The sequence below is a fragment of the Vulpes lagopus genome, chromosome 2 (genome assembly GCF_018345385.1).
Source record: "Vulpes lagopus strain Blue_001 chromosome 2, ASM1834538v1, whole genome shotgun sequence".
In the NCBI taxonomy this organism is placed as follows: Eukaryota; Metazoa; Chordata; class Mammalia; order Carnivora; family Canidae; genus Vulpes; species Vulpes lagopus.
The window spans coordinates 155,336,158-155,479,601 of record NC_054825.1 but is presented as its reverse complement, the minus strand read 5'-3'; the positions used below and the strand labels follow the sequence as shown (position 1 = coordinate 155,479,601).

Here is a 143,444-nt window from a genome sequence, read left to right as displayed (position 1 = left end):
GAGGGAGAAGCAGGCTCCATACAGGAAGCCTGGTGTGGGGCTCAATCCCAGGACTCTGGGATCACGCCCTGAGCCAAAGGCAGATGCCCAACCACTGAGCTACCCAAGCATCCCAGTTACTGCATTTTTCATTTTAGCCTGACTAGTTTTCAGATCTTTTAGCTTTGTGGTAAGGGAGTCGCTGGCAAGAAGGGAGTGGCATGATATATTCAATGTGCTGAATGGGAAAAAAATATATAGACAAGAATACTCTATCCAGCAAGCTTCTCACTCAGAAGAAGAGAGATAAAAAGTTTCCCAGACAAATGAAACTAAAGGCATTCAAGACCTCTAAAGCAGCCCTGAAAGAAATGTTAAAGGAGACTTTGAGCAGGAAAGAAAGACCAAAGATGACAAAGACTGAAAAGAAACAGAAAATTCCTAGAAACAATAAGTAATAAAATGGCATTAAATTTATATCTATCAATAATTATTTATTCTGAACATAAATGGACTAAATGCTCCAATCAAAAGATACAGTGTTGGACAGCCTGGGTGGCTTAGCGGTTTAGCGCTATCTTCGGCCCACGGCATGATCCTGGAGACCCGGGATCAAGTCTCACGTCGGGCTCCCTGCATGGAGCCTGCTTCTCTCTTTGCCTGTGTCTCTGCCTCTCTTTCTCTGTGTCTCTTATGAATAAATAAAATCTTTAAAAAAAAAAGAAAAACAAAAGATATAGAGTGTCAAAATGGAGAAAAAAAATAATACTCATCTATATGCTGCCTACAAGAGATTCATTTTAGACCTAAAGACACCTTCAGATTGAAAGTTGAGGGGATGGAGAAATATATATCATGCTAATGGGTGTAAAAAGGAAGCCTGAGTAGCCATAGTTATATTAAGTAAACTAGATTTTAAACCAAAGTCTGTAGCAAGAGATGAAGAAGGGCATTAAATCATAATTAAGGGGTCCATCCATCAAGAAGATCTAACAATTAAAAAAAAAGACCTAAAAATTATAATTATGCCCCTAACTTGGGAGCACCCAAAAATATATAACAATAATAAAATACCTCATTGATAATAATTACAATAATAGTAGGGGACTTTAACACCCCAGTTACATCAATGGACAGATCATTTAAGCAGAAAATTAACAAGGAAACAATGGCTTCAAATGACAAACTGGACAAGATGGACTTAACAGATATATTCAGACCATTCCATCCTAAAGCAATAGAGTACACAATCTTTTCAAATGCATGTGGGACATTCTCCAGAACAGATCACACACTAGGTCACAGATAAGCCCTCAACAAATATAAAAAGATCATATTTTCTGACCAGAATACTATGAAAATTGAAGTCAACAACCAGAAAAAATTTGGAAAGACCACAAATACATGGAAGTCAAAGAACATCCTACTAAAGAATGATGGGTCAACCAGGAAATTAAAGAATAAATAAAAAGTACATAGAAGCAAATGAAAATGAAAACACAATGATCTAAAACCTTGGGATGCAGCCAAAGTGGTCCTAAGAGTGAAGTATATAGCAATACAGGCCTATTTCAAGAAGCAAGAAAAATCTAAAATGCACAACCTAAAAATGTTACAATGGAGCTAGAAGAACAACAACAAATGAAAACCAGACAAAGACTCCACTAAAAAAAGAGAACTACAAGCCAATATCGCCGATGAGCATAAATGCAAAATTCTCAACAAAATATTAGCAAATCAAATCCAAGTACATTCAAAGAATCATTCACCATGATCAAGTGGTATTTATTCCTGGGTTACCAGGGTGATTCAATATTTGCAAAGCAATCAATGTGATCCACCACATTAATAAAAGAAAGGATAAAAACCATATGATCCTCTCAATAGATGCAATAAAAGCATTTGACAAAGTATACCATCCATTCTTGTTAAAAACCCTCAACAAAGTAGATTTAGAGGGAACATACCTCAATATACAAAGATCGTACATTTAAAAAAACCCATAGCTAATATCATCCTCAATAAAGAAAAACTGAGAGCTTTTCCTCTATAGTCAGGAACAAGACAGTGATGTTCACTCTCCCCACTGTTATTATTTCTCTATTTGCAAATGACATGATACTCTATATAGAAAACCCAAAAGACTCTACCAAAAATTGATAGAATATGAATTCAACAAAGTCACAGGATACAAAATCAAAGTATAGAAATCTGTTGCATTTCTATACACCAATAATGAAATAGCAGGAAGAGAAATCAAGGAATTGATCCCATTTACAATGGCACCAAAAACCATAAGGTTACCTAGGAATAAACTGAACCAAAGAAGTAGAAGCTAGGTACTCTAAAAACTATAAAACACTAATGAAAGAAATTGAAGATGACACAAAGAAATGGAAAAACATTCCATAGTCATGAATTGCAAGAACAAATATTGTTAAAATGTTTATATCACACAAAGCAATCTACACATTTAATGCAGTCCCTATCAAAATACCAACAGCATTTTTCACAGAACTAGAACAAACAATCCTAAAATTTGTATGGAATCACCAAAACTCCCAATAGCCAAAGCAATCTTGAAAAAGAAAAACAAAGGTGGGGGCATCACAATTCTGGACTTTGAGCTATATTACAAAGTGATAGTGACCAAGACAGTATGATACTGGCACAAAAACAGACACATAGATCAATGGAACAGAGTAGAGAACACAGGTATGGACCCTCAACTCTATGGTCAAATAATCTTCAACAAAGCAGGAAAGAATATCCAATGGAAAAAAAGTCTCTTCAACAAATGGGGTTGGGAAAACTGGACAGTAACATGCAAAAAATAAAAACTGGACCACGTTCTCACACCATGCACAAAAATAAATTCAAAATGGATGAAAGACATAAATGTGAGACAGAAAACTATCAAAATTCTAGAGGAGAACAAAGGCAGCAACCTCTTTGACATCAGCTGTAGCAACTTTTTACTAGATATGTCTCCTGAGGGAAAGGAAACAAAAGCAAAAATGAACTACTGGGGCTTCATCAAGATTAAAAGCTCCTGCACAGCCAAGGAAACAATCAACAAAACTAAAAGACAACCTAGTAAATGGGAGAAGATATTTGTAAATGACATATCTGATAAAGAGTTAGTATCCAAAGTCTATAAAGAACTCATAAAACTCAACACCCCAAAACCAAATAATCCAGTTAAGAAATGGCCAGAAGACACGAACAGACATTTTTCCAAAGAACACATCCAGATGGCCAACAGACACATGAAAAGATGCTCAACATCACCCATCATCAGGGAAATGCAAATCAAAACCACAGTGAGATATCACCTCACACCTGTCAGGATGGCTAAAATTAATGATACAAGAAACAACAGATGTTGGTGAGGATGAGGAGAAAGGGGAGCCCTCCTGCACTGTTGGTGGGAATGCAAACTGGTGCAGCCACTGTGGAGAACAGTGTGGAGATTCCTCAAGGAGTTAAAGATAGAGCTACCCTATGACCTAGCATTACACTACTGGGTATTTATCCAAAGTATACAAAAATACTGATTCCAAGGGACGCATGTACCTCAGTGTTTATAGCAGCATTATCAACAATAGCCAAATTATGGAAAGAGCTCAAATATCCATCAGGAGATAAATGGATAAAAAAGGTGTGGTGTATATACAACAGAGTATTACTCAGCCATAAAAAAGAATGAAATCTTACTATTTGTCATGACATGGATGGAGCTAGAGGGTATTATGCTAAGTTAAATAAGTCAGAGAAAGACAAATACCATATGATTTCACTCATATGTGGAACTTAAGAAACAAAACAAATGAACATAGTTGGGGCGGGGGGAGAGGCAAACCATAAAACAGACTCACCTGTAAAGAACAAATACAGGGTTGCTGGAAGGGAGGTGGGGGTGGTGGTAGGATGGGTTCAACAGGAGCGCACTTGTGATGAACACTGGGTGTTGCATGTAAGTGATAAATCACTAAATTCTACACCTGAAACTAATATTGTACTGCCCATTAACTACCTGAAATTTAAATAAAGACTTGAAACTACAGGAAGAAATTAAAAAGTAAATATATTTCCTTCACTGCTACTGAGAGAGAATCCAAACATTCCGTGAATAGAAAGAAAGTCCCACATTTCTTGGTGTGTCCTGGCAGTCTAAAATTCTTTACTTAGATCTGGAGAAGTGGTCCATGAAGGAGCTCATGGCTGAGCCCAGCACGTAAAGCTCGAGGAACCCCAGTGCAGGGAGCCCCTCCCTGATGGCTTCACTGATGGTCCAGTGGGGGTGGGCAGGGCCACCTGGCAGCTGGGAGGCCCGCCTGGAGAGGGGGGTTCAGTGGTGCTCTGAGGCCCAGGCCCTGGCCCACCTGGAGAGGGGGGTTCAGCTGTGCTCTGAGGCCCAGATCCAGGCCCAGGCTTGGAGAGGGGGGTTCAGAGGTGCTCTGAGGCCCAGGCCCAGGCCTGGAGAGGGGGGTTCAGTGGTGCTCTGAGGCTCAGGCCCAGGCCCAGGCCTGGAGAGGGGGGTTCAGCTGTGCTCTGAGGCCCAGGCCCAGGCCTGGAGAGGGGGGGTTCTGCGGTGCTCTGAGGCCCAGGTCCAGGCCCAGGCTTGGAGAGGGGGGTTCAGAGGTGCTCTGAGGCCCAGGCTCAGGCCTGGAGAGGGGGGTTCAGTGGTGCTCTGAGGCCCAGGCTCAGGCCCAGGCCTGGAGAGGGGGGTTCAGTGGTGCTGAGGCCCAGACCCAGGCCCACCTGGAGAGGGGGGGTTCAGCTGTGCTCTGAGGCCCAGGCCCAGGCCTGGAGAGGGGGGTTCAGTGGTGCTCTGAGGCCCAGGCTCAGGCCCAGGCCTGGAGAGGGGGGTTCAGTGGTGCTCTGAGGCCCAGGCTCAGGCCCAGGCCTGGAGAGGGGGGTTCACCGGTGCTCTGAGGCCCAGGCTCAGGCCCAGGCCTGGAGAAGAGGGTTCAGCTGTGCTCTGAGGCCCAGGCCCAGGCCCAGAGATGGGGGTTCAGTGGTGCTCTGAGGCCCAGGCCCAGGCCTGGAGAGGGGGGGTTCAGTGGTGTTCTGAGGCCCAGGTCCAGGCCCAGGCCTGGAGAAGAGGGTTCAGTGGTACTCTGAGGCCTAGGCCCCTCCTGGGGAGGGACTACTGGGGCTCGGCTCTTGGTCTCCAAGCAGGTTAGGAGAAGCTCCCGGGGGGGTGTGGTGGCTCCTGTGACCTCTTGCAGGGACCTCACCACTTCTGGCACCCTTGCTGTCTCCGTCTGGCCGTGGGGGCCCGGCTCTCGCTTCGTTCAGGTCTCGAGCCACAGGAGTCAGCTCCTTCACCGTGGAGTCGGGCCGCACCTTGCTGTGAGCGGCCGCAGGGCCGGGAACCTTCACCGGCCCTTCCTCCCGCCTCGCGTTCTCCAGAGACTTCCCGACCAGTGCACACTCCTTCTTGGCCGCGTAAAGCTTGTCAACGAGTTGGCATTTCTCCTCGATCTGCTCAGCCAGAGTTTCCGCGAGCCACCTCTCATGTCTTCTGTAAAGCCGACTTCTAAGGGCCCGATGAGCCGGAGCGTCAAGAAGAGACCCGTCAAGACGCCGACGATGGGCAGACACGCCTCGGTCTCCTGCCAGAGGCTGTGGAAGGGGAGCGTCGACACAGGGCCCTGGGCAGCAGCTTCACCGCCACCTGGCCCAGCTGCCCGAGGAGCAGCCCCACGCCACGCTCCGCGGAGGACGGCAGCCCCTCCATGGCACTGCCCCACACAGGGTCCGCCCGGTCACCGTGGGGCCCACTGCCACCACACAGCCCACGGAACCCTCAACATTCCGCCCGGAACCCAGCCGGCAACGGGCTCGCTCATAGGTCAGTCACCTGGTGGGTGGTGGGTGGCGATCTACAAATAAAATGTGCCCCTCCCGTTACTCTGGGATGGCCGTTCTTCGTCACCTCCTTGTCTATGTTTTGGTGTCAATATAAAACTGAAATACAGTGAAAATCCTGAATTTGACAAATTTTTTCAAACTTAACATCTCTCCATGGTATCCAACAGCTCATCTATATATGGATACTGTCTATTAACACAGTAAATACCACCCCCACCCCCGAGCCTGTGATGCATACCCCCCCATACACGCAGCCATGGTTTGGTTTCTATTATCATCCATCAGTTCCTGAACAGCGCAGAAATAGAATAAATCACAATGAACACAGTGATATCTGCCTCTTTTGCTCAAAATGTTTTTTTTTTGTTTTACTCTGCCTATGTTTTTGTGTGGAAAAGCAGTTCACTCTGCTTAGGTCTGAATAATTCAAGTGTTTGAATATATCAGATAATAGTTGATGAACGTTTGAGTTGGTTCAAATGTGGGGTATTATGGATGATGATGTGGATATGCATGCACATGCCCTTTAATAGAAACATGCATTTTCACTTTCTCTGAAAGGCTGGGTTGGTGTATGCTTGCTACTTTATTTGAAACAGCTTTATTGAGTCGTTGACATGTCCAAATGATTTACACATCACGAAATTCACCATTTAAACATCCAATTCATTGATTTTTTTGTAAATGTGCAGAGCTGTGCAACAGCCATCACAATCCAATTTTAGGGCATTATCACCAACCCAGAGAAATCCCTCAATCTCTACTCTGTTGGCTGCTTTTGACACAGTCCGACCTTTTCTTCTTGAAATGCTTCCATCACTTAGTCCCCAGTTCAATACATTCAAGTTGGATTTTCTCTGTGTTTCTGGGTGTTGTGTGTGGTTTTCTGGCCTCACTGCCTTTTCCTTCCTCGTCTCTATTGCTGGTTTCTGTTTTTCTCCCCAACCTCCCAGCATTACCTTTGACCCAGGATCTAGTTGTGGGACCACTTTTCCTTCCCCAGCATCTCACCCTGTTGCTGACTTCATTCAGTCTCAAGGCTTTGATAGCTCAAACTGCCATGACTTCTATGCCTATTTATCCATTCCAAACCTTCCCATGCAGTCCAGACTCACACTCATCTAATGTGCCCAACCTGACTAGACTTCCACTGAACCTGCTGTCCCTGCGTCTCCCACTTTCCATGATAACACCATCATCCTTACAGGTGTTCAGACCCCAGGTCTGTGGTCTTTCCTGGCTTCTCCCCTCTCTCTGTGCCCCATCCCTACCCCACCAGCAAAGCCTCCACCCCGGATCCAGAATATGTCCTCCAGTGACCATTTTTTGCCTTCCCCCATTCTGCCCGGCAAGAGCTGCCATTCCCTCTCCACAGTATGACTGTGGCTGCTCCTAACCAATCTCCTCCTGCACTCGCCCCTGCAGCAAGTTGCCTCCCTAGAACCAGTGCATCCATGTCTCACCTCAGCTCTTCTTCCAGTAATAACTTTCTACTCATCAGACTTCAAGCTGCATGCCCCCACTGCCGGTGAGTCCTATGGGATCTGCCCCTAGTTACCTCTCAGATCTAACTCTGCATCTGGGTTTTTGCTTTGTTTACTCTGCTCCAGCCTCACAGGCCTCCTGGCTGCTCATCCAATGTACCAGGATGATCCTGGCCCAGATTTGGCATTTTGTCTTCCCTCTGCCTTGAATCATTTTCCTCTGATACCCACATGGTGGTCTCCCTCCTTCCCTTCAGGCATCTGTTCAAATGTTGCCTTGTCTGTGAAGTCTTTTCAGATCCCTTGTAATGATTGCCCAGTAGGAACAGTGATGACCACCCCCTAACATGTCACCTCCCCCTACCACCGTCCTGCCCCACTTCTTTGCACAGCCCTCATTAACATTTGACATGCCAAGAACCATCTTTGTTTGTGTATTGTCTCTCTGTCATCATTGGATGGTAAGCTTCGTAAATGCAGGGATTGTTTTAACCACTTTGTGATTGTTTCATTTTCAGTACGTATTCTAAAGTAGACACACAAAAATGCATGTTGAAGAATGACTGAATTACATGAGAACAAAGAAATCCTGTTGTATTTTACTGTTACATTTCTGTGACTTCATCCAAATCTGCAGGTGGCTTTACATATCAGCCATTGTCAGTAACTACTTAATTTTCTAATGTGAGAATAATTTCCTACTAGACCTTATTGGAAATATCTGTAGGTTTAGGAAATGCAAATAGTAGAGAAAAAGCTAAAAATAGGGTAAGTGATAAAAGATACCTTCCAGCCATGCAACCTTGCCTCAGAAAGAGCAGAGTAGACTGAATTTGAACTGATTTAACTCACTGGGGACAGCTTGAGTGATTGGTCTCTGCATCACTGAAATCAGGGCACAGATGGCTAAAAGGGACGCCATGTGGATCTCAGATTGGGACAATCTTCAGAAAGCAGAGGGCATGACTTGTGAAAGGGACTGGGACTGCAGACCTGGGTGGCAAAGAGACTACCGGTTGAAGAATGCAATAGAACAGCTAAGGTCCTGGCAGAATCAAGGTGAAGATCTTATGAAATCAAAACATTTAAAGGTGGCCATGTATAGAGTCTAAAGGATAAACTTATTTATTTATTTATTTATTTATTTATTTATTCATTCATTCATTCATTCATTCATTCATTCATTCATTCATACATTCATGAGAGACACACAGAGAGAGGCAGAGACACAGGTAGAGGGAGAAGCAGGCTCCCTGAGGGGAGCCCGATGTGGGCTCAGGACCCCAGGATCATGCCCTGAGCTGAAGGCAGATGCTCAGCCACTAAGCCACCTAGGTGTCCCTAAACTCATTTCTTGTACCGTGTGTCACCTCTATTCTCAATACTTCTCTACCATACTTCAATTCAGACACTAAACAATTCTGTGACACCAGCTAGGTGTCCTACAACTTAACTCAATTCTGATACTAGCTCCCTGGAGATAGCATCAGACTTCACAGCCTCAGTCCAAGAATACCTTTCGCTGACTTCAGATGCCATTCACAAGTCTGGGTTGTTACCTGTGCTTCTGACTGTCTAGCTATAAATTGGATACAACCCACTACTGGGGTCAATTAATGTGCTAGAACAGCTCACAGAACTTAGGAAAACAGTTTACTTACTAGAATACTGATTTATTATAAAATGATATAACTCAGGAATAATGATATGGACAAGATACATAGGACAAGGAATGTAAGAAAGGGTGCAGAGCGTCCATGCCCTCTCCAGGCACATCACTCTCCCCAAATCTCCAGTACCTACCAACCTGGAGACTCTCTGAACCCTGCCCCTCTGGATTTTTATAAAGTCTTCATTACATGGGCTTAGTTGATTAAATCATCAATCTTTGGCCATTGATGATTAACCTAAATCTCTAGCTTCTCTTCCTTCCAGAGATAAGGGTGTAGGGCTGAAAGTTCTAACCCTATCATCACTGATACCCTGGCAAGATCACCTGATCTTACATGCTCTCCAAAAATCATCTTATTAACATAAACTCAAGTGTGGTCAGAAGACGTTTGTTATAAGTAATAAAACATACCTTTATCACTCATGTAACTTTGGAAACTCCAAGGGTTTTAGGAGCTCTTTACCAGAAATGGGGATAGAGACCAAATATGTATTTTTTATTATAAATCACACTATCACACAGGCAGTTGAAATAAAAGCACACACAGCTCAGGTGAAACATATGATTAGTAAAGTTCTGGGATGTCCTAAGCTTCTGCCCTGGGCTGATTAGTGAAGGTTTTCCCCTGCACAAAACCATTCTTCAAAGACTTGGTGAAGTGGCTGTTGTATCAAAGGCCCAATTTTCAATAAAATATCACAAGGCATACAAAGAAACAGGGAAACAGGACCCATCAAAGAAACAAAAGAAGTTTTGTTTTAGAAACTTCAAGACTTGTCACTGAAGAAACATAAGTATCAGACCTGCTAGGCAAAGATCTCAAAATTTCAATAATTGTTTTAAATATGCTCAAAAATGGAACTGAACAAGGGGTAGTGGAAGGGGAGGTGGGTGGGGGATGGGGTGACTGGGTGATGGGTACTGAGGGGGCACTTGACGGGACGAGTACTGGATATTATACTATATATTGGCAAATCAAACTTATATATATATATATATATATATATATTTTAAGGGACAACTGGGTGACTCAGTGGTTGAGCATCTGCCTTCAGCCCAGGACATGATTCTGGAGTCCCGGGATCGAGTTCCACATCAGCCTCACTGCATGGAGCCTGTTTCTCTTTGCCTATGTCTCTGCCTCTCTCTCTGTGTCTCTCATGAATAAATAAATAAAATCTTTAAAAATATATATACTCAAAAAGTAAAGGAAAATACAAAGAATTAAATAAAACTAGGAAAATAAAACACAAAATGAGAATATGAGCAAAGAGATATAAAATATGAAAAAGAACCAAAAAGAAACTTTGGAGCCCAAAATATAATAACTATATGGAAAAATTCACTACTGGGGGCCATCTCGGTGGCTCAGTGGTTGAGTGTCTGCCTTTGGCTCAGGTCGTGATCCTGGGGTCCTGGGATAAAGTTCTGCACCAGGCTCCCCACAAGGATCCTGCTTCTCACTCTGCCTATGTCTCTGCCTCTCCCTCTGTGTCTCCCATGAATAAACAAATAAAATCTGTAAAAAGAAGAAGAAGAAGAAGAAGAAGAAGAAGAAGAAGAAGAAGAAGAAGAAGAGAAAGAAAAATTCACTACTAGGGCTCAATAGCAGAATTGGACAGAAGAAAGAATATGCAACTTCAAGACAGGTCAATTACTGACTTGAGGAATACAAGGAAGAGAGCATGAGGACAGATGAATGGAGCAACAAGGATTTATGGGACAGTAAAGTAGACCAATTACACAGTATGGAAATCCCAGGAAGATAAAAGAGAGAAAGGGGTTGAATAATTATTCAAAAAATAATAGCAAAAATCTCCTCAAATTGGAGGAAAGACATGGATAATACAAACCAAGAAACACAATGAAACTAAACAGGTTAAATACAATGGACACACAAGATACATCATAATCCACATTTGAAAGGCAAACCAAAAAAAAAAAAAAAGAATTTTAAAAGCAGCGAAAGAAAAGTGACTTATCACATAAAAGGGATTCTCAGTTAGACAATTAGCAGATTTTTCAAAAGAAACCTTGCATGTCAGAAGGCAGTGGGTTATATATATATATATATATATATGATCCCTGGGTGGCAGAGCGGTTGGCGCCTGCCTTTGGCCCCGGGCGCGATCCTGGAGACCCAGGATCGAATCCCATGTCAGGCTCCCAGTGCATGGAGCCTGCTTCTCCTTCTGCCTATGTCTCTGCCTCTCTCTCTCTCTGTGTGACTATCATAAATAAATAAAAATTAAAAAAATTAAAAATATACATATATATTTTTAAGATTTTATTTATCAATTCATGAGAGACACAGAGAGAGAGGCAGAGACACAGGCAGGGGGAGAAGCAGGCTCCATGCAGGGAGCCTGACGTGAAACTCAATCCTGGGACTCCAGGATCGTGCCCAGGGCCGAAGGCAGGCACCAAGCCGCTGAGCCACCCAGGGATCCTGTGGGTGACATATCTATAATACTGAAGGGGAAAAAAAACCCATCAACTAAAAATTCTGTATCTAGTAAAACTGTACTTCAGAAATGATGGAGAAATTAAGAGATTGCTACATAAATATAATTGAGAGATTATTTTACCACTAGACCTGCTTTACAAGAAACACCATAGGGAGCTCTTCAAGGTCAGAATACAAAACACTAGTTACTCAAAGCCATATGAAGATATAAAGATCTCTGGCATATGTAGCTATGTGGGCAAATATAAAAACTATTTTTATGATTTTGGTTTGCAACTCCATTTTTATTTTCTATGGGACATAAAAACAGCAACAGAAAAAATTATAAATCTATGTTAATGGGTACAAAATATATAAAGATGCACTTTTTGATGTCAATAATAGAAAGTGATATGAGTCAGAGCTGTGGAACGTAGACTTTTTATACGTAGTTGATTTAATTTTCATCCAATTCAAAATAGGTTTCTATAATTTCAGATGTTACATATTCCTCCCTGAGGTAGCCCCAATGAAATTAACTATGGAATCTACATTTAAAAAATGAGAAGGGAATTGAAATACGTCATTGTAAAGAAGCAATCAAACAAAAATGGTGGCAGTAATGAAGTAAATTAGGAACAATAAAGTTGTAAGACCAACAGAAAAAAAATAACAAAATAACAGAAGTAGTCCTGCCCTACCAGTAATTATGTTAAATGTAAATGGATAAAATGGATAAAATGTAAAATGGACAAAAAATGTTTTCAAAACTATTTCTTTAAATTAAAGGCATTGGCAGTCATAAACTGTTAGAAGAAACAAAGAAAGACCTTGTGCTCACAGAACTCAGGAAACTCTTGTTCAGCAAGAACTGCTAAAGGGAGTCTTTCAGGTGGAAATGAAAGACTTCAGCAGTGACCTGAAGGCACTGAAGAAACAAAGATCTGTGGATCAGGCAAATACAGTAGCAGTTATAAAAGCTAGGATCATTGTAATTTTGGTTTGTCACTCCACTTCTTGCCTACATTATTTAAACTTCAAATGCATGGGGCCTCTGGGTGGCTCCTTCTGTTGAGCATCAGACTCTTGGTTCAGCTCAGGTGGTGATCTCAGGGCCATGAGATCAAGCCCTACAGTGGGCTCTGCTCCCTCTGCCTGTCCCCCGCCCCCGCCCCCACTCTCTAAAATAATTAATTAATTAATTAATTTTTAAAAAGTGAAAAGAGGGGAAGATATATTCTATGTAGATAGTAATCATAAGATAGCTGGGGTTTAAAAAAAAGATAGCTGGGGGACACCTGGGTAGCTCAGCAGAGGAGCATCTGCCTCGGCTCAGGGCATGATCCCAGTTTGGGGATCCAGGTTTGAGGCCTGGGTCCTCTTAGAAAGGGTTTATCTGCAGGCAGCCCAGGACTGGAGGGAGCATGCACGTGGGGCAGACAAGGAGGGGCATGTGGAAGAAGGGGTGTGAGTCACAGACCAGAAAGAACCCAGCACACTGGCACATTCCAGGTGTTCTCCAGCAGCCCTGGGCCAATGGACTGGGTCATGGAGACAGACTCATTACTCAGTTTCAGAAGTTGAGGCTCTGGGAGGCAGAGTGACCACCTGGTTAGTGCCAGAGCCCAGGCTGAAATGCACTCCGGTCTCCAGGTCCTTCCCTCACACCCATCTAGAGGGTAGGAGGATGGGGGGAGGAAGGGCCACCCCTGCTCTTCCCACCTTCTCCTGCTGGACCTGCAGTGACTCCGAGATTTAGACTCTGAGATTTCAGGTTTGAGGGCCATGGACTTCCAGCCCCACTTCACTGATAACCCTGTTTCCTACTATGTTTGTTTCCTGTGGCTGCTCAACAGGTACCACAACATGCTGACTTAAACCCTGGTTCTGAGGGCTGAAGTCTGAATTCAGTATCCCTTGGCTGAAGTCAACATTCGGGCAGGGCCGAGCTCCCTCCAGAGACTGTGGGGAGGCTCTGTTCCATGCCTCCTGCAGCTTCTGGTGGATGCCAGTGTTGTTTGGGGTGTGATCACACCACTGCAATCCTCAAGGCAAGAATCTTCCAATCTCCCCCTGCTACACCTTCACGTCTCTATGTGTGTCATGTGGTCGCATTTAGGGTCCAGCTAAATGATCCAGGACAGTGACTCCATCACAGGACCCTTAACTTAATCACATCACTAAAGTCTCCCCATCTCTTTTTTGGAGCCATGGAAGGTATTACTCCTAGGTTCCAGGGACTACAACATGGTTATCATTTGGGGGGCCATCATTTGGTCTTCCACACCTGCTTTATTTTGTTGTTTCCACTGTTATATTTATCACCACCTGATATGGGAATAGTGTTTTCTGTGTATATGAATAGGACTGTGTATACTCCATGGAGGGCAGGAATCTCGTCTGTCTTGTTCAGTCTGTCTTTAGTGAAACAGCACCCACACATAATAGATGCTCAATAAATACTAGTTGATAACACAGAGACTAAACACCACTGGAATAGAAGATGAAAATTCAATATGGTGTCCAATGAGATGCAAAAAGCAACAGATCTTCTGTGTGCTAGAAATATGCAGTGCCTGTCTGAGGAAAGTTATACAATCATATATTGGTATTTGTGAAGAACACGTGAATAAAGGGAGAGACATGAATCAGCAAAGACTCCATATTGTGACATGTCATATTTTCCCAAGGAATTTTTCAAGAAAGGTTCATGTGGGAGAATAAACAGGGAGATGAGATTAGACATGTCAGGAGAAGTAAGAATGATTATAGAGCTTATGCTACCTATTGCTAAAACATTTAGTAAACCTAGAATACATAAAATACTATTACACATGATTTTCGCAGAAAATTCATAAGAAAAAATTAATGGAAGTACATATGAAACTTAAAATGTAATAAAGATTTAACATTATAATTCAGAAGTGTAAGAGAGAATTGTTTAATGAACACCTTGAAATGTTAAGTAACTCTTTGGGGAAAAAGAGACAAGTGAGCTTCACCTCCTGCTATAATTAAATGAAAGCAATTAAGGTGTGGAATCTGGGTTCAAAGCTCCACCCCAGGACTTACTTTCTGTGCGTCCTTGGAGAGACTACTGATCCCTCACATCTCAGGTCATGCTTGTCAATTCCTAGTAATGGGGTAAAGACTCAATACATTCCAAGATAGACTCAGGATAATGGCAGTTGACTTCAGGAGCAGAGGACAGGGTTGAGGGGAGAGGGCACCATGTAATTAAATATAGGTATTGTCAGTGAGCTTTTGTTCGGAGCAACAGATGAAAGGTGTCTTTTACATTATTGAAAATACATATACATGTACAGAAGTATATCTGCCACACATGGATGAGATTGTACCGTGAACAAAGGAGTAGGATTTATTCTGAGCAATAGGTATATATATATATATTCTCTCTCTCTCTCTCTCTCTATATATATATATATATACATATATATATATATATAGTCTTCTTTTATGAATCTCTAAATAACATGTTATAGTACACACACACAATGTAGCATTTGTATATAACCTTTAAAAAATCCTTTACAATAGCACTCTAGAACATAAAATACTTAGGAATAAATTTGACAGAGGTGAGTAAGAACTCTTTAGTGAATGCTATAAAACACTGCTGACAGAAATAAAACCTAAATTAATGTAATACATATCATAAGACAACGTGGTTAAGAAGTCAATTTTCTCCACATTTACCTACAGATGCAATGTAATCTAAGTCCAAAAGCTTTCCAGAAATGGAAGTGGACCAGCTGATTCAGAAAGAAAAGTACATGGAAAGTCAAAGGACCTCAGTTGCCACATGATTTTTGAAAAATAAGAACAAATGTGGAGGACTTAGGCTACCTGACTTCAAGATTTAATGTAAAACTATAGCAATAAAGACAGTTATGTAGAAAATAGATGAAATAGTTCAATGGAGCAAAATAGAGTTTCCAGATATAAACCTACATACATATGGTCAAATTAGTTTTTTAATAAAGACCCCAAAGCAATTCAGTGGGAAATGAAAATTTTTTTCCCAAATATATTTTAAGCATCAAGATATCTACATGGGAAAAAAGGACCTTCACCTCCACCTCACAACATACACAAACACTATTCCAAGATCATAAACCTAGTTGCAAAAAATAAAGCTTCCAGGAGAAAATCTAGGAGAGCATCTGCATGACTCAGGAGTGGACATAAATTTGTTAGAGAAGCACAGGAAGCATGAGCTATACATTTTTAAAAATAAATGGGAATTCATCAAAATTTAAAACTTCTACCCATAAAAAGACATTGTTAAGAAACCAAGTATGAAGCCACAGACTGGGAGAAAACACTTGTACCTATTTGTCGAGGGAGATGTGTCAAGAATATACATTTTTCCTTTCCCTTCCTTTCCTTTCCTTTCCTTTCCTTTCCTTTCCTTTCCTTTCCTTTCCTTTCCTTTCCTTTCCTTTCCTTTCCTTTCCTTTCCAAGTAGGCTCCATGCCCAACATGGGGCTTGAACTCATGACCCTGATACTGAGCCATATGTGCTTATCATGATGAGCACTGAGTGTTGTATGAAGTGATAAATCACCAAATTCTATACCTGAAACTAATATTACACTGTGTGTTAACTGGAATTTAAATAAAAACTTTAAAGAGAATATATTTTAATCCAGCACAATTCAATAATAAAATGGCAAACAGATTGAACAGACATGTCACAAAATAAGACATAAAGCCAGTGAGCATGTCACAAGCAAGCGAGTGAGGGCTGAAGCCACCATGAGAGGTGAGTCCACCCTCTAGAACGGCTAAAATCCAAAAGAATGACCAAGATGGGGAGGACATGGAGCCCTGAACCCTCACACATGCCAGGCAGGGGTGTTGATACAATCATTCTTGGAAACCTCCTTGCAAGGGTCATAAACATTTAAACATACCTCTACTGTATGACCCACACTTACTATCTAGAGAAATGAAAACCCGTGTCCACAGAGAGCCTTGCACAGAAATGTTTACAGCAGTTTCATCCTTGCCAGCCCCAAACTATTAAGGACCCCAGGGCCCATTACTGGTGAGTAAAGGATAGTTGCAATTTATCTATACAGTGGAGTGACCCAAACATCTATCTTTTTCAGCCTGTGAAAATTCTCTGCTTTGAAACGCTCATAGGATTTGATTAGACACCACCCCCCACACACCAAATAATTCAGAAAAACATCCCTATTTTAAGGTCCATAACCTTAATTACATCTGCAAAATATCTTTAGGCATGCACCACAGCACACTCCCAGGGTGACACACAGTCTGAGAAACAGGTGACACTGGAAATAGGTTCCTTTGAGGAAGGCTTGTGAACCAAGGGGCTTCCTACAAATGTGGGGTGTTGGGGACTGCAGTGCATGAGCCACTGAGTGGTAGGCAGAATCATGCACCCCAAATACATCTACCTCCTAGCTCCAGACCCTGCAGCTGACCCAAGGGACTTTGTAGGTGGGTTAAGGAAAGGCTTTGGGTGGGAGAGATCCTGGCTTATCCCAGAGTGCCTGCTGGAATTACAGGGGTCCTTATAGGAGAGAGGCAGGAGGGGAGGGGAGGGAAAGGGATTTCACACATGTAGGGATGAGGGAAAAGAGAAGATGCTGTATCGCTAGACTTGAAGACCGAAGGGGCTTCAGACAAGGAGTGTGGGGGCCTATAGATTCAAGGAGGGCAGGAGAAGGAGCCGCAGACAGTGTCTGGCATCTTCCTATCACCGAGACTGTAGTGTTGGGAGCTGGGTTATAGGAACCCAAGCTGACTAACTGACTCTGAGATATACATGGAAAGTCAAAAAACTCGAGTGGCCGAAGAACTTTGAAAACTAAGAACATTTTGGAAGAGACAAGACTTTGATATTGAAAACTTATTGGTTTGTATTCCAGAAGGTAACACATTTGTGTTGTTACAGCAGCAACGGGACTCCAATACAAGCCTGAGCTGGGGCGAGCACCGGTGCAGCCATTCCCGGGCCGGCCGAAGGGCCACGGGGGAGTGTGGTGGAGGAACCTCAAGGAGACAGCGTGACACTCAACCTGAAGCCCAGGACAAAGCCAGCTCATGGTGACCTCGTCAGGAAGAAGCCAGGACATAAACGCCCTGGGTCACATACCTTCCCTCACATTGCCCCAGCTTCTGCAGCTGCTAAGCACAAAGATAGTTGGCAGGATGGGAGCATCTTGGAGGCCAACACTTCACAGGTCCGGCTGGTGGCTCTGGCTGCCCCCTGAGTCCTGGGCTCCAGACGGGAATGGTGCACACTAGCCACTGGACCCTCCCACCACCGCATTGTGGTGATCTCATGTCTCCGCCTGTGTGGTGACTCTTGCCACAGATGTCCAGCCAGCTCCTGCACCAGAATCATCCTAACGTCCTGGGGACCCCAGGTCCTCTCTCAGAAGGGGCATCACCCAGGGCAGTACAGGGTCTCAGGCCCCACCGGGACCCGTGGAGCCAGAATCTGATTGTAACAAGGTGTCCAAGTGACTGCCCTGCTGCTCAAGTGATGACTCCACCTGCCTGGACATGATGCCACCACCCCTGGTGCCACGCTGCCCTCCCGCGATATTGCTATTGTGTGTTCTCTGCCATCTGACCTTGTCTTTCTCCAGCACGACAGCTCGGAGGGTCCACGGGTCCTCTAGGTTGATTTTCCCCTTGCTGCCTCCCAAGTGAAGACAACATCGGGAAAGCTCAAGACATATTTTTAGGTAAATGTATGTGAAGGAAGGCAGCAACACAGACACACAGCTTAGGAGGAACTGAGACATGTGTCCTGGTCATTCTGCTCCCCCCGCCGCCCCCGTGGGTCCTGGGCCCTATCTAGCCCACTCTTCCCAGGAGCCTCTGTCCCGTGGGCTGCACAGAGGGGCTGCTGACTGCCTGCTGCTCTAGCAGTGAATGGGAGGACACACAGAAGGACAGTTCTCTCTGGCTCTGGCGACACCTCATCCTCGCCCTCCCTCCTGGCTCAGGGTGGGAACAGCAACCCCACTGCCAGCGAGAGGGGGCCCTAGCACCCCTTGTCTGTCCTTCCCTCCTGTCTTCCCCCAGGCCAGGCCCCATGCATCTGACAGTGTCTCCGCCCCATTACTCTGACCCTCCTTGGGTCCTGCTTGTACCCTGTCTCACACCCCCAACAGCGCTCCTTTGTGTGTGTATGTTCACGGATCTCTGTGGTGTGTCCAAATGGCGTGTGAGATGTATCCTTTCTCACACTGTGTATCTAAGATCTTTTCTTTCTTTTTTAAAAAAAATTTTTAAAAATTTTTATTTATTTATTCATGAGAGACAGAGAGACAGAGGCTGAGACACAGGCAGAGGGAGAAGCAGGCTCTATGCGGGGAGCCCAATGTGGGTCTTGATCCTGGGACTCCAGGATCACGCCCTGGGCCAAAGGCAGACATCAAACCGCTGAACCACCCAGGGATCCCTCTAAGGTCTTTTCAAGACTGATTGCTCTCTTTACTTTTCCCTATTTCTCAGCTACTGACATAACGGCAACAGTGCCCTGTGTCTGCGTTGTGTGTGCATGTGTTTGTCATTAGGGAAAAATGTTTGGCTGCATTAAGTTCAGGTTTGGTTACACACACAAAAACCTCTATTTCTTAAACAAGACAACACAGTGTCAAAGTATTCAAGGTAAGAAACAAATGCTTGCACACTGTCAACTACCCTAAACTAATCTGTGAATGGAAACACTAAACCAATCACAGCATGAAGCTGGGATGGAGTGGTTTTCTTGTGTATCTTTTTTTGCATTCTCTTTTAAAATATCAAAATTTAGGTAGGAGTGTTTATGTATAAAGATTCGTAAGAATAGAGATGCCTAGGTGGCTCAGTGTTTGAGCATCTGCCTTTGGCTCAGGGCATGATCCTGGGGTCCTGGGATCAAGTCCCGCATCCAACTCCCCGCAAGGAGCCTGCTTCTCCTCTGCCTGTGTCTCTGCCTCTCTCTCTGTGTCTCTCATGAATAAATAAATAAAATTAAAAATTTTTTTGTAAGAACAGAACAATTTGGGGTTTGTTGCCAGTGTCCCCATCCAGATCAGATGTCATGGATGGTCACAGAAATACAGTCTTTGTGTCAGAACTTACGCACAATACTTAGCTCTAGGAGTCACATGATCTGGAAATAACACACTCAAGACCTGTGTTTACCAAACATTTGTTGAGAAATACCATGTCACACTCGTGTGCTCTAGGAAATGGCACTAAAAGCTGTATGGCATTCCCTAATAAATAACTGGGTTGAGCTAACCTAAAAGAGCACTGGGCATGGCTTGGGGTAGGGGGAGCACGGAAGCTGTTGTGTCCCGGAGGTGGGCGTCCAGGGCCCAGTTGCTGGGAAGCCGGTCAGACCTGCAGGTGCTCCCCTGCTCTCTGCTGGGGCACCTGGGGACACAGGGGGCCCTGGGGCCCTCGTGGGCGTCTGGGGGCTGCAGGAGGAGCAGCAGGTGCACGAGGTCTCCATGGGACAGGCTGGACCCTGGCCCTGGAGATGTGGGCAAGCCTCTGCCTGAGCTGGTGGCTTTGTCTCCTCAGCTCGTGGAGCTCTCTCTCCGCTGACAGAGCGGCCCGCTGGCTCTCCCAAGCTCTCCTCTGCCACAGGAGGTCCTCCTGCTCATGGGAGAAGGTGGTTCTCTGCAGTTCTCTGCACAGGTCCTCAGCCATCTTCTTGTAGAGGTTGCGGATCTGACGGGTGATGGTCAGGCTCTTGTGCACCTTGGGAAGTTGCTTCTCCATTTCCACGCACTGCTTTTCCTCCTCAGCCCACTTTCTCTCCAGTCGGTGAATGTGTTCCTCACTCATCTCAGGCTGCCTCTGGAGCTTCACCTGGAGCTTCTGAATTTCACTTTCCAGCTGGGCATTTTCCATGAGCATGGACACTTCCTTGGCTTGGAGATATGTTATCTGTCCTGTGAGCCCTCCGATCCTCTGAGTTTCCTGCATCAGTTCCCTGGACAGCTCTTCTTTCTGTGCATCGGGGCCGTGCAAGGACCCTTGGCAGTCGCCATCGGTGGGGGTGCCCAGGGGAAGGACAGCTGACAGATGCATGGGACCCACTTGGGTCTCCACCTCCCTGCTCCCCACTGCTCCCCCGCCGTCCATGTGATGTCTGATGAGCTCCAGCAGGTGCAGCATCTTCAGCATGGTCTGGCCCAGGGGGAGGACGTGACCCCTGTCCTCACTGGAGGCCTGCTGCCCTTCTGGACTCAGGAGCTGTGGCCTGGCTTTCTCCACCTCTGCCTGCATTCTGCTCCTGTGGCTGGCCAGGCCTTGCACTAGTGAGTCTGGACGTCCCTGCCCATCGGGGCTGTCCTTGGAGCCATCTGTTTTCCTCCCTGGGGGTTTTCCAGGGTCCTGTGATGCTCCAGAGGTGGGATGTCTTTCATTCACCTGGGAAAGGTTAGCAGGCCGGCTTGACCAGCCTTCTGTAAGCAGTTGTGTTGTGTGCTCCACTGAAGACCGGCTGGGATTTTCATTCGGGGCGGCCAGAGGGAGGATTTCTAATGTGGGAGGACTGGCCACCCCCACAGGTGATGTGAGGGCTTCAGGGGCTTGGGTCGCTGGTCTCCTCCCCTCCACGCCTTTCCCAGTCACTCTGACCTGAGCACACTGCCTTCCAAGCTGTCCTATTACTCTCCTTAAACTGTGCTGACTTGTTACTAGGAACACCACCACCATGGTGCAAACCAGGATGTCCCAGAGAAACTCAGAGATTCCTGGCACATAGGCCATGCTTTTGTACATCTCCAGCAGGGCAGCCCACAGCTGCTCCAGGACCAGCTGTGGGGGCATTTCGGGGGCCGCCAGCTGGCCCTCCATGTCTGCCAAGGGACTCACAGCTCTGCCCCTGGTCACCAGGGTCCTGTGGGCCACAAGTGGTCATTCGGAACCCTAGGAGAGTTTGTCCTCAACACAAACCAGCACCCAGCAACCAGGGCTGACATCAGCCAGGCGGGGGAGGGGAGCCTGGTGCTAGAAGAGACCGCTGCCTGCCTTGGCTCTGCTCACTTTACTATGTGTGCATGCGGGATATGCATGGCTGGCTGCGCCTGCAGCTCAAGGCTCTCTCAGCCCAGCTGGCCCTATGGCACTCCTGGGGGCCCATGGCAGGGCCAGGCCATTCCCTTCCTCGACTCATGTATCAGGCTTAGGGGACCTGTCCCTGGGTGAGGCTCATTTCCACCATTCACAGAAGCCTGGTCCTGCTACAAAAGTCCCGGATCTCCCTGTCTAAGGCTCCGTCTGTCCTTGTCGTTGGTGGATGCCCGGGAGCTGGTGCTCTGGATGGCAGCGTGTCCCCAGAGGTAACAACCAAGAGCCTGGATTTCCAAGTGTAGCAATACACGAGACAATCCTGGAACTGGGAGCAGCCTGTATTCTATATTTAATCCAAGTGTCCCTAGAGGGGGAGATCCACTGCTCTGGGAGTGACACAGTGACCCACCCTCCTTCCTTATGCAGCCCTGCCATCCTCAATGCATCCTTCTCCAAGTGTCCCTGGGGACAGTCTCAGTTCACCGAGTCATCTTCAGAAGTGGCCTCTGCACAGGGCTGGGACCTCTCCACCTGAATTTGCCACCTCTCTTTTGGTTCAATCACATCTTCCTGTCCTCCTGTCTCTAGGAGAGACCCAGGTTCAGAGCCTCCTGACCCATCCCTGGACTGTGAGGGTCTCGTCCCTAGAATCCCGTCTGCAGAAGACATGAGAGAAGCTCTGGCTGAGGCCACGGGGGTGTCCTGAAGGGGCCCCAGGCATAGGGGTCTACCCCGTTGGGGCTGAGGGAGGAGGGAGGCAGAGGCCAACGTGAGAGGTGTCTCTCCCTTTCTTTGTCAGGAGACTGTTCATAACAGCAGTTTTAGGTTTAAAGGGAAATTGAGTGGGAAGTACAGAGTGTTGCCATCTACCACTTTACTTCCTCAGATGTTAAGACATCATCTTGCATTAGAGAGCTACATCCCTTACACTCGATGGATCAGTATTGACTCATCATTATCAGCTAGTGTTCATGGTTTTGGGTCGGTTTCGCACTTGTGTCATGTAGTTCAGTGAGTTTGACAAAAGCATAACATGTTCATCCACCACGATGGTGTCATAGGAAGAGTTTCACTGCCCAGAATAAGCCTGGTGCTGCCTCCTCCTTCCTTGGTTCTGCCTCCTGCACCGGAACCTCTTTCTGTCATCTTGCACAGTAGATGAATATATCTCATTGTAGTTTTGACTTCTATTTCCCTGAGGATGAGTGATGCTGAGCATCTTTTCATGTGTCTGCTGGCCACCTGCATGTCCTTTGGAGAAATGTCTGTTCACATCTTCTGCCCATTTAAAATTTTTTTAATTTATTTTTTTTATTGGAGTTTAATTTGCCAACATATAGCATAACACCCAATGCTCATCCCGTCAAATGCCCCTCTCAGTGCCCGTCACCCAGTCACCCCATTACCTCGCCCACCTCCCCTTCCACCCCTTGTTCGTTTCCTAGAGTTAGGAGTCTCCCATGTTCTGTCACCCTCACTGATATTCACTCATTTTCTCTCCTTTTCCCTTTATCCCCTTTCACTATTTCTTATATTCCCCAAATGAATGAGACCATATAATGATTGCCCTTCTCTGATTGACTTACTTCACTCAGCATAATACCCTCCAGTTCCATCCACATTGAAGCAAATGGTGGGTATTTGTCATTTCTAATGGCTGAGTAATATTCCATTGTATACATAGACCACATCTTCTTTATCCATTCATCTTTCAATGGACACCGAGGCTCCTTCCACAGTTTGGCTATTGTGGACATTGCTGCTATAACATTGGGGTTCTTCTGCCCATTTTTAAATTGAATTATTTGTTGTTGTTACTTGATTGGTTTTAGATGTATGATTTGTTATATATTTCGGACACTACCCTATCATCAGATAAATTATTTGCAAATATCTTCTCCCAGTCAGTAAGCATGACTTTTCCTTTTGCTGGTGGTTTTCCTTACCGTGCAAAAGCCTTTTAGTTTGACGTAGTCCCACTTTTTAGTTTTTTTCTTTACTTTCATTTCTCTAAGGAGACATATCCAGAAACATGTTGCTAAGGTTGAGGCCTACAAGATTACTGGCCATGTTTTATTCTAGGAGTTTTATGATTTCAGGTCTCACATTTAGGGCTTTCATTTATTTTGAGTTAATGTTTGTGTATGGTATAAAAAATGGTCCAGTTTTATAGCTCTGCATGTAGCTGTTCAGTTTTCCCAGCACCATTTGTTAAAGAGACTGTCTATACTCTTGCCTCCTTTGTAGTAGATTAATTGACATATGAGGATGGGTTTATTTCTGGGCTCTCTATTCTGTTCCATTGATCTATGTCTTTGTTGTGCCAGCACCATACTGTTTTGATCACTAAGGCTTTGTAATATAGCTTGACATCTGGGATTGTGATACCTCCATATTTCTTGTTATATTTCAAGATTCCATTGGCTTTTCAAAGTCTTTTGTACTTCCATACAAATTCCAAGATAATTTGTTCTAGTTCTGTGAAAAATATTATTAGTATTTTGATAATAGGGGTTGTACTCGATCTGTAGATTGCTTTGGGTACTATGGGCATTTTGACAATATTAATTCTATCCATGAGCATGGTATGTCTTTCCATTTGCTTGTGTCATCTCCAATTGCTTTTGTCAATGCTTATAGTTTCCAGTGTCTTCATCTTCTTGATTAAATTCATTTCTTGGTATTTTATTCGTTTTGATGCAATTGTCAATGAGATTGTTTTCTTAATTTCTCTTTATGCTACTTCATTATTAGTGTATAGAACTGCAACAGATTTTGCTGTATTAATTTTGTATCCTGCAAATGTACTGAATTCATTTATTAGTTCTAATAGTTTTTTTCCAGTGGCATCTTAGAGGTTTTTTCTATATAGTATCAGGTCATCTGCAAATAGTGACATTTTTACTACTTTTTTACCAATTTGGATCCCTTTTATTTATCTTCCTCATCTGATTGTTGTGGCTAGGACTTCCAGTACTATGTTGAATAACAGTGATGAGAGTGGACATCCTTGTTCTGCTCCTGATCTTAGAGAAAAAGCTCTCAGTTTTGTTTGTTTTTTTTATCACTGAGTATGATATCAGCTGTGGGTTTTTCATATAGGGCATTGGTTATGTTGAGGCAGGTTTCCTCCACATCTACTTTGTTTAGTGTTGTCATGAACAGATGTTGAATTTTGTCAAATGCTTTTTCTGCACTTATTAAGTTCAAATGGTTTCTATCCTTCATGTTGTTAATGTGGTGTACCACATCAATTGATGTGGATATTGAACCATTTTTGCATCCCTGGAATAAATCCCAGTTGATCATGGTGAATGAGCATTTTAATTATATTAGTTAATTCTGTTTGCTAATATTTTGTTGAAGATTTTACATCTATGTTGATTAGGGATATTGGCCTTTCATTTTCTTTCTTTTTTTTTTTTGTAGCATCTTTATCTAGTTTTGGTATCAGGGTAATGCTGCCCTTATAGAATGAATTTGGGAAGATTTCTTTCCTATTATGATTTTGGGAATAGTTTGAGAAGAATAGGGATTAACTCTTCTTAAATATTTGGTAGAATTTTCCTGTGAAGTCATCTGATACTGGAGTTTTGCTTGTTGGGAATTTTTTTGAATACTGATTTAATTTTGTTACTAGTAATCTGTTAAAATTCTCTATTTCTTTTTATTAATTCCTATAAAATTGTATGATTCTGGGAATTTATCCATTTCTTCTAGGTTGTCCAATTTGTTGGCATATAATTTTTCATAATGGTCTCTTATAATCCTTCATTTTTGTGGCATCAGTGTACTATTCTTTCATTTCTGATTTTATTTATTTATGTCATTGCTCTTTTTTTCTTGATGAGTCTGGTTAAAGAGTCACTTTTGTTGAACTTTTCCAAGAACCAGCTCTTGGTTTCACTTATCTTTTCTATTTTGTTTGGTCTCTATTTCATTCATTTTCCCTTTGATCTTCATAATTTCCTCCCTTCTACTAACTTTGGGTTTTGTTTGTTCTTCTTGTTTCTTCCTTTAGGTGTAGAATAAGATTGTTTATTTGAGGTTTTTCTTGTTTCTTGAGGTGAGCCTGCATTGCTATAACCTTCCCTCTTAGAAGTGCTATTGCTGTGTCCCAAGGATATTTAACTATTTCATTTTCATTTTTTTTACCAGGAATTTAAAAAATTTCCTCTATTAATTTCTTGTTGATCCACTGAAATATGGTAGCATGTTATATAGACTCCATGTATTTTGACTGGAGCATTGGGTTCATATATATTTAAAATAATTACTGATAGGCATGTACTTATTGTCATTTTGTTACTTGCTTTATGGTTGTTTTTATAGTTCTTCTTTTGCTCTCTTTCCTTGTGGTTTGATGGATTTTTCTTGTACTATGTTTGGATTCTTTTCTCCTAATATTTAGCATGTTTATTACAGGTTTTTTTTATTTGTGGCTACCATTTGGTTCATATTTAACACTGTATGTGAATAGCAGTCTATATTAAGTTGATGGTCACTTAAGTTTGAATCCATTCTAAAAGCATTACATTTTTACTGCTCCCCCTGCCCATGTTTTATATATATATGGTGTCATACTTTACATCCTTTTATTTTGGGGATCATTTGTCTGATTTTTATAGATATAATTGATTTTCCTACTTTTGTGCTTTAACTTCTGTACTGTTTTTATAAGTGATCAATCTACTACATTTATTATGTTTGTATTTATTTGCTATATTTTTTCCTTTCATAATTTTCTTACTCCTGATTATGGCTTTTTTTCCATTCAAAGAATCCTCTTTAGTGTTTATTATAAAGTTGGTTTACTGGTGATGAACTCCTTTAACTTTTATCTGTCTGGGAAATTCTTTTCTTTTTTTTTAAAGATTTTATTTATTTATTCATGAGAGACACACACACACACACACAGAGGCAGAGACAGGCAGAGGGAGAAGCAGGCTCCACGTAAGGAGCCCGATGTGGGACTCGATCCTTGGATCTCCAGGATCACACCCTGGGCTGCAGGCGGCGCTAAACCACTGCTCCACCAGGGCTGCCCTGTCTGGGAAATTCTTCATCTCTCCTATTCTGAATGATACCCTTGCTAGACAAAGTATTCTTGGTTGCAGGCTTTTCCTTTTAGCACTTTGAATATATCATGCCACTCCCTTCTGCAAATTTTCTGCTGAATATCAGATGACAGCCTTATGGACTTCCCTTATATGTAACTGTCTTCTTTTCTCCTGCTGCTTTAAAAAGTCTCTCTTTGCAAAAAAAAAAAAAGTCTCTCTTTATAACAATCATAAGATACCTGCGATAAACCTACCAAAGTAGTTAAAGATCTGTACTCTGAAAACTATAAAACACTGATGAAAGAAATGAAGAGGATACAAAGAAATGGAAAAACACTCCATGCTCGTTGATGGGAAGAACCAATATTATTAAAATGTCTATACCACCCAAAGCAATCTATACATTTAATGCAATCCCTATCAAAATACCAACAGCATTTTTCACAGAACTAGAACAAACAATCCTAAAATTTGTATGGAATCACCAGACCCCCAATAGCTAAAGCAATCTTGAAAAAGAAAAGCAAAGCTGGGGGCATCACAATTCCAGACTTTAAGTCATATTACAAAGCTGTAGTGAACAAGATAGTATGATACTGGCACAAAAATAGACACAGAGATCAGTGGAACAGAATAGAGAATCCAGAAATAAACCCACAACTATATGGTCAATCTTTAACAAAGCAGGAAAGAATATTTGGTGAGAAAAAGATAGTCTTTTCAATAAATGGTGTTGGGAAAACTGGACAGTAACATGCAAAAAATAAAAACTGGACCACTTTCTCACACCATGCACAAAAATAAATTCAAAATGGATAAAAGACATAAATATGAGACAGGAAACTATCAAAATCCTAGAGAAGAACATAGGTAGCAGCTCTGTGACATCAGCCGTAGCAACTTCTTACTAGATATGTCTCTTGAGGGAAAGGAAACAAAAGCAAAAATGAACTATTGGGACTTCATCCAAATAAAAAGCTCCTGCACAGCCAAGGAAACAATTAACAAAACTAAAAGGCAACCTGGTAAATGGGAGAAGATATTTGCAAATGACATATCTGATAAAAGGTTAGTATTCAAAATCCATAAAGATGTATCAACTCCAATACCCTCCAAATAAATAACCTAGTTAAGAAATGGGCAGAAGACACAAACAGACATTTTTCCAAAGAACACATACAGATGGCTAGCAGATTCATGAAAAGATGCTCAGCATCACTCATCATCAGGGAAATACAAGTCAAAACCACCGTGAGATATCACCTCACACCTGTCAGGATGCTAAAATCAATAACACAAGAAACAATAGGGGCTGACAAGGATGTGATGAAAAGGGAAGTCTCTTGCACTGGTGGTGGGAATGCAAACTGGTTTCCCTAGTCACTGGGGAAAACAATATGGAGGCTCCTCAAAAAGCTAAAAATGAAACTACCATAAAATCAGCAATTGAATTACTAAGTATTTACCCAAAGGACATAAAAATACTGATTCGAATAAATACATGCACCCCAATGTTTATAGCAGCATTATCAATAATAGGGAAATTATGGAAAGAGGCCAAATGTCCATTGACCAATGAATGGATAAAGAAGATGTGGTGTTGTGTGTGTGTGTGTGTATATACCATTATATATTTGTGTGTGTGTATTATATACAATTATATATAATATATATTGGAATGGAATACATATATATTAGAATATTACTCAGCAATGACAAAGAATGAAATCTTGCCATTTTCAATGATGTGGTTGGAGCTAGGGAGTATTATGCTAAGCAAAATAAGTCAGTCAGAGAAAGACAAAGACAAATAGCATGATTTCACTCATATGCAGAATTTAAGAAACAAAACAAATGAACATGGGAGGGAAGAGGGGTAAAGCAAAAAACAGACTTTTAACTAATAGAGAGCAAACTGATGGTTACTGAAAGGGAGTTGGGAAGGGGGATAGGTTGGATGGGCAATGGGTATTAGGGGGGGCACTTGTGATGAGCACCAGGTGCTGTATGTAAGTGATGAATCACTAAGTTCTACACTTGAAATTAATATTTCACTGTATGTTAACTAGCTAGAATTTAAATAAAAACTTAGAAAAAATAAAAATAAAAAGTAATAATTATAGTATTCATTATTAAAGCCAAGTCTATCCATTCCAATATAATTTGCAAAATGGTCTTTTATTATTTTTAGTACAGTATACACAAACCAATACAATACAAAATATTTTATTTCAGTAGTTATTTAATGGAGAGGTACTGGATGAGTATTTCTTTTTTGAAAGACAGATACGAACACTATCAAGAAAACTAATAGGACTAATTATTTCCTCCTTATGATTGATAATATAGTTTGATTGGTTGATAGCACTTTCTGGGAGTTTTTTTTTCCTACATTTAAAACATATATAAACTGAACTTTTTGGCTTTGTCCTATGAAAAATTAAATAACATGCTATTTTATTTCTTATTTATTTGCCATTTTATTTATTTTACTTTTATTTAATGATGAAATATTTTTATATACTTGTCAATCTTTAGAAAACAAAAGGTATACTCTTCTGGCATTTAGAAGAGAATTTCATGAAGGGCTTATTTACTGAGGTGTGGCAAGTGCTACAGAAATGAAAAAAGGATGTTGAGGGACTCAGAGACTAGCAGGAGTGGGAAGCTGTTACCAAACCAAGCCTGAAAGGACAAGGGTGGGAAATGATGCTATTGACCAGTGAGTGCTAGAGCTATGGGGGAGAGTTGTTATTTAAGTGGGACTCAGTCCCTGATAGGCAGGGAAGAAGTGTAGATTTACCCTAGCATCTCTTCCCTCTTGCCCTTTGACTTTTTACCCATTGACCAAACCCAACCAAGCCAAACAAAGAAGTGAAGCCATGTGATGCAGTCCACAAAGGTCAGTTCTTGATGCACTGAGTAAAGCAGAGAAGGATAGAGGATGAATGGAGCAGGGAGAAGCAAAAGGCCTATAGTAAGCTATGTTACACTACAAAGTTATTTCTATGGGCTTAATATGAGAGATTTTGAAAATTATTAGGTGGATATTACCAAGATGGTATCCTAGGCAGTTCCTGAATATTTCTCCTCCCTTGAAGCACCAAATACACAGATATACACAAAGAAATTCCCTTTAGGAGAAATCCAGAAACTATCTGAGTGAGTCCTACACATTAAGTGACTGAAAAAACACTCACATTGAAATGGGTAAGAAAGCCTGAGACACAGTCTTGCCATAAACCCTACTCCCAGCACAGAACCTTACACTTAGTATGGAACCACAACTCCCAGCATCTTCCGGATGAGTGAAGAGTTTGGATCACACTTCGAGCACCCAACTTTAAAGGTTACCACCTAAGGTATGGGTCCTCAAGTCACTTAGTTCTGATAGCCAAGACAGCTTGCATTCATGAATTCCACAGGACCATAGAAAACAAAGAATTTTGTTGTTGTTGAGGTATACCTGACTTGTAACATCAGTTTCAGGTATAAAGAAGTAGTCTGTAAATGGGCATGTGGGTACTCCCTGCACCTATATACCCTTGGGCTCAGTGCAATGGGAACTGACAAAAATGTCCCTCTTCTCATTTCTCCCTGGAAGGGAATTGACTGCATACTTTTTAAGCTGCTGCCTGAAGATCAGGCTTCTGATCTGCCTGTGTGTGGGAGCCCCCTGAGATCCACCCAGGAACCTGAGAGAGCTGGTGGTCAACATCATCTTCCCCTAGCTCATTCCAACAGTAAGACCAAATCTCTGGCTTCTCCCTAGAAAGAGCTTGTCCATGTATCTAGCACCCCACCTGCTATGGCTGCCATCTAAGTGAAGGAACAAAATGAATATGTAATAAAGAATAGAGTAAGAAAATTTCTAAGAACTGACCTTAATGAAATGGGGATGAGTGGTTTACCTAACAGAGTTCAAGTTAACAGTCATAAGGATGCTCACCAAGATAAGGAGAGCAATGCATGTAAAATGAGAATTTAAACAAAGAGGTAGAAAATATTTAAAAGTACGAACAGAGGGGATCCCTGGGTGGCGCAGCGGTTTGGCGCCTGCCTTTGGCCCAGGGCGCGATCCTGGAGACCTGGGATCGAATCCCACGTCGGGTTCCCGGTGCATGGAGCCTGCTTCTCCCTCTGCCTGTGTCTCTGCCTCTCTCCCTCTCTCTCTGTGTGACTATCATAAATAAAGAAAAATTAAAAAAAAAAACACTAAATCTGTGTTTGTTCATTTAAAAAAAATAAAATAAAAGTACGAACAGAAACCATAGAACTAAGTAATAAAAACTACATTGAGAAATTCAATAGAGAGGTTCAAAATCAGATTTGATCAAATGAAAGAAAGGATCAATGAACTCAAAGAAAGTCCAGTGGAAATCATCCATCAAAGAAAAAAAAATAAAAATAAAAACCCAAGAAAATAGCTTAAGGGACCTATGGAACTGTATAAAATGGACCAATATATGAATTGTATGTATCCCAGAAGGAGAAGATAAAGCAAAAGCAGTAGGGAGCTTATTCAAAGAAATAATGGCTAAAAACTTTTTAAATGAAGGGAAAGACATTTATTTAGGAAGCCCAAAGACAACAAAATTCCAATTCTTCTCAAACTCTTCTAAAAACTTGATGAGGAAACACTTCTGTTCTCATTTTATAAAGTCAGCATTAGCCTGATACCAAGCTAGACAAGAACACTACAAGAAAAAAAAATTACAGATCAATATCTCTGTTGAACATAGTTGCAAAAAAAAAATCTTCAAATAATATACTAAGAAACCAAAACCAAATACAATAGTACATTGAAAGGGTTAGATACCAAGATCAAGTGGGATTTAACCCTGGGATGCAAGGGTGGTTCAACATATGCAAATCATAAATGTGACACAGTCTGGTAACAAAATGAGAAATAAAAATCATATGATTATCTCTATAGAATGAAGAAAAGGCATTTGACAAAAGGTAACATTCTTTAATGATAAAAGCTCAGTAAATTAGGTATAGATGGAATGTACCTCAACATAATAAAGACCATATGTGACAAGCCTACAGCTAACATCATGCTCAATGGTGAAAAGCTAAAAGTATTTCTTCTAAGATCAGGAACAAGGCAAGGACACTCCCTCTCACAACTTCTATTCAACATAGTACTGGAAGTTCCAGCCAGGGTAGCTAGGGGAGAAAATTAAAGGCATCCAAATCTAAAAAGAAGAAGTAAAATTGTCTTTGATTGCAAAAGACATGGTTTTGAAAAAAAAAAAAAGACATGGTTTTGTATATAGAAATCTCTAAAGACTCCACCAAAAAACTTAGAACTAATAAATTTCATAAGTTGCAAGATACAAGATCAGTATACAAAAATCAGTTGTATTTCTATACCCTAAAAATAAACTATTAGAGAAAGAAATTAAAATAATCCATTAACAATAATATCAAAAACAATGTAATAGTTAAACTAAGGAGGTGAAAGATCTGAAACTGTAGTTCAGTACACTGAAACTATATAATGCTGATGAAAGAAATTGAAGACACAAATAAATGGAAAGATACCCTGTATTTATGGATTGGAAGAATTAACATGATTAAAATATCCATATCCTCCAAAGCAATCTACAATCCCTAACAAAAGAAATAGATTCCTATTCTTATCAAAGGAATCTCTATCAAAATTCCAATGGCATTTTCCATAGGAATTTTTTTAAAAATCTAAAATTCATATGGAACCAGAAAAGACCCCAAATATCTGAAGTAATCTTGAGCAAGAGGAAAACCAAAGGCATCACTTTTCCTGATTTCAAAGTATATTACCAAGCTATAGTAATCAAAATAGTATTGTTTTTTCATAAAAACAGATGCATAGATCAATGAAACAGAATAGAGGGTTTAAGTTTATATTAAATATAAACTTATTTATATATATATCCCTAAGATTTTCTAAAGAGAGTTAGAACTTTTAATCTCTTTGCAACTGAGATAAAACAGGATTATTTTTCTTTAAACACTTCTTTTTCTAGTCTTAGCAATTTAATTCAAGGAAAATCCACCTGGGTGGCTCAGTCAGTTAAGCATCTGCTTTTGGCTCAGGTTATGATCTGAGAGTCCTGGGATCAAGCCCCAAGTTCTCCTCTGTGGGCTCAACAGGGCGCCTTCTCCTCCCCCTCTCTCTGCCTCTGCCCCTCTTCCCACTCATGCTCTCACTCTCTCTCAAATAAATAAAATCTTTAAAACGTTTAATTCTTAAATCTATAACAATATTAACCTTCCCATTCAATTTTGCTGAATTCTTTGTGCTTCATATCTGAAATTTAGCAATCTATTAATAAAACTATAGTGTTACTTTCTTTTACTACCTATGAAAGGCAGCATTTTTAGTAAAATGCCTTAAATGTGTTAATAAAAATTGTCTTCATTATAATTTTTTACTTTGAGTTCACTGAACTATGTGGGAGTTAATATTTAGACCCTTGCACATGCAGAACTCCTTAGGGTTCAGTGTGTGTTTTATGCTTGGAAGAACTAGAGAACTGGGCTTTTGGTTTATTTCTCCAATATTCACTTGAATTGCCTTTGCTTAGTTTTCAAAAAGTGGTTTCCTGGATCTCTATTCACTTGTATACTGCACCCTCTCTTTCTCTTTGTGAATTTGGACAATTCATAACCCTACCCTGTCTTTGGTTTCCACAAGTTCTGGTCTGGGAAGCATTGTTGCTTAGCAACAGGTGAACGAGCTCCTCTTTTCTATGGCACACTACAAAAGAGCTGATCAGAACCTCCACACACTTACTCATCAAACGACCACAGATACAGTTTCTTATGCTGTATTACTGATGGATTGTATAATTTTGTCTATATTTAAACTGCAGCAAGATAGAAAGTGTATGTTTTAAAATCAAATGTTTCCTTTTACATAACTTGTTTGACTCAATTTTAAAGCAATCTTTTTGCTTAAAAAGATTCCTTTTCATTGAAATAAGCTACATCTTTTCTCTCTGTGTTTAAACTAAAGAAAACAGACACGATTTTAAGATGATTACAAAAAACGCTTCCAGGATACCTTTTCTTACCAAAGTTTGCTTCATGTAAACAGTATTTTGAATAAACAGAGTAGTGGCAAAGTAGTCTTCATCTATCTTATATCAAATTTAAATATACAGCAGAAGCCAACTTGGGATTCGGAAATACGGTACATGATACTTTGAAAAATCAAAACTTTTCAGAAACATCATTAGGAAATGCTAAAGTTAAGTTCTACTGAACTGAGGAGCAAAGGAAGCAAAGGGAAAGTTTGGTATTTTCTCATTTAGTAAAAAAAATATCACAACATTGAGGACTCACTTGCCAAACAAACTGTTCTAAAAATCCTTGTTGCTAGGGAAGGACATAAAAAAGAATGCTGAAGCCACTTAGAAAAAAATATTTGATTATCTTAAAAAACAAACTCAAGCTTAAATTTTATAAGATTTTAAAAGTTTTGGGACTTCTTGTGCTGATCAAAGTAGTGTAACCACACTATAGCCTATTTCTCCCACTTGTTACAATTACATTTCTGGACAAAATTACATATCAACTCCCTGTGGACTCTGAAAAGTAAATAGTGACAGGAAAATTGGGGAGCACAAGCCAAAAATCAAGGAACACCCTGTACAGGAATGAGTTTCCCAATATTGTTAACTCTTCCAGCTTTGACATGGAAATGGCCCCACTCACAGAACTCCCCCCAGTTGGCACGTGCTGCAAGAACTCCAGTAAAATCCCTGTCTTTCTGGCCAGAGAACCAGAAAAAGGGTTTTTCTGTGAGCCAAAGATTTTAGGGGGAAATCTCTGAAAGTTCTCCCTCTCTCTCCAATAGGTAGGTAGGTAGATAGACAGACACACAGATACAGGTACAGGTATAGATGAGATTAGAGATGGAGATAAAGATAGAGATATCTCTTGCTTTGTTTCTTTCTCAGCCCTCCTTGAGGAGGGCCCCAGTCCTGGAACTATGAGAAGACAGGATGGGCAACAAAACCTCCAGAAATTTCCTGCAATTCAAACAGTGTATGTTGGGGAACTATAGGGGAGAGAGCTAGGGGAGAGGAGTCCTTGATGCTGCACAAGAAATGTTCGAGTCCTGGGCTCAAATCTAAGCTGTACACAGGTGGACAGACCCAAAGACATGAGCAAAAGCTTTGAAACCAGAACAGCCGTTGGAGCCACTGTCTGTGGAAGGAGAGACCTAATTTTTCAGCCTGTGTCTAGCTGGGTTAATTGCCTACTTAAAGTCAATATTCTCCAGAGGATTATAATAGGTTGCAGAGTCTCACAACATAGTATTAAAAATGTCCAAGATATAATACAACATTCCTGGACACACAAGGAACCAGGGATATATCCTTATTTCACAAGGGAAAAGACAATCAACACAGGCCAAGTCAAAAATGATCTGGATATGGGATTATCAGGTAAAACTTAAGAGCAGCTATTATAATTTAATATTATAAGCTCTTAAAATAAATAGGAAGAATTCTTGGCAGAGATGTAGAAATCCCAAGTTGGGGGGATGCCTGAGTGGCTCAGCGGTTGAGTGTCTGCCTTTGGCACAGGTTGTGATCCTGCGGTCCTAGGATCGAGTCCCACATCAGCCCCCCGGGAGAGACTGCTTCTCCCTCTGCCTATGTCTCTGCCTCTCTCTCTGAGTCTCTCATGAATAAATAAAATATCAAAAAAAGAAAAAAAAGGAAATCTCAAGTGGGAATTTTAGAAAAATATAATTTCTGAAATTAATCAAAAAACATGTAATAGGTGGTTTTCATAGCAGAATGGATGTAACACAAAGAGTCATGAATTCAAGACAGATCCATACACATTAACCAATCTGAGAAACACTGAGAAAAAAAAATCAGACAAAATGAACTGAGCTTCAGGAATCTGTGAAACAATATCAAAAAGTCTAGTATTTAAGGAAAAAAAAACCCCAGATGAACACACAGGGGAAGGAAAGGAAAAATAATTTAAAGACAGAGAGGGAGTCAAGTCATAAGAGACTGAACCCTAGAGAACAAACTGAGGGTTCCCAGAGGGGAGGGAATAGGGGTACAGGGTTACTGGGTGATGGGCATTAAGGAGGGCACTTGAGGTAATGAGCACTGGTGTTATACGCATCTGATGAATCACTGAATTCTACCCCTGAAACTAATACTACATTATATTTTGAACTAACTGGAATTTAAATAATTTAAATAATTTTTAAAGGTTTTATTTATTTATTTATTCATGAGAGACATAGAGAGAGAGAGGCAGAGACACAGGCAGAGGGAGAAGCAGGCTCCATGCAGGGAGCCTGATGCAGGACTCAATCCTGGGATTCCAGGATCACGCCCTGGGCTGAAGGCAGGTGCCAAACCACTGAGCAACCCAGGGATCCCCTAAATAATATCTTGAAAGAAAAAAAAAAAGTCTATTATTTTTGTCATTTGAGTCTCTGAAAGATGGGGGGGGGATTGGTGCAGAAAAAAATATTTGAAGAAATAATTGCTGAAAACTTAAAATCTGGTGAACAAAATAAATGTACATGTTCAAGAGACTCAGAAAAATCCAACAAAATTCCCAATATGTCATAATCTAATTGATAAAAACCAAAGATTAAAAATCTTGAATGCAACCAGAAAGACAAAACAACATATTCAATACAGGAATATCTAATAAAAAATCATGCAGGCTAGAGCACAGTGAAACAATATCTTTAGAGTATTAGCAGAAAAGAATCCTCAACCCAGAATTCTATATGCAGTGAAAATGTGTTTTAGGAATGTAGTGGTTCTAAAACGCATCCACAGATCCCTTGACTTGGAGCGTAATTTCCAATCCCCTTGGGAGTGATCCAGTACTAGTGATTCACACCTCATGCATATTATATACTGGAGGTGACGCTTTGTGATTGTGAAGTGTCAGGCACCACCCTTTCGTTGGCAGTAGTACCCCAAGGTCATGGTTCAAGTTTTAGTTAGTAGCATGTTTTCTAAGTAATTTCATAAAGTACAAGTGCTGCAAACTGCTCTAGCTCCTCATGAAACCACTTAAAAGCATAAAGTTGAACAAAACCCAAAATAGCTGCACTAATGCTTCAGTGAAGCTCCATTTTAACCAAGTAACCCTTTCCCTCTCTTCTGCAAATCTCCCCATCTTCCTTCCTAGCCTTTTGTTTTGGGAACCTGGTACCACCCTGAAGGATGAATGAGGTTGGCTACAAGTACACAATTCCTAAAACCAATCTAGACCCCGTATTTCCCTATAAAATCCCCTACCCCTTCCTCCAGGCAGGCTTGCTGTTTTGAAGGCCTTAGCCTACTGCAGCCTCCTTTGGCTGGCAAAGCAATAAAGCTACTGTTACTCTTCATCCCAAACTCTGTCTTTGTGTTGTATTTTGGCTCCAAAGTATGGAGATCTTTTTTTTTTTTTTAAGATTCATTTATTTATTTATGATAGACAGAGAGAGAGAGAGAGAGAAAGAGAGAGAGAGAGAGAGGCAGAGACACAGGTAGAGGGCGAAGCAGGCTCCATGCCAGGAGCCCGACACAGGACTTGATCCCGGGACTCCAGAATCGTGCCCTGGGCCAAAGGCAGGCGCCAAACTGCTGAGCCACCCAGGGATCCCCTGGAGGTCGGTTTTTGATGACACTCAGTTCCCCAGTCCCTGGGGGCAGATGGCATCATGCTCAATGACCAGTGATGTTGCTTCTTGCCTAGCCTGCTGTTGACTGATGGTCACAGCATATCTCAGTTTATGCACAGACAGCGAAGTATGTAGTTGTGTTGCCTCCTTGTCTCCGTTGATAAAGCCACATGACAGTTTACCAAGTGGACCAATGAAAGCGGGAATTGAAATCCAACATAAATAGGGTTGTTGAAGAGGTAGCCGATTGTGGCAGGCCAGCACTGCTGTACTACAGATGCTCGGATGTGCAGCCAGAGGGACCCAGTCAAGGCGAGTTGATCAAACGTGTCAGGAAGGTGCTTGTGACAAAAAGAGTGAAGGTGTCACAGAGGAAGTGCATCAGCAAATACACATTCAAAGCACATGGAGGTATTTCATGACATTAAAAGCTCAAAGTAGAACATGTTGAAAGCTGATCCAGACTTAGTAAGGATTATGACAAGTTGTCAAATAAGTCATACAACTTAAGAAAAAGGTGGGCACTGCTCAAAAGAGTCTCAATGTACTTTTTGCAAAAAAAGACAAAAAGCACTTTAATTCTGTGTTGCTAATGGGAGGGTACAAAATAAATATTAATTTTACTATTTTAATCATTTCCTTATATATTTACAACTGACTATATGTTTTTAATGTTTTGATGAAGGTTTCTAGACATTACAGAAAATCATAATTTTACTCATTGGTTAGTAAGATTGCATGACACAGTTTAGTATGCCTGCCTGGTCATTTTTACAGGTTCATACTGCCGTGCAAAGCAAAGACTGTCTGCTTCATGTCGGGAGTCTCTGTGTGCTAAAAGTCTAGACAATTCTCTGGAGGGGGTGGCTGTTTTTGTCTCAGCAGGCCATCACTGGGTTAGCCTCACACCACACAAACCTGTCTTGCCCTCTCTTGGTGGTGGTTGCCTCAGATGTGCAGCTCTGGGCTGAGCATGGACACATGTGTTCATACACAGAACTGGGGAGCCTCCTTTCCAGCTTTCTCCTCTCTCCAGGAAGTCCCTCAGACTCTCTGGCTCCCAGGGACCGTTTTCCCTTGTGCTCTGGCTAGAAAGGTGGGGTTTCTCTCTGATTATTACCTGCCAACACGTCCCATGATTTTGCCAAAAGGAACTGCTCTCAGGAAAAATAACAGAAAACAGAAAAAAAAATAAGCATACATTTCCTTCACATTCTTCAGACCACAAGTCACTTCTTCCTGCCTCCAGGCTAATGAGACAGGTTTCTTCTCAGAGTTGAGCTTATTGCTATCTAGTTGGCCTCTGCAGAGCTTCTCCATGTCTAGGGTAAAGCTCAGGTCTCGGGGTGGGGGAAATCAGGAAAAAACAAGGATTACTGACACATTCTCTGACTTACAGGGGTCCTATTACCAGACTTTTAAAAGAAAGTTACAGACTGTTTTTCTAACAACAGTATGAGAGTCCCAGTTCCTCCACACCCTCACCAGCACTTGGCAATAAGCACTCTTAATTTTAGCCATTCTAACAGGTGTGTAGTAGGATCTCATTGTGTGTTTTTTTTAATTTTTTAATTTATTTATGATAGTCATACAGAGAGAGAGAGAGGCAGAGACACAGGCAGAGGGAGAAGCAGGCTCCATGCACCGGGAGCCCGACGTGGGATTCGATCCCGGATCTCCAGGATCGCGCCCTGGGCCAAAGGCAGGCGCCAAACCGCTGCGCCACCCAGGGATCCCTCATTCTTCACATTTCATATAAGAGGAATTTAAAATATCATTTTGTCTTTCTACTTTCACTTAACATAATGTTTTCTAGGTTCATCTGTACTGCTGTGCATTTCCATGCTTCATTCCTTTTTATAGCATAATAGTATTCCATTGTATTTATTTACCACATTTCATCAATCCATTCATGTGTTGATGGACATTTGTGTTGTTCCCACCTTTCAGCTCTTGTGAATGATGCTGCTGTGGACATTGGCATAGTTTGTGCTTTGAATTCCTTTGGGTAAATACATAGGAGTGGAATGTTGAGTCATAAGGTAATTCTATTTTTTACCTTTTTTTAAAGATTTTATTTATTTATTCATGAGACACACACACACACACACACACACACACACACACAGAGAAAGAGGCAGAGACACGGGAAGAGGGAGAAGCAGGTTCCATGCAGGGAGCCCGATGCGGGACTCAATCCTGGGTCCCCAGGATCATGCCCTGAGCCGAAGGCAGATGCCCAACCACTGAGCCACCCAGGCGTCCCTATTTTTTACCTTTTTGAGGAACCAACAAACTGTTTTCCACTGTGGCTGCAACATTTTATGTATCCACCAGGTATATTATGAGTTCTAATTTCCCTACATTCACATCAACATGTAATATTTTCCATTTTACAAAATTGTAATCATTCTAGTATGTTTATTGCAATGTGGTTTTAGACTGCATTTCCATCAAGACAAGTGATGTGGAATATCTTTTCATGCTTATTTTCCATTTGTACATCTTGTTTGGAGAAAATGTATTCAAATCCTTTCACTTTTAAATTGTGTTTGGGTTTTTATTTGTTTGTTTAGTTTTTATTTACATTCCAGTTGATTCACATACAGTGTAACATTAGTTTTGGGTGTGCAGCATAGTGATTTGACACTTCCATACATCATCCCCGTGCACATGATCAGTACACTCCTTAATCCCCATCACCTATTTTCCCCACTCTTCCAACCACCTCTCCTCTGGTGATCATCAGTGTGTTCTCTATAGTTAATGGTCTGTTTCTTGGTTTGTCTCTTTTTTCCTTTGCTCTTTGTTTTGTTCCTTAAATTCCGCATTTGAGTGAGATCATATGGTATTTTTCTTTCTCTGACTGACTTATTTCACTTAGCATAATACTCTCTAGCTCCATCCATGTCATTGCAAATGACAAGATTTCGTCCTTTTTGATTGCTGAATATTCATTCCACTGTATATATACACCACATCTTTATCCATTCATCACTTGTTGGACACTTGGGCTGTTTCCATAGTTTGGCTATTGTAGATAATGCTGCTATAATTATCAGGGTGCAGGTACCTCTTCAAATCTGTATTTTTATATCCTTTGTGTCTCTGCCTCTGTGTGTGTGTGTGTGTGTGTGTGTGCGTGCGTCTCTCATGAATAAATAAATATAATCTATTCATGAGAGACACAGACAGAGGTGCAGAGACATAGGCAGAGGGAGAAGTAGGCTCCATGCAGGGAGCCTCATGCAGGACTCAATCCAGGGACTCTGGGATCATGACCTGACCCAAAGGCAGATGCTCAACCACTGAGCCATCCAGGTGTCACAGATTTTATCTTGATGAAGTCCAAATAGTTTATTTTTGCTTTTCTTTTGCCTCTGATGATGTGTATAGTAAGAAGTTGCTGTGGCCAAGGTCAAAGAGGTTCCTGCCTGTGTTCTCCTGTAGGATTTTGATGGTTTCCTGTCTCACATTTAGGTCTTTCATCCATTTTGAATTTATTTTTGTTTATAGTACAACAAAGTGGTTCTGTTTCTTTCTTTTGCATGTTGCTGTCCAGTTTGCCCAACACCATTTGTTGAAGAGACTGTCATTTTCTATATACTAATAATGAAGCAGCAGAAAAAGAAATCAAGGAATTGATCCCATTTGTAATTGCACCAAAATCAATAAGATACTTAGGAATAAGCCTAACTAAAGAGGTAAAAGATCTGTACTCTGAAAACTATAGAACTCATGAAAGAAATTGAAGAGGACAGAGAAAAATGGAGAAGCATTCCATGTTCATGGATTGGGAGAACAAACATCATTAAAATGTCTATACTACCCAAAGCTATCAACACATTTAATGCAATCTCTACAAAAATAACACCAGTTTTTTTCACAGAGCTAGAACAAACAATCCTAAAATTTATATGGAACTACTGAAGACCCAAATAGCCAATGCAATCCTGAAAAAGAAAAACAAAACTGGAGGTATCATGATTCTGAATTTCAAGCTATATCACGAACCCATAGTCATCAAGACAGTATGGCAGTGGCACAAAAATAGACACATAGATAATTGGAACAGAATACAGAACCCAGAATTGGACCCATAACTATATGGTCAACTAATCTTTGACAAAGCAGGAAAGTATACCTTTTGACCTAAAGCCTATTTTGTTTGCTGTTTGTATAACCACCCCTGCTCTCTTTTGATTACTATTTGCATGTAATATCTCTTCCAATCCTTCAAGCTGTGCCTTTGGATCTCAAGATCCATATAGTTAGAGCATGTGTGTTTATCATTTTTCTAATCTCTATCTGTTGTTTGGAGAGTTTAATCCATTTACATTTAAAGTAATTACTGATAAAGAGGCACTTAACTTCTTTCATTATGCTACTTGTTTTGTATATTCTCTGTAGGGTTTTTTTTTTTTTTTTTTGGTCATTTTTCTGCATTACTGCCTTCTGTGTTTGGAGTTTTTGTTGTTGTAAAGTTCTTGAATTCTGTATTTCTTTTTGTGCAGTTGCCATGGAGATTACATTCACCATCCTAAAATCGTGACTTTCTAATTGTAGTTTATGACAGCTTATCTCCAATAAAAATCTTTGCTCTTTTAGAATTTCATTCTGCCTCTTTTAGTAGTTGCTGTCACAAAATTGCATCTTTATAGATTGCCTGCCACAAAACATAATAATTTTTTAAAATGCGTTACTGTCCTCAGTCATGCAGAAAACATTATTTGGAGTTACAAATCAGTAGTACAGTAACATTAGCTTTTACATTAATAGTGTTTTTCTCTTTTAATACACTAACCTCTTAACTCATGGAAGAAACAAAAATTACAGTTACAAACCATTCCTACAATAACACTACCTTTGAAAGATGCATTTGTATTTACTTTTATTGAGATCTTTATTTCTCCATATGGCTTTGAGTTACAGTCTAATATCATTTTTTTTTCACTTTGTAGGACTCCTTTAAGCAGTTCTTGTAGGGCAGGTCTAGAGGTCTTGAACCCCCTCAGCTTTTGTTTATCTGGGAACGTCTTGATTTCTCTCTCATTTTTGAAGAACAGTTTTGCTGGATATAGGATTCCTGGTTGATATTATTTTTCTTTAAGCATTTTGAATATATATGGCCTCTATGGTTTCTGATGAGAAATTTGCAGATAAACTTATTGACGATCGCTTTATGTGATTATTTGCTTCTCCCTTGCTGCTTTCCATATTTGTTCTTTGTCTTTGTTTTTTGAAAGTTTGAGTATGTGTTTCAGTGTGGGTCTGTGATTTCATCTTATTTGGAGTTTGTTGAGCTTCTTGGATGTTTATATTTATGTATTTCATCAAATTTAAGAAGTTTTCAGCCACTATTCAAATGTTCTCTCTGCTTCTGTCTCTTCCCTTTCTGGTACTCCCATGATGAGTATGTGGATACATTTTGTGTTGTCCCATATTTCCCTTGGGCTCCATTCCTTTTCTTCAATCGTTTTTCTTTTTGTTCTTCAGCTTTGGTTGAAGAACCACTTTCCATTGTTCTCTCTTCAAGTTCACTGATTATTTCTCTTGCCTGCTCAAATCTGCTTTTGAATACCTCTAGTGATCTTTAAAATTTCAGTTATTGTACTTTTCAGCTTCAGAATTTCTTTTTTTAATTGGTTTTCTCTTTATTGATATCCCTATTTTGTTTACACCTTGTTTTCTTGACTTTCCCTACATCTTCCTTTAGTTCTTTGAACATATTAAGACAGTTTTTAAAAAAGTATTTATTTAATATATCTTATATTAAGTTTATCTCAGGGACAGATTCTGTCAAATGGTTTTTCTTTTTTTAAAGATTATTTATTTATTTATTCATGAGAGAGAGACAGCAGAAACATAGGCAGAGGGAGAAGCAGGCTCCATGCAGGAAGACTGATGTGGGACTCGATCCTGGGACTCCAGGATCACACGCTGGGCTGAAGGCAGGCACTCAACCACTGAGCCACTCAGGCATCCCATGGTTTCTCTTTTGAATGGGCCATGCTTTCCCAGTTCTTTCTATGCTTTGTGTGGTTTTGTTTGAACACTGGAATTTTGAAGATAATAATGTGGTAAATCTGGCAATCAGGTTCTCCCCATTACCCAGGGTGTGTTGGTTGTTTGTTGTTGTTTTGTTTGTTTGTTTCAGGGTGTCTCAAACAACCAGGGATCAGCCTGAGGTATAAACATAATGTCTTCTTAGATATTTTCTGAGATTTTCCTGGGCAAATGCAGTCACTTTTAAATTTTCTTTGTACATGCAGTTGTTTTTGAATATCCAGTCTTTAATGTCTGGCTCATGACAGTGGAAAGGTGAAAAATGAAGGTGAGAAAAAGGCACTTCCTTTTACATTTCCTGGAAGTCAGCTCAGCCTGGGTGTGTGTGTGGAGAGGGGCTTGCAGTGGGAGGGGGAGGTGCAACAACAATGGCTACCTACATCTTTGCACCTCTGTGATCAGAAGTAGCAACCAGCAGTGAGACTACAGATCACCAATATTTGGAGGGCAGTGCCCTTTTTGTCCATCCTTGCTCCTAAAGCCTGTATGTAAGCTGCTCAAGGAACATGTGCACAGCTGCCTGCCATGTGGCTGGAGGTGGAGATGGGTAGCTGCTGCTCTATTAAGAGCTAAAATTGACGAAAATTAACAAAAATTTACCATCCAAGTGTTCCTCTGGAAGTTTCAATGCTTCAACACATTCCAGAGTTCCAAAATAGTTGCATTAGACAGATTCTGCAAGTGCCATTTTTGTCTAGATGGGAGACAGATTCCTGGTGCTTCCTTCTCCACCATCTTCCAGAGTCCTGTCTAGGGTGAATTTTATCTCACTATCGAGAGAATAGTGCTCTAGCTGATGACTTTTGAATGATGTGATTTTCCAGTCTGTTGGGAACAGGCACTGTCCCCTCCCATCCTTTCCAAATGTTAATTAACTAATTTTTTAGAGAGTAAGAGCAAGAGTGAGCAGGGGAAGGAGCAGGGGGAGAGGGAGAGAGAATCTTAAGCAGACTCCATGCCCAGTGCAGAGCCTGATGTGGGGCTCAGTTTCATGTCTCACTTATTTTGTTTCAGTTTGTTGTTTCAGGTTGGAGGGTGGTCAGTCCCTACTGATGTAATAATAGCTGACAGTGAGGCTGAAACTCCAATTCAAAATTAGTATCTTCCTCAAATGAATGTACTAATGTTACTAATCACTATCTTTCTTGCTAATGGAAGTCATATTTTCTTTGTAGACTGAGCTTCTGGAGAGGAAGATACAAATCTGAGTCACAATAAGTACTTGACAAAATGAAAAATATGAATGCTTAATATGTATCTACCTAATCTATTAAAGTAATAAAGGTTAACCTTATTTAGCATAGGATTGCTAGACTTATAGGTCATGGAGGTGTCATGGAAATATAGCATGTGTTGATAGCTGTAAGGAGTTCCATGACATTTCTTAGGAGAGCCTTTGTGATAAAATACAGGTCTTAGTTTCTTAATTAAGTGAATCTGTGGTGAGTTAAATAAATTAAAAAAAAAGACAGATGGATCAAATTAGAGCTGGCCAGTTATTCAGACATGTGGCTCAGCAGTGATTCAGTGTATAATCACTGGCTTAAGATTTTAGAAGGTGTGACTTTATAGTATCTGTGTCTTTTAAGGACAGGGTATAGGGAGGGTCTTATCACATATGTCATGAACACGTCTATTTTGGACATTCAGCTTCCTCTTCCTTTCCTAAAGGCACACAGAGATCTTTCTCAGAGTTGTATATCGTTTTGGTGAGATGGTCAATCCAGGTACATGCTTCTTCATATTAAAACCAAAGGAGCCATATTCTTTTCACTGTGAGGTTGGAGGCATTTTACTTAAGCTTGATCTATTCAACTCTTTTATTCTATAACTTTGCATCTTGGGCAGCCTGGGCGGCTCAGCGGCTTAGCGCCTGCCTTCACCCCAGGGCATAATTCTGGAGACCCAGGATCGAGTCCCACACTGGGCTCCCTGCATGGAGCCTGCTTCTCCCTCTGCCTGTGTCTCTGCCTCTCGATCTGTGTGTCTCTCATGAATAAATAAATAAAATCTTAGAAAAAAATTTTGAATCTTAAGCAAGTGACCACAGGACACGGGAATAATTGCAGTTCATTATGTCATCCTCAGCACCCCAGATGTATTTTCACATGTACTAGTGCCTGCCCTCCTCTTCACTTCTGTCCACTTCTAGTCCTGGTCCCTCAACTTCATAAGTTCCTAATATACTTATAATAAATGCCATTTTGCTTATATTATAGGGAGCTGTGCCTGTTGTTTGTGACATAAGAACCCAAACCCATACAGTATAATATGCTATCCTGCCTGTCTGGACATGGGGTTTTAGACAGTCTTTTTAGTTGATCAGGCCATGCAGTTGGCTACAAGTCAACATGAGCAACATGGGAGACAGGTCTGCTGCAATGGTTAATATAGGCTTGGGCTGCACTTGTAGACCTACCCAGACCCCAGGAAGCTGGTCTTAATGTACACTGTGCTGAGCAGGCAACAAGTTGGGTATGGCATCTGGTGTGAGTAAAGTATTCCTAAGACTACTGATACACTGGAAAGGTATCTCTTGGGATGTCCTAGATGGTAGGAACTCTAACAAACTATATGATAGAAATGGTGTGGGCTGGGAAATTAAAAATGCAGGATAGGAGCCTTATTTTATGATGTCTGTATTTCTGCAAGTAGCTAACCATCCATGAGAGCCAAGGAGATTTTTTTTTAAGAGAAGGCAATTTATAAACTATAGAGCACTGTGCAAATGTGATGTTAGGTTGAAGTGTTACTAAATAATTTACTGAATACATTTCCTTAAATGTAAGCCAGTATGAGGCAAGGCTGATGCAACTTCTCAGCTCTTTAGGAATTAAGTTTTTTCGATATAGTAGCCACTAGCCACCTGTGGCTACTTCATGAAAACTAAATGAAATTTAAAAATTTAGTTCCTCAGCTGTATACCTCAAGTGCTCAATAGTTACATATAGCTAGGAGCTACCATACTGGATGGTACAGCTCATTTTTCCTCCATCACAGAAAGTTCTATTGGATAGTACATCTCAGGAAAAAGTAAATGCTAGGATAAGATTACTGGGCCCAGGGGTGCCTGAGTGGCTCGGTTGGTTAGATGTCCACGTCTTGATTTCAGCTCAGGCCATGATCTCAGGATCATGAGATCAAGCTCCATGTTGGGCTCCATCCTGTGCATGGGGCCGGCTTAAGATCCTCTGTCTCTCTCCCTCTGCCCCTCCTGCTTGCACATTCTCTCTTAAAAAGATTACTGAGTCTATAATCTTTTCTATTTTAATCCTTACTCCCAGTCACATTGACGTGGAGATGGGCATCCTAGCCACTCAGCCAGGGCTGGTGCTGCTCACACCCCCATCTGAGACCTGCTGCAGAGAGGGATGTGAAGAGGCAGTGGTGACCAGAGAAGGAGCAGCTATTCCTTGCTTTTAGCTCTTTCCCAGGCTCAGGCTACTGCTCCACCCTGAGGGCATCTGCATTTAAGGCAGGACTTCCTCCCTGCCTTCCCAAGGCACCTGTATTTCTGCAGGCAGCTCTGACTTCTTCCCTAGACAGCAGATCTGTGCAGGGAGCCTCGGCCACATGCCAGAGAATTACTGTGTTTTACTCTGTTTGAGGCTACAGAGTCCCCGGAGGAGGTGAGGTTCATGTGTTCCCACCTGCTCAGGCCTGGGTGCTCTTCCTATTCTGGTGTGAGGGAAGTGTTCCTTCTAGAAAGGTTTTTAATGGTTTGTGCAAATGTAACAGACCACTCAGTGATAACTAGACTCTAAATAATTAAATCTTAACATGTTTTTGTGCTATGAATGGGACTTGCTGGTTTAAAAAAAATTTCTCATTGGATATACCATATTGGGAAATAAAATTTAGTTTGCTAAAAAAATAAAGAATTTTGAAGATTCCATCAGGAGTATTTAAGGGATGACTACAAAGGTCCTCTATTCAATTAAGAAAGACTATACGCCAACTGCATCCCTTGGATATTTGTTTTCTCTTCCTCAGCAGCTTGCAGCGGTAAGGGTGGGAGTGAAGACAGTGTGGTGCCTGAGTGTCTTGGTTGGTCAGGATGGGTCTTGGGAGGAAGAGGCCTTAGATGCCCAGGCCTTGCGGGGAAGGACGCCGGGCATTCCCACAAGTGGTGGTGTGGGGATAGAGGGAGTCAGTTCTTCGCAGACTTCACAAAGAATGGACAGGAACAACTGTTGCAGATGGGGAAGGGCAAGCGTGGTGATAAGGAGTACAGGGCTGCTTTGGCAGACGTGGTCACCAACTGCCTACAGACAGTGTCACCGTGCATTTGGGAACTCCCGCTGCACTTGGAGAGGGCCAGAAATGTAAATTTATGGAAAGCTATCCACACTTTTCCAGTGACTTACAGTTTATAACTGTATACCTGTTTATAAAAATTATGGTTGAAAGAGAAAATAAATCCACACCTGTGAAAAAAAGGACTTTTAATCCACATAACTAAAAACGAAAAGCACTTTCTATGTAGAATACCAAAACAACAACAACAATGAAATCCTCAAGACTGCAGAGGTATCTCTGTGCTCTTCCAGGTCATTGAGGTTGACAATTAGGGGATTAGAGCCTTAGTGCAAGGTAAACATTATAGGTTCAAATCCCAAGAAGGGATTACTCTGTTCTCTGGCCAGGTCTCAGATCCTGTGCTTAGCTGTGCCCACCTGCTGTTCTCCCAAAATATGCCAGTGATTATACGGGTGAGAGCAGAGCTCCAGCTCACCTTCCTTGAAGCAATGAAAACTTACCTTTTATTGCCAGTGGATAGAAACCCGAATTAAGTAGAATATTAATTAGATGTGTTATTCTACTATAAAGCACTTCACTTTTCAAAGAGTCATTAAATAAGACAATATTTTTCTACTTTGAGCTGTAGATGAGTTGATCAGTAACAGATTAGCTGAAATGTAAAAGAGCTGAAAATAGTATTTCTGTCATTGGTTTTCCACGTATTGATAATTTCTGCACACCATGGGCTGGTTCTCTCTGTCTGTTAATCACAACAGTTTTCCTGAGATTTCATTTTGTAATTTTTGTGAAGCATAGGACCATGTCCTTTTTAGCACTTTTGTTTATTTTTTAAAATTTTTTCCTCGCTTGTGTGGCACTCTCTTGGTGAAATGAAAAGTTTTTTTTTTTTTTTAAAGATTTTGTTTATTTATTCATGAGAGACACACGGGGGGAAGGGGCAGAGACATAGGCAGAGAGAGAGAGAAACAGGCTCCATGCAGGGAGCCCGATGTGGGACTCGATCCGGGATTCCAGGATCACGTCCTGGGCTGAAGGCAGGCACTCAACCGCTGAGCCACCCAGGCATCCCAAAATGAAAAGTTTTATTCATATGCTCTCAGTGAATTGTCCAAAGATGAACTGGTTAGAAATGAAAGTCCCCAATCATTAGTTGTCATGTGCCATGAACCTGATTAATAATTTTTTAATGAATTTTAAATACAGATGTGTACTGTAAAAGTAATGGTATTTTAAAAAATTTAACTTCAATCAACCCACGAATTTGAGCTAAGGATGCAAATTACACAAACATTTGTCAGCCAAACATTTTGACAGCCATTTATAATATTAGTTTAAAAAAAAATGAAAGAAAAAAGAAAAAGAATTAGCTTTTTTAAAATGATGAACATAAATAGGGTGAGTAAGCATAAATGAATTTTTATGCTTTCTACTTGTGAAAATGAATTTTAAAGTTTCAAAAAGTAAAATAACTTGTCCATGTTTTCAAGCATGAAGTCAGTATAATTATAGTTATGTGGAAGTAATAGACTTAAGAGCCAACATTTACTGAGCATTTGCTGTGTGGTAAGCACACAAATTATCTCATTTAGTTCTGTAACAGCCTGGGAGGGAAGTACTATTAACGTCCTCATCGTACAAGTGATAAAACCTGAGGTCTGAAAAGACTGAGTAATTTTTGGCACAACGGGGTGGCTCAGTGGTTGAGGGTCTGCCTTTGGCTTAGGTCATGATCCTGGGGTCCTGGGATTGAGTCCCACATCGGGCTCCCCACAGGGAGCCTGCTTCTCCCTCTGCCTATGTCTCTGCCTTTCTCTGTCTCATGAATGAATGAATGAATGAATGAATGAATGAATGAATGAATGAATGAATAAATAAATAAATAAATAAATAAATAAATAAATAAAAAGACTGAGTAATTTTCACAAGGGCACAGAGTTGGGAGGAGACGGATTTGGCACCTGGCTTCAGAAACTTAGTGCTCCACACCATCTTAAGGTGAGATAAACGTATTCTCTGAATCCCAGATACTGGCCTGAAAGCATCTACAAAATTAAAAAACAATCGTGTTTAAAATAAAAACAGTACATGGTGAGGGTAAATACACCAAATGCAATGCGATGAATTAAAATACGCGTGATTAAAACTATTCTTCCCCTGAGCCCTGCGAGAGGACATGTGGATATTTCTGGGGTGTCAGAATTTAATGCAGCCTGAAATGGTTAATTGCATCTCCAAGTAACACACAATCCTGGCTTCATTACCAATTCTGTGCCTGGGTAAGTGGCTTAACTTGCTACAGTCTGTTTTTAAAAAATTAAACATACTTATCAAAATACCAAGAGCATTTCGCCTGTGTATGTATCACACTGGCTTGTATTTGAGGTGAAGCTATAAGAAAAGACATGAAAAAATTCAACTTGCCTTTTCAGGGACAGAGAGTATGGGGGCTTCTTGAAGCCGGCATGGGGCGGGCTCCATCTGCTCTGCACCTGCTGTCTGGGCCTGCTCCTCCGGAGAGGTTTCTTCAGAAAAAGAACAGATGGGAGGGCTGGAGGTAAGTAAAAATGCCACTTTCCAACTCTTAAGAGTTCTGAGTTTCTAAATGCTTCATTCTGCAAGACATTAATCTGTTTTTTTTTTTTTTAATGTCTTATTGAAACATAATATATTACAGCCTTAACCTCATTTTAAACGCAACTGCAGCAGAGCTCTGGCACAGAAGTCATGCAAAGATCGCCTCTGAGGCGATGCCACCCAGGCAGCAAGGGCCGGAATCTATGGCCTGGGGAGCGGGTGCGCGCCCCGGGAAAGCCAGGCAGGGCAGGACGCGCGACCCGCCTTCCAGTGCGCACTGACCCCCGACACCCTGGCCCGGGCTTCCAGCGTGTCTGGGCCACGGCACCTGTCTCCGTGTGCAGGCAGGTGCGGCCTTGCGGGGCTGCGTAGGCCCTGCCGCCGCCCGGGGCCGCCCTCCTCCGCGGGGACCCCACTCTTGGGGAGGACTAGAGTCCGGAGGGGCCGTGTTCCCCACTCACTGAGGCGCCAACACTACCAGGAGCGACATGCTCATCTCTGGGGCCCGGGACCTACCCCGGAGGACACGCAGCGGTGCAACCACCTGAGTCCTCTCTCCACCCGGACGCTGCCCTCGGCTGCTCCTCCCTCCCAGGTGCCCGGGCCGTGGCACGTGTCCCACCTCGGGCTGAGCGGCTTCGGGGACTGGACCCAGCCTTTTTGGGGTGTCGGGACCCCAGGGATGTGGTCTCTTCAGGGTTATAGCATCCCAGAGATGGTGGGCGGGGTCTCCCTTGGGTGACGGGACCTCAGGGACCAGGGGCGGGGAGACGGGATCTCCCCGGGGGTGACAGCACCCCAGGGACAGGGTCTCCCCGGGGTGACAGGACCCCAGGGATGGGGGGACGAGACTCCAGGGATGGGGTCTCCCCAGGGTGATGGGACGCCTGGGATGGGGACAGGATCTCCTTGGGGTGACGGTGACCCGGGAACGAGGACCAGGTCGCTCCAGGGTGACGGGAGCCCAGGGACAAGGCCGGGGTCTCCTCGGGGTGACAGGACCCGCGGATGGGGGGCGGGGAGAGGTCTTCTCTGGGTGACAGGACCAGAGGAGGGGGGCGGGGAGGGGTCATCTTGGGGTAACGGGACCCGAGGACGAGGACGGGGGGGGGGGGGGGGCGGGGTGTTCTCGGAGTGACGGGACCCGGGGACGAGGACGGGGTCTCTCCAGGGTGATGGGACCTCAGGGGCAAGGCCGGGGTCTCCCCGGGTGAGGGACCCCCGCCCCCGCCCCCGGGGCGCCCCGCCCCCGTTCAGCCCCCGCGGCGCCCCTCTCCCGCGGCGCCCCCTGCCCGCCGGCCCGGCCCGGCCCGCCCGGATCCCGGCTGGGAGCGGGCCCCAGGCCGCGGCGCCGCCTCTTCCGCCCTCCGCCGGCCCGCGTGCGTCAGCCTGCGCCGCCCCGCCCCGCCCGCCGCCGCCGCCCGCGCGAGGCCGCCTCAGCCTGGCCCGGGCCTCGAGCGGCGCACGGCGCAGGTCCCTCCCGCCATGGCCCTGGGAGGCGGCAGCACATGGCGGCCGCAGCGGCCATGAGCGCGCCCGCGGCCCGCCCCGGCCCCCCCTAGAGCCCGCCGCCGCCCCGGCCGCGCCACGGCCCCGCCGCCCCCGGCCCCGCCGCCCCCGGCCCCGCCGCCCCGCCGCCCCGCGCCCGCCGCCGCCGCCGCCGCCGCCATGGGCGTGCAGGGCTTCCAGGACTACATCGAGAAGCACTGCCCGAGCGCCGTGGTGCCGGTGGAGCTGCAGAAGCTGGCCCGGGGCAGCCTGGTGGGCGGCGGGCGGCAGCGGCCCCCGCACACGCCGCTGCGCCTGCTGGTGGACGCCGACAACTGCCTGCACCGCCTGTACGGCGGCTTCTACACCGACTGGGTGAGCGGGGGCCAGTGGAACCACATGCTCGGCTACCTGGCCGCGCTGGCCAAGGCCTGCTTCGGCGGCAACATCGAGCTCTTCGTGTTCTTCAACGGCGCGCTGGAGAAGGCGCGGCTGCACGAGTGGGTCAAGCGGCAGGGCAACGAGCGCCAGACGGCGCAGCAGATCGTCAGCCATGTCCAGAACAAGGGCACCCCGCCGCCCAAGGTCTGGTTCCTGCCGCCCGTGTGCATGGCGCACTGCATCCGCCTGGCGCTCATCCGCTTCCACGTCAAGGTGCGGCCGGGGCGGGGGGGCGGGCTGGAGGGGCTCAGCGGGGCGCGGGGCCGGGCGCGCGGGGAGGGCGCGGGGTGCGGCCCCCGCCTCGGAGCGCATCCCGGCCGGGCGCGCGCTCTCCTCCCTCCCCGAGGCGGCCGGGTCGCCGGCCTCAACTTGCAGCCGACGCTCCCTCCGCGAGCGGCTGGGCTCGCGCAGCAACAGGTCTCCGCGCGGGCGAGGGGGCTGCGCGGCGCCGGGGCGCGGTCCCGGGCGCGGGGCGGGAGGGGCGCGCCGCTGTCACCGCGCCCCGCCGGGCGCAGGCTGCCCGAGGCCTGCCCGGGTGGCCCCCGGCGAGGACACGGGGCTGTGTCCGGCTTCCCCCTGACGTGACGGTGTGTGCACGAGAGCTCGCACGATTGCAGGACTCGACACGATGGAATTTTGTCGGTTCTGTGACTTCAGGCCCGGGTGTGTGTGTCTGCTGGGAAAGGCGGCGCCCAGAGTCAGGGCAGAGGGCCACGACTGTGCACGGGGAGGTCGCGGCCACTTTGGGCCGTGCACCCGAGCAATTAGAGCTGCCGTCGCCTCCGGCCGCTCCTCCGTCCCCTTGGCACCAGGCTCCTGGCCGAACGGGGGCCAAGGACAGCTTCCGGAGCCAGCAGCCACTGCAGAGATAACATGTAAATCAATGACCCTCCACTGGAGTTGTGATTGCTTCCCTGTTCCTTGCTTTCTGTTAAAAATTCGGGGGAGGGGGCTGTTTGGGTGTTCTGGCGCCTGCCACTGTGGCTTCCAACTTGTTTGCCCTTCCTTTATTTCTGCCCGAAGACTGCTTGAGCCCAAAGTTTGTGAAATTCACTCTTCCTGCCTGCCGGAGCTGAGATGGTGGTGGGTAAGCCTAAAGTGATAGCGGAAGTCCCACCCCAGTCCTGTTGCAATTGGTGACAGGGCCTCCCAGTCTGCAGGTCGTGGCGCCTGGGAGCTCGGGGATTGGCCTGTGGGCCTGGCACGGTGGCAGCCAGAGTCCCCTGGGAGTTTGGGTGAGAGCCCGGGCTCCAGGGAAGTACTTATCCACCTCCAGAAGATGTCGAGAAAGTATTCAGAGACGGAAACTAGCTCTGAAAAGGCAGGATGAGCTTTCTGGTCAGATGACTTTCAAAGGAACACTGCAAATGTTACAGAGGTTAAGCTTCAGTGTGTACACGGTCTCTGTATCTTTGGAAAGAACTGCTGAATTCTTTTTTAACTGCAGACAAGTGCTTTTATGTTGATATCTGTGCCCCTGTGAATGCGTGGCTTACCCAGAATTCTGACCAATGTGTTCGGAAGCTAGATTTAGGATAATTTCTCACACTTAGGTTTCCAGACACAAGATGATTTTTTTTTTCCTATGGCTATTTTGCTTTAGATAAGCTTTTAACTCCTGGTGTAGAAGCATGTAGTATGGTGCTAGCTGTACAGGTTAGTACGGTAATAGCTTACTTCCCTACTGATCTCTTAACCTGGCAGTTTAAGTGCTTTTTGAGAAATGTCTAGGAAATCTAGCTACTAGAAATTTCTCAGCAGCCACACAAGAGGGCAGGAAGTTTTGGTATCATGGCCCAAAAAGAAAAAGAAAACAAAAGCTTTCCTCAAATCCTCTCCTCCTCAGTTCTGAGAAGCTTGGTCATGTACTTCTGAATGCAGTGTGAGAAAAGGGTGCAGAGGAAAGTCAGCCCGAGGCAGGAGCACCAGTAGAAGCAAGAAATGACATCTTGTAAGGGAGATTAAAAACAAAACAAAACAAAAAAACCCAGCTGTAAAAATGAAACATAATTCTAGGGCCTGTCTGGAAGAATCAGGAAGACAATCTTGTGTGCTTGAGTAGCCCCTGAGGGTGGCACAGTGTTTCTTCTACAAGGATGAGTTTTGAGTTAGAAAAATTTATGTTCAGTGTTCTCTAAGGGAATGAAGCAGCATGTACTGTTTTTAAAAGATGCCCATTAAAACGGTTAAGTCTATTAAAACCTCAATGATGTGTCACCATAGACCTGTTAGAATGGCTAAAACAAGCACTACCAACAACACTAAGTGCTAGCAAGAGTGCTGAGCAGCTGGAAGCATGTCACGTGGCTGGCGGCAATGCTGGCTGGCAAGCAGTGGTAAGTGTGCGCTCACTGTGTGCTCCGGCCGTGCTGCTCCTGGTGAAGCTTTTGTTCACACAGGAACCGAACCATTAACAGCAGTTGTATTTGTAACAGCCAGAATGGAAGTAGCCAAAATATCCTTCAGTGGATGACTACGTAAACAAATGAGTGCATCCGTACTGTGCCGTCCTACTCCTCGTGAAAGGGAGGGTATACGGGTACAGCATCTGACGGGATGGTGAATCTCCAAGGCGGCCCATTATGTTGTGCGAAAGAAGCCAGGCTCAGAGGTGTGACTCTCTTTCTGTGACGTTCTCATGACCCCAGGTCAGTGGTTGCCGGAGGGCAGAGGTTGGGGGAGGGCGTGGGGATGGAGCTTTTTGGGGTATTGGAACTGTTAGGTGCTCTGATGGTGGTGCTAGGAATGTATTTTAAAACCTTAGATCTACACATCAGAAATAAATAAAAGTTAATTTTACTGTATGATAATCAGTAGTTTTTTTCCTGTAGTATTATATAAAATTGACAAAGGAATTGACGGATTTGATGTGAAATGCCACTGTGTCGTGTTGGGTCCATGAGACACATGTCTTAGAAAAATCTACCATCTTGTCGGTCTTCTCTGGGCTTCTGTAAACTGGCAGGAAGGCTTGCTTTCCTGTCAGCTTTGCTTAGAGGAATCTTCTTTGACTTTGGTAGAGGAATAATTGTAATTTTTTGGGTACAGTAGTCATTCTGTTTGTTTAACCATTAGAAGTTGGCTAGTGAATTGGCTAATTTTGTTCAGGTCACTGAACTGCCTGGCCTGAGCTTGGCCTCTGCCGGTTGCTGGGAGTTTCTCCCTTTGTGTGCTTTGAGTCATCACAACCTTTGAAACTTCAGGGAGGGACTGATATGTATTTAAAAATCTTTGTGGCATTAAGTCCCTGGAGCTTCCCTGAATGTTCCTGCCATGAGACTTGGGCCGGCGTGTGGGTTTCTGCTGAAGACCTTCAGATTTTACTTTAGCCTGTGCTCCGGCAGGTCGATTTAAGTCTTGCAAAGTGGAGCCACGCTTCTGCCTTACGTCTGCCGATGTCTGTGAGATGCGGCTGTGGCTTGAGATCTTGGGACGAGGCCACATACCTGATGGGGCAGGGGCTGGCAGCTTCTGGGTTGCCTGCCCTCACGGGGCCATTGGCTGGCCCCGGTTTTGTGCGGTTTTGTATGGGAAGAGACGGGATTGCTGAGTAGGCGACATGTGGGGATAAGCAACTAGTAACCGTCTCAGGAGGGAAATGCTGAGCTGATGCTGAACTGAAGGCAAAGTTCAGTGGCTTTGTGTAAAGATGCCTGGGGGTGTGCCTCCCCACACTCATGCCCAGGTCAGGTCCCGTAGGGCAGTGCCTCTCCGTGTTCTCAGGACCGTGGGAGTAGCTGGCTTCTCTCCAGGAGATGCAAAAACTAGTAGTCACACCTGTTCTCAAAGACCCAAAATTGACCAGGGAATACTTAGGTTCAAAATTGACTACATCATCACCAAAACCAGTTATCCGTTCAAAATGCTTACTTAGGATATTTATTTTCTTGCAGTGTACCCATTTTGGACTGGCTGATCTCAGTCTGGTGTCTTCAAGATTCATCCATGCTGTGACTTTGTGTCTGGTTCCCTCGTTTTTTAAGATTGTGTAGTATTCCATTTGACCACATCTGGCTTATCTGTCTGTCCACGGATGCTTCGGTTGCTCCCCCTTTTGTCTGTTGTGAATAGTGAATCCCGCTGCTGTGAATGGGAGTGCTCTGTTCAAGTGCCGCTTTGGTTCTTTGGGAGATACGCCCAGAAGTGGAATTGGTGGATCACATGGTAATTCCGTGTTTAATTTCTCGAGAAATTGCCATACTGTTTTCCTTGGCAGCTGCCTCCATATATTTTGTATTTTTTAAAAAAGATGTTATTATTTATTCATGAGAGACACAGAGAAACAGGCAGAGGGAGAAGCAGGCTCCCTGTAGGGAGCCTGATGTGGGACTGGATCCCGGGATCATGCCCTGAGCCGAAGGCAGATGCTCAACCCCTGAGCCAGCCAGGCATCCCCATATGTTTTGTATTATACAATACATAATATATTATGTACTACTTCAATGTAGCTTTAATTTTTATCATTATTGTGATCTCACAATACATTATTCAGCAGTTTGCTTTTCTTATAAGGATGTGAAAAATCTTTCTATGTCTGTATAACTCTAATTCTTTTTGATGCCTGCATAGTGCTCCATAGTGTATCTAGCCCCGTGCAAATGGTGTACACACAAATAATGTAGATTCAAGTGTGCGTGTTTTAAAAACCTTACAAGACTATACAGCCAGCATCACCAGACTTCACATTTTTCAAGTAAGCTAGAAATCCAGATTTGTATTTGACATTAACCCATTTAAAAAATGCTGTTTAAGCCAAATGAAATAGGCTGTGGGCTGGATTTTGCTCTTGAACCCCGATTTGTGATTTCAGCACTGATTTCTTTGACACTCATCACCTTGTCTAAATCACTTCCCTGTCCTTGAAGTCCAACTCATCAAAGCCAGCCTTTCTCCTTAGTCTGCCTTGTCAAACCCTTTCCAATGATCAGAGTGCTTCCGTTTCCTGGAGCTCCTGAAATAAGACTTTCCTCGATGCCATGGTTCTCTGCTACTGCTCTTTCTGCGCATAAACCCTAGCATCACCTCTTTGATATAGTGCTGTCTACTTGGGCACACAGCACCTGACAGCCCCACGCCTGCCTGCAGAGATCTGATGGGCCACTGGTGTTGGGCACTTGACACCATGTCTGCTGACCACTCAGTGCCCCCTTGCGCTGAGTGAACCCTGTGTGTGCTTTATCCACCCCAGAGCAGACCCCTGTGATCAGTGGGAAACGTCACTGTTAGGACTTGTAAGGCCGTGTCCCCTCTGCAGCCCCACCCCTTCTGAGCTAGTCTTCATTCTGTTTCTGTTTCATCCTCTGCGCTGGGGCTGCTCTCATTCTGCTTGTCAGGTTCCCTGGTTTGAGCCTTGTGGTCGTCCTCCCTCAGGGTCACCCTCCCTGCTACTCTAGAGGCCCCCTCCCCTGAATTTCACGACCCAGCCTGTTGGGCCCTCTGCCAACCGGGCTGTCTCCCACGTGCCCTTCCTCACTCCAGTGCGCCACCCTGTGAATTCACCAAGGAGCCAGTAGGCCTCGCAAGTGCTTCTACAAACCTGTTGGTGGTATGAAACCAGATTATTGGATATTTACCCGCATTTAGAATAAATGATCTGGAATAATAAAATAGAGCAAAAGGTACACTGCTAGACTTACACTGAGGGTCCCATTTCCTTCACTGCGTCGGAGCAGGGGGGTGGGGGTGGGGGGGGCAGGCGGGCAGACTTGTGTCTCCATCTGACTGGGCCCCGCGCCTGCCGCCCCACTGCAGGGACTCAGCATGCACACCTTGTTGGCGGCACCGCCTGCAGGCTCCTCGGGTTAGTCATTCCTGCAGCGCCTTGAACAAAACCATTAATCCAAGCTCTGTACCAAGGCTCAGACCCTCCTGATCCCAGCTGCTTCCACCTGTCGGCATGGCTCCTGGCAGGACCCCATTTAGGACTTCTCAGCGCTTCAGCTGTACCACGCACAGCTTCCCCACTCTCTGTTGCCCCTCCTTGTCCAGCCACTCACTCCTGGTCAGAATTTCGCTCATACTTTAAAGTCCATCTCAGGAGTTGGCTTCCTTCATGGAGCCTTTTTTGGGGTGTGTATGTGAAGATTTTATTGATTTATTTGAGAGCGAGCGTGTGCATGAGTGGGAGCAGGGGCACAGAGAGAAGTAGAAGCGGGCTCCCTGATGTGGGGCTCCATTCCAGGACCCGGGATCATGACCGGAGCGCCCTGGGCGCCCCGCGTGGAGCTGGGGGTCGTGTGCGCACAGCCATCAAGGCTTCCTGTGCTTGGCTTGGTTATAGCTGCCTGAGTGCATCCCCAGCTGACTGAAGCTGCTTGAGGCCGGAGACTCAGTTTCCTCTTGCAGATGTATAGTATAGGCGCTGGACTTTTTAATCATATATTTGCATTGTTCAGTGTATATAGACAGATGCATTTAATTGTTTTATTTCAACACCTGGATCAATGGCCATTGTGCAAGATTTATTTTCTCACCTTAAATTCCCGATACTATCTTTTCTGACTGGTTCCCAGTGATGATTCATCCTTCCTTTAGCAAATGTTGTATGCCTGTTATTAGCCAGGCACAGAAGAGCGAATGGAATCTTCCAAGGAACTCTTGTTTAATGCGGGCAGGGGGCTCGTTCACTGAAGACTTGGCAAATGCTGCCATCTTGAAATGGACTAGACCAATCTGAGATTCAACTCTACAAAGTCGGAAACTTACATTTTGACGTGTTGTTTTGGAATTAGATTTCTGACAAGGATAGAATTGCTCGGAATTAGCTGAAGTATGAGGAGGTTAGTATAGTAGGCTAACTAGACACTGAGGGCAAATAATGTGGGTGTTTGCTTCACTATTTTTGTCATCTAAATTTTTTTTAAAGTTTAATTTGCATTTTTGTTATATCTACTCATTTTTTTTTTCAAAAATTTATTTATTTTAGAGAGACAATGCATGCGTGTGGGGAGGGGCCAAGGGAGAGAGAAAGGATCTCAGGTGGACTCAGCGCTGACTGTGGAGCCTGTCCTGGGGCTTGATCCCACGACCCTGAGATTGTGACCTGAGTGGAGACCAAGAGTCGGACTCATGACTGCGCCCCCCAAGTGCCCCTCTCATTTATATTTGAGTAATGAAAGAAAATGGGTTTTATTATTGAATAAGCAATGGCGTTAAGGAGATCTATTAAAGAGATTACAGAGAAAAGACGTCTCAGCCTGTTACATGGCCAGGCAGCCACGGTCTGTGCCAGTCTCGCACACTCACATCATCCTCTAAAGGAAGAGTTAAACCTCTGTCTTTTGACAAGTAGGAAGTTACCTCTTGGAGCCAAGCGCCTAGGCTTCCTTCTTAGGAAGATGGGGAGATGGGATACAACCCTCTTTTTATTATTTTCTTAATTTTATTATTTAAGTTGGGGTAAATTAAATATTTTTACTGTTTTAACCACTGTCAGGCATAGGGTACAGTGGCATTAAGTATAACACAGTGTTGTGCAGCCATCCCCACTGTCCATTTCCAGAACTTTTTTGTCTTCCCATGCTGCAAGTCTGTCCCCCCCTAAACACTGACCCCGTCCCCTGCCCCTCCCAGCCCCTGGCGCCCACTGCTTACTCTGTGTCAGAGTTTCACTGCCGTAGGGCCTCATGTAAGAGGAATTACACAGCATCTGTCCTTTTGTGAGCAGCTTACTTGACTTTGCTCAGTGTCCTCAGGGTGTGTCCGTGTTGTAGCAGGTGTCAGGAGTAGGCTGAGTAATGGTCCACTGTGTCCATACAGCACACGTTCTTTATCCATTCATCTGTCAATGGCCGCTTCCACCTTTTTGCTGTTGTAACATTGCTATGAAAATGGGTGTGCAAACACCTGTCTAGTTCCTGCCTTCGATTCTCTCAGCACCTGGAAGTAGAACTGCTGGTTCAAAGGGTAGGTCTGTGTGTGAGACTTTGAGGATCCACAGCATCCGCACCTTGTCACCTTCCTACCTGCAGTGTATGAGGCTTTGCTTTCTCCACATCCTCACCAACATCTGCTTGCTTATATTTGTTTATTTTTTTGATGGTAGCCATCCTAATGGGTGCTGAATGGTATCTCATTGATGTTTTGATTTGCATTTCCTTTATGATTAATGAAGTTGAGAATCTTTTCATGTGCTTCTCCTTTATTTTAAAAGAAATTATTTTTCCTTGCTTTCAAGACCACTGCAGCCAGTTCTTGTAGAATAGGCAAGGGATGCATAAGGGAAGAAGCTGTTCAGCTCTCCTTCTTTCTTGAGGGGGAGAGAGTTCGTTTTTAGAGACATCACTAAAATATGTCATAACTTTAAATTGCCCTTTTAAGTCAACAACAACAATAAAAATCTTCCACCAAATTGGAGTTGATTTCCTCTGTTAGACTTGAGTGAGAGTGGGGAGCTGAGTAATCTCATCCACCCAGGACCTGGCCACTGGAGTTCAAGATCAAGGCATTATTATTATTATTTTTTTAAACAAAAGAATTTAGGTTGACTCATATCCTCTTGTATTCAGGTTAACTTATATCTTCTAAATCTCATAGGTGGCTTGAGGGTGTGTCACATTATTCTCTGAGCTGGTGTAAAACCGTTCTAAAGAAAAATCTCACACAGTTTTTTTCTTGATGTCGGGAAATCTATTTATGACAACTCATAGTGTTTCAGGTCCCATATGTTGGAGAAGTATGAAGAAGCAGATCCTTTCTCATGCAGCTTTCTTAAAGACAAATGGTAGCTGACTTTTATCAGTGTTTATTATTGATGAATGACTGAGCTCGTTAGCTGTCATAGCTGCCCTGTGAGGTGGGGATGGTGTTATTTTGCAGATGAAGAAGTGGAAGTGCAGAACATGTTAAAGTGGGCATTGGGTTCGCCCACCTGCCTCCAGAGACAGAGCCTTCCATGCTAGTACCTTGTCCTAGAGATCAGGAGTGACAGTGCGATGCTGTCATCGGATGGGACAGCCCCATAGCAGTTGTCAGTATTAAATAAGTGGCCATACTTGCGCAGGAAGCTTAGGGAGTTTTGGGGCAGTGTTCCTTGTGAAAATACTGAGTTCTGATGCACCTGTCTTTTCAGTGACACTAACACACGAATGAGATAGAAGCCTGACCTGGGGTCGGGGGTGGGAACCCACAGCGTGAAGTCCCTGAGGCTTAGTACGGCGTCCTGGCTGCTGAGGCTCTTCTGCCCCCATGGCCTGTGTTTCTGGGACCATGTGGGTGTGGAGGCCAGTGAGGCACACTGTGCTTCCTGGGCTGATGGCGGCTCCTCTGCCGGGAGCTAGAGGTGAGGTCTCTTGGGGGGCCCCCTGCATCTGCTGAGCAGTGGCAGCCATGGCGCATCCATGAAGGCCCAGCTCCTCTCTGGTGGCTGTGCTCTCGGCTTTTCCTCACTAAGGCTGTGCAGATTTCCAGGTTTGGCTCACTGTGGGGAAGGAGGTTTTAACCCCTGTACTACCGCTTATTGGACAGTAGGTCTCAGGGCTTCATGGTTTTAGCTTGAAATAACCACCTCAGGATCCTACGTAATGGTTTTTCCTCACTTCCAAAATCAGAACTAAGAACTAGGTGTGTCCATTTCATTAGATGGCACCCAGTTAGTGCCCAGAGCTGGAGGCCAGGAGGAGCAGGGTGCTGTCTGTGGGCAGGTTAGATGGCAGGTGGGCTCCAGAGCAGAGGAGACGCTCAGAAGAGGGTCAGACCCTGCTTCCCTGAAGCTTAACTGTGACGTTGAATTTTATCTTTAATTAAAGACTTGCCTTACAAGTCCTGTTCTGACACAGCCTGGACCCCTTTCCTGTTACAGCTGGACCTTGTAGCAACCCAGTCCCAGCACCCGCTCTTTTTTTTTTTTTTTTTTTTAATTTTTATTTATTTACGATAGTCACACACACACACAGAGAGAGAGATGCAGAGACACAGGCAGAGGGAGAAGCAGGCTCCATGCACCGGGAGCCCGATGTGGGACTCGATCCCGGGTCTCCAGGATCGCGCCCTGGGGCAAAGGCAGGCGCCAAACCGCTGCGCCACCCAGGGATCCCCCAGCACCCGCTCTTTGATGGGTTCCGTGGTGCGTGTCTTGGGGCTTTGTCCCCAGCCCTCCGGCCAGTGGACTTTGTTCCTTGGTTTGCAGATCCGTGGTGACCCAGCTTCACCAGGGGTGGGCTCCTGCTGCCTGAAGCCCACGATCTGCGGAGAGATGTGTTTTCATGTAATAGGCTGTGAGACTGTGCTGTTCATGCCTGTGAATGCTGTGTTCACCTGGTGAAATAGCTTAAAATAGTTTTCCAGCTGGTGTCTTGTAGACTGTTGAGTTTTTTCTTTTTAAAATAAACTTCTTACTGTGGAATAATTTTAGGTTTATGGAAAAGTTGCCAAGATGGTACAGAGGGTTCCCAAATACCCTTCCCTCTGCTTGCCTGCGTGCATGGTAACAGCTTGTGAGCGAGCAGTCACCAAACCAAGAAGCTTGCCCTGCTGTGGTATCGTGTGTTCTTCATTCAGGCCTCATCCCTCCTTCCCCTGGGTCCTCCTAGGCTCTGTGGTGCCCTGTGGCCTTTGGGTGTCAGCTCCCTGGGCCCGTCTGGCCCCGGATAGCACCTCTGCCTCTGCCTCTTTGGTGACCTTGGCACCTTTGATTACTGAGCAGGTATTCTCTAGGCTGCCTGGTGTTTTCTCATGTTTCAGGGAGAATGCCGCGGAGGTGCAGTGCCCTTTGTCACACCGTACCATGCGGGAGTCTGTTGGCATCTGCTCTGTGATACAACTTCATCCCTTTGCTGGTTTGCTTTTTGGGAAGCGTTCCTTTCGGCCAGGCCTGGTTTGGGGGGACGGTGGGGATGAGCTTTGGTTCCTGGGAGGGATTTCACATTATGGTTGGAATTTTTGTGCGGGGCACAGTATGTTTATGTGATTATTTGTTTGGACCAGTATGGGCTTTTGTGTTTGTTTTATACTTCAGGTGGTGACCTGCTGTGATGTTCCTGATGTTGTTGCATATGGTGCTCCAGCTCTGGTGCTGGGAGTCTCAGGTGGGCTCCTGGGTCCTCACGCTCCCTTTCTTCATGTTGTGAGCACCCCTTCCTTTCTGGTATGACAGGTGCATGCTGCAGGGCCGTCTCGGAGGTCCTGCCCTAGCATCACCCATTTTTCTTAAGGGCCCTGATTCCATTTCATGGAGAATGGAATTGAGAAACCATGTCTGGGTGTGGGTGTTCTTGCTTCTGGGGTCTTCTGCTTTTCAGCCCTCTTGACAGCAGGGACGTGTGCGTGTGCACGCCTGACCGTCTGTGAGATCACCTGTACGCCCGTTGGCAGGATGTCTTCATGGCTAAGCCGGCCCCACAGGGTGGGTCTGACGGATGGGGAGACACTGGTGGTCTCGACACTGTCGCCTCACCCCTGTACCCTCAAGATGCACGTCCCCAGAGGAGGTCAGCATGTGTGCAGTGCCTGCCCTCAGGAGCCAGCTTCCACTGCAGATATTGTGCTCTGGGGGTCCCTAGGGCAGTGCCCCCACCAGCTCAGAGAGGTCGGTTCAGACTCTTGTAGTTGGATCCCTACCTTTGCCAGTCTGCATGAACCCTGGGCCCCTGATGCCCGGCGGGTTGGTTTGTGATTTGTATACATTAGGATTCATTCTCCGTGTGGGCCATTCGGATGTAGGGGCTTGGCCAGAGCGCACAGTTGGGTGTGTCCACCAGCAGGCCTCTGGCCCTGACCTGGGTCTTGGGCTTTGTGCCTCGGCCCCACCACACTTTTGGTACCTGCCTGTCAGGAGGATCTGTTACCTCATGATCTTAAGGCCTTATTGCCTTTCATTGGGTCAAGGCCTGTGGGAGAGAGTCCTGGAAATCTGATGTTGAAGGAAACTAGATGTCTGTGAACTGTACGTTTCTGGTGGGCAGTTGGGTGTCGAGCCAGACCCTGGACCTGGCGTCCCGCTTCTGTGCCCTTGGCTGGCACTCAGGGCGGGAAAGGTGAGCAGGACAGGCACAGTCCAGTCCACCTTGCCCTGAGGCCTGATGCCCGAGCCAGTGCTTGTGGCCTGCATCTCCCGGGAGGGACGTCAGTTGGTCAGTTCTCGTGGGCAGCTGCCCGAGCCGGCTGTGCTCTGCCGGAGGGATAAGGTGTGGTTAATCATTTGTAAATCAGAATTGTAATGAATTAATAAGAGCTTGTTCATGTTGCTTTTTAATGCCGAGTGAACCCAGATGTTCTGAAGGACTGGGAGCTGCGGGACGGTGGGTGGAGGCTGTAGGGGAGAGCCCCAGGCCTGGTGTCCGGCCCGCAGGCCGCTGGCTTCTGTTGGGTGCATGAACCTCACTGGCTGTGCGGGCAGTCCCTCAGTGGGCCTCCGGCTGGCTCCTTCCATTTGGTGCTGGCCACGGGCCTGATGCCAGGTTAGGCCCTAGGTTGGCCGATAGCAGGGGCACGCCTTGTCATCTTTAGGAAGGAAGAGCATCCGTCCCCGGTGTGGGGACGCTGAGGTGGCCAGTGTGGGTGCTGCTTCAGCTTCTTTATTAATTTTTTTTTGTTTAAGGAGGTTCTCATGAAGCTTAACTGCACCATCCTGATACAACTGTGGTGTTTGCTTTGTCCCTGGCAGCAGCTGTGCGTGGCTCTGTGTACGGGGCAATGGTCATGAACAGATGAACAAAACAGGGTTTTGTCGAGAGCTCTCTCTGTGTTTCTGCACAGCCTGCAGGCTCTAGGCCTACCCAGCTCCCGGCGTTTGCTCACATTCCCCCGGGTGCCTGCTCTGACCTCTGATGCTCCCAGCACTGCTGCAGTGCCTTGGCTTCTTAGGCTCCGTTTCCTGGAGTGAGATCACCGGGTCAAAGAGCACGAATATTTACACTGTGGAAGTGCGCTGCCGATGGGATGATTGTTGTATGTTGTAGGTCTCCGAAGCCTCCCTTCAGACCTGCCACAGGAGCCCGTCCTGCCTCCGTGCCGCTCACCTCAGGCCAGTGCACCTGCTCTTCTCCTTGGGGCGGTCGTGCAGCCCGGTGACTGGCATGGGGGCACTTAAGGGGGACAGTGGCCCCGGCCCCAGCGTCTGGGACACTCACTGGTTTAATAAACTCCCACAAGATACATATCTTGAGCGTATAGTGTGCCCGTCCTGCACTTAATTCTGCCCCCTGCCCCCGGGATGCCTGGCTCTGAAGCAAGTGGCCACGTAGCCTCTTCTGGAACTCCTTGGAGGGGTGGGGGCAGAGGGGTCACTCACAGCTCCTCTCATTTCAGGGCTTCGGGGAGGGGGGTGGATTGTGCACATTTATGATCAGGGTGCCTGGACCACAGCCAGGGATTGCTGGTGATTCAGAAACACTGTAAGACGCTGTAAGATGTCGCTGTTGTTACAAAGTTCTGTGTCCCGAAGTTGTGGGACGCCCAGGTTGTGGGAGGCCCAGGGCTTGGGCTGGGAGAGATGGAGCTGGCCTCATTTCAGAATTTTCTTAAATTATACTTTTCTATTTTAGTGAAGGCGCAGAGTTTTTAGATTAAGGGATGAAAGTGCGTTCTTCTAAGAAATAGAAATAAATTGACTAAATGTTTATATTTTTCTTATGAAGTAAAACATTTTTATAAAAATATTTATCAAGAGAATGCAGTAAGTTACTTTTCCTTGAAATATGCATCTTTAAAGGGTTTGCCTTGCTTCTAAATGAGATGTCATTATAACTGACTTTCCAACCAAACACGGCAGTCCCCATCCTGTGAAGTTTGGTGAGAAACGGGAGCGCTCCACGGTGTGCCCAGCAGATGACCCTTGAACACTTGTACTTTTTGTTTTTGTTTTTGTTTTTGTTTTTTTTTAAATTTTTTTTTTTTTATTTATTTATGATAGTCATACAGAGAGAGAGACTGGCAGAGACATAGGCAGAGGGAGAAGCAGGCTCCATGCACCGGGAGCCTGATGTGGGATTCGATCCCGGGTCTCCAGGATCGTGCCCTGGGCCAAAGGCAGGCGCCAAACCGCTGCGCCACCCAGGGATCCCCTACTTTTTGGATGTGGTTTAGTTTCACATTGGGCAGCATAGTTCTAGACACTTAGGGTTAAGGTCATGTGTTTTCTGCCTTCAGGGCTCTTTGGAGAGCCAACTTTCTTTCCACTGTTAGGCAAGTCACCTGATTTAGATGGAAATTATACGTTCTCAGATACCTTATCTATTGTTAGAAACAAAGTATCTGCCAGATTTCAGTTGGTTAAATGAGTTTGGGAAACAGTAGAAGAATTGATTGTCTTCGACTTTATATATTTTAGGAAAGTGTTTTTCAAATGCCTTTTGGTAAGTTTTGGGGAGTAGAGAGGTTCCCAGGGCCTTTTACCTTTCCACGTGTGTTACCCCCTGCCCTTCCTGTGCTACTGTCCTCGGGACACCTGGGTCCTGGGATGACTGGGTCCTTGAGATGCTCTGGTCCCATCGTGCCCTGGTCCCTGGCGGACCACTCACCCTGGGAGAGGCAGGACAAAGGGAGAAGTTGTGGTTTGTAGGTTTTTTTTTTTTTTTAAGATTTTATTTATTTATTCATGAGAGACACAGAGAAAGGCAGAGACACAGGCAGAGGAAGAAGCAGGCTCCATGCAGGGATCCCGATGTGGGACTCGATCCTGGGACTCCAGGATCACGCCCTGGGCTGAAGGTGGGCGCTAAACCGCTGAGCCACCCAGGGGTCCCCACGGCTTATAGTCTCGAGCACTAAGCAGGCAGTGAGTTCTGGCCTGGCCTGCGGTCTGCCCTGGGTCTCCGGCTGCAGCACCAGGTCTGATCCTTTGCCCAGGTTAACCATGTGACAGTGATGTTTGAAAGGGCGAGTGTTCACCCTGACTACTGTCCCCATATGCAGAGTGCTTTAGTGTGAGTAGTAACTAGTAGATCTGTAGGTGATGGGTAATGCTTGGCTTTTCTGTAAAAAATAAATAAATAAATAAAAATCCTTCTGATTATTTTACCTATTTGGCATATTTCTACTTTGAAGAAGTTACTTGGTTTTACCAGGGTGGCTGGCTTCTGTCTCCTGCTTTGACACTTCTTTGTTTTCCCCGTGTCCCTGTTTCCTGTCCCTCATTTCCCTCAGAATACAGTTATGGTGATCAGCGGACATTGGGTATTTTTTGGCAGGGCCATTTTTGAATTTGACAAGAAATGGGCAGTTAACTGGCGGTCTTGATGGGATTATTGTCACTAACTGGGAGGCTCCTACATAGATTGCTCACGTGCGCAGTGTGCCGCACCCTTTATTATGGTTCTTGGACACTTTGGCTCTTTCGGGTGTTTCTGTGCCCAGGATTTGCAGATTCTGCACAGAGGGGTGTACGTGGGTACTGTGGCGGGCTGGCTTTGACCACATGCTCCTCTCGTTTGCACAGGTGGCGCAGAGCATTGAGGACCATCATCAGGAAGTGATTGGTTTCTGCAGAGAGAATGGTTTCCACGGCTTGGTCGCTTATGACTCCGACTACGCGCTGTGCAACATCCCTTACTACTTCAGTGCCCACGCCCTCAAGCTGAGCCGGAACGGGAAAAGTCTCACCACGAGCCAGTATCTGATGCACGAGGTCGCCAAGCAGCTGGACCTGAACCCAAACCGCTTCCCTATCTTCGCCGCTCTGTTAGGTAGGTGGGCAGTGTGAATTGGCTTTGTTTGGTAGGATTCTTTGCCGGGAACACACTGGAATTTTAGAGTCAGCGCTGGGACGCTGTGGGGAGCCCCCTCCTTAGTGCTGCTCCTTGCCTGGTATTAGTTTTTGGTGTTGTTGATAACGTGCTACTTCTGTTTTTAAGTATTTGTTTCCGTGTTGTTCTGTCTGGGGTGGAAGACTGATTTTGTGAATAAATTCACTAATGCTTTGGGGAAAGTGCTATTTTAAAATCACAAATGTTAAGCACATTTTCACAATGAAAATTAGACATTTAATCCTTTGGCATAAGTCATGTTCATTAGAGAGGAAAATGCTGTGAGCTCAGTGCTGCTGCAGGTTTCAGCATGTGGAAGACACTCACCACTTTGAAAGGAAACAGCAGACCTGAGCTGCGTACCTTGCCTCCAACACATGCATTTCACATGTCTGTAGAAACTCCCTTAGAGCAGTTCTTCATGCTGGATACCTAGAAAAGAGGAAGTTTTACATATTAATTCATTCATGTAAAAATGACTTCCCAGTAGTTATATATTCATCTATCACTTTTGTTTGCACTTTTCAGTTTTTTTCTGCCTTTTCTGTCCTGTCCTGGTCTTGTACTTGTAGCTTGGACACCCAGCACTAGTGGCTGGTTTTGTAGGAATTGTGCCCACAGGATGGATGGGCCTCGTGCAAGCCGGGCCCTCCTGGGGCTTCAGTGAGGGGCAGGGGGCGCTTGGGACGTGCTGGCCCCATGTGACTGCCCCAGGGCCTCCAGATGAGTGGGATTGTACATGTTCCCCATGTGTCCTCTCTGGAGTATGTAGGATGGCAGTCCTCCTGTGGGCTGATTAGGTCTTGTAAACATTCCAAAAAGTTTTACACAGTTAAAAATTACACTGAGGTAGCCATGAATTCTTGTGTATTTGGTGATGGCGTTTTAATAGGTGTTGTTCATATGGCTTTTTCTGTCCATTTTCTCAGGGAACTCTTAGGACTCAGGATTTGGAGAATTAAAACTAATTTTCTAAATATACTTTCATATTTCCAAATATCAAAATCTGGAAAGCATATTCTCTGATGTTAAAAGTGATTTTTTTAAAGCAGGGCTATTCTGAAAAGTTTCCTGTTCATTTAAATGTTACACAAAATGACTTTGGCAGATTAAGTGACTGGAAAATCAGATGCTTGCAGCGTATTGGGATTCCCCAGCTACTGTGACATACGGGGGGGGTGTTTGTTTCTTGTGTTTGAGAAATGTTGAATGTATTTCTTTTTTTCTTAGATTTTTATTATTTTTTATTTTATTTTTATTCATGAGACAGAGAGAGAATGGCAGAGACACAGACAGAGGGAGAAGCAGGCTCACTGTGGGGAGCCCCATGCAGGACTTGATCCCAGGACCCCGGGATCACGCCCTGAGCCAAAGGCAGATATTAAAGCCCTGAGCCACCCAGGCGTCCCTTTTGACTGTATTTCTTAGGAGATAGTGCAAACTCTGTATTCTTCTACCTAAATTATCCTGTGAAGTCCTAAAATGAATGAAAAACAATAATAACATTTTGAATAGTAACGAATTTACGGCTCGGGATTTCTTTTAAAAATTTAGACAAGTTATAGGTAAACTCTTAATTGGGTGAGCATTTTTAGATTTTGTGTAAAAGTTTTAGTGTCCTCAAATGAGATGGAGTATTTTCCTTTTCCTCTTTGTGATGGGCAATGTAGCCAGAGGAGTTGTTTTGTTTTAGAGAGGGCGGGTAACATATTCAATAAGTCTGTGACCCAAATTTTAATAGACGACTACTGATGTTGGAATTGGTTTCATATTTTTTCAGATAGAAGCTTTAAAAAAAAAAATCTCAAGTTGCATCATGCTTCCCAGTAAAGCTATGTGCAGCCTGTGAGCCTGGGAAGGCAGTACGAAGCTCAGTAGGGCAGGGAGGACATACCTTTGCTCCTCTGGACGTCTGCGTCGAGTTCTGGCATGTTTAGAATATTAGGATTAATTGGTTAATTACTAAGAATTCAGCTTGTTCTTCCTTTTAGTAGCTAGTTAATGAATCTGCCTTCTCAGTGTGGAGGGGACTAAATCATATAAAACTCACAGTCATTCAGGACGTTGCCACTTTTAAATGGCACTGAGGGCACGAACACATGGAGGATGTTGGTGTGCTGGCATCCATGCACTACCTGACGGGAGAGTGTTCCCCAGAATACAGCTCCTGACCAAACGCAGTTCTGATTTCTGACACAGCCCGGGTAAGAGGGCATGCAGCCGAGTGGCATTCCTGACACTGGTGTGGTCTATGCTTCATCGTCTGTGGGTGGTGGCAGGAGTGACGGAGGAGGTGTGACCCATATCATGTAACCTTGCTTAGAGAGATCCTGGCAGTGGGTGGTCTGCCCCTGCTGTGGAACCCGGTTGACAGGGTGCAGCGTGGAGCCTAGGGTCTCATGAGCAGATGGAGGCTCATATCCTGGTACCCTGGCCTCGCCAGCCTGCCCTTACCCCTGCCCAGCCAAGTCACTTCGGTTTTTATGCAGTCAGTTGAGATGGAAAGCAATTGGAACCGTCCTGGAAATCCGTGTCGTCCTGCGGCAGCTGCACAAGCTGTCCCCACTCTGTGTGGCTCTGTGTGAAATGACGATGAAGTACTTCCGGTTGTGTTGTAGAGGTTACATGTGCTGTGTCCAACCGAGGAGGCGACCCCAGTGACTGTAGGGTGTGGAGGGAACCCCCAGGTCACCTTCGGGTTCTGACATGCAAAGCTGTCACTGCTGGGATGTTTCTTACCATGCCGTGTCTGTGTTGCAGGGAATCACATTCTGCCTGACGAAGACCTGGCTTCCTTCCACTGGAGCTTACTTGGCCCAGAGCATCCACTAGCCTCACTGAAGGTACACGTTCCTTTCGTCTCCAACATTGGTGGCCGCCAGCTGTGGAGTTGCTGTCTCTTTAATGATGCGCGAATGATGTTCCATCATTGTAGAAGGAAATAGGCCGCACAGTTAGTGATACCACGCTTCCCTCGCTTCGGGACCAGCACTGCCTCGGGAAGTGCGCCACCTGCTTTATCTCGTTTCCAACACTTATGCTTTAGGGAGATTTAGGAAAGTCCTTAAAAGTTTCCTTAGAGGAATTCAGGCCGTGTTCCTAAGTAGGTGGAAATCTTTAGCTAAAGGTTTTTTGTGTTTGATGCATATTAATGTTTTCAATAGAGTAACAGAGTCAGCTGTCACTTAGATCATGTCTTAGCATAGTTTGATAAATTTCATACCTTCTGTAATTTTCTAAAATTATAAAAGTCTGGTTAATAATTATGGTTTCAGAGTTTGGATGATGGAGGAGACCTAACCAGGTTCATTAGAGAAATGTCCCCTTTGTATGTTTCATTAACACTCTATGTTTTTATCTTTCTTGCCTTCCCATTGTGAAAGCAAGGCGTGTCAGGAACACATGGTTTTCTGAAGTGGGAGGGCCACGGGGACGCCGTAGGCGTATTGCTGGCAGCTCTGGGACTCCGAGTCCCCTTTGCTGTGGTCACCGCTGTTCTTATAGAGGGCACCCAGGCCTGGCTTCCTGAGTGAAGGGGGAGCTTGGGACGGTTCCCAAAGGCACTTCTGTGAAATCCTGTCTCCCGCCAGATGCAACACCCCCTGCCCCGCTGTAAACCGTCTCCTGTGGTGGGTGGTTTCAAATTGGTTTTGTGTTTTAACTGGGAGTGAACTTTGGAGAAACTTGGTCATTCAGGTGCATCTCTTTCCTGCCTCCTCCTCTGGCTGCTTGCCACCTGAACCCTCTCTGCTGGTGTGCTGGCCATCGGGATACTTTCCCAGTCGTTCTAATGGTTCCCTGGGCCAGGAGTTTTCAGCTTCTGTCTGAAAGTTAGTTTTTCTCCTCTTGTTTTCCTTTTTTGTTTAAGATTTTATTTATTTATTCATGAGAGACCCAGAGAGAGGCAGAGACACAGGCAGAGGGGAGAAGCAGGCTCCCTGCAGGGAGCCCAATGTGGGAGTCCATCCCAGGACCCCAGAGTCACAACCTGAGCTGAAAGCAGATGCTCAACCCCTGAGCTACCTGGGCATCTCCAGAATCACTTGTTTTCTATATGTTTTCTGTCCTTGAAGGAGAGAAGCTTTTTTCCTGCCATTGGCTGTAGTATCATTGCTGTGGCCCTGGTGGTTCCATTGCCGCCTGAAGGCAGGTGCTGTGCACATCATGTTTGCCGGGCACGAGGAGAAGGCTACCTTTTTCCAGGGTTCGGGCAGCCTTGGGGTGTGGGAGGGCTCCCGGGATCCCAGGCCCCATGTGCATCCCAGCTGAGCTGGCCTTGGTCTCATGTCAGAGGTCACACAGTAGCGCTGCTTGTGGGGTGAGTGGGCAGTAGGCTCAGTCTTCCAACAGGTCATGAACATCATTATCATGTGCTTTTCCCAACTTTGTGTTTAGAAAAATACCAAGTATGTGAGAAGGTGAAATAGACGATGTCCATCCATGTACCTACTTGGTCCTACAGTTAATGTTTTGCCATAAAGTCTGTTTACATCTATCTTTGTTTTTTAGCTCTGCTATTTGGAAGTAAGTTGCAGAGACCCTAACACGTCATCTGTGAAAACCTCAGTTTGTATCATAAAGCTGATCTGTTCCATGCTCATGTGACTGTTAGCAGTAGATCCTCACATCCTGTGGGGTGAAGTCCATGCTCATGTTTCTCCAGTGTCCCTGCAAGTCATGGATGGTGTGCGTGTTGTTTCTAAGTTAGGATCCCTCAGGTCACGTCCTGAGCGCCGGCACATCTGGCTTGCAGTGCACATGCTGCACTGTGTTTATGTTTTGGCCTCTTGTGTGCATGTCCTGTGTGCAGCACCATCTGGGCTTCGTGGCGGACATGGGGCAGTTGGATGGGATGGTGTCCCTTCTCATCAACACCCTGCACCATTCATATCCTGTCTGCTTCATCCCTCTTACGGAAGTAACCACACATTTTGAGACTTCGGTTAGTTGTTGTGACACTTTGTAGTGATTTTTAACCATCTGTGGTCCATACAGCTTTCACAGGCCTCTGACTCGTGCCCCCACAGGCATGTTCCTGACCCTCTGCCCCACTGTGCTGCATTTTGCCAGGGTCACTCCCACCAGATTGCTGTTTCCAAAGAGGCTGTTCTGTGAATTGCTCACCTGGCGAGCCTGGAACATCAGTCTTCACCCTCCCACTGCGACCTCCTTGCCCACGGCTCTGGGTTGCTAGAACAGCGTGTCTGGGCTGGGCCTGTGGGCACAGACAGCCAGATTGCGGGGTGGTACCTGCAGACGGCAGCTAGGAGGGGACAGGCCCTGTGTGGCATGCTGCTAGTTAGGGTTGTGGTCACTGGGGTGGGAGGGCTGTGCTGAACACATGCGGAACCTAAAATCTCAGGGAGTGGCAGAAATTGCAGGGGGAGGAGGTGGCTGGGCAGGTGCTGAGCTTTTCAGTTGTTCAGTTTCCCTGTGAAGTGATGCTGGTAAGGTGACATCAGATTTCTTAGACTTGATTTCATTTGTACTCAGGACAGTAGACAGCCATGTTATGTGACGGAAAATTCTAGAACTAAGGGTGAGGCCTTTGGGGGTTGTGGTCGGCCCTGGTGGGAGCACCTCCCACCCGTAAGCTTGGCTGAGTGAGTGCCCTTTCTTTGGGATTTTCTTGCTCCGTGATTTTGAGTTCTAGTAAGTGGTAGGATTTTTATTTTGGGTAAGCATTTAGTTTTAATTTTAGAAATATTTTTAATTTGGACCATTAGTTATAGTTACAGGTCTTTGTATCATTTTAATGGTTTTGTGTTCTGAAAGTTCATGTTTAGTTCATGCACTTGGAGATTTTATTATCGTGGTGTTCTCAGAAACAACCCTAGGTATGTCTGGCACGGAGCCCCATCCGCTGCTGTTTAGGGGCCCCCCCAGCAGGTGTGTGGTGGTCTTGCCGCCCTGGGCTTCCTGCCCGTGCTGCTGTCCTGCGTGGATGATGGGTCTCTGCCCATCCACCATGCATCACCTGTAGCAGGCAGACGCCAGGGCCCCCCAAGTTCTTGGCCGTTGGAACAGCCCCCAAGCCCCCTGGCCTCTGCCTCTTCTTGGAGCTCTGACCAGCTTGGCCTGTGCCTGGCTCCCTTCCTGGTTCCAGTGTTGTTCGGTGTTTGTAACCCGCTTACCTTTCTCGGGCGAAGCTGGACACCAGGATGATCGTCAGGTCCCATCAGGAACATGGAGTTTAAAATTCTACCAAGCATTTCCCCTAAAGTTTCTCTGGCTTTGTATTTTTTTATGTGTCATTGTCTGCCACCAGAAGTCACTGAGGAATCCTTTGTATAAGGGTCTTTAGGATAGGGTGCAGCCGTTGACCCTGGGGAGGAGGGAGTCGGGTTCTGGAACAGTGTCCTGGCAGGGTCCTCAGGGTCACAGGGTGGACAGTTGGGCTGTCCTGTCTCACTGTGTAGCCCACACGACTGCAGTGCTCCTGATGCTTGGCCATTCTCCCCCTCCTGGCTTCCTTGATGAGGCAGCATGAGGCTGGGTGTCCGGCCAGCCTGAGTCCTCAGGCCGTGGTGCCTGGCCCCCTGTGGGTTTCACGCCATGCACAGAGCAGCAGCATTTCGGGCCTGATGAGGTTTTATGGTGTAGTGGACATACCGTGCAACCTTACTGAACGAGGCTGGCGATCAGGTTCTTTCTGAAATCCTTCTCGAAAGTCATTTGGATATAAATTGTACATAAAGAGAAGGATGGGCTGGTTTACTCTGGATTCCACCTCATAAGGCATTGCTGGGGGTGGTGGTGTGGGTGCTGCAGGCCTTCCAGAGGAGATCCCCTTGCACCTTTCCACTAATTGAAGTTAACTCACCTGGAAGTCATCCTAGCATTCCCAAGGGCTGAGAAGCACGTCATTGGCTCTGGAGAAAATAACAGCAGGAGCTGGAGGGTTGGAGATGTCAGCCATTGTGCCCTATGGAGGTCGGAGCTGATGCAGCCCCACCCAAGAGACACCCACCCCAGCAGCCTGACTCCAGGTTATCCAGGGTCTGCAGGCATGTTTCTGTTCACACCATGGCCATCTGCACAGGGGCTGCACGTGTGCAGCAATCCACGTGGAGCTTGTGTGCACTTTCACCCTCCCGGGCTCCACACCTGTAGGTCATTGAAACCTGCAGGGAGGTCTGCGCTGTGATCAGTTCAAGTCTGCATGGAGGATCCTTAAAGGGAAGACGCCAGGCTGAACTCAGGAGGTGTTTGCTTGTTTCTGTCTTCATTCAGAACCCATGAGTGTGTGCATGCACCTACCCTGTGACCTCCACGTGCATACACCTCTCCATGCATGCACACCCCGCACACCTACCCTGTAACCTCCACGTGCGCACACACACATACACACACACACACACCTACCCGGTGACCTCCATGTGCATGCACGCATCCCTCCATGCACACCCTGCACAGGTACCCTGTGATCTCCACATGCACACCCCTCCATACACACACACACCCTGCACACCTACCCTGTGACCTCCACGTGCATGCACACACACAAGCCTGCACAACTACCCTATGACCTCCACGTGCACAAATGCACACCTATCCTGACATCCATGTGCACTCACCCTTCCATGCACATACCCTGCACACCTACCTTGTGACCTCTGCATGCACAGACCCCTCCATGCACACACCCTGCACACATATCATGTGACCTCCACGTACATAAATACATACCTACCCTGTGACCTCCATTTGCACACATAAACTCCGCGCCACCACACCCTGCACATGTACCCTATGACCTCCACCTGTGCGTGTGCGTGCGTGTGTGCACACACACACACACATACACAGTGAGCTGTGCACAGTAAGCATTCCAAAGTGACTTGACCAGAGACATTGCCCTTCTTGAGACCAGCCAGGAGTGGGACCAGAACGCTACGTGACATAGTTGGGGTTTGCCGGGTGGTTACTCCAAAACTGCCACTTGATTAGAAAGCTTGTTTTTCTTTTTATAACAGCCTTATTGAGTTATAATTGACATGTCATAAAATCTCTCTTGTCAGAGTATACAGTTCAGTGATTTTTGGCTTTCACAGAGTTGTGTGAGCATCACCACTGTCTAATTTTGGAATATTTTCATCACCCCAGAAGCATCCCAGTGCCTGTTGGCAGTCACTCCTGCTTGTCTGCCTGCCAGCCCATGGCAACTGCTGACCTACCGTCTCCGGACGAGCCTCTTCCGGACACTTGATCTGAGCAGACCTCTGTGTCCTTTTGTGTCTGTCTTTCTCACTGAGTGTGACTCTGAATTGTCATGCTGGGGCAGCTGTCGTGCTCACTCCTGTTTCTGGCAGGACCTGCCTCACGGGGGTGTACTCATCGGCTGGTGGACATTCAGGTGTGTGCCTGATGTTTGGCTGCCATCCTCTCAGGTGTGTGCCTGGAGCCAGACTCTGTGGTTCTGCCTGCCTTCCTGCATGGCTGCCCTGTTTACTACGACAGTGGCAGGCATGACTTCCTCACATCTGCCTAGCACTTGCCATCGTCTGCTGTACTTTCAGCCGTCCAGCGGGGATGAGGTAGTTTTCGTCGGCTTTTCTCTGATGGGTAATGGCATCGAGCATGTTCTCTGTGCTCACCGTTTGTTTATCTTTTTCGGAGGAACGTCCGTTCAAGTCCTTTGTCCATTTGTAAGTTGGGTCATCTGTCTTCAATATTGAGTTGTAAGAGCCTTTTTTGCTCTTTGTGTTTTTGTTTTGTATTGTGGGTCCTGTGTCAGAGACAGAGGGTCCGTGGCCTGTTCTGCTCCTTTCCTAATGTGGCTTGTTGGTGACTCTAGAAATTCAGGCCATCTGAATACCACCTTTCACTGGTCCTGGTGGCTATACTCTGTCAGTTTTTGTCACCTGGGAAAGCCTGGGGCCTTGCTGGTCTCCTGCTCTACCTTCCAGAGCCCTGCGGAGCTCCATGCCTGGGAGCTGCCAGACAGCTTAGCTGCGCTTCCTTCGCCTCTTGTTGGGTCTGTGGTTGGCCCTGCTGGACCCTGGCCTCCCCAGCCCAGAGGCCTGGCCTGGGTCTCCTCCCAGAAGAGCTTCATCTCCACTTGTAATCTTCACAACCCTCACCCTCGGTCAGCACCACCTTCTGCTGGTGGTAGTTCTCAGTGTGGACACCTGCGGCTGGGCCTCCGGGGCCTCTCCACGTCTCCCTTCCCGAGGAGCCCTCTTGAACTGGTTTTGGCACCACCTGCCTCGGGCCCCACGTCCACTGCCCACGTCCTCCTTCCTCAATGGTGCTGCACCATCTCCAGAGAACTGCACACCCAAGCAGATGGTGAATTTGCAGTTGTGATTGGAGAGGGTCCTGAACAAATGGAAAGAGCTGTATTCATGGATTAAAAGACTTTTTTTTTTCTAAGTAATTAAAAACTGATTTTAAGATTGACGTGGAACGGCAAAGGACCTAGAGTAACAAAATGCTGAGAAAGAAGAACAGAGTTGGAAGGCCCCGTGTCTCACAGTGAAGCAGTGAGAGCCTGAGTGCGGCCCCGATGCTGGTGGTCCTCTAGGTCAGCGGAGCAGAGCAGGGTCTAGCAAGGGCCTGCATAGGTGGCCAGGTAATGGGAGGGGGCAGGGACAGTTTGTACAGTAACTGAATACCCATGTGCAAAAATGACGAGAACATAAAAATCAGATCTAGGAGAAATGTAAGAGGAAATCTTTACGCCTTTGACAGAGGCAGAGATTTCTTGGTGGAAAGAAGGAAAAGCAAGCAGCCGAGGGAAAGGATCAGAGTGTCTCTGGTAGTGGACCCGTGTCCAGAACCTGTAAGAGACAGCAGAGTAAGAAGACATGGCCCAGCAAGAAAAGATGGAGACCAGTGTGAACAAGCATTCCCTGGAACGTTCAGTAGGTGTGTAGAGGCTGTCCATGTCATTAGGGAATGCCAGTCACCGCCAGCCCAGGCAGACACGGTCCAGAAGGCTGCCAGAGGGCATGGCTGAGCGGCCACCTGGACAGCAGCACCAGCCTCTTAACAGCCCTGAACACACACCTCCTGTGTGACTTGCGTTCCTGATGGGTGGCACTTGCCCCAGATGAAGCCACGTGTCACATACGTATGCCTGGGCATCCCTGCATGTGGCCTCAGATCCAGCCTGCGGCGCCTGGTGGATGACAGGGGGAGGAGTGTCACAGGGAGGCCCTGGGAGCGGGGATGGAGCAAAGTTGTCTTCAGAGAGGTCAGACACAAGGGATGCCTCGAAGACCACCTTGGTGTGGACCTCAGAAAGCGCCGAACTTGAGAGGGGGCGCCGCGGGCAAGTGTTGCATGGGGCTGGCTGGGAAGGGCCAGGGACTGTCTTCCCCCTGGTGGCACAGGTGCATGGCCATATGCTTTCCACACAATCAGTGGGCTGTGTGCAGACCTGGATGGGTTTTACTGCTCAGAGAACACGTTTGTCCAGCAGGTTTATGCAGCAGGGAGCCCATCCCAACCTGGGCTGCCCGCATCTGCAGAGGAGAATCCCCTCCTGGACGTGTGTCCCAGGGTCTGTGGGTCCCACACTGCTCACTCACACAGCCTTCACCCCGGTGCCGGGCCCTTCTGGTCCAAGACGTGTGTGCCGTGTTCTCGAGCCAAGCTGCTGTCACCGTGTGCGACCGGGGCTCCTGTGCCCTCGTGGCCCTCGGTCTGTCAACCTGCTCCCATCTCCCATCCCCTCCCAGCCCCTCTGCTTGCCCCAAACCTCCGGGGGGTGGGTTTGAGGCTTAACCTGTAGTGACGTTGGGCGGCCACGTGGGCCTTTGTCCAAGGCCACCGAGGACTCGCTTGATGTCTGTGAATGGGTGAATGCCTCTCATCTCCCCGGGGTGTGAAGCACAGCACTAGCCAGCCTGTTCTCGTCAGCAAGCAGACCCTTCCCTGCCTTGCTTCCGGGATCCCTGGGGTCCATCCACATCTTGTTGTGGCCTCAAGCCTCCTGGAACATCTCATGTGCCCCTAGGGTCTCAGCTGCCATCGCTGTGTTGACCACGCTGCAGTGCGGTTCCACCACGAGACCCTTCCCTGATGTAAGGGTGTAGCCTGTCTGCTGAGGTGCTTCCCCTGGGACGTCCACCTGTGTGCCCAACGCGGAGTTCCTGTTCCCTCAGTGAGTCTATCCCCGTGTTCTGTGTCAGCCTGTGGTGGCAGCTGTCTGTGACCGCGCAGGTTACAGCTCCGGGGTGTCTCTGAGTCTTCCCCTCTCCTGCATCTGGTCTGACCCTTCCTGACCCCATCCTGCCTGCCCGTGATGGCAGTGCTGAGGGGTGTGCCGAGCCCTTGGCTCCCACGCCTGTCCTCACTGTGTCTGACAGAGCCAGGCCCAGACTCATGCTCCCCACCCCCGCCCTTCCCCCGTGGCTCCCTTAGTCAGCAGCATGGATTTGGGCTTCATGGATCTGTTAAAAAAAAAAAAAAAAGGTCAGGGGGGCTGCTACTATAGTGTTGCCAACTCAGGTGTCCAAGTGGAAACGGCACAGGGGGAGAGGAGCTTGCCATCTGCTATCAGTTGGTAGAGAGGACGTGAGGATGTCTCAGCCCTCGAGGCGTCACTGAGAGCTGTTGGGTCCGCCATGAGTGGTGGCCACACTGCTCACCTGGCAGCTTCCACCAGCACCTTAGGGGGCTCTCTATGCTGTAGGACATCCACAGTGCACTATGTAGTGGTATGTGAGGGTAGAGCGCCACGGTGCTCCTCCATGCGGTCCTCTGAGCAGCCCTCCTGGGGCCTGGCAGCAGTTTGTCTCCAACAAGAGCATGAGCCTGATGCCAGGGTGTTCAGGGAGTTGCTCCATCTTCCTGTTTTCACGCACAAGTGAATGAGCATTGGCAAAGTAGCCTTCAGGTTCCTTTCCTGACCGCCAGGGTTCACATTTGCTGCCATCACACTGTGCTGCTTTCCTCATGGCGATGCAGGGGTCAGATTCTGCTTCTGCACAGCCATAGTGTGGAATCGTGTTTTACTCCCCTGTGACCCAGCGAGCATCCGGGAGGCTGCATGGGAGCAGCACCAACCCCAGAGTCCTGGTTTTGCGGGTCCACATGGGCCCCAGAGCTCAGGCCAGATGCGCTCTGACGGCCTGCGGGGGACTGAACGTCTATGACAGGCACGCGGTCCCCATCGTTGATCTGAGAGGTTTGCTCACAGCCTCGCCTGAGCACTTAGACCAGAGGATGAAGAACGAACAATGTGGGCTTGCAGAGACGTGCAGGGCGGATGGAGAGCATTTATGTGAAGTTCAGACATGAGCTGGGAGAGATCATGAAGGGTGTGTTGTTCTTTTTTTGTTCTTGTTTTTTTTTACTTAGTCAAAATTTATTTCAGACTAACCAAAACGGAAATGCTGTAGTCTCCTGTGTAAACACTTCATATAAAACTTTCTGAAAATGCTGCTATTTTTTAATCCCTAGCAGCATGCTATAAGATTTTCAGAAGCAGGGACGCCTGGATGGCTCAGTGGTTGAGCATCTGTCTTTAGCTCAGGGGATGATCCTGGAGACCCAGGATTGAGTCCCATGTCAGGCTCCCTGCGTGGCGCCTGCTTCCCCCTCTGCCTGTGTCTCTGCCTCTCTCTCTCTCTCTGTCTTTCATGAATAACTAAATAAAATCTTAAAAAAAAAAAAAAAAGATTTTCAAAAGCAAAATACCAGTGAACTTTGACATACTTATGACATAATTAGGAGCAAAATTAAAATGCAGTTACAGTACGACATGAATCCGTTATAGTTTGCATCTTATTTTTTATTTTGTTTCATTTTAAAGCACTTGGGTTTCTAACATGTCTCCTAAGTATCTTTATAAAGAAAATACTTCAAGTTACAAATGTTGGCCTACCAAATGTTTGTCTACCGTAAACTGCTGTGCCGCAAATACTGTCTGGCTACTGGCAGCCACCTCCCCTCCCAGCGTCAGCTTTCTCATGTTGTTGTCAGTGGTAGCTCCTGGAAGCAGGTGGGGATGAGGTGGGCGGCGGACTGTGCCCCTAGTGGCTTCCCCGCAGCCCCACATGGTGCTGCAGGGGCCCTGGGCTGTGTTCCCGTTTCCCGACCATCTGAGGATTTCAGGTCCCCATCAACGTGAAGAAAAAGACATTAAGTTGCCCCAGGTCATCTACTCTATGTGAAGAAAACACAAGAGAGATGACCTATCAGCATGTGAAGCCTCACCGTGGGCCCCCTTCCCCAGGCTTCTGGCACCACGTGGCCTGACTTCAAACTGCATGTGTGCACACATCTCAACGTGGTTTAGTTGGCTTTTGACTGGTTCCCTGGGTGTTAAGATGCTGGCCTGTATAAACATGTTCAGCTAAACCGCGTGTCAGAATGCGAACACTGTCCCTAAAGATGCAACACAGATGGGCTTGCTGGTGCTGTTCACAGGGCTGCAGGTGTGGAGCACAGTGGCCGCGTGCATGGGGTGAGGTTTAGGGAAGGAGGGAACTGAAGTGAAGACATCTCCTCTGGGAGAGGATCATTCTTTATAAAGGAGAAGAAAAATTACCAACACAAAAATACAATCTATGGATTGAAGAATGTTCGCCCATTTTCTTTGTCTTGAGTCAACAGAAGCATCGTGAATGATGAGATTGAACTGGAGCGGATCTATTTGGACGTGGAATGTGAGCTCATGCTCTGCCCTCACCAGAGGCATGGCTGCACTGCCAGCCTCCCCTGGTCCCCGTGGCTGCACACCAGGTCCATGTGGGAGCCCCAGGACTGCCAGGCCCATGCAGTATTGTGTCTGCTGGAGGCCCATGCACTGGCTGCTGGACCCTTCCCCGCCAGGCGCTGGGGCCTCCAGGAGGGAGTTGTTATTTCAGCAGAGAGGTTTTATTCCATCAGATGAACGTTAAGACCCTGTCAGATCATCCTTTCTTGTGGCTCATTTCAGGATGCTTCAGAAGAGTCTTGCACGTCATCTACATGCCATCCGGGAGAGAATCTTGGGTTTTAGTGGAATCCTCTGTTCTGTGGCTTGATGGATTTAAGAGTTGAAATGTCACATGGTAACTGCATCGTGCCATTTAAATTAATTTGTGGAAAAGTCTTTGATTTTTGAAATGTGACCCAGACCCAGAGGTGACATTATCACGTAAGTGGTGGAATGCTAGAACCTGGCGGCTGCAAGTGTGGTGGGACCCTCATTAGCTCACCTTTGGGTGGGGAGAGTGTCTCTTCGAGGTGTCGGGCAGTAACTCGTGTTGGGGCCCAACAGAGTCGGTGCCCCTAGCTGCCTGGCAGCCGGTGCTGGCTGTGCTGGGGGGAGCGTGTGGTGAGGGCTTCGTGGACCTGGCTGCATCCCGGCAGAGTGGGTGTGCCCCGTGCTTACACCCCTGAGTTCATGACAGCTCTAGCGCTGGGCCGGGATTCAGAAGAAAATACAAGGTGCAGGTTGTCAAGAGGGGTGACCAGGTCGGGATTATCACAGCTGGGAAAATGGGGGGTGTCTGCCAGCTTGCAGATCAGAGGGGTCTTGGGGGGGAGGCCCACAGGGGACAGCAGCATGTGGGTGTAAGCGGGAAATGGGACCCTGGAGAAAGAGGAGGCTCTATGCAGATGCCTTGCTCAGGCGTGCCTGCCAGCACCCTCCGTGGTGTCTATCTGTGAGCAGGGGAGCTGCATACTCTGGGAGGTCTTTTCCAGCTCCAGAGTTTTTGGGTTTTTTTGCTTGTAAAGCCAGTAACTAACAATTACTAAGATTGCTACCAGTGCTGTAAAAGGCAGATAATCATAAACGTTTTGCTTTTAATTAAACAGAATTTACTTTCTATCCTTGGAGACAAAAAGTACATGTTTCCAACTTTAATTTAGGTATATTGCAATTTATTTAAATTTTGTTTCTTTCCTAATGTTAAGCTTTGGGCTAAAATAAAAGTACAACTGCTCAAAGAAAAGAAAAAAAGGAGAAGTGGGGCTTTGGTAAAAATATCTTGAAGCCTGTCTCCAAGGAGCGAACGCTTAATTTGTGTGGTTCGGGTGTTAATTTGTTTTTACAAATTGACAGGGATGGGTTGCTGTGAGTCCCCTGTAGATGCTGCCGGGGTGGGGGAGCCAGATGCTCCCCCAGAGCATTTTCTTGAAGATTTAGAGCTTTTTGGAACAGCAAGTCAGCATTCTAGATCGGCCGAGAGTTGGCATGCATGTGGTTGGAGATCCATGAGCCGTCTTCCAGGCCGGGATCTCCAGGGACAGCCTCCTTCCTGTTCCTGTGGCGGGTTGGCGCCCTCAGCTCTCTGTTCCTCAGCCTGTGGGAAGGTGTGGCTTCTCCCAGGTGCACCTGCAGGGTTTGTCAAGAAGATACAAATTCTTGGTTGTCAGGAGCAGCAGCAGTTTAATAAGCTGAATATTTGCAGATATATCTGGATTTAAACGTATGAGGGATCATGCTTCTAAAAGGGATTCTGTGGGAAATAGTTTTGAGACTTGTGTGTAATCTTCGGTTGAATGTTTGGGGGGTTGTGCCCCAACTTGGTTTGAGAGGCTTGATTCTGGACAGCTGCAGGGCTGTGGGGACTTGGGCGCTACTCGGAGTTGGGGATTGGGGGCTCAGGAGACTTGCTGGAAGTGTCAGGATGTCTGCAGGATGGAGAGTGGCAGGTAGTCATTGTCACCTGAGGCGGGATGGACTGTGAGCGGCTCCCCATCGTCTGCAGAGGCACGGGGTCTGGGTATGTACTCCAAGAGGGATGACCTGTGCCACCTTGAGCCCCCCACCCCTTTGCAGATTTTGCCATTTTTATATCCCATAGGTTCTGTTCTCACTGTGTTGTCATCCATCTGTTCTGTATGTAAAACCCTTGTATGGCAGCCAGCCCAGCTGGGAGGGCCTTACTGGCTTTCAGGGTGCTAGGCCCACTCTGGGGAGGCCGGGAGTCAAGGCCCTGGGCCCTTGGGCATGGCTTTCCCCATCCCCATGCTGTGTTCATGGAGGAGAAGGCGTTCCACAAGGATGGCACAGTGTTTCTGTCCTGGCTCCTCCCCGCTGGGCTGCCACCAGCTGGCCCTGCTCCTGCCCGGCCGTGGGACCAGACACCCCACAAGGGGGAGCACAGATGGGATCTCCATTCCTCCCAGACTGGCTGGCTCATGCTGTTCGCCAGGCTTTGTCCCTGAGGAACACACGTGTACCCGTGGGCTCTCATCTTCGTGGGGAAATTGAGTTTCCAGGACTGAGGCTGTGATGGGTGCACCAACGTGCGTGGGGCTCTCTGGGGCCTTGTGCTGGGGTGTCCCTTCATGGGGGGCTGAGAATGCCACTCAGACATGGGGACCGGTGCCTCAAGGAAACCTGTTGCTTCTAGAAGAACAGAGTGTTGTCCACGCAGCTGAAGGTTTTCTTGATGGTGACTTAAAGGATAAACGTCAGTTTTTCTGGTGGGTTCTTCCAAGTCACACGCTCAGGCTCAGGTTGTTTGATTTTCTTCTGTTTTCTCTCTGTGTGTGGATATCTCAAAACAACTCAGATTTATCATCTTACTCTTCTGAAGGTCTCACTGGGCCAAAATCGAGGTATCTGCCGGCCACTGTCCCTCTGGAAGCTCTGGAAGGGGTTTGCAGGCTCTGCCAGGTTTAGGAGCCACCGTGCTCCTCAGCTCTGAGGCCAGTTCCCTGTTGGCATCCACCCTGGAGGACCCTGTGCTGACCCCAGACGGTCACAGGCTCAGGGCAGGAGCAGGTGGCTCTGGAGGCTCACAGCCTTTTGGGATCTGTGCTGTTTTTCATCTTTGTGATCTTCATGCCCAGATGGGAGATAAAGATTATTTTGTGCTATCATCTGATTTTTTTTTTTAATTGCCAGAAACAAACTCAGTACCTGATTCATCTTTGTTCCTAAAAGAAGGATGTGACGATCATTATAGCTGAAGTCATATCTTTTTTTCATAGTGTTTTATTTAGTTTTTATGAAAGAGCCTAAAATCTTTTTTTTTTTTTTTTTTAACTTACTTTTCATGGAATCAGTATTCTGGGACAATGAAATATTCCAACGCTTATCCTGTATGTCTTTCACCAGACGTGACTGTCAGCATGAGGGGTCAGGGGCCCATCTTTGTTCTGTTCGAAGCCGACCTGGCTCTCTAGGGTGCTTCCGAGCCTGAGCTGCGTGCACCTGGCACGGCCACCTGTTGACTGGTGTAGGAAGGATGGATGTGTCTGCAGCCTGTGGTTTCCTGTGACATGTTCTCTGCTGTGGGGCACGGGGTTTGGGGCTCAGGATCGACGGTGAGCAGGTCGCAGAGGTGTCAGAAGTAACGCAGGCCTGCCAGGTGCTCCGTGACCTAGATAGGTGGAAGAGGCCAGGTTGTATTGAATAGCTGAGGGCAGCCGGATGCTGCTCACAGAGGGACTGTGACAGGGCCTGCAGCTCCCGGGTCCTGCACTGGGGGCTCCCATACTGACCTGTACCCTTGTTCCTCAGGTCCGGGCCCACCAGCTGGTCCTGCCTCCATGCGATGTGGTGATCAAGGCTGTGGCCGACTACGTCCGCAACATCCAGGACCCCTCGGACTTGGATGCCGTAGCTAAAGATGTGTTCCAGCATTCTCAGGTACAGCGCAGGCTCCGAGCACTCTGCACATGGGGGTGGGGGTGGCGAGGCCCCTCCCTCGGCTCCCAGCCTCTCCTGCAGCCTGTGCCCGGAGGGCTCCAGGTGGATGCCTGGGCGGTCTGCTGCTGCTCCGTGCTCTGTCACCATCCATGCATTTCCTGAGAAGACAGAGTAGTGTGTGGGCCGAGTGGAGTTGTGAAATGACTTGTCCATCCCTTAGGTGATGGTCAGGTGTTTCTTCTTCCTTTTTTGGAAAGGAGGGAATGTGAGTGGGTCAGGGTTAATAGAGGACATGAGGTGGGTATGAGCTCTGTGTCACTCTGGAAAGCTGAGACTGCTGTCCTACTCGCTGGACACGAGACGGAAATACTCCCCAGGCAGCACCAGGGACATGGCCCCGAGAAGCCCGGGTCTCTTGACGGGGTGCCAGTTGGGTACCCACGTCACTCTGGGAGGATTAGTGTTTGACTTGTGGATTCTCCTGCAGGGTTTTACTGTCAGTCTAAGCTCTGCTCTCACTTCAGAAGCTGTAGATGATGACACCGTACTGAGTTGTGAGTGTGTTCACGCACACGACCAGTGCATGCCATTTACAAAGGTTTTCCTGCGTTTATTTCAGTCTAGAACAGATGACAAAGTTATTCGATTTAAGAGAGCAATTGGATATTACTCAGCGACTAGTAAGCCTATGGCATTTCACCCAGCACATTACTTAGGTAAGTAAATCCAAGCCTCTGAGATGGACGCTGACCGTTCAGTCAGCAGAGATTAAAGCATGGGCCCTGTTGTTGTAGGTTTATTCACCCGAGGTGAGGTTTGCGCAGCTGGCATGAGCATGCAGAGCCGTGCTTCCTGGGCAAACACCGCAATAGCCCCTGGAGGGTTGAGCAGGACAAATGGACCTCCTGGGAGTTGGGGCGGGCGCGGGGGCAGGCAGGAGGCGTCCACGAGGTGCGCTGGGAGGCCTCGGCCTGCAGATGCCTCCGTAAATCCCTTCAGAAAAGTGGATGGGTGTCTTTCTTCTTTTTGCTGCCTGTTTTTTTGTTTTTTAATTTTTTTTGCAAAAGACTAGATTTAACTCAGAGATTTGGAATTGGGGAATAAAAGTGATTATGAGCTATTTTCCTGAAGCCTGCCTGGTGGTGTCCTCTGGGGAGGCTGTGAGGCCATGAGCCTAAGTGCCAGGGTCCCCCGAGTCCCAGGGCCCCACTCTGGGTCCAGAGCCATAGGCTCTCAGAGATCGTGCTGCGCTGCTGTGTCTGTCAAATTTGCTCCCACATTCCTGGTGTGGTTAGAGTGCCATCAGTTTGAAATGTCTTACACCATTGTCCCTTTCCTGGTACGTTCACCGGTTCACTGCAGCATAGAGTGGCTATGTGCCTGGGGGCCACAGGTCACAGATGAGTGCTGGCTGCTGGAGGGGGTTCCTGTGGGTGCCTGGTGCCCAAGGAGGGCGGGGCTGCAGGCACGGTGGCTCCTCTGCCTGGATCCGAGGTCAGGGCTTTCAATGGGGTAGAGCTCATCCCCGGGCCCTACAGCCACTGATTGGCACTGTCCCATCGTGCTGGGGGCAGACTCCCCGCTGTGCCTCCGACTCGGTCCTGGGGCCTGGTCCTGCTGGCTCCTGCAGGGGATGGGCCTCGGCGTCCTGCAGCCAGGTCTCCCTGACCTCCTGTGCTGGGCACTCAGATCCTGGGTTCACTGTCACCTGTCAGAGGCCAGCAGCCATTGCATCTCTGTACACTGCCTGCCACCCTCTCCTAGGAATGTTGGGCCTGGGGCAGCCAAGTGCTTTCCCCCTTCACCCTCATGCCGCCGTGGGAAAGGATTTGACTGACCGACTAGATCTAGGAAAAGCTGTTGATCTGGGACAGTGAGAGGATTGTGATTTGGGACCACTCTGCCGGACAGAGGGCAATGTGGCAGGGCCCCCGGGGATAGGCAGGGTCTGGTTCCAGGGGTGGATGCCCTGATCCCACTGCCTCCGGCCTCGGGCTTCCTGGTCGTGGAGTGGGGTGTGTGTGACACGCTCTGGGACGGCTCGTCTCCGGCCAGACGTGGTCCTCGTTCTCAGGGAGAGTGGCTACAAGGCAAGGAACCGTCTGCAGCAATAGCCTGGGAGGAGCTCCCGAGAGGGCGTCTGCCCCTCGTGTGTGCATATTGATGCTTGGTCCTCGTGTGATGTGGGACTTGAACAGTCATTGCAGTACCCTGGGTCTGGGAGCTTTCCTTAGGAGGCAGGCAGGTCGGGATGGACACGGGCACCAGCGGCGTCTGTGCTGGGCTGAGCTGCTAACCACAAGGTGGGCTTTAAGTTAGCTTTTAAATGGGAGCCGCTTAAAAACTCAGAATGTACAAAGTCCTTTTGTGTTCTTACATCAAACAACACGTGAAGGAAGTCCTATGGGTGAGGGGACATGCCTGGAATTTGGTTTCACTTCTTCTCAGTGGGTTTTGGGGAATGGTGGTGGGTTGGGGAAGAATTTGCAGTGTTGGGGGCAGTATTTTCAAGTGGGTCCATATGGGCGATAACTCCTGTCGTGTTACGTTAAAGCCTCCTCGCAGGGTCTCCTGGCAAGACTGAAGCCATGGGTGCAGAGTTCAGGGCAGCCAAGAGTGCAGGCTGGGAGTGGCCTGGAATGTGGGGTGACCGAGGACAGGGGTCAGGGAAAGACTGGGAAGGAAGGTGTGTCTCAAGTAACAGACACAGTTTGGAGCAAGCAGATATGGATTCATGTAAAAAGGCTTTGTTTCCCTGATAAGTATGAAGAAACGAGGTCATGTGGGATGGTGCCACCCCTGTGCATGTATGTGTGGCGCTGAGTGGGGAGCAGAGCCAAGGAGGAGCAGCGTGGGGTCGGGAGAGGCTCTCTTGGTGTCCCTCGTGACAACCCAACACATTTGCTGTAAAAACATTCTATGAGCAGTGGGGAGGTCCTGCGTGGTCTTTTCTGGTTTGGTCCATTATGTTCCCTAGGATGACACTCTCAGAATCATGATGACCAGTGTTGAGATGTGACTTTCTCGCCCATTAGAGCCCGTCTGTGTGAGCCATGTTAGAAACTGGACTGTGTGTCATTTTGCCGACATTCAAAGCCTCACACCAGCCCCTTGGAGGTGACTGGGAGTGACAATGGGGAGTTGACTGTAACCTGGGCTCTCTGAACCCTGCTAGAGTGGACGTTCCAGCCCAGAACTGTGATGCCTCGGGAATCTGAGTCTTCCTGAGGGACAGCTTCCTGGCCTGGCCCCGGTCAGGTGGGCGGGCTGGTGGGGCTGCTGTGTTTCCGCATCTTCCAAGCCTGTGGGCCTCTGCTCTGCACACAGATGCTGAGGGTGTGAAGGTGATGGGCGGACAGGTGCACAAACCTGCGCCATGGCCCCATGGCCCCCCTCCCCACAGTGTAGCAAGGCCTCCCCTGCTTGGGGCGTGGTCCTTCTCACAGTGGCAGATGGGCTCCAGTCCGCACTGTCTTTGCACAGTGAACCCCAGAAATGATCTGTTTCTACATGGGATTTCAGAATCAGTTAACAGGTGAGATTAATATCCATTTTGTAAGCATTGAGAGTGTCAGAAACAGTGTGGGGACCCGTGACTTCGGGGTGGTATGATTTTGTGCTTTCATGATGAGCACATAACACCTGCACGTCCACCAGGTCCCTGGTGTGAATGTGGGTGCCCATGGGACTGGTCACACTGCAGGGTTGTCCACTGTGTGTGGTTCCTGGATGGAGCATGCTCCTGTGCCCTGGCTGCTGGAGCTCACCTGGGTGAAAACAGGGCCTGGTGAGTATGAAGACGTGCATGCTGCTTTCCTGGCCTCTTCCATGAAAGGTAGGTGAGCTCCCACTGCACACCTGCTATGACGGTCAGCATCTGGAGCACCAATAAGAACAGATGCGGGCGAGGATGTGGAGCCGTGGGAGCACACAGTCAGGCTGCAGGGGATGCTGACTGGTGCCGCTGCTTCGAAGACTGTGTGATGATGTCTCAGAAAACTAAAGACTCTCTTACATGGGGCCTGGCAGCCATGCACCTCCATGTCGACCCAGAGGACTAAAGACGTAGGTCCACACAAACTCTGCACATGATGTTTACCGCAGCGTGACTCATAACCACCGAAACTGGGAAGCATTGGGACGTCCTTCCGTGGGTGCCGACAAATAAACGGAGGTCCGTCCACGCACTGACATTCAGTGCTAAATAGGATGGGTTCTCAACTCACGAAGACCTTGGATATGTTCGCTGAGTGAAAGTCTCCATCTTGTACGATTCTGGCTGTACAACGTTATCGAAAAGGCAGGGGAGGGATGCACGCAGGCAGAGCATGCAGGAAGTTTAGGGCCATGAAAGCATTTTGTAGACAGTGTCGTGGTGGGTACGCATCCTTATTAATCTGTCCAAACCCAGAGAGTGAACACCTACAGGCACCCTGACAATGATGCCTGTCAGAATTAGAGTGTTCGCTGTCACGTGTATTGCACTAACGCAAGAGGGCGCTTTCTCCTAGGTTCTCGGTGGACCTAAAGCTGTCCCAGAAAGAGTTGTTAATTAAGACCCCAAGATCCTCCTGGCTGTGTTGGGCCTGTGGTGACACATGCTGGATGCTGGGCAGTGGGGACTGGGTGTGTTGTCCTGGTCCCTGTGTAGTGTGTGAGCAGGCAGTTCACGGATGACCCCCATCCACTGTGAGCAGGAGTGTCGCTGGGGGATTGGGAGGAGGAAGTGTGTTCCATGTGGAGGTGACCCCCAGGTGGAGGCAGTGTGTGAGGAGAGGCAGAGGGTGGTTAGAGCCCAGGACACAGGGAAGGGGCCAGGGGGGCTGGTGGGTCCTAGGGCAGCGGCCGCTGGAGGCTCCCCACATTGTCTGGGGGCTGCAGGAGCTTGCCAAAGGGCTCCTGCGTTGAGCGTGCCCCATTGCTGTGGGGCGTGACCTGGAGCCTCTCCCCGTCGCTCCATCAGGCCCCCGTGCCCACCTGCTCCCTGAGTTTTGATCATGTATGTACCCCGAGTGCTGAGTGGGGATGTGGAAGCAGACGGGCTCCCTGGGGGTTCAGTGGGTGCGGGGGCTTCCCCAAAGAGACAAGGGGACGCCAGCAGCCGTGTGGCAGGAGCATCTGTCCTCGGGTAAGGAGGGGGCTCCTGTGGCCCATGTGGCCGCCAGGTCCTTGTGAGGTGTGGCTCATCCCAGCAGAGATGGTTCCTGAGGCTGCCCTGCCAGGCGTGGCCCAGGTGGCCGGGTGGGGGTGTGACAGTGGCCAACTTTTGTGGCTTTCGTACATGCGGGCTGACGCTATCGGATGGGGGCTGCTCCAGGAAGCCAAGACTGGAGCGGCCATGGCCACAGGCAGGGGTCCTGGTGGCTGCATCCTCACGGGCCCCCTTCTCCCAGACCGGCTCCCAGGAGGGCACCCCTGACGGCTGCCTTGCTTGCAAGGAGGGACCCCAGCCTGGGGCTGTGGCTCAGGGACGGGCCTGTGTGATCCTGAAGAGAAGCGGAGTTTGTCTGTGGCCGTGCTTCCGGGTTGTGGCTGTGCCACGTGCATCACCACACTGTCCCATGGACTCTGGCTGGGTTTTCAGGTGGGCAGTCTTTGCATCTCCACCATGTGCCCCCAGCCTGAGGGCGTGCTCAGCAGGTGTCACCCTGGATAAGGGTTCACGGTTGGGGAAGAAAGATGCAGGCCCTGTGGGGCTTTGTTGGCTGACGAGGCTGGTGTGTCTCCAGGAAAGCAGGGTTGCCCAGGCGGGACCACGAGGACCCAGCACAGGGACAGCGTGTTCATGTGTGCCACGGCCCCGAACACAGACCCTTGCCTAGCTCTGCGCCTTGGGACTGCAGCAGGATGGCTGCACGTGCTGCCGACAGGCTGTCCGCTCCCACTGGCAGCATGTGCTCGGGCCCATTGCTCTGCCTGCCCTGGGAGGCCAGGCCCACCCGGGCTGTGATGTAGCTGCTGCGTTGTCCCGGCTGCCGCCCCTGCTCGCCATCCGGTATTTTGCTGTTGTTGTGATGACAGCCTTTTAAATTTCTGGTGTCACCATTTTTTGCATGTTAGACTGCTGTGTACTTTAGCAAGTTTTTGAAACTTGGCCTTAGAGTTCTGCTCACTCAAGCCACCATTTTCTTGTTTTTTTTTAAAGCTTTTTTATTGTGGAAAAACTTTAAACGCCACTGTCTGTATGAGGGCAATGTCCCGAGCAGCGGCATGCCCACCAGCAAGGTCAGCAAATGGTGTTTGTTTCCCGTCTTTCTTTTCTTTCTTTCCCGAAAAACACGTGAGGCTTTCCTGAGGGTCTCGTCTGTCCCCACAAATGGGTTTCTGTGTTTCTTTACCTCTGTGTGTGGAAGGGTGGGAGGTGTTTCTACATGTCACCAGAGGCTGTATTGTGTGTCATTCTGTCCTTGCTGGTTTTGGAGACGTGTCCATGTGTCCAACTGTTGGCATTTTTACCTCAGGCTGGTGCGCGTGGTACTGGGGTTGGCTCCGCCGGTTAATGGGGTCAGCTCTACCTGAGGGAAGCCATGGAGCAGAAATTGGCCTCATCTTTCTCCCTCTTGGTTCTTGAGTGTTGTCCTCAGGCCCGACATCTGTTCCCATGACCTTTCATTCAGATTTTTGAGAGTTTATTTAAGTCCCTGTGCCCTGAAGTGAAATAATCTGTCTGGTCTCACGGCTTTTTGAAAGGTCATTTTTTTTTTTTGAAAACCTAAAAATCAGTCATCACGGTGGGGAACTGAAACTGCATCTGCTGTCAGCAGCCATTCACAGGGTATGTCCCTGCGTGATGACGAGCTCATCATCACATCTGACGGCGACAGAGGGCGCAGCCACTTGGCTTAGCGGGGACTCTTATGCAGGCTGTGCATTTCTGAGGTCCGCAGCGGCTTGGGGCTCATGAGGCTGCGTAGGAACCTTTCCCACTCCTCATCTCTGCCAGCCTATGTGCACACGTCCTCCGCTGTGGAGTGAGTGAGCCGGGAGCTGCACAGATTGGGATACAACTTGGGACACGTCCATTGCTTGTGAGACTCCTGCTCCTGAAGACTCACACACAGTGTGGGCTTGAGCACTGCTGCGAGGTCCACGTCGCTGCCCAGATTCTGGGGGTGGGGGTCACGCTGCTGGCTCCTGGCCGTGGAACGCGCCTGCCCACAGCCCCACGCCCTGGTCCCGCCCGGTGAGCTGCTCGAGTTCTGGAGCTCTGCCTCCTACTGGCCTCGGTGTGCTGCCCTGGGGCCCTGGGGCACTTGGGGGCCTCTGCGCTTGACCCTTAGCCTTGCACTTGGCCGGCTGATGCTTCTCTGTACATGGCGCTTCTGACTCCTGTCGGGGGCCTCGCCGTCCAGCTCAGCCCCCAGGAGCCAGTGCCCTTCAAGGTTACGGCATTCAGCCCCTCAGAGCTGGCCGCTTCCTCTCCTCCTGCCTCTGCCCTCACAATCTTTGGCCCGTGGCCTGCCTTCCAGAAGCTACTCACCTGGAAGAGGATGGAAACAAGTCCAACAACATTATCTATGTGGCTGTGTCTTTGCTTCCGTGGAATATGAACACTGAGAAAATATGTCCATTTCCATATGGTCTAACGTCGTTGGAAAATGGGACCCTTTTTATAGGTATTGAAAATAAGTATTGGTGATATGGAACATACTGACTTACTCTTGGAGCCTGAATGGTCAAAGCTCTGTTTTTGGTACCACACTTGAAAATCACACCCCTGTCGGCATCAGAGAATTCTAAGAATTCTTACTGCGTTAGCCTCGTTTTGGCTGTCCTGATGTCCCTGCAGTGACATGCCGGGCGGTGGCTGGGGCGTGTGTGGCCACCTGGTTCTCAGCAGAGCTTGTGGTCAGCACCGTTCCTTCTCCGGATGCGCCTTCTCTTTGGAGAACAGCTGTGCAGCTCCACGCGGGCACCACCACGACGGGCAGCAGGTGGCCCTCTCACTCACGGTGCAGCGCACTCTGTGCACCTGTCAGGCTGCCGTGCGTGTGCGTTTCTTGTCATTCACAGAGAAGTCTTTGAAAATTCTTTTAATTGTGAAAATATTTTTCATCTAGTAGTTAAACAGGTTTTCCACCTTTTGGGGTCCATCTGCATGGTCTGCTGACAGCGGCCTGGCCTGTCTTTCTGAGCAGAGTGTCTGGGCGGGTGGGGGACGAGCTGGTGGTGCTCACTTCCATGCATGAGCTGGGGTCAGTCGGGGTCAGTCCCAAGAAAGATGACTTTGTCACACAGCTGGTGGCTTGAGGGCACCAACAGGCAGCACTGGCGCCTGGAGGCACCGTGCCCAAAGGGAGGCAGCTTTCAGAGAAGTGTAGACATATTAATTCCCTTATTGGACTAAGTTCTGATAGTTCAGTAACTAGCCTTGTAGGTTATCAAAGGTTTATTTGAGGTCAGCAATTACAAGGTGATTTACAAAGTATTCTTTCTTAGAAAATCTCTGCTTTTAAGATATAGCTTATTTTTGTTTTTAGGGAAAGTTTGTGCTTTTCAGGAAGTTTGTAGCACGTAGTGGACACAGTAGAGGGAAGCAAAAGGATCCCCTTCCGTCCCAATGCAGCTGATTGGCGTGGCCGACCCTGTCCACTCACGTGGGACAGGTCAGCCACAAGAGCTCATAAACTGCACTTATCACGGTGACTTAATTTGAAGTGGCGGAGCTTCAGTGGATGGAGGCCATAGTGTTCCTTGGGCCAAAATCTGGCCACAATCCAGAATCTCCTAAGAAGGAACCTAACCAGTTACTGCATCTTGTCTCTCAGACTCGGAGGTTCTGACCTCTGGCTCAGAACTATTTGGTCAGAAATGTGTCTCTATGTGTTTGTGTGTGCACACATGTGTGCATTTATGTGGGGAGAGTGTGCATGAACAAGCATGTGCATGTGTGGGGTGAATGCATATACATGTTTGCACTAAATGTGCACATGTGTATGTGGGATGAGTGCATGTAGTAAGCATGTGTGTGCCTGCGCATGTATGGGTGTGTGTGCTTGTATGTAGGTGAGTGTGTGTGTCTGTGTGTCCTGAGTGTGTACATTTGGTGAACATGCATTATGGGCACATGTATACATGTTGGGTGAGTGCACATACGTGTGTGGTGAATGAGCATGTTGCGTGTATGTGGGGTGAGTGCATGTGTATGTGGTGAGCGTGCACGTGTATTTGGGGTGAGCATGTGGGTGGGCGTGCACGTGTGCCAGCGTTGTCATTCCCAGCTGCCCCCCACAGTTGTGGAAGTCGTGTCTCGAGCTTTCTTTCAGTGCAGGCTGTGTGCCAGGCTCTCACAGTGAGCCGCAGCTTCCAGCACGTGGGTCGTCGGGTGGGGGGAGGTGGCTCCACAGGCAGGGACTGGGTGGCTCTGGGAGCTTGGGTGCCAGAAGGGGAGAGGAGTGAGGGTTTGGATTTTGGGGTGGGGTGCTTTGTTACTGTTTTTACTTAAATGTGTTTATTTATCTTGGCACATTGGTGAGATGAGAGGTCGTCGTGGTTTGTGAATCCTTGTTTGGCCTGGTGTCACCCAGATTCTCAAGTGGAAGGGACGCCCTTCTTGGTCAAGGATGTTGGCATTCAGGGGTCTCTAAGCTTGCTTTTGTTCAGTTCCTAAAAGAAGCCTACAGGGGAGGAGGAGATCGTGTAGCTCAGGGTCCCCGTGTCTGCTGTGTGTTCCCACGTGGGGACCCTTGGGGCTCCTTGCAGCTGGGCCTCACAGGGACCCCATGCCTGGCTGTTTACTGGAGGCACAGAGCCCCAAAAGGTGTCCTTGCCATTTTTATTGCATTAGTAAGTAGTTTGTGGTATTTGGAAGTGTGATGTTGAGGCCAAGTCCTCGTCACTGCGTGTCAGTCACTGTTGTTCAGCCAAGGCACCCTATCCTCAGACTCTGGGAGACTGAGGTCTTGGGTGTGCAGGTGTGCAGGGCCGTGGGCCGAGCTGATGGCCCTGAGTTCCATGTGAGCACTTAGATCAGCCCTGACGTGTTTCCACAGCACTTCTGCACACACTTATGCTCTGGGCTGCGCTGGCATACGTCAGCATGGGTGGAAGTAAGTGCAGTGCACACTAGGGCAGGTTTATAGTCCCATCCTGAGAGCTCAGCGTGCCCTGTCACATCGTGCTACATGCAACCTCATCATGGTTTTGCTTAACAGGGAAGAACTGAAAAGTACCGGCAACAGCTTCCATGCTTCACTGTTTAATACCTGAGACCTGAATTTTAGTCTAAATAGGGAGATTTCATTGCCTCACTTACCAGAGGGAAGTGTCTATCCCTGCCTTGTCCTTAGTGCTGGAGGCCCTAGGGCTTAAGGAGGGCAGGGAGGGGGGTGTGGGTGGGTGGGCTGGACACCTGTATGTTCAAATCTCAGCCCCAGTCTGTAGGGTTGATCACCATAAAGCGAAGTATTTAATGTGAAACATGAATTTCTAAAGGGGAGGATCAGTGGTGTGTGGTCACCTGGGGAGGGACAGGGCGGGTGGGACACATGTTGGCCACCATGGTGTCCCAGGGTGTGTCCTCTGCTAACAGTCGTGCTTTCTTTCCCTGTTGATGGAGCAGCCAGACCAAATCCGTTTGGAATGCCTGGGATTGTGCCACCGTATGTCCCCCCCCAGATGCTCAACATTCCACAGACCCCTCTGCAAGCAAAGCCTGTGGTAAGACCCTCCGCCCTGCAGCCGGTTGGCCTGCCTGGGGGTGCTGCCTCCGACAGCTGCACACGCATCGGGTTTTACTAAGAGCTGAGATAATCTCCCGAGCTGTTGGGCTTATCTGTGCAGCAGGTGCCGGTGTTCCTTGAATTAAAACGTAGCTGAGACCAGGCGGGGCCAACGGGGGCCAGGCCCTGTAGCCCCCGTGCGTGCATGACCTCTGCCCTGTGTTTCAGGCCCCACAGGTGCCCAGCCCAGGTGCTGCGGGTCAGGGCCCACACCCATACAGCCTCGCTGAGCCGGCCCTTGCTTTGGAGACAACTGGGAAGAGTCTGACCGAGCACAGCACCTACGGCAACATTCCTCATGAAGGAAAGCATACCCCGCTGTACGAACGGTCGTCCCCGATTCATCCGGCTCCGGGCGGCAGCCCCAACCACGTGGACTCAGCATACTTCCCAGGGTCTTCTACATCGTCGTCATCCGATAACGATGAAGGCGGTGGAGCAGCTGCAAAGTGAGTGGGGTGAGGTGTAGCTGGTGTGAGGCCAGACATGTACTGGGTGTGAGGCCTGGCCAGTAGCCCAGTCTTGGGGAAGCCGCCTTCCATCCTCCCACGGCCCAGAGTTGTGTGCAGAGATGTCATTTGTGGCAGGAAAGTGATATCCCTTTGCACAGACTAGGGCATCTTGATCACAAGGAGCGGAGGTTAGACACTTTCTCAGGGCTTCTTGGGCTGAGGGACTGTTTCAGCACCATTCCAGCTGTGGCCTCAGACCGCTCCTCTGCTGGGGAGGAGTTTTGGGAAAATTGGTTTGTGTGGCCCTTAGACATGGTGACGTTACCAGGTCAAGTGCTGCTGACTCTTCTGTCCCCTGGGCTGTGAGACCCAGTCCCACCCCCAGAAAGCATTTTATGTTAGACACTGGTGACTTCCGGTTTTGGCTTCTGGATCATGGGGAGCTCTGAATTTCCTTCTCTCCTGAATTGAATCTAGAACTCAGATCTCAGCTCAGCAGCTTGTAGACTGTTCCTGAAATCATGGCATTCACCCGACACAACCAGAGAAAGCTGCCATCTGGGTTGGAACTCCTGCTGGAGGGGAGTATTTTAGATGTGTGTCCTTGAGTAAATGAATTTTGAAATAGGTAATTTGTTAGAATCTGATCAAGAAGGTCTTAAATGCACTGTCTTCCTCCTCTTCTGAAGCACTGTTCCGTTTTAAGAAACTTGATTCACCAACAGAGAAGGAACAGGGAAGAGCAAGGGCCTCCCATACTTCTTGGTCTGCTCCTCATCGGTGCTCTCTGGCTAGGGACCCTTGGCGCTCCGTCAATGGAGATGGTTTCTCATCCTCTGCAAGTTCTCCCTGGGCGTGAAGCCTGAGGCTGGCCCTCCCCTCTCCTCATCTGTGGAGGGGCCGTGAGTGTCCACTGACCTCAGGCGGCAGTCACAGTGGGGTTTGCTGCCATGCAGGGACTGTGTGCTCTGCACAGCAGCAGAGCATGACCCTGCACGTAAATGCGTACCAGGATCTTGTAATTCTAAAATCCCAAGGTGAATAACAAGTTGTACCTTTGCATTCACGCTTCCATGTGAACCTTTTGGAAAGGGACTATAGTGAGGATCTGTTGAGTGTGCAAATGAGAACCGCTGCTCATGTCTCTGAAGCCCTGCCCCTTTGAAATTCGGAGGCACTGAGTGTTCTCTGTTAAAAATCATCTCATGCCAGCATGACGAAGGTTCGGGCTAGCAAAAGACGCTCTTCCTAGACAGCCGGGAGCAAGGCCCAAAGCAGGGGGGTTGCGTGTGGGGTCACGGCTCCCTGCCACGAGGTGGGTGTCATGTGGCTCTGTGCCCTGAATGTGCACAGCGTTACAGAAGATGGTGTATAGGGAGGCCAGAGGGTGCCTCCTGGCCGCCGCTCGGGTTCACATGGTGGCACGTGTGCCGTATGTGTGTGTGTGTGTGTGTGAGAGAGTAAGAGAGAGAGAGAGAGAGAAAGACAGATGCCGGGCAGGCCACCCCATATCCCTGCTCCCCCTCTTCCCCTGCCCCTGCTTTAATACCATAGAGACCCCTGGGCCCTGGAGCTGGGGAGCGCTGCAGGACTGTGAGTCCGGGTGGTCACTCCCACGGGTCTGGGTGTGGTCTGGCCCTGGAGGCAGAGGCCCTGCCGAGGCTGTCCTGGGCCTCCTGCTTGCTCTCCCGCTGGTTCTCTCTTGGCCCTGCGTCTGCCAGAGGATGGAGCCCGGGGCCTGCAGCAGGTCTTCCAGACCTGACGGTCATTTTCAGGTGACGGAGGAATGAAAACACACTGCTTCCCATCAGTGTGCTTTGTCTCCTGCGTTCTGAGAGTGCCGTGAGCGTGTACTTCCACTGTGTTCTCGGTGCACATTTCTAAGGGAAGTCCCGCACTGTTTCCCTTCCTTCTTGCCGTTGTCGGATCCTCGTGGTCCTGTTTCGGTTGGATTTACAAGTAAGACAGTCTTCGTGGAGGTGTGAGTCTCATACTATTTTCATAGATGCATCAGGTTTTTGATCCTGCATCCAGTCTGAGTTCGCTGATTTATTTAGTTCTTTGTCGTATATGTTTCTGTAATTTCCACGTCAGTACAAAGTCAGAGAACTGAGACGTCAGGAAATATGGTCGCAGAAGCCTCTCATGAGCCAGCTGGATGGACAGCACTCTGCGGGCACCAGTGGATGTTTGAACACCCGGTGCTCCCGGGGCCTGTCCTCACACAGCCATCTGAAAGTCTGTCAGGAAAGAATGTGGATGTAATTCCTGTGCATTTTGTGGGCTCATTTATGTGGATTGCCGTTTCCTACTCCGGGTTGCAATGCCTCTGTCGGGGTATGCTCTGCCCGCCTGCTGAGGGCCCTGGGGGACCAGATCTGGGCGGTGCCTGAGGGCCTGTGCACCATGTGTGGACTCTGGCCCCGGCCTCGCACAGTGGGTTCTGGCAGCCTTGGGGTTGTTTCCCACCAGGCCCAGCGTGGATGGGAAGCTTCTGGCTGTCCTTCAAGTAGATCAGCCGATGCATAATGCAGTGAGTGGTAGATGGTGTCCCTGTGGTGTCAAAGCACCGTGCCCACATCAGTGAGACACTAAAGAACGTGCTTCCAGTGCGCCTTCTGCCCTCAAGTGGTTGTGCCATTGGGCTGTTCTGTGCTGTGTCCCCTCAGGCTCCTTCCCCAAGAACACATGTGGTTCACAGCGAGAACCCCGTCTGTCCTGGAGCTCTGGCCCTGGCCCTACACAGGCTGCTATGGCTATGGGTTCTTCCTTCTGGAACCAGACAGGCAGCCGCTTCACGGGGCAGCATGCCTTCACTGCCTTTGTAAAAACAGTTTGAGGGACTCTTCTCTCAATAAAATGCTGTAATCCGGGCAGCCCCGGTGGTGTAGCGGTTTAGTGCCGCCTGCAGCCCAGGGTGTGATCCTGGAGACCCTGGATCGAGTCCCACGTCAGGCTCTCTGTATGGTGCCTGCTTCTCCCTCTGCCTGTGTCTCTGCCTCTCTCTGCATCTCTATAAATAAATAAATAAATAAATAAATAAATAATCAATCTTTTAAGATAAAATAAAATGCTGTAATCCTCCCGCCGTCAGGGAAGGGGGTCTGCACAGACCCAGGAGGGTGTTCGTGTGGGGCCTATCTGCCTGTGCCAGGTGGTTGAGTCCCCTTTCGTGGCCAGATTGGGGCATCCCAGCAGAGCGTGAGAGGCACACGCGGATGCCAGGCCCGTCAGACTGCTGTGTAGGAGCCAGGCCGCCACTTACTCCATTCCCGACTTCTTGTGAGAGGACGTGTGGTGCGGGCTCACATCGGAGTGGATGGACAGTACCTGTGGTGGTGGTGGGGGCCCAGTGCCCTGGCTCTGAAGTGGGAGCCCCTGGTCTCAGGCCCTCAGAGCTCTGTGGGTCCAGGTCCTTCCCCCCGTGGAGGAGCACAGGTTGATGATAACAGACGCAGCTTGTTGCAGGCCAGCTGCACTTGTGCTCACCTGGTGACCTTCCACACATGGCATGCTCTTGCTGGGGACTCGATCCTTTACCCTGCTCTCCTGTCTTGTTGCTTCCTACCTGGTTTCATTTGCCTTTGCTCTTTCTTTGCTGTTGACCAGTTAGCCGCTTGTGGTCAGCATCCCACCCTCACCCTCATCTCACTCTCACCTCATCCTCACCCTCGGTGTGCATAGATGCCTTTACCTCACCCTCACCTTCATCCTCGATGCGCACAGATGCCCTCACCTCACTCTCACCCTCACCTCACCTTCACCCTGACCCTCGGTGTGCATGGACGCCCTCACCTGACCCTCACCTTCACCCTCACTCTCACATCACCCTCACCTCACCCTCACCCTTGCCTTACCCTCACCCTCACCCTCGGTGTGCATGGACACCAGCACCCCCCCCCCCCCCCTTGACTAGGCCCACATGTGGGAAGGAACGCTGGGTGGAGGGTGGTTTGCTGTCTCTCACCAGCTTTGGTGTAGGGGAGCCCTTGTATCAGCTGTAAAGTGAGGCCTGCAGAGCATGGCGGTATGCTGGCCTGCTGCCACTCAGCCTATCTGTATGGCCCCTTGGCCGTGTGCAGGGCCTACCTCCCTGAGCCTGCCTCCTGTCCACAGGGTGCAGCGGGAACATCAGGCTTCCTGCGGCTTGTGTGGGTCCCCACAGGTCGCTCCAGAGCATCGCCAGCACCGGGACCCGTTCTGAGCTGTTGTAGAGTGAAACAACTAACTGCGTGTTCTCCAGGGGGAGGCATCTATCATGTGCTGGAAGCTTGTTTCAGGTTGTAAAGTTACATAGTCATTGTGAAATGAAATGCTCTGGACCTGAGAGAAGTTGGCTATTCTCAAGACACTTTTCAGACAGAATTTCAGGTTTTACGGTATGATTGTTGGGAGGCCATGTGCTCACCCATAGATTATAATGTTACTGTTAGTTTGGTAATGATCCACATGCAACAAAACAGGTGTTTGTAGATGTAGGTGCTGTGTGATCTCCGGTGGGATGAGTTTCCCACTTCAGTGGCGGGTGGGCAGTTTTCCCGCCACTCTGCCCTGTGCGTGCTGGCCTGGGGCCCCTCGCGTGCTCATGGGGCTGTGTAGGGAACGAGTCCCCACGTAGAGCTCTATGTCACGTGGAGAACTCCAGTTTCTGCCATCTTCACCACATACCTTGAGTCTGTGGTTCTGTGGTTCATTCCTTCAGCTGTTGGGCTCCCGCTTGGCAGGGGCTGCGAGCACTTAGCTTCCTAGAATATATAACTGAATGATGGAAATAGACAGTCCGTGCCAGCGTAACGCATGCCACAAAGGACACGGCTGTGAGAATAGCAGTTGGGGGTAGGCTGGAAGCCTGCAGGGTGAGGCGTCACCCAGGAACCCATGTACCCTGAAGTGGGCCTGGAGTGCGGAATTCCTCTGCCTGACTGAGGACTTGTGTCCAGAGCAGAGGACGTGCTAGACATCCATAAGAGCACTCTGTGCACTCCTGTGATGAAGGGGAAGGCATGTAGCCTGTACAGGCAGCCCCAAGAGGAGACGCTGCAGATGTCATCAGGGAAGCACAGACTGGACAGCCTGGGGCTCACCACATCCCAGGAAAGGCTGATGTGGGTGCCACAGAAGATGTTGCGTGTCAGTGGCGGGAGCTCCCGAGTCTCTGGCGGGCTAGACAGTAGACGCGGCGGTGGCATGCCCCCTGCAACATGTCTGCACTGAGGCTGAACCAGCGCAGTGGGCAGGGATATTGCAGATCCCAAACCCTGGGCACAGGAAGTACACATTCCATTTATGTGGCATCGGAAGCCAAGGAAAGAGCACGTTTGCTGTTAGAAGTTGGTTAGCTGTTCCCCTGGGGAGGAGGTGTGCAAAGGGGTGAGGCCTGGCTTGCCAGCCCTCGCTTGGTTTGGCTGCTCACGTGCATGCTCAGATTGTAGGCATCCCTTAGGCTGTTCCCTTGTAGTGCGTGCATTTTTTGTTACAGGTGCATTATACTTAACTGTTTAAAATTGTAATTAATAGATGTTATGTCTCTTTATAAAACTCATAAGCATTCAAGTATTCTAAAGTTTCACTAAACGTCACTATGTCACCGACTTTCTAGTGAAAAAGTACGTTAGCAGCTCTATTTGTGCCACATTCTAGACCACTTCGGTGCCGCCAGCCTTTCCTTCCCGTGCTTGGCATGTGTGCTAGACATGTGTGTGGTGGGACCAAGCCCTCTGTCCTCCGATCAGGTGCCTGGTGTGCCGGCCATGTCCTGAGTCCCACTCCAGCCTCCTCTTTCTCTGGAATTTGAACAGAATGGTCATTGTGTTTTTGGGATACTTATGTTTATCGTGATGCCTCCTCGTCACTAGGCTTCCTCCAGTTTTGCAAAGCTGTGGACTGAGAGAGCTCAAAGGAGGAGCATACATGAACAGAGCCCTCGCTGACTGGGGACCTGGGTGCTAGGCAGCTGTTGGGCTGCCCCAACCTGTGGCTGGGACTGAGGATCCACGATGGGCTCTGAGAGGCACACTGTAGGGCGTGACTCTTGGCTTACCATGGGCAGCCTGCTCCTCAGCTCTTCTTTCGGCATTTGTTTTGTTTTGGTAATAACTAAAACGGAGCCAGTTGATAGATAGGAAAATTAGTGGGTCTTTTTTTTTTATGATTTTATTTATTCGTGAGAGACATAGAGAAGCAGGCTCCCTGTGGGGAGCCTAATATGGGACTCCATCCCAGGACCCTGGGATCACGCCCTGAGCTGAAGGCAGACGCTATACCGCTGAGCCACCCAGGAGCCCCAGGAGAATTAGTGGTTCTTAAAGACATCTCCATCTGTCCCGTGAGTCAGTTAAAAAGGCCAGTCTAATAAAAGTGCTCTTCCCTGGCAGACCTTGTGGCCAGCACTGGTTTTAGGAGCCGGCTTTGGTTCCAGGAGGGATGAGGGAAGGCTTGCCTCTACGGGGCTGTGTTCCCAGCTCCCTCCAGGATAGTGGCTTTCACGAGTCTTCCCCGAGACCACAGTAAACTTCCTTGTGTGTTGTGGTCTGTGATAACAAGGAAACAAAAAATTTATGAGATGATGCCATGTGTCCCACATTTATTGCATTCTGTTCCATTTCGGTGTTTAAAAAATGCTGCTTAAGGGCGCCTGGGTGGCTTAGCCAGTGAAGCATCTGCCTTCGGCTCAGGTCATGATCCCGGGGTCCTAGGATCGAGCCCTGTGTCAGGCTCCCTGCTCAGCGGGGGTCTGTTTCTCCCTCTGCCCCTCCCTTGGTTTGTGCGCGCGCTCTCTCTCTCTCTCTCAAATAAATAAATAAATAAATAAATAAATAAATAAATAAATAAATAAATAAATAAAATCTTTAAAAAAAATGCTGGTTAAACCCACTAAATGTTTTCCCAAGCTACTAATGGGTCACAGTCTACAGTGTTTTCATGGTGTTGACTGATATAGCCAGTTTTGGACTGTGAGCCACTCCATGCTTGTCCCCGTCCCTTTGCACGTCCTGGTTGTTCCTGCTTTGTCACTTGAAGATGTTCCTCAAATAAGATTGTGCCGTCCATCCACTCTCTGAACCCTGAGGGCCACTCTGCCTTCCCCGATGAGTCACCCTGGCCTGTGCTCCCGCAGCCCCTTGGAGAAGAGGCCAAGCCCCTGTGTACGATCTCTGTGTGAATAAGGAGTAACACTCATCCATGTAACACTGAACCCTCCCCTGCCTGCTGGCTGTTGGGTGGTGGGGTGTGGGACCCCATGTCTTGGCGACGCCTAAGTTCCAAGGCTAGGCGGCGAGGGTCCCTTTGTGGCCGTCCCTGGCCCTCTTTGGCCCTCTGCTGGATTCAGTGCTCTGTTTTCTCTTCCCAGAGGGTGAGGTCCTGGCGCAGGACTGTGTGGAGGGGGTCCGCTGGGGGAGGCGAGGTTGGTACCACTGAGGCCCTGGGCTCTGCATGGTCAGCTTGTCACAGCTAGTGTGGTGCTAGGCAGACAGTAATCAGTAACCGTGTTCCTTTGTTTATGTTCAGCCATATCAGTGGGAACAAAATTGGCTGGGAGAAGACAGGAAGCCACTCAGAGCTGCAAGCACGGGGAGACCCAGGAGACCAAACAAAGGTAGTAGGGCGGCTTTTATTCCTTCCAATCTTGTCTCTGACCATGTGATTTTAGTGGTGGGTTAAAGCAAAGTGCTCTGCTTTTTAAAACCACGTTATGAGTAATAGACACTGGCTGGGAAGGCGGGAAGGCAGTGGGGTGTCACACTCTTTGGGTATGGGAAGGGAATGGGGGTCAGTGGCAGGGAGGAAGGGGTCCCAGACATTGGTGTGAGGGAGGGGATCCCAGATGTCAGTGCAGGGGAGGGGGGGTCCCCAGACCTGTGGGGGAGGGGGAGGGCACAGCTTACACCTTCCACAGGCTGGGTGGCCCTCCTGGAATGCCTCCTGTCTGCTGACGCATGCTCTGGTCAGGAGCCCTCATCTGCAGGGTTTTATGGAGATTGAACGAGAATCACAACAAATAGGAATCACATATATTCCGTTCCCTTTATCCAGTCCTACCTGTTACTGGCGACCCCAGGAATACCTTTCAGCGGCAGAGCCACACCTGCACCAACACGTGGTCCCTCAGGACATGGCCCATCTCTAGCTGGAGAGGCCTCATGTGTACACAATGCGACTGTCGGAAATTCATTTAAGACTCTGGAATGCTCTCGCTGCTGTGGGTCGTCCTGTGCATAAGCAGCAGAAATGCTCTGTGCATGCCTGCTGTTAGCAAATCACCTTCTGAAGTTGTCATCCGTTTTGTCCACAGTGTGTAGGGGGAGAGCACAGAAGACCCTTGTGGATTATCCTCGACTTAGGTCCTAAGAACAGATTTGGCAATTCTGTTTTCAAGGGTAGAAGTGAGCAGTGAAGTACTCACCACTGTGAAGAATATATTTTGTTTCCAAACAGAAATGTATGTTCCTTAGATTGGCACAAAATTAAGCAATTATTGTTTCCAGCCTTTATCATGAGAAAAAAATAAAACATTTATTGTACAAATAATAATTGATCTCAGGAAACACTTTGGACTTTGCTAAAATTTGTAGAGAGAAAGTGTAGGGGGTGCGTCTCCCTGTCTTCCCTAGCCTGCTGCCTGCGGCCTCCCATCCCCGAGGCCCCTATGTGCCCACTGCTCTTCCCTGCGCGCCTTGTACACGTTCTGTTTTGGAGATTGGCTGTTACAGGATGGGTATTTTTCACTTAACACTGTCCTACATACATATTTTTATGTCGTTATATATAGATGTGACTCATCAGCTCTAATGATTCCTTGTTTAAAACAAGGAATTAGCCTGTTTTTTTGCTTTAATTTTTGGTAAGCTGTTCCCTTTGTGTACTTAGTTTGGGGTTACTGATGACCAGAGGGAACGGCTGAGTTTGGGTGTCTGTTTCTAAACGTCAGTTGTGGTGAGGAGTAGGTGTGAGGTCTGGGGAGTGACACAGCCTCTCTGAGCATCTCCTCCCGTTCCCACACACAAGGGGTGATACAGTGGTAACCCGGGGGTCAGGGAGCACAGAATGCTGCTTCCACTGTTGGGGGCCCCAGGAGTTGCTGTGATGGGGCCACCAGCAGAAGCTGCATCCACCCCCACACAGGCTCCGGGCATCACTGCCACTGCGTCCTCTGTATGGGAGGCACAGTGGAAGGGGAGCTGTGACCTCATGACCTGACCTGTTGTCCCCTCTCGCCTGTGCTCTGCAGACAGAAGGCTCGTCCACTGCCTCCTCGGGCAGCCAGCTCGCTGAGGGGAAGGGAAGCCAGTTGGGCACTGTGCAGCCGATCCCATGCCTCTTATCCATGCCCACCCGAAACCACATGGACATCACCACACCGCCCTTGCCCCCGGTGGCGCCTGAGGTACTGAGAGTGGCGGAGCACCGGCACAAGAAGGGGCTGATGTACCCTTACATCTTCCACGTCCTGACGAAGGTATGGCAGCCACGTTCTGTCCTACCAGCTCTGGGAAAGGAGTGCATTTCCCCCTTCTTGCACTTTGGGAGAAAAGGCGAAAAAGCGCACTGTAAATGCAGTAAGCAGGACGGGGCAGAGTCTGATTTTCTCCTCCAGTTTGATAGAACGTATTTTTGAGATTTCTAATTAATGGCACATCATGTTATTTTCTGAGTTGTGATTTTATTTTTATTTCTAATTTCAAAGTTTCCCGTACCACATTGATGCCATGATGTCAGGTTTAGTGAGAGGTCCTGTGCAGGGCCTGTTTCTCTGTCCCCTGCCCTGGAGCCCCCTGCAGGGTGGTAGACTGAGCTGCGTATTTTGGGACATGGTGGGCGCAGCCCTTAGAGCCAGGACTGTGTGACGTGGTAAAGGTCAGAAAGTGCGATTTTGTGTTTGCACAGTGTCAGGGTCCCCTGACCAAATGTGTGCTTCGCTGGACATCAGTGTGGCATCGTTTTTGAATCTTGTCTCAAATGGATCTACGTGTCCATGTAAATTTTCTCAGGGACTTGCCGTTTTTCTGTTGGCGTTCATACCCCAGACCCACGAGTTAACACGTAACCTCGGTGACCCGATTTCTCACGTGGATGGGTTTACTACCATCATGTATTTTTAACATGTTTTTGTCAGTGTCTGTAGCTCCACAGATAATCAGACATTTTTCTCCCTGTTTTCCGCAATCCGTCTGCGGTTTGTATGGTGGGGTCAGTAAGTGCACAGGCCCCCAGCCCCACGGCACCCCGGGCCGGACCGCGACCGTTAGCTGGCCAAGCCGAGGACCGCTCCCTCGTGTCAGTCCACGAGCACCAAGACTCACTCAGCTCCTATGATTTATGTTTAAAGTCGCCTGCAGGTGTCATGCCCTGTGTGGTACGGTCTGCACGCACGGTATCACTGTTCAGGTTACGGTTGTGAGGTAAACATTTTATTTTCCAGGGGCAACGCATGTTGTAAGGGTAAGTGGAAGATTCCTGTTGTGGGAGAAGGATTTGCTGAGTTTGAAGGGACCCAGGTTTGGGGGAGAGTGCGCCCTTCCCCGTGGGGTCGTGTGGGCTGTGAGGTCCTGACCCCTGTGCTTCTGCCCTGCCTGCTGTGGTCTCCTCGGGGCCAGGCTGAGTGACAGTCGGCCCATCCTCCACCACTCCCTCGTCTCAAGGGCCGACTTGATAAAGTGACTGTGGTTGAGAAAAGTAAATGATTCTTCAGATTTTAAAAGGCCACCTACCATTTTTCTGCATGTCAGGGAGAGCCTAGAGTGTCAGGTGTGCTGTTTGCTGTGAGCCCTGTGGCTCTGGTAATAAATTGTCAGGCTGACATGTCTGCTGTGAGGCGAGGCTTCACACTCATGCAGGCAGCCGGCCGAGCCAGGGACCCAGAGAGAGTGCCCACCGCATAGAAGTACCGGGTCTGTGTGGATAAGGGAGAGACCAGTTTTGAAATGAAATTTCTGTGAAGAAAGAGCAAATGCCATGGAATTATTCAGAGTATGTAGTGATAAATTTAATAGACATCGAAGGTCATATGTATACTCCTAGGTCACGAACTTTCCTAAATAAAGTTCCCTGCAAAATCTCTTGAAATGTAGTTGGATGCCATAGAATGTCCGAGACGGGGCCATCTCAGGTGCAGATGCACAGCACCTCGCCTCGTGCCATGTTGGCTGCAGGGCGTGAGCAGATCGGGCCTTCCTTTGAGGGCTGCCTCTGCAGTTGTGCATGCCCCTCATTCAGGAGGCACGCCTCCCGAGGGCCCGCGGGGCCAAAGCGGAGGCCTGGCACCTGCCGACCCCTGCAGAGGGAGGGATGCCGCATGGTGTGCTCTCTGGGAGACCATGTTCGCACGTGGTAATGACTTATGGAACAGCTTGGTAAAGACATTTTGACCATTTTATTTTCAGGATACTCATTTCTTGGATTTCATGTAGGTCATTAAAAATTATGAATTTCATTACATATGACCATCTTGACTCATAAGTAAAATTTGCAAGTTCTCAGCATTTTCTATTCTATTTGTTATCTGTTGCTTGAAAGATTTCGGGGTCGCCTATGTGGTTTCCTTATGCTCTGGGTTCCAGATTAAAGATGAAACCATGTAGATTTTATTTTGACTCTTTGAGCATACATTTTGACAACCCGCTAAATGAACTCTCCCTGACACCCCACTGCACTCAGGTGGTTTAGCAATTGATTTGGAATAGAATTGCAATGTCGTTAACTGGAGATAATGCAGTATATTTCTGTGAGTTTGTTGTAAATTCAACATGAAAAATGTGCAATATTATTCTGCTTTCTTCCATGCAAAGGGTGAAATCAAAATTGCTGTTTCTATTGAAGATGAAGCCAGCAAAGACCTGCCTCCCGCCGCCCTGCTCTATAGGCCAGTTCGCCAGTATGTTTACGGAGTGCTGTTTAGCTTGGCAGAAAGCAGAAAGAAAACTGAGAGACTTGCTTTTAGAAAGAACAGACTTCCACCAGAATGTATGTACTGTGAAATCCATTGTTTGTTTTCCTCAGTACCTCGTAACCTCTTGTGCATTTTCCAAAGCCTTAGAGGATCGTGACTAAGTCTGCCCTGAGTGTCCCCACATGAGATGGTGGGCTTCATGGGGCCCTGAGGACAGGAGGGCCAGCCACGGGCTGTTTTCCTTAGTAACATTCCAGTCATATCGTGTATTTGGTAAAACATGTACACTTTACACTGGAGGTTGATCTGGAAATGGCCCACAGGCTCTCCCTGTGTCAAGCGCATCCCAGGCAGGGCGACAGCTGTGTCTGCTCCAGTGTCCATGAGCGGGTCTGCGCCGCAGAGTCTGTGTTCCCGGGGAGGCCCTCGCTGTGCACAGCCCGCAGCAGACAGAGCCCTGGGCACCATCCCCCTCGAGGACTCCAGGTGATGGACCCTGGGGTGGAGGGGAAATGGAAAGAGAGAAGGTGCTGCCGTTGGACATGTGGCAGAGGCGGAGGTCAGAGCATGCAGTTTCCATCTTCCAACGAGCAAGTGTAATATTTGGGGTGAATTTGTCTTGCTGTCTTAGATCACTTTATCTACTAACATAAGAAATGTAAAAGTCGTCGTATATTTATTAGGAGACACAGAAAATTTTCCTAAGACCCAGACTCCAGAATCAGAATCTCCTGAGCCGTGGATAGTGTAGGTTGGTAGATGGTCCCCTCCTTCGGGACTACAGGGCCAAGGCATGGTGCACAGCCGGTCGTTTTGGCAGGGGGGTGTGGGGAGGCTGCCGCTTAGTTGTGCTCGGGGACGCACGGGACAGTGGGTCTAACCTTTGGATTCTGAACACCTGTTCTATAGGTTCTGAGGTTTTCTGTGTCTGGTTACTCTGCCAAAATGTGGTTCACTGAGCCTTAAAATGAAGCACCTGTCGGTGTTGTTACTTGAGCTCTGTAGCTACCTGTCGCTGATGCGTCTGCCACCACTACCAGGGCTGGGGCCCTACGGGAAACTGTGCTATCAGGGGACCTGGAAGGCCAGGGTGTTCCTGGTGGACACGGGGTCAGCCAGCCTGAGCCTTGTACCCCAGCCTCCCGCTGCTCCCCAGCAGCCCTAACTGTCCTGGGGCTGTAGCCTAGACTGCCGGGTGCTGCGGAGCCCTGGACAGCCCACTTCCTGCCGTGTCCATGGCTCCCGAGCACCATTTTGGCTTTTGGAGTAAAAGCTGTTCTTTTTCTCATTTGGTTATATTGTAGAAACAGTTATCTTTACTTAGCACGCTCCCAGGAATTCTCAGTGATTGCAGCCTGGGACCTTGGGCAGGCTCCGAGGTGGGGCTGCTGTGCTCTGTTCACGCCCTCCCATCGAGGCCAGGGGAGCTGCGGGTGCGGGGACTGGCGAGTTGGTTCCTGCCCTGCTGCATCCTGGACCTGGGGCCCTGGACCTGGGCTGCGCAGGCGTCCCGCTGCCCCAAGAGTGGCTGTGGGGGAAGTGGGCAGCAGAGGACAGAGTGCACGGTGGTGCAGGGCCCGGTGTGTACGTCCACCATGCAGGGGGCGCTGTTCCTGATGAGAGATGGGGGGACAGTACGGTGAAGAAAGAGCCATGGTACAGACAGCTCTGTGAGGTCTAAAGCCCTTGTGCAGGGGATGTGTGGACTGGCTGAGGTTTGTTTTTTTTAAAGATTTATTTGTCTTGGGGGAAAGCACAGGGAGGAGGGGCACAAAGAGAGAGAGACTCTGAGCAGACTGCACTGAGCATGGGGAGCTGATGCTGAAACCTTAATTGAATGTGCCCCTGGGCGCCCCGGCTGGGTTTCTGGGCCAGGTCGGTGCACCAGTCTTTCTGTTCAGGTAACAAAAGCAAGTGGGTTCTGACGTCTCTGGGAGCCACTGAAAGCTGGGTCGGGGTGGAATGTGCTGTTCAGGAAGGTGGCTGGGTGGGGACAGCGACAAGAGCGGAAACAGCCCCAGGATGGCTGTGGAACCTCGAGAAGTGTGCACTTCGTGTGTGTTCTGGAGAACCGTAAGCCTCCGGGGGCGAGATGTGCCCATTTCCCTACTGCGTTTACAGGTCAAGAGGCCTTCGTTAGCTCTGAAATGAGTGGCATTAGAACTCAGGTCTGTTTGGTCTTCAGGTCTTTTTGGTCTTTTTGGGGACCTGATAAACCTGAATTTGTTTCATGCATTGTGTTAACAAGGGGATACCACCTTTGGAAGGGTTCTTAGCTCAGTAACGTCCTACTGCTCACAGATTATCCCCCTACCTGGAGGGCTGGCTCTCCGCAGGGAAGACTTCTGTCCTTGGGCAGCTTCCTGAAGGCCAGCCTGGAGCGAGAGAGGAACATGGTGCCACTCCTCTCACACTTCCTGTTAGCAGTGCGTCATAATTGCCCCGAGGCCCGCTCCCTGAGGCCTGCCCTGACATCCCAGCTGATGCTCAACCCTGACGTGGTGACGCCCCTACTGTGGGTTTCCCTGTCTGAGATGTGTGGTGATTGCGCACTTTGGTGTTCTTAGGGAGGAAGCAAGCCCTCGAGGCTCTGGGAGCATGGAGCATGGGGATGCCAGTTGTGCTGGAAGCTGCTGCTTGGGAGTCCCGGGCTGTAAGGTTTGAAAGTTGAGTGCTGAAACCTGGCTTTAGGTGTGGCCACTCTGTGGGAGATTCCTAAAGCACCAACTCAGATGCCCACTGGCCCCGCCGTGCACTCCGTGGGTCCAGGTGAGCCCACCTTTGGCAGGAGGTGAGGAGGCTCCGGGTGGAGCACGGCATCAGCCGGCTGTGTGTACAGACAGACGCAAGTTCAGGGAGCTCACTGGGACAACCGGGGCGTCCCTACGAGGGCCTTGTCGTCAGAACCAGTCAGGGGCATGTCAAAAGCCAAAGGGTTGTTTAAAAATGCTGAACTCTTGCCACATGTAAGGAAATGTAGTCTCTTTTTTTTTTTTTAAAGCAGACTCCGTGTCCAGCATCGAGCCCATTGCGACCCTGAGATCCTGACCTGAGCTGGTGAAGGGGATCGAGTCAGACGCTGAACTGACCAAGCCCCCAGGCATCCCGGAGATGTGGGCTCTGCATCAAGGCGCAGGATAAAGCGTTTCATTATCTATAATGCGAGGTCTAGCGCTCTAGTGACTTAGCACAGTTTTGTTTTTAGTCTTTAGGTGGCGACAGGGATATCCACCCTCAGATGCTTATAAACTCTGGCCTGTGGAAGTCAGACCGAGTGACACACGTCTTGTTTCCTGTGTCCACCCCTGGGTTTCACTGTTTTGCTGTTAGGAAATTCATCAGAGGCTCGTTGACTAGGAGAGGGAGCTGCTTGGGGCTGAGGCAGTGGGGCTGCGGCCCCTTCCCAGCGTCATGCAGACCCTGCAGGAGTCTTTGCCCGGGGCGGGGGGAGGGAGGGTGCCTGCGTGGCTGCTGGCACTCGACTGGGGCCTGGGGACAGGAACGCCCACCTGCTGGTGGCTTGGTAAGGACAGGCCATCCCTCACCCTGCCAGGAGGTCAGGGGAGGGAGGATGGAAGGGGGCCTGGTTCCCAGAGGACTGCAGGGTCACGGGACTCCTCAGCCACAGTACAAGAGGGGGAAATCCAGGAAGCAAAGCTGAGTGACGTGCACATGTTCAAATTACTGTCCCCTTAGGAAAACTGGCCTCTGTTTCTTCAACAAGACTCCTCAGGACCCCAAGAGAAAGTAGGAAACAGGCTTATAGAACGTGAAGGGGATGTAAGGTGAGGGGGGTTTAAGGTGAGGGGGACGTGGGGACGTAAGGTGAGGGGGACATAAGGTGGGGGGACATGAGGTGAGGGTACGTAAGGTGGGAGGACGTAAGGACATAAGGTGGGGGAGCATGAGGTGAGGGGGGCGTGTGGTGTGAGGGATGTGGGGACATAGGGGTGCAGGGTGAAGGGAGCGGGGTGAGGGGGACATAAGGTCAAGGGGGTGTGGAATTGGGACTGTGAGGTGAGGGGGACATAAGGACATAATGGGTGTGAGGTGAGGGGGGATGTAAGGTCAAGGGTATATAAGGGTGTAAGGTGAGGGGAGCGTGTGGTCAGGGGGACGTGGGGACGTAGGGGCGTAGGGTGAGGGGGGTGCGGGGTGAGGAGGACTTAAGGGATATGAGGTGAGGGGGTGTGGGGTGAGGAGCATGAGGTGAGGGGGACACAGAGTGGGGGAGATGTGGGGTGTGGACACAGCAGATGAAAGTGTGCACATTGTAGCTCTTCAGGCAGAGCTGGGGAGTGTGCGCTTGTTCTGGTCCCGTGTGCTTTAGGGTCTCACCTGTGCTTAGTCCTGGGCCTCGCTGGTCACAGAAGAGAGCAACTATCTACCCTGAGGTTGGCAGGCATAGCGGTCGTCCACCCTGCATGCAGGCCACAGCCCGGCAGGCCGTGGTTGTGGGAGCGGCCTATCTCCCATCTTCTCCCGCAGCCATACCCATGAGCCATCACACCCCCTTGCACACTCAGTCCTCTGCAGGCCCACCTCGTGCTCACAAGCGTTCCTCATGTGGGCCAGCTCCCAGCCACCGCCAGGTGGTTGAAAATAGCTTAGAAAACCAAACATCGTCGTTACTTCTGGCCTGGGAGGATCCCCGTCGGCGTTATGATGGGTTGGCAAGGTCGCTGGCTCCCCGTGTCCTTTGCGCCACCAAAGACGACGATTCCTGTCTGAGGGAAAGGCTGGTTTGTCAGCCGCAGTCTGAGTGTACACGTCATAGGTCCTGGCTTGCACTTAGTGTAAAGAAGGTGTGTCCCCAGCAAGGTCTCAGGTGGTGCCGGAACCCGCAGCAGGAGCTGTTTTTGCTGATGTCAGTGTCCCTTTAGCGCAAGGGAAGGAAGACAGTGTCCCGTCCAGTGTTTTCGGGTCTGCCCGAACGGGTGAATTTCTCTGTGAGGGGAAAGGCCTCGGTGAATGTTGGCTGATGGTGGCTCGGCTGGGTCCCTGGAGCCCTGGGCCCGAGGTCATGTTTCACCTTGTGGGCCGTTGTGGCCACACTCCTGTACCCCTGCTCTTGTCTGAGTGCCAGACGTGTGTGCCCAGGGGTGATGCTCCAGCTTCCCTGCTGGGAGCCCATGTGACTTGCTGGTCTCTCCTCTGTTTCTGCTTGTCCCTGTGAGTGGGGTCACCAGGGCTGCCGCATGTCACTCTGGAAACTGACCCTCGAGCCTTCTAGGCGTTAACTGTGGTTGACCTCACGTGCTCGTGGCCGCGTCACGGGTGAGAGGCATCTGTGCTCCTCGAGGTTGTGGTACTGACTGCTTGACCCCTTGCTGTGGCGCCTGCTCCCAGGGCTGGGCCTCAGGGGTCAAGGACACCGTCTGTCTGCATAGTGCAGGGGTTGGGCCCCAGCCTCCACAGCTTCCGCTCTGCCCACCCTCTCCTGGTCCATAGGGGGTGCTCAGTCAATACCTGGGAGGCGATGGGCCACAGGCTCCCCACCAGTAAGTTGTGATGCATGGAGTGAGTTCCGGGAGCAGCTTTGCTGTAGGACAGACTTCTGTGTCTTGCATATGTGGTGGGAGGACATGGAGAGCCTGGGGAGCTAACCCTACAACCAGAGGTAAAGCCTCACTGGTGCCTTTGAGTTTTGCCACCAGAATGAATGTTACCAAATAGATTTGAGTGTCTTTGCGCTTTTTTGGTGTGGAACTGAACTTAGTGGGTTAACTGGTAGACACCCAGCCTGTTGGTTAAAGGCTTGTTCTGTGACCAACCTTGGCCCGTGTATTAGGGGCTGACGACTGCCAGCCTGCAATACGAGTTGGGCAGAGGGGGTCATGGGAGTGACGGCCACCCTGTGTGTGTGCCTTGTGTGCCAGGGCTTGGCAGGCGTGCAGCTGGATTGTGAGTCCGAGGACGGGACCCATGTGGGTGCGTGACTGGCTCTCAGAATGCAGATGAACACAAAGGTTCATGTACTGCTATATGCTCTACTCGTGTGTATCTCTGCACTCTGGACTTTAAGCATTTTATGTGTTCTAGATGTTTCTTTAATACTTAGATGCTAAGATACTCAAATGGGAATGGAAGAGATTTTCCCAGTGACTAAAGTGTAGCTGTTCTGTCAGAGGATGTTGGGGCGCTATCTTGACCTGCAGTCTGCTCCTGGGGGCAGGGGTTCCAGGCCCCCTTGGCAGCACACCTTTCCCTGCCCCATGTGAGGCTGTCCTGTGGCTGATGCCCTGTGTGTCTGGGTGTCTGGCTGCCCACCTTCTTCCAGACCCTGTGCAGGCAGGATGGGGAGAGCTCACTCCACCAGAGTTTGGGCCTCGAGTCTCCCCCGTCTGCCTTGGGTGCTGCACCAGGGGAAGTGAGCCCATCCTGGGTGCTGTTGTTTGGATGGGTGGCCCCGTGGAAGGTGGCGGTGGGGTCCCAATGCCATCACGGTTCTGGGTAGGTCATGAGGGCTGCTCGCTGGGTCCTGGGCTCAGGCATGCTCTTGTTGCCTAGGAAATGCACAGCCAGAGCCCTGCACCTGCTGGTACCCTCAGCGCAGTGAGGAGACCTTGGGTCGAGCTCCCTGTGGCGTGCCGTGCCATTGCTGTATCGCCTGCCACGCTTTTCCTTTGCTGTATTCAAAATTATATGGGAAAAAGTGCTTGTTTGTGCTTTAAGAATTAATGGACTCCAGTAATGGTTGGACAGTGACGGGTAAGAGGCCGTTTTGCTAGAGCTTGCCTCCTTGGAGGTAAAATGGGGAGTTTTATGCTTTGTCTTCAGTCTTCCTGAGTAGAATTACCATGTGCTGACATCACCTGGGATTTTAAAACACGGACTATTTATTGCCTGTTTGCTGCCTTCCTGGGCTCTTGGGGTCTCACTGCAGGGAGCTTGTTCTTACCAATCTTTAAAAACACAGTTTAACAGGTGTGTCTGTTAAAGGGGACTCTCAACAAAGTGGCACCAAGTGTAGATTACTTTTTGGATCTGATTAGTCAAAGTGTGTGTCTGTAGAAAAAGATTAGATATCTAAATTGGATTTCCTTTAGATTTCTGTGATAGTCATGTACTTCTGTAAATTTTACTAGTTGTTACTATTAAAACTTAACAGACTTAATAAATGTTTTCTGACATCTTTGATTTATACATATGAGTTATATGGGGAAGTGAAACCGTAGATTGAGGAAGAACTTATTGGTGGCCTGAATGGAAATCTGATTGAGCCACCACAGTGCACAGGGGACACGACGTTCTAGACCTGAGGACTGGTGGCCGGTGGCTTGCTGATGAGAGAATGCATTGCTGTGTGAGCGGTGGCATCCTCAGGCTGTGCTTATTGGAGGGTTGGATTTGTTTTGGCTTCCGGTGGCTGAGCTGGGCACAAATGGGTCTCCTCTGCTTTTCCCTCCTCCAGTTCCACCTGTCATCATTAAAGAGTGGGCAGCCTACAAAGGGAAATCTCCACAGACACCGGAGCTGGTGGAAGCCCTGGCCTTCAGGGAGTGGACGTGCCCCAACCTGAAGCGGCTGTGGCTGGGCAAGGCCGTGGAGGACAAGAATCGCAGGATGAGGGCCTTCCTGGCCTGCATGAGGTCGGACACACCAGCCATGCTCAACCCGGCCAGTGTGCCCACCCACCTGACGGTGCTGTGCTGCGTCCTACGGTAGGTGCGGCCTCCCACGTGACCACACGGCTGTGCCTGAGGGTGCCTGTGGTCGTGGGCCACTGTGCTCATCCGTGTTCATGTCTGAGATGGAACACAGTGTGGATTGGCGTGCATCCTACGTGGTGTGTTTGATAGAAATGTCATGATCTTAAACATACTTTATCCTTTAAAAAGTAGGGATTTGGGGGCAGCCCCAGTAGCGCACTGGTTTAGCGCTGCCTGCAGCCCGGGGTGTGATCCTGGAGACCTGGGATCGAGTCCCATATCGGGCTCCCTGCATGGAGCCTGCTTCTCCCTCTGCCTGTGACTCTGCCTCTCTCTCTCTCTCTCTCTCTGAATAAATAAAATCTTAAAAAAAAAAAAATAGGGATTTTAAAGGCTATACGTGTTTTATTATGTGTCATTTGGAGTTCTTTTGGGAAAATGTATCTGTTCTTTCCTTGCATGCACTTAACCTAGGGTGGACCATGTGGATGCGTGGCTGTTTCATTCCTAGAGTTATAACCTCAGATGACATTGTTTATTCAGTAGCTCAGATTGTCCCAGCTTCGGCCTCAGGGCCTGTTTGGGAGCTCTCGTGTCCTCTGTCCCCAGCACGTATTGCTTTTTGGCACCACCAGAGGCTGAGGCTCACCCTGGGCCCTCCCCTCTCCTGCCCCTGGACAGGGATTGAGACCAGGTCTGGGCGCTGCGTGCTGCCCTGCCCTCCACTGCCGGGCCCCAGATGCTGGGGGGATACTTGGTGTTGGCAGTAAGGCAAGCTGGCGTGCATACGTGGATTTGGTTCTTTTGTTTTTTGAACCAGTTTCCAACATAGGGAAAAGTTGCAAGTGCAATACAAAGAGACTTTAATTTTTTTTTTAATTGGAGTATAATTAACCTATGTTCTGTTAGTATTAGGTGTACAGCCTGCTGACTCAGCAGCCCTGTGCATGATCAGTGCTCCCCACAGACCCTACAGAGAAGAATCGGGGCTGCAAGCGGGGTGCTGGAGGGTGGGCAGGATACAGCCTTTGTAATCAGGGGCAAACAAGGACCATCCTCAGAATCAGTCTGCATCCTGCCTTACTTCCATCTAGACTTGAGGGTTCATATCTTGTGTTTGGAGGTTAAGTACTATTGGTTGTTCCACCAGACACTGGAAGGTGTGCCCCCCCTCCCCACTGCCGTGGTCACACGTGGGCTGTGCACCTGCACCCTGACCATCAGGCCAGGCAGGTGTCCACAACACTGCTCCGGCGGGGCCTCTTGGTCCCCTTGGGAACTAGTACCTGTTACATGGACTCTCCTTCCCCTCAGACCTACGTGGACTCACAGCTTCTGCCATCTTCTATGGCTGTCACTAACTTGGTGCTCCATTGTCCCTGCTGGGTCGTTCTCCGACACCCTGGCAGCACCTCCCTGCTTCCTAGGGGCAGAGATGGCCCTGCCTCCCAGGCCCTGGACCCTCCCCACGGGACGGCCTCTGAGTGGCATCAGAGCCTGGGACCCGGCCCTGGGTGTCCCTCACCCTTGGCCCTCGGCTCCCCTGTTTCTTCCCCTTGGCTTTAGGCCAGTGTTCATTTCCTCACGTTTTCTTCGTTCACCCCAGGCTTTATGGTTAGTGACTTGTGCAGAAGCCTCTTCTTTGCTGAATTGAGGTTGACTGACTCGAGTGTGTTGAGGATTGGCTCATGGGAGAAGCTAGATCTTTGCTTTAAATTGATTTTTGTTTAGAATCTTCTGGTTTCCTTGAATGGAAAATTCATTTATGGAGCTGTTTTTGTCAATAAAAAAACCTAAAGTAGCCAAACATTAGAGACAAAGGTTTTGGATCCTCTAAGATTTAATTATCAAGAATACATTGGTTGATCATATTTGTCTCTTCCAAATCTAAGTCATCCTGTGGCCTTTACCCCATGGATGGCTATCTGTCCACCAACCTGGAGGCCGCCACCCTCACCTGGTCTCCGTGCTCATCCTCGTGGTGCCTCCTTGGCCATCACCCCAGCATTGCTCAGACGGCCTTTGTAGAGTCTTTCAGATTTCAGGATTGTTTTTAAGACAGTCTTTATGATTGATTTGTATGTATGTGTGTGGTTATTTGTAGAAAATACACTTGTTTTAGAACTTGGAAAGATTAGTGTGACTGGCCATGTCTCAGGGGGCTGTAGCACCCCTGTGGGAGGCAGGTGGCCTGCTTGGCTATGGAGATGGGCAGACGTAGGAGAGCTGCTCACAGTTTCAGGTCCAGGGAGGTGGAGCTGGTTGAGAGGAAGTCCGGGAGCTGTGAGGGACCATGGCTCACATGACAAGCCCCAGGACACCAGGAACCAGACTGGTCCACATCCACAGAGAGAGTGTGTTTGACCTTCTGCATTTGGAGTTGGGCCAAGGCAGGTGGCCAATGCACTGCACCTCCCTTGGGCTCTGGCATGATCTCAGGTGAGGGGGTGGGCTAAGGAGGAGGGGATGGTGTGTGGAGAGGCCAGGAGAGTGGGTTGGGGTCGATGTGTGCCTCTCGAGGCCCTGGGGTCAGGCCTAGGTCTCTGGGAGGGAGGTGATGAGGCCCTGTCGGTGCCCAGGCAGCAGGCTCCACATCTACAGGACCCCGACAGATTCATTGGCATCTGTGGCAGGTGTTTGCGGATGTGGTCCAGCCTTGTTTCCTGGGAATGTGTGGTCCTGCACTCTTGAGGCCCATGGTCTGCAAATCCAAGGAAGGCGGTTGTGCTGCGGACTGAGGGACAGGGATGTGGGACAGGGAGAAGGAGTGCAAGGGTCTGGCTCACTGTGGGGCTGCGGGAGTGCCCCTGCCACCCTTGGCTGTGGTGGCTGTACCGGGCTGGGGTTTTCTCTCTTTTTCTTTTCCTTTTCTTCCCACTCCCCTCCCCTGCCCCCCTTTGTTTTGCGTGACTTCAGACTTGAACAAATTGTGGGGAGGGATTCAAGGAGTTTGTGGCTATCTTTCATCTTTACCCCCACATGGTCACGTTTTACGGCCACGGCTTTGTCCTGTTCTGTCCATGTGTCCTGGACCCTTGGGTGCAGGTTGTGGGTGCTACGCCTCTGCTCCTGAGGTCTTGGGTATGTGTTTCTAAAAACAAAGACATCAAAATCAGAAAGCTCCTCCCAGCAAAGCTCCTGCACACATCTCTGACATTTGCTGGTTGTTGCAGGGACGTTCTGGGTCAGCAGCAGATCTCAGCTCCCGCCAGATCTGGCCATTGAGTCTCCCCCAGCCCTGGTGGCCCCTCTCGAGGGGTCCTCTGGGTTGATGTGGGGTGAATGTTGGCCTGTCCGTCTCTAGATCTCCTGCAACCTTGACGAGGCCCCCAGACCCTGGCTGCCGCTCGTCTGCCACCGACTAGACGGTTTCTCGATCCGTGTGTGCCGGGGTCTCTTTCCAGTGAGGTTTGTTCCTGCCTTGGGGGCAACTGCCCCGGCCGCACGCTGGTGGTGATCTCCATGTCTCTGTCATTTGTGCTCTGCAGTCGACACGGTGACAGCCCTGGGGGATGGGAGGAGGGCAGCCAGGTCCCTAGAACCATGGTGTAGGGTGGGGTGCAGACTTGAGCTCGGGTTCAGCGTGGGGTGGAGCACAGGTGCAGAGTATGGCGGAAAGCGTCCTTCCTGCAGTACAGCCAGGACAGACAGGCCCTCCTCCCAAAGGGCTCAGGCTCGGAGTGGCAGGCTGGGTTTACACCTGGCAGGACCCAGGTGTAGACAGTTGAGGAGGTGGAGGGCTGAGTCCCCACGCAAGATGCAGGCAGTCGGCAGTGTCTCTGATCTTTGCAGGGGTCCTGACCCAGCCCAGCCCCACAGACAGCCACCCACCATCTGCTGGGGGGGGGGGGGGGGGGGGAGGAGCAGGCCAGGCCGCTGCTCCTGTCACTTCTACTCAAGACTATAATGCTGTGGGCATGGCCCATGGCTGTGGTTTAGTCTGACCTTGCCATGTGTTCCTCACATCCTTGTGCATGCAGGAGAGAGGTAGATGGTGGTTCTGGGAAACCGTGAATAGAAAACCAAATGGAGCAGATACCAGGCATCCTAACCAAAAACACAGTTCAGTGTCTTTGTTGCCAACAAAAGCAGCCTGTCCCCTAGATGGCTGTTTTCCTCATTCATCATCTTAGAAGGAGCATGTGGGGGGCCTGGAGGAGGCGTCTGTCTCCCAGGCACACAGGTGACTAGTGGCTTGCACACAGGAGCTGTCTACGTGCACATGCTCAAGACGGCAAATCTCGTGTTCTGTGATTTCATCTCCACCTTTAGGGAATGATAGATAAATACAGAGTAGCCAGACTTGCAGGCCGAGGATGTACACTGTGCATGGTGCTTCCCACGGCTGCTGTTGTCAGATGAAGGGGACTGTGCACACCACAGGCTCTCGACGAGCCCAGACTCAGACCAAGGCCGTTGTACCGCAGGTGTGCGGTACCTGCACAGCTGCAGGGGTGCTGCCTTGGTCACTGTGGGCATCAACAGGGCGACCATTTCTGTTAAGTACATCTAGCTTAATCTTCATACCATGGAGATGTCGTCTACCCTTCATTTGCATTGAAATTACTTTTACTTCCTCCTCATACCAGGAACCACGTAATGTTCCTGCAAAATATGTGTCCCCCGTGTTTCAGGGTGGCCCCTCCCCTGGGGTTCCTGGGGCCATGGGGTTTGGTGCAGTGCAGTATGTGCCTGTGTAGACCAGTGCCTGGCACCTAGCAAGCATTTACTGTGTTCTCTTGGGGGTTTCATTGAAAATACCTCTAAATTTGCTGGATGGAACCTCCTCTTTGCGGGTTCTTGCACATTCCCATGGACGAACGTTGTTGCACATTCCACACCAACTTGTTCCTGCTCTTGTTGACTTAGATTCTCAGCTCTGGGAGAACTTCTCACAGACGGGACTGGAAGGAGCTTTGTGGGGATGTCAGGGCTGTCTGCTCTTGGAGCTGCCCGCCAGAGGTTACAGGGTTCTGACACCCACGTTATTTTTAGTGATCAGCAGCAACTTGACTGGGTGGTCCTTCTGGTTTGCTGAGTGTGGGGCCGGGGCTGTTGGGCTCTCGGGAGGACTCAGGCTGTTCTGGGTGGTGGCCACACCTTGGCTGGGCTCCCTGTGGCTGTCATGAAGGCTGTGCGTATGGTAAGGTGAGTAAGGGGAAGAGGCGGATGCCTGGCAGTTCCCAGGCAGACGGCACAGATGGATGTTTCAGATTTAAAAATCAGTTTTGCCCACGGCTGCTCCCACCAGGGCTGCCCCCCCTGCCCAGGAGGTCTGTGTGTCCGAGGGTTGAGGGCACCGGTTTTGGAGGCCGCAGCGTCAGTTTGGGTCCCTCAGGCCCCTTCCTGCCCTTCCCCCCGCACTCCCCTGCCGCACTGGAGCCTCTTCTGTGCACATGTCTCACGCGACACTCACTGTTCACCAGGAGCTGCGTCTTTCTTATTTGGACCTAGCATCTGCCTCCCAGGTATACAGTCTTGAATTGAAATAAATTGTGTGAATTGGTGCCTAAGATGTATTTTCAGGTTTGAATACCTTACCTGAGTGAAGTATCAGAAATCACTGTGCAGCTGGTTTGTAGCATGTGTAGGTGTGGGGTGCGACTTTAATCCCTCTGAAAGCAAATACTGTTGAGCCCAGGTGGTGACACACGCATTTGTAGCTGGTGTCTTGCTGGGCACATAGAGACGCTGGGTGAGAGTCCTCGGGGGTTGCCCTATGCGTGTCACCCACGTGTCCTTAGAAACTGGACGGCGGCTTGTGTGTGTGACTGGTGACGGCTCCATCCTGACGCTGACGCCAGACCCTCTCTGTCCACCCGCAGGTATATGGTGCAGTGGCCCGGAGCGCGGATCCTGCGCCGCCAGGAGCTGGACGCCTTCCTGGCTCAGGCGCTGTCCCCCAAACTCTATGAGCCCGACCAGCTGCAGGAGCTCAAGGTAATGGGCAAGCCTCATTCTCTGTGTCGGGAAGTGCTGCCTCGGAGTTCTGTGATGGGGTGACCTCACGGGGCCAAGCTGCCCAGAGCGTAGACTAGAAACCCAGCCGCAGACTTGGGAGCCTTCAGGGCAAGAGCGGCATCCTTCCCGGTGACTGAAACAATCAAGTCTCCTTGTGTCCGAGACAGGTTTTCCCTCGTTACCAGGGGGTGTTTTCTCTTGTTTTCACATCAAGCAGTAAACTTGCTTTTGTTTCAGGTGGGGACCCCGAGCCCAGGGGAGGGCTTGGTCTTCAGGATTTTCTCACATCTGGCCAGGATTCTTTTCTCGTTTCGTTCTGTTGTTCCTAATGACCGCATTCATTTTCTCTAAAAAATAGTCTTGGCCCTCCTGGATGTGAACCCCTTTAAAAAACCACTTGAAGCACGGTGCTGCGCCATCATCCCTGTGCCCGTTTTACTTAACATTTAACATCATATTCCTTTTAATTTTTCCTCCCAGTAAGTCTTTTTGTTCTGTAATTGTTTTGGCGATGTTAATTTTCTCCAAGTGGTCCCCTGATTTTTCGGGGTGCTTATCTTTTCAGTGCACTTGGGTTAGTCGCTGTGTGTGCACGGCGGTACTCGCTTTCTGTAAGGTCTGTACTAAACTTTAGAAAGTTTAAGACTTTCCAGAGTTAGCCAAATCAGTGGAGCTGCCTTTTCTTTTTAATGTACAGGGTTTTGTTTTTTCCTTTGAGGTTGTGTTTTTGTTTAGTTTTGTTTTTGTCTTTTTTTTTTTCAATATTTGATTTGTAATCAAAGAATCTCTTTTGACAAATCGCCTTCACTTTTAGATCTTTTTGCCATTCTTTACGAAGGCGTTCTTTCCCTGCAGGGGCATTCAAGGCTCACTTTATAGATTTTCAGTATTCCCCGGGGGGCGCCCAGTCAGTGTCTGGTTCCCCTGAATGACTGAGTTAAACCCAGTAATTTGGTGTTGAGCGGCTCTCGACTGTGCGGAGCCCAGGTCACGTGTGGTCGCCGTAGGCTTCTGATGCTTCGACGACACAAGCCCAGTAAGACAACAGAACTCAGAACTCACCCCAAATTGTATTCCAGATCAGGCTTTTCCATTTGTTAGACAGAGATTATTTTCATTTGTAATGTTTTTGAACTTAAGTTTTCGTTCTAGAGTATTTGGCTGGGGTTCCCCCAAAAGGCCAGCCTTCCGTGCAGGCCCTCCCTCCGGGCCCCCAACTGGTGGCGCCCTCAGCGCGGTCTAGGTCCCGTCCTGTGCTCAGGGGTGTTGTGAATACTCTGACTAGCGTGTACTGCCATCCCTCTACCTCTACTTCCTGTTTCTCTTATTTAGATTATTACATCAGTATTGACATCCCAGTTCTGAAAATCAGACCGCCAGGTATCAGGTACGCCCGCCGAGCCCTGCTCACCATCAACTTGCTTTTCCGCAGAGTCCATCTTCTCTCCCATTCCCTTTTCATTTCGGATCAACACACAGGGTGTAACCTTGGAAAGTCAGCCGCACTCTCAGCTTGCATTTTGATTCTTTTGAGGCCTTAGTGCTTTCATGGTTTTCTCCTGATCCTTCATCTGAAGCCGGGTGTTTCTAGAGCTGTGTTTAGAAAGACCTAGTTTGTGTGTGGTGACCTGCGGCCCGCCCTGTCCCTCCAGCTCTTGCTGGTCTGGAGGCCCACCTTCCCCTGGAGGATGGCCCGTACTGCGGGTGCTTCCTTCACAGCAGCCCAGAACTAGATGGAGGATTCTCTCAGCTGCCAGCTGGAGAACTGATAGGAATAGTCATTGTTTACATGCTACGTAAACCCCTGTGCAGAGCCGAGAGTCCCAACATTCAGGGGTAGAAAAGTACATTTTTAAATTGTTTTTTCATCTAACCATTAGAAATTTTTATACATTGAAAGCAAGGACGATGCTTTTCCATGGAATGCTGTTTCACTGTCTTGGATATAGTCAACTCTTGATTTTGGTAGTTGTCTTGGGGGCCGTTATCCAGTTTGTGGATTGCCCAGACCGTATTTTTCTTCTCCCATTTTTGTCCATTACATGCTTTTTAGAATAAAGAGGAGAGGAAAAGAAAAAGAATTCTGACAGTTTGACCTCTCCTCTCGCTGGCTTTTCTGATGGGAGGTTTGCTGGGGAAAGATGTTGCAGGTGTTACTGTGGGATGACTCTGTCAGAGTGCCACCTGGCCCGCGTGTGCTATCTGCCCGCCATGGCTGTGGGCAGGCATGTGTCCGGCATGGTCCATGCAGACCTGTGACGGGGCTCAGCGGCCCTTGTGTTTCCTGCTGTGTTTCCAGCACTTCTCCTAGGCTACCCGCATGAAGGGAGTGGCGAAGGTTGGTCAGCACTGGCCCTGTGTTTGGAGATGGGGTGGGGAAGGGTCAGGACCAGTATTTCTATATAGGCTCAGGGTTGGTCCAGTTTCATTCTCCCTCACTCTTGACATTCCTGAAATTGCTTTACATTAACAGTTTCACTCCTTGGTGCAGAATACAAAAGATGGAGAAGGAGCTATAAGACTGTACAGGGCCCCTGTGGCTCTAGAAAGAGTTTGGGTGCGTGCGGGTGAACGTGGCCCATTAGGGGTCTACAGCCCAGGAGTGAGCCATGGGGTGGGGCAGCCACTGCCATTGCCCAGGGACGGAGTTCCATATTTGTATTTCTTATAGTCAGAGAATCGTGACACTGTGTCTAGTTGAGGAACTTTTTGGACGCTGCTGATAGTTTTGTCTTCTGGTGGTGAGAGAGTAAGGCTGGTATACGACAATTGCAGCCACTCCTGCAACTAGGGGATCAGACTCCTGTGCCGCTGGTGAGCAGTGTTAGGACCTCGTGCATCCTGTGAGTCCGTGTCCCCGTCCTCCTCTGTGAAGTGGAGTGCTGGGAGCCACGGTGGTGGAGACGAAAATGACATGCACGTGAAGATGTACACAGTGGCCCCAAGGCCTGTGTCATGGGTCCTGGAGGGTTGTAGTCTTGTTTGTATAATGAGCGTGTAGGGAAGAAACATAAAACACTGTATGAAGTAATTTAGAGTATTTTTTGGGTGAGGCAAGATCTACACAGCAGTTGAGATTTTATTTACATGAAACAGCATTTGAGATTTTTTTTCTGTGAGGTTATAATAGTTGTCATTACTGAAGCCAAATGACTCGATCATCATTTTGGAAACCCATCCAGACGGCTCCTTCACAGATGGCGAGTCTGTCTTAAATAAGTAGGTGTGTGTGGGTGAGGCCGACCTGCCCCCGCCTCCCGCCAACTCTCCAGAGAGCGCTGGTCCTGGGCAGGGGGTCTGTGTCCGCAGGTGAGGGTGGCATGGGCACATGGTGGGCTCCCAGCAGCAGCACTGGCTCCCTGAGCTCTGCTAGGTGACGAGCAGCAGCCGCGCCACCCCAGCTTCCCTGGCCCACTTGCTGCAAGGCCGTGCTCCCAGCGTCAGCTTTCCAGGAAGAAGCTCCCTCTTTTTGCTTTAAGACTCTCGGAGGAGAAGGGATTTTTCACTTCGAGTGAATTCTTCCTCCATTTTGATCCTCTCCCCACTTTCTGCTCGTAAATATAAAAACGCATGTGGTCCCATCCCCCAGCCCCCCCTGCCCTCAGTGGATCATGGTGTCCCTCCTGGCGGGGCTGAGGGCTCCTGAGGAGCAAGGGCCGGAGCCAGGGCTGGTGGGGCTGGGCCGCGGGCATGGACAGGCTTCTCCGGGTTTAGAAAGCTCTGAAGTATGTTGACCGAAAATCCAAAACGCAGAGGTTGGGAAGCAGTATTAGCTGGTTGTGGAGATGTGGGCACTGAGCACAAACAGCAGGTAATCATAAGTTCATCAGCATTTGGTGTGGGAATTTTTTCTTTTTAATGGAGAGCCAGTGCACCTGCTGCACTTAGGCATCGCTTAGGTTGGTGCCCATAAAGACTGCATTCTCGAGACACTGTCGCCTGAGGAAGGGTGCAGGCAGGCTGGGGAGACTCGGTTCTGGATAATCCACAAACCAGGTCCTTCGCAGATAATCAAGAGTTGACTGTATGGGTCAGTGTTCCTTGTGCGGCGCACCAGGTGCGAGCAGAGAGGCCGTACGTGTGCACGGGCGGGTGGGGAGCCAGGACAGGGAGTCTGCATGGTCCAGACACAGTGTTTTGTTGTGTTCTCCATTTATAAGCTATCCATTTCTCCCGAAACATTTGACAGTCCCATTAATGAGTTGCTATCTAGCGCGTGAACATACAGGATGATGTGAACATGAAGTACAGGTTTTAGAATGAGATTATACTGAGGACATTTTTAATGTAGTGACCTGAAAAATGCAAAGTCTTAGTAGCACGTGCCTTGTCGTAATCTTCCTGTTGGTACACGAGCAGCGTATATAATTTGCAGTGACTCGGGGAGCACGGTGAAGGTGCTGCAGGCCATCCGTGACCGTGTTGCTGTACACGTGTGTGCGGCTTTACAGATTCCACGTTGAAACAACCAGTATGTTCATGAGACAGTCTCAGATATTTAAATGTATTAAGTAACATGAAAAGCCCTTGCGTTCACACAGCCAGTGTCCAGGGTCACTGTGAGGTAGCAGGAAGTGTGCTTAGGGGGCCTTTGGTGGAGGGGTGTCCATGGTCAGTGTGGACAGCTGTAGTCAGACGTGGCAAGAAGCAGGTGCTATAGCAGCTTACCCCACGGAAATCACTCTTTTCCATTTAAAGATCGAGAACCTCGACCCCCGAGGCATTCAGCTGTCAGCTCTCTTCATGAGTGGTGTGGACATGGCCCTGTTTGCAAACGACGCGTGCGGCCAGCCGGTGCCCTGGGAGCACTGCTGCCCGTGGATGTATTTCGACGGGAAGCTCTTCCAGTCCAAACTCCTCAAAGCAAGCCGGGAGAAGACCCCGCTCATCGACCTCTGTGATGGTCAGGTCAGTTGCAGGGAGGTCAGCAGGGGCCAGGGAAGAGTGGCTAGCCACCTGAGAGGGAGGAGCACTGGCAGGCTGAGGACTCGGCCCTGGACAACCACGCTGCGCTGCACCCACCTGCATGTGGAGTCACCAAACATGGAACCTTGCTCATGGGGCCCTGCAGCCCTCTGGCCACATCTATGTCAGCCACTCAGTGCGCTGCTTTGTGCTGTGTATGTTTCTGTTACAAGACATGTCGATGGATTTATATGGTTAACTCATACTGTCCCCATGGCTGGTGGTGCTGTGATGCACGCGCTTTGTCCACGAGGCATGTGTCAGCCTGGCACAGCTCTCAGCACTGTGCTCGGGCCCGTTTCAAGCAGCAGAACCCCCCACAGAAACATGAAAATGTGGCAACAAGTCCACAGTGAACAGGACCTGTTTACACTGTAAAACATGAATCAGGATGGCAGAGCCTCGGCAGCCGCTCAGACCTCAACCTGCTCCACTTGGGTCTGTGCGCAGCCACCAGAATGCACGGGTGCTGACACATGGCTGCAGATACATTTCAGCAAGTAGGTGAATCAGCAGACTCAGGAAGGAGCAGGGCCTGGGCCTGTTTGAAATCCTGGTATAAGTGCAAAGTGAACAGCTGTCAGGTGACCTTGTGCCGTTGCACAAAGAGGCTCACATTCCTGTGGGCTCCTGATTACCTGTCTTCCTCGTCCGCCATGGTGGCAGGTCAGGAACAGGCTAGAGATGGATGCCTGGCGTAGGCGGGTTTTCACACGTTCTGGCTGAAGATTGTCATTGCTACATGTATGTGCATGTTTGTTAGCCAAGGATGGTCCAGGTGGACGTCATAGGTGGTTCTCTATGGTGGGCAAGATGCACGCGAGCTGTGTTGTGCGGGTGCTGCTGCTGCCCATGACGCGGCCCCCAGCAGTGCCTCACCACCCCTCTCATGCTTCACAGGCTGGGTGCTCACTTTGTGGGCATGTCTGTGCAGCTATGTCACCTGTGGGCTCAGCCGTGGGTTCCAGAACCAAAACCACACTTTGACTTAAGACCTTCCGTGGTAAACAGTTCTCCACAGCACCGGGGCCGAGAAAGGCGGGGTTTCTGTTGCTGGTTGTGGGATTGGGGCTGTGGGAGCGGGAGGGGTCTTGCCGGCGTCTGGACAGAGTGTGGCTGCGCAGACCGTGACACGTCCTTGGCCAGCGTGTGTCCCTTCTCTTCCGGGCATTCCAGCTTGAGGGAAGCTCTTGAACTAAGTTTTCACATGTGGGCCCTTGACTTGCAGGCGGAGCAAGCTGCCAAGGTGGAGAAGATGCGGCAAAGCATCCTGGAAGGGCTGAGCCTCTCCCGGCAGAGCCACCCCTTGCCCTTCCCACCGCCCGCAGCGTTGCCCTTCTACCCTGCCTCCGTGTACCCCCGGCACTTCGGGCCCGTACCCCCGGCTCAGGGCCGAGGGCGGGGCTTTGCAGGTGAGTTGTGCGGGCACTGTGGGGGGGCACAGCCCTCCATGTCGGGACTGTGTAGTCAGTCGGGCAGACGGAGACGATTGCAGCGCCAGCTCTTCACAGTAGACAAGCGCACACTTGACCCCGGAAGCCCTGACGGGGAAGGGAGAGGCAAATACAGAGGCTGTTGCAGAGATTGGGCTTCACAGCAGGTCGGCTCACGTCATGGAGGGGGGTTGGGGAGTGCTCTCTGCCAGGGCCGCCCCCTGGGCCTGCCGCTGAGCCCCCGAGGCACACACTTGAGAGTCACCCCTGCACTGGCGAGAGAGCTGGGAGATGCCTCCCCAGCAGCTGAAGGAGACGAGGCCACTGCTCATAGGCCCCCTGGCACCCCGGCCCCGCTCCTCATGGCTTCTCCATCTCTCTCCACCTGGGTCCCACAGGAATGTGTGGCTTTGGAGGCCCCTATGGGGAGACTGTAGCGACAGGCGCGTACCGTGCCTTCCGAGTGGCCACGGCAGCGGGACACTGCGGAGCCTTCTCTGGCGGTGACAGCAGCAGGACTAGCAAGTCGCAGGGCGGTAATTATGCCACGCCTCCTCCTAGAGCTTCGCTGCCCCGCCTGGCCCCCCTCCGCTGTCCCAGCCCAGCACCACATCCTTGCTGCTAGGCCCGCTCCTGGCCCCGTCCCCCCACCCCCACCCCAGCTCTCTGCCTTCCAGGGGGCCTCTGGGTGTCCACGCGGCCCCATGTGCCCAGCCCCAGCGTCGCCTCCTGTGGTGGAACAGGCTGCAGACGGTGCCCATGGGCGGCTGCTGCTCCCCGACGAGAGGATGAGCTGGTATAGAAGGTTCTGAGGCCGTGGCAGGATTCCTGGCACAGAAACTGCCCACAGACCACTTCATGGGAAAGATTTTTAAAGAAAGCTCTAATACCATGTAGATAAATGGGTTTATTTTAAACTTCTTTTGCTTCTCCTCTTGTATGTGTTAGCCTCACAAGGGAGAAAAAAGGCTTAACGTTTACTTCTGAAATAACGTCTCGTGATTTTCTGTAATTAGAGGGTGTGATTTGTAACCTGTCATATGTCCCGTACTTTGGGGCTGCGGAGTGAGACCCGGCCACCCGCCCAGGTACAGGGCTCTCCACATACATGTGTGAGCAACATTAGGACAGGACAGTCTTTCTCTCCTTCCCAGGAATGTATTTGCGGCTCAGCTCCTTGGGGGGCAGGAAAGACCCGCGGGCCAGTGTAGCCCCTGCTACAGGGCCTCTGGGGCCAAGTCTCCCCTCACCAGCCCCGCATGCCCTTCCCTGCCTCCTACTGGTGCTTTCCTTCCTGCCATGCCACACAGTGTGCAGTTCGCGCTCTGCTTCACCGTCGGCTTCAGCTCCCTGCACCCGTGTGGACGCTCACATCAGTGTGCCCTTGGGATGATGCTCTGGGTGGGCTGGTGGCTGTGGACGCTGTGGGGCAGAAGTAGTTTCTTAGACTGAAATGGCAAAGAGGATCCTGCTCCATAACTTCCCCCATCTTGTGTCTGAAGCTCAGCTGTCCTGGGGACTGACCGGCAGCCACCTTAGCTTAGCTCTGGAGCACTCGGCCTGTGCCTGCCTCAGCAGAGCTGAGCCCCAAACACAAAACACACATCCAGTTGTAGACCAAACATGGAAAAAAAGACCACAAAGTATCTAACTAATAGTTTTTATATTAAGCTTATGTTGAAATGATACTATTTTGGGTCTGTTGGTTCAAATAAAACATATAACTAAAAATCAATTCATCTGTTTTCGTAGTTTTCAGCGTGGCTTTTAGGAACGTGAGGCTTGTCATAGGTCTCATTGGGCAGTGAACTGTCCTGATGGAGAGTTTATTATAATCCACTCCCATCTGCCAAGAGATAAGAAACTTGAGGTTCTCTTCTGTTTGGTTTTTATCAGAAGTGTTCCTAGCAGTTAATTATTTGAGAATTTTCTTCGTTAAGTCAGAAGACCTTAGAAAACGCAGGCGGTCCATAGCTAGCAGAAGTCAGTGAATACAGTGGGTATGTGTGACCCCACGAGAGGGGATAATTAAACAGCAAACGGAGAAATACCAGCCATGTTGACCGGTTGACTTGTGTGATGCTTGGTGGAGGCAGGAGGCCTGGAAGCAGTTCCCCAAGGAGAAAATGTGCTGAGTTTGCCAGTGTCCACTGTGATGTTGGAGACGGCTCACCGCGAGCATCTGGTGGCAACACCTTGTGGAACCTTTTTCGGCCTAAGAGCTGTGCATTTGTAATGTGTTGTTTCAGTCGTTATAGGTCCTTTGAGAAGCCAGCACAACTGTTTCACTCTCAGGTGTACTTTTAACAGCGCTTAAAACCATTGAAATCAAACGAGGTGCACATAGATACTTTACGTGATAAATAAAGAGTCTTCACAAAACCAGGGAGAGGGGCTTTATATGAAATACAGGCCACAATTGAGCAGAAATTGGCTTGCTTGTTTCATTTTGCTATTTTTAATTCCGTGATTGTCAAAATTTGTTCTGTTTTTTGTGCAGGAATCCAACCTATACCTTCTCAGGGAGGGAAGCTTGAAATCGCGGGCACCGTAGTCGGCCACTGGGCTGGGAGCAGACGGGGCCGCGGGGGCCGCGGGCCTTTCCCCCTACAGGTAGTTTCTGTTGGAGGACCAGCAAGAGGGTACGTTCTGAAAATGTACTTGTGTTAATAAGAAAACCACCCCTTGTTCTTTCAATTCTGACTCATTAGATACATTTCTTTGATGTTCTTGTGGTTACATAGGATTCCATAATATGTGGCATTATGATTTATTTCAACCATTGTTAAATAATTATCCACACTTTATTCAATTGACCATTTTTCAATACTTTAAAAAAAGTAGCAATTTTTTGAAGCATATTGGCTTAAGAATTGAATGACTGGATGTGGGCCCCAAAATAAGATCGATTTCTCAGAATGTTGGAATAAATCCCGTGTGACTGATTTGATAGACCAGTGCTACTGTGTGAGATCGATATGGTTTTAAATGTCTCAGCTGCCTGGGCAGATTCAAGCCTGTGTGTCCTGTCCCCTTCTCCCCACTCAGGCGTCCAAGGGGAGTGATTTCTACCCCAGTGATCAGAACGTTTGGAAGAGGTGGACGGTACTACGGCAGAGGCTATAAAAACCAGGGTGTGATTCAGGTAACATGCAATGTGGGGCAGTGCCGCGCATCCGAGGGATTGGTCTATGGGGCTGGTGGCTTGAGGTCCTGGCCAGCTCCTCAGCCCAGGTGGACCGGCGGCGTCAGTGCTAAAGAGTGTGGTCTAGTCACAGCTGCACGGGGTGGGCCCACGACTGCTAGTGGTATTTATATTACAAAACGTTATTTAGAGAAATAGGATTTAAGAAGAAAAGTGCCATCTTTTTTTCCTCCTGGACCATCTTGACCAGCTCTTCCCCGAAGGCTCAGCCTATAGGGACAGCGTCGAGTACCTTCTGCATGGGAGAGCTAGAGTTTCCTCCCCCTTTGGATCTACCATGTTAGGACCTGGGGCCTGATGAACTTCCCCTGAGAAGGATCTTTAAAGAATGCCAGTCGGGGGATCCCTGGGTGGCTCAGCGGTTTAGCGCCTGCCTTTGGCCCAGGGCGCGATCCTGGAAACCCAGGATCGAATCCCACGTCGGGCTCCCAGTGCATGGAGCCTGCTTCTCCCTCTGCCTATGTCTCTGCCTCTCTCTTTCTCTCTGTGTGACTATCACAAATAAAAAAAAAAAAAGAGAAAGAATGCCAGTCGGTCCACTTCTACAGTTAGGACGTTTAATCAGTCTGCATTTCCACCCCCACTGTGCAAACATCAGGGCTCTTCTGTGTCTCACACACTGATAACCCACACACGGAGATGTAATTGGCCAGGAGAAACTGAGCTGCCTGCCTCTCCAAGCTGAACTCAGCATCTTAGAAACTTGTTTGTAAGATTTATTTTATTTGACTTGAGAGAGAGTTGGGGGGGGGGGGTAGGGTGGGCAGAGGGAGAGGGGATCCCGACATGGGGCTTGACCCCACAGCCCTGAGTTCATGACCTGAGCAGAAACCCAGAGTCGGACGGACACTCCACCACCGGCTATACCCCCAGGTGCCCCGGAAACCTTTGCTTTGATGAAATACACCTAATAAGTGAGGTGCAAAGGCAGCCCCCTCCCTAGAAGCAGGGCCTGACAGCCCATCTGCAGTGCAGCGCCACTTGGGCTAGGGGCTGTGCTCGGCTCACTGTGGTCCCCCAGCCCACCCTGACTGGCTTCTGCCTTCAGAGACACACTTCTCAGCTGAACAGGTTTGGGAGAGGGAGGGGCACTTGCTGTGCCCCAACCCAGAACCTATGCTGTGCACACGGCCCTCATGGTGCCGTTACCCCTAGAGGTTACGGGCCTTTGATACAAAACACAGGCACCAGATGGAGCCCAGGCAAGCATGGCTTAGCCTCTCCGTGACTCTGTGCTATGTGTACTCAGGCTCTTGCACTTTGCTGTGTCTTCAGAGTCCCTGGATCTGCCCCCCCCCACCCCACCCCGCCAAGGTGGCATGCCACCCACGGACTTTCTGCGTCGTGCCGAGACTGTGCCCCTATGACCCGACCTCCTCCTCCTCACTCCTCCTGGTGGGTCTGGGTGCTATGCTGGCCTTGGGTCTGTCCCTGTGACAAGGCTGAAATGACCTGCACGCTTTTGTCAGGAGCACAAGCGTCTGTGTGTCTGCTTTTATGTTGTTAGGATCTACTGTCCTCACGTGCTACTGACTGGGTCTGTTCATTCCCTGGACATTGCAGAAGGAAGATCTTCTTGGTCCATCACTTCTGTTTTCATTGTTGGAGTATTTTTATAAGGAGATCCCTCCCATCACCTCCTGTTTCGTACCGAGTGTCACAGACCTTGCGGGACAGATGCCTTGCCCACCCTGGCTATGGGCTCTTCATGTGGCCTTGGGTCTGTGGCAGCCTCCTTTGCGGGCATCATCTGGCCCAGCAGAACCACAACTACCACAACATTACTTACTTTCTTGGGCTCTTCAGTGGGAAACAGCATTTCCAGACCACATAGCACCTGCGGGCCCCAATGCCGTGGGGTCAGTCACTGTCCTGCTCTCTGTGTGCACATGAGTGGACACACTCCTGTTTCTTTGTGCAGAAACACACACACGACATGCCTGCTTTTTATTGTATGTTTTTAAGATAAAATCCTCATGGATTCACACTAATGTTTCCAGTTTAAACCGAGGGCTTTTACTTATGGAACATCTGTTGAATCTCTTTGGTGATAATGTCTGCGTGTGGATCTCTTCCTTCCCTCATGCTGAATCACTGTTTTTGGGCTTTTCCTTTGAACAGAGCCAGAAAAAGTACATGTGCTGGCGTATGTCATGCACATGCTGCCATGTACTCATATGTCCTGTGTACACACATACACACACACACACACACACACACACACACACACGTGTGCAAGCCGCTGCTGTTTTTTCAATGAAATACCTCAAGACTTTGTATTGACTCTTCTGACTCAAATTTAAGACTTTGAGAATTGGACCTGAACTTTACTGTGGGTACCTGTGTCCATCCGTTCCACCCTGAGAACCGGGGCTGAGCAGGTAAGAGTGCCCTGGGCTGTCATCGGCTTCGTCCCAGCTGCCCGCACCGTGGCTCAGTCCCTCAGCTCTTGAGTTTGTGACGGAAGTGGCGGCATCCCAGTGTACAGCCTGGGCATGTGACCTGCCAGCGTTTGTCCCGCGGGCTCTTAGCAGACACCGCAGGGAAGACCTGAGAGGAGTGAGGGCGTGTTTGAAGGCACTTTGCTTTCCTGACAATCGAAAGTGGTGGTTCATCCCCCCTCAGCTGTCTCATCCGTGTTCTGTCATTCTGTTCTATCGTAACCCTTTGCATCAAAGACTGATAACACGAGAATTGTCTTTCTCTCAGAAGTCATTTGTGGTTTGGCCTAAATGCCCAAACTGTTTGTTTCTCTGCCAAGGTTTAATGATGCGCCCAGTGCTGGCTGCTCCCGGTTGCTGTGCTCGGCACACAACGTGCTCTTTCTAAACGCAGTTTCAGATCTTGTCTTGCATCGGAAAGTTTTCTTGGAATACCGGTTTTTCCTTTCTGTTGTGTTTCCTTGCCTGGTTCTCATCCCTGGCGCTCCTCTTGAGCTTGTTCTCTGCGTTTGGCACGTTCTCCCCTCCTTCCGAGGTTTTCTTTTCTTTCGAGATAAAACTCATCTACTATGCAGTTCACTTGCTTCAGGTACACAGTGCAGTCTGTTCTTGTGGACATGCGGCAACACTGCTCATTCCAGAACGTTCACCACCCCAAGAGAAACCCCTTCCTCAGGAGCAGACACCTCTCAGCCCTGGATCTGCCTTTCACGTCTGTGGACTTGCCCTGCGTGTGTGTCCTATATGTGCATCTGTTGTGGCACACACCCACTCATCATTCCCTTCACTTGCTGCGTGATGCTCCATGTGGGAATGGAGTGTTTTCTTTATCCATTAATTGGTTGATGGACGTTTGGGCTGTTTCCACCTCTTTGGCTGTTATGAGTGTTGCTGCTGTGAACATGTATGTATAGGCTTGGGTTCCCCAGCTTTATGGAGATGTAATCAGCCTGTGCCCTGGTATTAGCTCCAGGTCTACAGCATAACAATCTGATACTTGGATACATTGCATAGTGGTCCCCACATAAGTAAGTTAAGTGAATGGTGAATGTGCAGCGCCTCATATTGTTAGAAAAATGTATCTTCTTGTCGTAAGAACTTACAAGATCTCTCTGAGCAACTTTCAGATATGCAATAGAGTTATTGTTAACCACAGTCGTTATGTTCACATGTTCGTGCAGATGCATGTCTTCACTGCTCTCAGGTCATTATGGGACTAAGTTCCCGGGCCTGTGGTCATGCTGCATTCATGCACCTGAGGAACTGCTGGCCTCTCCACGGCAGCGGCACGGCATCTGGTCCCACCAGCTGTGAGTGAGGGACCTTGCCACAGCAACTTGTCCTGCCTGCCTGCCTACCTGTGAGGTTAGCCATCTGGCTGGGTCCCTTGGTGGGGTTTGATTTGAGTTTCCCTGTCTTTGTTTCTTCCTGACTTTAAGCTTCTTTTCCTTTTCACCATCTCACGTATCACGATGTTCACTTGCTATTGTATTTTCCTGGTTGGGCCTTCATTTCCAGAGCAGTCTTTGTTTCTGTTTTGGGTCTTCTCTTGGTTTTCCACCTCACCTGCAGGCTCCCTTGGTCTGCCATGTGCTGTGCTGAAGTCAGAAGACAAAGTCTCAGTTTTTTGTGGACACGCCGTCTGGCGTATTCTGCATCCGTTGGGGTGCGGTTGCTTCCCGGGTGTTCTTACATCAGCATCTGTGTGGCTCCTCCTTGGTGCTTCCTGTCGGTCATTTCTGGGTGACGTCAGTGTTCTTGCACCTTGAGAAGCACAGACAGTGCAGGCCTGCAGAGTCTGTGGCCCGTCTCTCATCTGGGTTGCTGCTGTCTGGGAGCAACTGTCGAGTATGTGTTCGTGGGGCAGAGGATGCAGTGCTGCCCTGGCCTGGGGGGTGCACTTCATGTGGGGGTGCTCCTAGAGTCCAGGGCTCATGGGAAGAAATGTGTTTCTACACATGCTCCCTCCCCTGGCATCCTGTATTCCTGTGCCCACAACCTCTGGTGGGGACTGGGGAGCTCAGCTGTAAGCACGCCATGCCCCTTCCCCTACTGCTCGCACCCTGGAGGTGGCCACACTGCTGCTGGGTGGTTTCATGACAAGTGGACTTTTCTGTCGGGGAACAAGAGCCTGGAGATTTGGAAGCACACATGTGAAATCTTCAGTGCTGTTTTCTTCTCCTCTTTGCCCTCTGCTAGTTTTGTATTATTTTTCTCAAGGTTCCAACAGGACCTTTGGTAGTATTGCTTTGTGGGAAAGCACATTCATATTACGAACCCAGGGGTGGGACACTGAAGTGAGGAGGCCCTGGGACTGAGCCCCAAGGGGACGCAGGGCAGGCGTCCCTGAGGCGTAAGTGAGGGGGCACTTCAGTCCCTGGTTTTCAGGCAGGCTCCAGGCTGTTGGGGTGGGGACGACGGCCGCTGCAGGGGAGGACAGCAGAGCTGGAAGGTTGTAGGTGGCTTCCCAGCTCTGGGTCAGTTTCTTCACTTGAGAAGTACAAAGACCATTAAGGTTTTCTTCAGCAGTGAGTCTGTTCTGACTGGTCCTCAGCCCTGGTGATGTTGCCCTCAAGGGCCCCTGGCTTTGTTTGGGGACACTGTTGATTACCACAGCTTGGCTGGCAGGTACTCCTGGCTTCTCACGGGCAGAGGCCAGCGATGCCCAGCCCGTGCTGGAATTCTCCAGGTCCCAGCTGTCACGGTGCAGGTGGGGGAGATGCTCCTGGTTTAGGATCTTGAGCTGTTTTTCTTTTGTCTTACTGAGAGGTCTTTTCCAGGACATGAGCTGAAATCCTCTAAAAGTTTCTATTTTTCCAGAAGTACTTTTAAATCTGTTAAAAGGAGCAGAGAGACCCGAAGAGATAAGTCACAAACACAAGTGGCAATTATCAGCTTAGACTTGTTTCTTAGTGGGATGTTAAGACTTACGTTTGCTTCATTCCCTAGTAGAGTGGGCTTCCCACAGACTGATGGGTGGACGGTGAGGTGTGAATACGTGGGGGAGTCATCATGTGACATTTCAGAGAGGATTTATTGGGGTGGTGTTAGCATAGAACTGATGCTATCCAGAAGGACTGGTTAGAGCTCTTTGAGTGGGGGACTCCTGCATGGTCAGGATACTGACTAGGAGATACATAGGGAAGGGGCCCCAGGACAGATCTCCCGAGATAAGCTGCTGCCAGCTGCAGGTCAGTCAGGAGCAAGACAGAGTATATTAGAATGTAGACCACAGAGGCCACAGAGTACAGAAAGTGGAGTGTAGACAGTATGGAGACTGTGGGCCACGGATAGTACAGACTAGACTCTAGAGGCCATAGGCTACAGAGTGTGGAGAGTGTAGATGGTATGGAGACTGTGTGGACCACATAGAGTACAGACTAGACTATAGAGGCCACAGGCTACAGAGAGTGTGGAGTGTAGACGGTATAGACTGTAGCGACAGAATGCACACACTGAGTGTATAGATTACGCAGACTACATGAAGGATAGACCCAGGAGTACGTAGGACGTATGGGGCTTATATAGAGAATACATGCACCTGCTGAAGCACAGAGGACAGAGAGCACACAGACCATAAATACATGCAGTGTACGGATGATGGCATATGCAGACTGTGGAGAGTATAGATAGGGAGGGGAGTATGGAGAGAAGAGTGGGGGAGTGTGCAGTCATGGAGAGTGTAGAGATTTGGGACTGTGCCCTCTGCAGGAGGTCCGAGAGCTCAGTACACACCCACGCAGTGTGTTGTGCTATCCAGTGTGAAACAGGCATTATCAGGCCTCGGTAGGCACCCTCGCCCCACCCCCACTGTTGGGTCACAGCTGCTTTATCGAGTGTTGTCCTTGATTTTGACCAGGGCAAGCCTCCTTATGCTGCTTCAGCAGAAGAAGTGGCCAAAGAACTGAAGTCAAGATCCGGGGAATCCAAGTCGTCTGCCGTGTCTTCAGATGGGTCCCTGGCCGAAAACGGAGCGGTGGCTGAGGAGAAGCCTGCTCCCCAGATGAACGGGAGCGCGGGCGATGCCAGGGCCCCCAGCCACTCGGAAAGTGCCTTGAACAATGACTCTAAGATGTGCAATACAAATCCTCATTTAAATGCACTAAGTACAGACAGTGCTTGCCGCAGAGCCGATGCTCTGGAGGCTGCTGTCTTAAAGAAAGAAGAGTAAACTTATTTTTTATAGAGGGTGAAGGATGCTGGAAGGGTAGGATTCAGGAATATCTGGAGAGAAAGAGAGCCTACAGTTATGTACATTTTTTCCTTTCCGTAAGAGAAAAATGAGGACTTTGGAAATTCGGATCCCTCTTTGATATCAGAGATTTAAACAACACATTTTTAGTTTTAACCAGTTGTAGTCAAAATGCTACAATAAAACAAAAAGAGAGAAAGAAAATGAAGAGCATTTGACTCCCACACTTAAAATGAAGTACACACAAAGTTTAAACTGGTTATGACAAAAGCCTATAGTTGTGTTTCTTGAACTATAAAGAAAACAAATTTTGGCAGTCTTTATATATAGCTTAAAATATCATTTTTAGCATTTGGCACCATATGTATGCCATTATCTTTGATTTTGCATTACTGTTCACAAGAAAGCTTTGTCTAAGGCTTTGATTTTATGATTATGAAAGAAATAAGGCACACCACGGTTTTTCTTTCTTACTTAAATCTCATCACTGTTGATGTGGTTCTTTTGTGTTAAAAGAAAAAGTGCAACTATCAAAACTAAAAAATTATAGAGTAATATTGCCGTTCTGCTGATTTTAAATATGCAGTACATCATACTTACTTTACAAGCAAGTTAAATGGAGATAAAGTTGAAATCATAGAAGATGCAAATGACCTTTCAAAATCAACACAATGTGTTCTGAAACTTTTCGTGACTTAATACCATGCATCTGTGATCAATGAACTATGTGGTTTTGAATCGGACGTAGACCATTAGTGCTACTACTTGAGCTAACCTTCTGCATGGTTCATAATTTTTAAAGTGTGTAGTTAATATTATGCATGTTATTGTCCTTCCATTCTTACCAGTATGTGCCCATTTGCAAAACAAAATGCTAATAATCAGTAATAGTCCTATAAAAGATGTTAACTCTGTTTAGTCATTGACTGATCTTGCTCTAACCTTAAAATTTTGTGATTATTGACCTCTGTTGCATTTATTCTAAAACCCCCCCAAAAATTATCTAGCTGTTTCAGATATCAACATTACCCTGGTGTACTCACTGCTGTATGCATTATTGTTCTTTGTTGCTGTTTTATGCCTTCATATTAGCAAAATATGAAATTCTGTGAAAAACAAAAAAAATCCCTTTGATCTTAAAAAAAAAAACAAAAAAAAACAACCCCCCCTTCTGTAGCAGGAAACAAATTGCTTGTTCTTGAGAACTTTCCCATCAAGAATTTAGTAGAAGCAGGTATACTTATATCATTTTGATGTTTTTGTTACTGTTTCCAAACAATGTACTTTGAAATCAGAATCACTTCTTATTCGTTTTCATATAATTCTCCTGATGCTCTTCATCACACATTAGTGATCAGAAATGAGATGTAATTCCCCAGTCCCTGCCCGCGAGACCTGAGTAGGATCTTACTGTAAGTTGAAGGGAGTTCTGCCCTAACTCATGGATTGTGCAAGAATGAACTGCTGTTGGGTCTGACTGATTGTAGGTGGGTCGTGGCGTGCTGTTCCGGAGGCTATCGAATGCAACTTACAATGCTTAATAAAAATCTTTATTCTTTTAGTATAAGCACGGCGTGGCTTCTGAATGGCGCCGAGTGCGGGGACTGTGGAGTGTGCACGGGGGAGGGCTGGGGGGGGGAGCGCGGGAGGACGCCCGGGGCTCCGGGGGCAGGGGTTGCGGGGGCACCTAGAGCTCGGGAGTGGGGTGAGGGCGGGTGGGGAGAGCCCCGCTGACACAGGAGACCCAGTAGAGCGCACCGAGTGCCGCGGTCGCCGCTGCCCACGTCAGCCCTCACCCGGGCTCCCTGCCGCCCCGCCCCGCCCGCCGCCGCCGCCGCCGCCGCCGCCGCCGCCGCCGCCGCCGCCGCTCTGGCGTCTCCAAGGCCGCACAGCCCGCAGAGTTGCCGACAAACCCTGCCGGCGGCTCGGAGAACGCCGGCCACACCACCCCGACTTCGCGGTCGGGGCACTGGCCTGCTTCCGGCCGTGCGCGAGGCGTGGCCTGCGCCGCTTCCGGCCTGTGTGCGGGGCGGGGCCTGCGCCGCTTCCGGCCTGTGCTGGGGCCGGGCCGTGAGCACTTCCGGCCTGTGATCTGGACCGCGCGAGGCCTTAAGCGCTTCCGGCCTTTGCGTCGGGCTGGGCGGGGCCGCGGGCGCTTTCGTCTTGCGCGCGGGGCGAGGTGCACTTCCGGCTTGTGCTCGGAGCAGGGCGGGATCGCGGGCGCTTCCGGCCTATGCGCGGGTCAGGGGGCGAGCACTTCCGGCCTGTGCGTGGGGCTGGGCCGCGAACACTTCCGGTCTGTGCGCGGAGCGGCCCCTTGCCGCCCGCGCGGGCGCCGCGCGCGTCCCGTCCCCTGCCCTGCCGGCCGCTGCCCCCGAGCGGGTCGTACACCCGTGGCCGCCGTTTCTCGTTTTCCTCCGTAGAAATGAGCTCTCGTAGATCTTGTTGCAAAAGTAACAGGTTTATTGCAGTAACTTCACAGAGTGCGCTCAGACAGGGAGCGGTCCCTGGGGAGGCTGCCCACGGACGCCTGGGGACCTCGGCGGCGGACTGCGGCCCGGCATCGCACCCAGCACCACCTTGGTGGCTCCCCACCACTCTGCACTCCGCTGTGACCCTAGCCCCTCCCTGTGGCCATGCGCGTTCCTGCCCAGTGTGGCTGCACGTGGCGGTGCCTGCCGGGCTCTAGGGCCCCAGACTCGGAGGGCGGCAGAGGCCGCACTTTCGTGGCACTTACCTTTCGGGGTGCAGTGCAGGTGTGTGTACATGAGGCTGTATCAGCTAAGGACACCAGAAACAACAGGCTGACGGGCTGCTGGCGTGGGGAGGATGGTGGTCTGCAGAGCCAGGTCGGGCTCAGGGCCAGGGCAGCCATGAGCGCGTAGAGCCATGAGCTCATCCCACAGACGAGGGGAGAAGCCGCTGCCCGGGGTTGTGGGGCGCCGTCTTGTCTCCTCCCTGGAAGGCTGGCCGCGGGGCGGGAGGCGCAGGTTGGCCAGTGGGATGGGACAGCGGGCTTCGGGTTTCCCGGACCTGCTCCCACGACGACGTTTTCCCTTGTATGTTAACGTGCCCTCAGTTGGTCCGGGGGTCGTCAACAGATTAATATCCTGGCTTTTTTGACCTTCAAAACCCATGCAGGGGCAGACATTTAAGAACTAATTCACCGCTCCCACCCTCGCCTGTTAGCCCCTGCAAGTACAAGGGGAGCTGCAGACACGTCCTCGCCCTCTGTGTCCTCCTGGCTCCTGAGGAGGCCTCTCACCACCCTGCGTGGGCGGGCCCAGGACCCTGGCTCTCCTGATGTCGTCCCCTCGGAGTGGCTCTCTCCCAGCGATCTTACTCTGCTGTGGATCCTTTGGGCAATGCCTAATGTACGGCTTTCAGTCTTTGCTCCTTCCTCCCCACTTGGTGGAGCGAACCTTGCAGAGGCTGCTCTGCTGTCACCACGAGGGCCCCTGGCTGCTGCCAACTAGGCCTCCGCCCTACCTCTCACCAGCATCTCACTCAGCCAGGACCTGAACACAAGGCAAAGCAGACTCTGCACCAGGCATGTCACTCTGTGCTGTGTACTGGACTGCACAGTGACATGTTGGGAAGTCCACTGGGGGCTGGCTGGAAATTCCCCAGGCAGAGCGCTAGCTACTTCAGGACGCCGCCTGCGATGGCCCTGGCCCACTGTGCTAAGACCTGGTGGCACTACAGCAGACCTACCCAGACTTTGTCACTCCAATTTACTCCTGGTGTTTGTAGAGACCCATCTCTCCACCCTGACTGACCCACGTGTGGGTTATGTGTCACCCTGGTGCCGGTTTTCCCAGAGTAACCAGTTTGCCCTGTTCTGTTTTATTAACAGCACCATTTTGGATGGTAAATTATAGAGTCGCTGGGCTGAGGGGCTTTTGTCTACAAACTTCCTGATTCCAAACATCACAGGGCCATCCCAGAGATGGTCAACAAGAAGAGCATACTCATTACCTACCAGAAAAACCCACAAGGCTTCCAAAGTCCCCATGGGTCAATGTTCATTTCAGTGGGTTCTGGACCAGATAGGCTTGGGCCACATCTCCCAAGGGCCTGCTCTGACAACTATCCTGGCATTCACCGGGTGGCTTCCTGTGTTACAAAAGCACACATCCAAACCCAAACTAGTAGCTCCTTTCTGACATCTCCCACCCCCAAAGCATTATTGCCTGGCATCTGCTCTGGCACCTGAGCTTCTCGGAGGTGGGATGTGTCTGCGTGGGTCACCGCTATAAACCCTGCACCTGCTGTGTACTGTAGCAGACAACCTAGATGGATGGGCAAACCCCTCGACACGCACAACTTGCCCAAGCTGAATTGTGAAGAAATAGGACACCTCATAGTCCTGTAATTACTACAGAGACTGAATCAGTGATCAAAAGCCTCCCAGCATGGGGTAGCCTGGGTGGCTCAGAGGTTTAGCACCGCCTTCAGCCCAGAGGCAAAGGATCGAGTTCCCTGCATGGAGCCTGCTTCTCCCTCTGCCTGTGTCTCTGCCTCTCTCTATCTCTCTGTGTGTGTATCTCATGAATAAATAAAATCTTAAAAAAAAAAAACCCACAAAAACAAAAGCCTCCCAGCAAAAGCCCAGGACCACCTGGCTTCACTGGTGAACGCTGCCACGGATTTAATTTAGAAACCAATGACTACCAATCCTTAAATTCTCCCCAAATGTTGAGGAGGGAACACTTCCCTAACACTTTACCTGAAGCCAGCATGGCCCTGACACCAAAGCCAAAGACTCTACAAGTAAAGAGAGCTATGAAAACAACCCTCATGAACCTTGAGGCAAAATTCTCAGCAAGTACCAGGAAACTGCATGCACTCCTGAATTAGAAAGATGGTACGCCCCAGCCAAGTAGAAGTGGTTCCTGGAATGCAAGGATGGTTCAGTCTCCAGCTCACTCCCTGTGACACCACGCTAATGGAACAAAGGGGTAAAGCCCACAGGATTGGCTCAACCAACGCAGGAAAAGCACTTTTCAAAATTCAACACACTGTCATGATAAAAATGCTCAACAAACAAAGAATACAAAGAAACTTTTTCAGCATAGTAAGGCCACATATAAAAAGCCCAAAGCAAACATACTCAATGGTGAAAAAGCTTAAAAAAAAAAAAAAAAAGTATTTCCCATAAGATCAGAAATGAGAAAGAGGCCACTTTTACCACTTCTGTTCAACACAATATTGGAAGTTCTA

At 48.7% G+C, this 143,444-nt stretch overlaps 1 protein-coding gene across 1 annotated transcript; it reads left to right on the top strand.

Moving 5' to 3' along the window:
* The first annotated feature begins 51,598 nt into the window (after positions 1–51,598).
* On the top strand, positions 51,599–139,788 carry FAM120A (family with sequence similarity 120A). The gene is made up of 18 exons (XM_041745986.1): positions 51,599–52,300; positions 67,461–67,707; positions 70,528–70,610; positions 85,184–85,312; positions 85,932–86,028; positions 95,874–95,971; positions 96,202–96,482; positions 103,995–104,082; positions 105,715–105,942; positions 108,272–108,446; positions 115,787–116,036; positions 121,850–121,964; positions 126,684–126,893; positions 128,179–128,362; positions 128,782–128,919; positions 130,884–131,025; positions 131,432–131,528; positions 137,889–139,788. The coding sequence occupies exons 1-18, from the start codon at positions 51,827–51,829 to the stop codon at positions 138,198–138,200; spliced, it is 3,348 nt and encodes a 1,115-aa protein (XP_041601920.1). The 5' UTR covers positions 51,599–51,826; the 3' UTR covers positions 138,201–139,788.
* Positions 139,789–143,444: the final 3,656 nt, after the last annotated feature.

Excerpts from the sequence above, each read along its gene's own strand:
- FAM120A (XM_041745986.1), top strand. The coding sequence starts at position 51,827 with ATGGGCGTGCAGGGCTTCCAGGACTACATCGAGAAGCACTGCCCGAGC. Across the intron at positions 105,943-108,271 it reads TCTTCCACGTCCTGACGAAG|GGTGAAATCAAAATTGCTGT; the intron begins GTATGGCAGCCA and ends TTCCATGCAAAG. Across the intron at positions 108,447-115,786 it reads GAACAGACTTCCACCAGAAT|TTCCACCTGTCATCATTAAA; the intron begins GTATGTACTGTG and ends TCCCTCCTCCAG.